At 32.7% G+C, this 130966-nt stretch overlaps 3 protein-coding genes across 3 annotated transcripts; 2 read left to right on the forward strand and 1 right to left on the reverse strand.

Annotated features, from left to right (window-relative positions):
- Positions 1–8906: 8906 nt before the first annotated feature.
- LOC126883383 (zinc finger protein Xfin-like) lies at positions 8907–114340 on the reverse strand. Its single transcript, XM_050648908.1, has 16 exons — positions 113786–114340; positions 112673–113122; positions 67539–67823; positions 57316–57433; positions 56869–57257; positions 53979–54115; positions 44950–45047; positions 35550–35712; positions 33704–33941; positions 27396–27647; positions 22671–23297; positions 19553–19748; positions 16424–16668; positions 13442–13751; positions 11991–12258; positions 8907–9510 (listed from the first exon to the last, which is right to left on the reverse strand). The coding sequence occupies exons 1-16, from the start codon at positions 113924–113926 to the stop codon at positions 9399–9401; spliced, it is 4029 nt and encodes a 1342-aa protein (XP_050504865.1). The 5' UTR covers positions 113927–114340; the 3' UTR covers positions 8907–9398.
- On the forward strand, positions 30604–31611 carry LOC126883386 (uncharacterized). Its single transcript, XM_050648912.1, has 2 exons — positions 30604–30858; positions 30923–31611. The coding sequence occupies exons 1-2, from the start codon at positions 30685–30687 to the stop codon at positions 31493–31495; spliced, it is 747 nt and encodes a 248-aa protein (XP_050504869.1). The 5' UTR covers positions 30604–30684; the 3' UTR covers positions 31496–31611.
- Positions 114341–115988: 1648 nt separating the features above from the next.
- LOC126883387 (NADH dehydrogenase [ubiquinone] 1 alpha subcomplex subunit 6) lies at positions 115989–118860 on the forward strand. Its single transcript, XM_050648913.1, has 3 exons — positions 115989–116354; positions 116435–116550; positions 118668–118860. The coding sequence occupies exons 1-3, from the start codon at positions 116099–116101 to the stop codon at positions 118794–118796; spliced, it is 501 nt and encodes a 166-aa protein (XP_050504870.1). The 5' UTR covers positions 115989–116098; the 3' UTR covers positions 118797–118860.
- Positions 118861–130966: the final 12106 nt, after the last annotated feature.

The following is a 130966-nucleotide window of genomic DNA, read 5'->3' on the forward strand; positions in this document are numbered from 1 at the left end:
ATGCGACAATTTAATCTCTTGGGTACATATTGTTCCACGACTCATTGATGTAGTTCCCAAGTAGTTGTATTGTGAGACACGTTCAATTCTCATTTGGTTCACATGCAGATTTGCTCCAGTTATCTTTCCTGTTATAGGAAAATGTCTACAAATGAAAAATGGATGGACATGCATTATTGCCTTCACAATGCATAAAATGCATCCAAAAGTGAATAAACATGTTAAAGTCAGTTTATTAAGGGCCAGATTTTGTGTCTTTAGGGTCGCTGAAAATGAATAAGCCATCAGAACCGACCCCCGTGGCACCTGTTGATGAGGGTTACATCTAAGGCATGTCATCACCTGGAGTTTCGTGGGTTTTCGACACTAAATTGATACAAACAGATTACTCGGAGATTTTTGGGGTCGCTGAACACGAATACGTCATCAGATCTAACCGCCGGAGTACTTGATGCTCAGTTTTTGCACTTTTGGATGCATTTTATGTACTGTAATTGCAATTACGTATTTTCACTCACTTTTCTACTGTAGATTTCTTTCTTGGCGTCATCCAGAACTCAATGTAAAAAGTTGCAAGTCAATAAGTGCTGTATTTAAAAATCGATTTATTACGATGATTTTTGTTCTGAGTGCCCTGGTCTAGTGCTGTCTTAAGGTTTATCTAAGACCATTTTGTTCGTGGTTAATATATGAAGAATTGAACATTGCAAAGATTCTTCCAGACTGTTTATCAATGTAGGACCACTTAAGTTAAATTTCTGTTGCTGGTTCTCCAATTTAGTCTTCTCATCATCTAACCTTAAATACGGATGGAGAATGGGGAGCTTGAAGAAAAATCGCACATTAAAGCGCTAAAGAAACGCTAAGTAGACAGAAAAAGAAGTAAAATAAGGACAGGTTCGAATAAAATTGATACTATTATTTACTATACAGGATGTTTTATTAGGTACATTCCATGTCAAACCACTCAGGCAAAAACTTTTGGATTTCAGATTTTTATGAAACTTGGTGTATAGCTTCTGCGGGACTAAAAATAAAATATTTAAGGTAAAAAAATCTTCTTTTTTCTCAAAATTTTATATGCGATTTTACAGTGATTTGGTGTTTATTTAAACAAATTTGCATTTTCTATCGTAAAGTATCAATGGAAAAAATCATATTTTAATAGAAGGGACTCAAAAATGTCATTATAACAAGTTTTTGATCAAATTTTATAGTGTAGAAAACTTTAAAATACCGTTTTTTACATTCTCCCCCATTCCCAAAATACGTCATAATCGATTTTGCTGAAAATTTGCCCAGAGATAGCCAAAACATAGGACTTTAAGTGGTTAGAAGGATTTGAATTATATTACAATATCTACCTAAGAAGTTACATGCAATAATATCAGACTCAAAAGTATATTAGTCCAGTCGGGATAGCATTTGACCTTGCATGCCGAGCTGCCGAAAATTGTATATTTCTAATCTTTAGGGGGTTCAAAAGTAGCCTAAATTTAAAATCGGTAATGAATTCCTCCGTTACGTTAGCAGCTATCTTGATTTTAACAATTTTTGTCGTGAGGTCGATATTTTCCGAGTTAATTGTACTTACAGTAGACGCCTATATTTTCGACTATGTTGCATGTAACTTTTTTGGTATTGGAATATAATTAAAATCATTCTAACCACTTAAAGTCCTATGTTTTGGCTATCGGTGGGCAAATTTTCAGCCAAATCGATTATCATGTATTTTGGGAATGGAGGAAAATGTAAAAACTGTATTTTAACGTTTTCCACACTATAAAATTTGAAAAAACTTGTTTTGAATTAAAATAACTTGTTACAATGCCATGTAAAGACATTTTTGAGTCCCTTCTATTAAAATATTATGTTTTCCATTGAGATTTTACGATAGAAAATGCAAATTTGTTTAAATAAATACCAAAATCACTGTAAAATCGCTTAAAATAACATTTTGAGAAAAAAAAAAGAAGAAAAAAAGACAATTCGACCATAAATGTTTTATTTCTACATCCCGCAGATGCTATATACCAATTTTCAGACAAATAGAAGATCCAAAAGTGAGCGATTTGAATTGGAATCACCCATTAATATGTATAAATATTCTATAATTTTTAAGTTAAAATGGGGTTGTCCTGTTCAAAATGGGGTTGTAGAGTATTGTGGTCTGTCTCTCTGAAATACGTCTGTGTGGAATATTTAATATAAGGGTTGTAGGTGGATTTGAATAGATATAAGGTTTGTTCTGGCATCAGCTTCGAACGGTTTGAAACCATCAGCGAATAGTCGACCAGCGCGAGTAGAGGGGATAGCACTGGTGACTGTATTATGTTCTCTCACTGAACAACTGTTTGCTGACTAATTTGACTGTTTTGCTAGAACAAACCTATTGTGTATGCCTGGATAATGGCAAGAGCCAATTGTATCAAATGGTATTTGATAGTGGAATGATATATAAAATGTTGTAGATGTGGTAGGAGTCAGATTGAGAAGGATAGTGTCGTTGTGTACCATTGGAACTCGGTACCTCATGCGAGACACAATGGGCGGGGTATTTCTTAGATAAGAAAATAAGTGGAAGAATCACCTGCTACCTAGGAAAAAATAATATATTTTGTTGTATATATCACCTACTTACAGTCCATTGCTTAGTTTCTTTCTCCACATACCATCCAATCCTCACAGATAAATAAAACAGAAACAGGTTCATACAAATTTTATTTACATCTACGTTAACAAGAACACTTATAGTAATAATACTTAAAATACAATATACAAAAAAAATTACAATACAATTACAAAAAATTAAACAATAATAATAATTATCAGAACAAAAATCTGAAAAGGCTATTTTCTTGGCTTATTTGAAAATTATTTACTATCTATAAGATTCAACCATCAGATATCAAATTTTATGAATGTTATACGAGGTATGTCAAAAAGTTTGAATTTCACTCAAGAGTAAAGTAGCTTTATTTTTCACAATATTGAAAATTGCTATTATGAAAAGTTGTTTGGAACTAAAAACTATATTCTGATATGCAATTACATCCTTTTAATTGAAAAAAAAATTTTTTTTGAAAAATTATGGATAACCAACATTATTTTATTCTTAATAAAAAGTTGTGGATGGTCTAAAACCTAAAATACAACCATCTTATATAAAATTTTATCAATTTTATACGAGGTATGTCAAAAAATATAAATTTAAATCAAAAGTAAAGTACATTTATAGTTCAGAATATTTCAATTAGAAGGATGTAATTACATACCTACTGAAACATAGTTTTTAATTCTAAATACCTTTTCATAACAACAATTTTCGACATTGTGAAAAATAAACGTATTTTACTCTTGAGCGAAATTCATATTTTTTGACATACCTCGTATAAAATTGATAAAATTTGACATAAGATGGCTGTATTTTAGGTTTTAGACCATGCAGAACTTTTTATGAAGAATAACTTTTTTTAGTAAAATTAATAATAAAAAGTTTTCCATATGAATACAACTTACACTGTATAATCCAGAAAAGCTTTATGTAGCTTACATGTATTTAAAACAGTATATGTCGTAGAACGTAGAAGCACGATTTGCCAATCTTCGTAATTAAATCGTATAGATTCTAACAAAGATAGCTTAAGGCCTTTATTTTGAATATGAAGAATTTGAAATAGGTCGTTAAAAGAATGATTATGATTCAGCAGGTGAAGTGCGTATGTAGAATCTATTTTTGTAGTATTGAAAGCCCTTTTGTGTTCTGCTATACGTTTGTTAAAAGTCCTACCAGTTTGACCGATGTAAGTTTCACTACATAAGTTTGTACAGACCACTGTGTAAGCTCTTCTTCTTTTAGCTGTTAATATATTTTCATAGACTATTATTTGTTCTGAATGCTGGTGTTATTTCTTTCCATTTTAAGTGTTTGTCTACTTTTGTATATTATCATAATCAACGTTAGCTCTACAACCCATGTTGAGTCTTGGCCTGTTCCAGAATCGGTTTATAGTTCGTCTTAGTTTTCGAATTTGGTACTTTAAACCCTCGTAAGTCGTCTTCCACCAGGTCCTTAAATCGTGCTCTGGTCCTGCCTCTTCTCCTTACTCCATCTGGTTTTTGGTTATAGATGTATATCGACTTTTCCATCACGTTCATTCGCTCTAAATGGCCTATCCAACGCAGTCTATTTTGATGGACCTACCAATACTCATCATTATCATCAGTGGCGTTACAGCTCTTTATGAGCCAAAGCCTTCTTCAGAACAATCCTCCATTCGCCCCTGCCTCTGGCAACTCTTCTCCATGCTCTAATTCCAATAGATTTTAAATCCTTCTCTAAGTTATATTGGTACCTAGGTCTCGGTCTTCCTCTTGTTCGTTGTCCTATCGGCCCTCTTCGGTCAAAAACTTTTCTGACTATGGCATCTTCCTCTCGTCTGATTACATGACCTATCCATCTAAGGCATCCTACCTTAATGAATTGTACAACGTCAGGTTCTCCAAAATTTCTATACAACTCAAAGTTGTAACGCCTGCGCCACAAACCTTGTTCTATTATGATTTCATATATTCGTCTTAGAATTTTTAGCTCAAAACGTTTGAGCAGTTCTTGGTCATTCTGAGTAAGTGACCAAGTTTCTGAGCCATATGTTAGCACTGTAGACTAAGAGCCGCTATAGGTGAAATTTCTTAATCATTTTAGGCACGATGGGACCCTATAACTTAAATAGTAGAACCTAAAAGAAAACGTTTGAACACTGTGCCGTCACTTTTCAGTGGCACATGCGTCGACAGTGGCGCATCAAACTTTCCACTTATGGACGGGATAAATAAATTAAAAGTTAACAGAACTTACTAACAGAATTAAATTTTTTTTTTATTTTTTAAGTTCTATGTGATTAACACATAGGATTCATCGTGATTTTAACCCACCACCCCCTTCCCCCTGTCCCCACCATCAAAAACTTCATTTTTCGTTTTTATTTTTTTTTGATGGGATGCAATCAATTTTAAAATTTCAAAAAATTCACACGCATAGTTGAGGCTTTTATAAAACATGCTTATTTTTTATAGACCCATAGGTAGAGTGTACATAACCTCAAAAAATTAAAAGAAATTATTTTTTTCAAAAAAGAGTATAACTTTTTTTGAGGAATAGCTGCAGGTTAAATTTTTGCTTGTTGTGTTAAAAAAAAAACGCTCTTGTGTGTTTTATCAAACACTATATTTTTAATTTTTTTCAGATTTTTCCGTAAGTCTCCCAACCTTCAAAAATCCGAAAAACTGTTTTTTGAGGGGTTTTGGGGGATTTTCCCTATTTTATAGACTTCATAATATATCAAATCAATTTTGTTTTTATAGGTTATATGTAACTTGAAGTAACTGAGTTCTTTAGAATATTTAAAAATCAGAAAAACACGTTCAAACCCCCCAAAACCCCCTTAAAAAACAGTTTTTTGGATTTTTGAAGATGACCAACGTTACAGAAAAATCTGAAAAAAATCAGAAATATAGTGTTTGATAAAATACACAAGACTAAAAAAAACTAGATCTGCAGCTATCCCCAAAAAAAAGTTATATACTTTTTTTCAAAAAAAAAATTTTTTTGAGGTTATGTACACTCAACCTACAGGTCTATAAAAAATAGACGTGTTTTATAAAAGCCTTAACTATGCGTGTAAATTTTTTGAAATTTTAAAATTGATTGCATCCCACCAAAAAAAATAAAATCGAAAAATAAAGTTTTTGATGGTGGGGGCAGGGAGAAGGGGGTGGTGGGTTAAAATTACGATGAATCTTATGTCTTAATCACATAAAACTTAAAAAAATGAAAAAAATTAAATTCTGGTAATTAGGGAGGGTATTTTTTAATTTATGTATCCCGTCCATAAGTGGAAAGTTTGATGCGCCACTGTAGACGCATGTGCCATTGAAAAGTGACGGCACAGTGCTCAAACGTTTTCTTTTAGGTTCTACTATTTAAGTTATGGGGTCCCGTCGTGCCTAAAATGATTAAGAATTTTCACCTATAGCGGCTACTGCTAGTCTACTGGTCTTATTAGTGTTTTGTAGACACTCAATTTAATTTTTCTAGGTATTTTTGAGGCCATCTGTTTTCTTAAGCCCTTAGTAACACTTATTGGCGAGCACTATTCTTCTTTTAATTTCTTCACTGACATTGTTATATTTAGTTAGCAGCGAGCCTAAGTATATGAAGGTGTCGACACCTTCCAGTTCTAGGTCGTCAATTATTATTCTTGTAGGTGTCGGGTTGCATGACCTAGTGCAACACATATATTTGGTCTTTTGAACATTTATATGTAGCCCCATTCTCTGTGCAGATGTTCTCAACGACCGAAATGCTTCAGTCAGAGATTCTTTAGATCTACCTATGATGTCTATGTCATCTGCGTATCCGACAATTTGTACTGATTTGTTAAAGATAGTACCATTCGTATTAATTTGGGACTCTCGAATTATTTTTTCTAATGCCAGGTTAAAGTCTTTTAGTCCATTTTTGCAATGGAAGGGTCTTGAGAAATCGTTCTGGATCTTTACCACGCTCTCTGCTCCTATGAGCGTAAGTTCAGTTAATTGGACAAGATGAAGCAGTATCTTAAATTCTGCCATAGCAAGTAGAAGTTTACCTCTATTAACTGAGTCGTATGCGCCTTTGAAGTCCACGAATATGTGGTGGATGTCGACGCCGAACTCTAGGGTTTTTTCAAGGATCTGCCTCGCTGTAAATATCTGGTCCGTTGTTGATTTATTAGGACGGAAACCGCACTGATATCATCCTACTATTTCTTTAGCGTAGGGGAGAAGTCTTTTGTACAATACGTTGGACAACACTTTATATGCCATATTGAGTAGAGTGATGCTTCTATAATTATCAGATTATCACACACCATCATGTCTCCCTTTTTGTGTAGAGGACACAGTGCACCCAACTTCCAGTCTGCGGGTGTTTCTTTCTGTTGCCAAATTGCAGTTATCAGTTTATGCATGTGTTTCAAGAGGGTGTCGCCGCCGTTTTTGAAGAGTTAAGCAGGGAGATTATCCGAACCGGGGGCTTTGTTATTTTTAAGTGTTAAGATGGGCTTCGGTGGGGAGTGGCTGCCGATCATCTTAATTAATTTGAAGCATGGGATCCTCCATCTCGCCATCTTCATAATTGCCACTAAGCAGTTCTTCAAAATGTTGCGCCCCTCTGTTTAGTATCTGTTCCTTGTTACTAATTATAGAGCCGTCCCTATCTGTACAGGCTATTATTCTGGGTTTAAAGTCTTTTCTGCAGCTATTTATCTGTTGGTAGAATTTTCGTATGTCTTTTCCATTGTGGTAGTTAACCAACAAAAAAATGAAGCATATAAGAGACTCCAGCAGCGCAGAACGAGATCAACTCGCGAAGATTATGAAAATCTTAGAAGGGAAGAAAAGAGAATGTTCAGAAGAAAAAAAAAAAGAACAATACAAACACGCTCTAAACGAAATTGTTAACTACCACCTACCAATACTACGTTCACTATAAAGGTGGTAAAACTCAAAATTATAGCGTCTACGCCATTATACGTTTTCCTGCACGTCTTTATAAATATGTCTCGAGGATTTTACGCTCAAAATAGCCTAAACGTTCTTCATCGCTTTTAGCCATCATCCACGTTTCTGCCGCGTAAGTCATGACAGTTGACAATTGGCAGTTGACACTCACTAACTCCTGGATTATACCGTATAGCAAACAAATTCTTGATAAATAAAAATATCCAACTGAAACCAAGAAAACACCATGGACTTCTTTAGTTAGTAAGTATGCTAAATACACAATTAACTTATAAAACTAAATAAACACTGTATTTTCCTGGCAAAAACATAACTAATTTACTAAATCAATGCAAATGTTTTTCTAATCTAAGTTATACTCTTCAGTAACTTCATTAAAAGCTAAAATTTTTAATAGGAACACAGCCAGATCATTTAATATCTAAAAGGTATCCCAAAATTCACGAAAGATTTTAATTTACTGCCATTTTGTGCAGTCAAGTGTTAAAAACAACAAAACAAGAACAGTTTGACAGCTGACAGCTTAGAGTTAGTAAAAATGGAGCGTTACAAGAGAGAACAACTAGTTTTCATTGTTGAACATGAAACATGAACATATTATAGTTGTCATTGTCACTTTATTACCTACATTGAATCCAGGAATATGTCAGGATGTTCCAGATAGTTAAAATGTGTAAAAAAAAAACAAATAATATGGACATTTGAATACACAAAATTGAACGAACACACTTTTTGAACTTACTTCTTTAGGCGCGTTGGGAGTAAATTTATATGTGCGCGAATTCATCAAAAGTCTTGGTCCTGAGCGCAGCTCAAACGTTATACAGGCTCTGATTGGGTAATTACAATGACCTGTCAATAATTGTTCAATATGTCGGTTATGGGTAAACAAATGTTGTGTATATTAGTTTTTATTGTTGTGACGACAGAGAAAAAAGCAAGTTTATAATTGTAGTGACTTTTTAAATAGTTTTTAAAAGCAACAGGTACGTAATTGTAAATGTTTCAATATTGTAATAAAAAATTACATAGGTACTTACCTATTTGGAAAATGTATATACCTATCTAGTAGGCAATGCTTTGATTTACATAAATTGATTACCAACATTTCTACCAATCTTCATCTAATATATTGTTTTCTTACTTTATGTTTTGTTGTATTTTAATATTTTAATTTCACAAAAATCAAACTAACTTGATTAAATTCAGAACTGTCAAACAGTAAAACGTTCAGTTGGCCTATCTCCGCACATGACAGGTACGTGTAAGTGGCTAAATGAGTAGAGGATTCGATTTCAAATCCTAAGCACCCGAATAAACGCGGGTTCGAATCCCAATGCAAGTTTTTATTTTTTTTTATACATTTTATGATTGTAAGTATATTTGTTATATAATTTTTTTTCAGAAAATGCGTATTTAGTTAAAATTTTTGCCAACAATTATTGTTCAGAAATAATTTCTTTGTGGCATTTTTCATTGTGTTTGTGTGTGTTTAATTCTTTTATTTTTTTAATTTTTGGTATTGTTTTAATAAAAATTTTTGGAAAGTAGTAGGTATTAAAATTTGTTTAATATGTAAATAAAATATAAATAAACTGTTTAAAGTACATATTAATTTCGAAGTATAACTTCTTACGTGCGTACAAAGTACACACACGCATATTCTTTTTTTTTTTAATTTAAATTTTACTTGGATTATTTATATATATTTTTATACGTGTTTCATTATTTAGAAAAATTACAATCTAAAGAAAAAAAAAGCAGTCTTCTATTAAATTAAAATCTTTCATAAATTTTAGAACAACCATTATCATAACTTATGAGTTAAACACGTTTTAGTTAAAATACGTCACTCCGTATTTATTTAACAAGGGATCGTCCATCGAGGCTAGCTTCAAGTTGAACAAAGAAAGAGTTTCTTCACTTGACTTGGCGACTGAGTGTACCCTGAAAAATAAAGTAAGTATGTAGTTAGATATTTCTTAGACCACAGCAAACATTTTAAAATACAATACATTACCATTTAAACCAGCTCCTTAAATTTTTCAGTCATGACACTCTCCTTCTTCCTATACTCCTGTATTATCAAATTTCATATCCATGTCCCCTCATTATATATCCCAGATATTGGAACTGTCTCATTTTTATTGTATTTATTATTTCGCATTATTTGCCCAATTGTCGCAATACTTCCATGTTCGTTTTTTTCTAGTCCATACTATTCTAATTTTCCTTCTGTAACACCACATTTCAAATGTCTGTAGCTTATTTACGTGTTCTTGATTCAGTGTATCTTGGGTCATATCAATGTTAATCCCCTTTACCAACGTGTCGTGCCTTATCGTCTCCCCCCAGGTCTTCTTTGGTCTTCCTTTCCTACTTCTTCCAGGAATCTGCACTTCAGTTATTCTTCGTATTGGTGATTGACGTCTCGACGTTGAACATGACCAAACCATCTCAACCTATGCTCTCTCATTTTGGCATCAATTGGTGCCACACTTTGACTTCCCCTAATATACTCATTTCTAATTTTATCCTTCTTTGTCACTCCACTCGTCCATCTAAGCATTCTCATTTCCGCCACATGCATTCGTTGTTCCTCTTTCTTTTTCACTGCCCAACATTCAGTTCCGTACATCATAGCCGGTCTTATGGCTGTTTTATAGAATTTTCCCTTCAGCTTCATTGGAATTTTTCTGTCACACAATACACCACACGCTTCTTTCCACTTCATCCATCCAGCCCTAATTCTACTGCAGGCATCTCCATTTATTTCTCCATTACCCTGTAATACCGATCCTAGGTACTTAAAACTATTATTGCTTTTCACAATCATTCCACCATCCAAAGATACCATTTTATTTGTAGTAACTCCATCTTTAAATGAACATTCCAAATACTCTGTTTTTGTCCTACTAAGTTTTAAACCTTTTTCCTCCAGAGCTTGTCCCCACTGCTCCAGTTTTTGTTCTAAGTCTCTTTCACTATTTCCTATTAACACTACATCATCAGCATACATTAGGCACCATGGAATGCTACCCTGTAGTTTCGCTGTTATCTGGTCCAAAACTAATGAGAATAAATAAGGACTAAGCACCGAGCCTTGGTGCAATCCTACTTTCACCTGAAATTTATCAGTCTCTCCCACACCTGTCCTAACACTAGTCGTTACTCCCTCATACATATCTCTCACAATCTTTAGATATTCGCCAGGGACTCCTTTCTTATTGAGTGTCCACCACAGAATCTCTCGAGGAACTCTATCATATGCTTTCTCAAGATCAATGAATACTATATGAGCGTTGGTCTCTTTATTCCTGTATTTTTCCATCAGTTGCCTTACAATGAAAATTCCATCTGTTGTTGATCTGCCCTGCATTACGCCAAATTGATTATCGGATATTTCGGTTTCTTCACGTATCCGTCTATCAATTACTCTCTCGCATATTTTCATGGTGTCGCTAAGTAGTTTTATAGCCCTGTAGTTTGTACATTGTTGTATGTCTCCCTTGTTTTTGTAGACAGGTACTAATATACTGCTTCTCCATTCGTCTGGCATTTGTCCAACTTCCAGAATTCTATTAAATAGACCTGCTAGCCAACTTATTCCTGTCTCTCCCAATGCTCTCCATACTTCTCCAGGAATATCATCTGGTCCGACTGCTTTTCCTTTCTTTATTTTTTGAAGCGCTTGAGCCACTTCCTCGTTTGTTTTTCTGGTAACCATTGCTGTTACTGTCTCCGTTAACTCCACAGGCTGTCTGTCAAATTATGCATTTACTAAACTGTCAAAATACTTTCTCCATCTCTTTTTGAAATCCTTTTCGTAAATTAGTATTTTATTATTTTCATCTCGGATACATCTAATCTGATTAAAATCTCTTGCTTTCTTTGCTCTCTGTTTGGCTATTTTATATATATTTGCTTCGCCTTCCCTGGTATCAAGTTGATCGTATAGGTTTGAATCCGCTTCTGCTTTAGCTTTTGCTACTGCTACTTTCGCTTCCTTTTTGGCGACCATAGAAACTTTTTTACCATATGACTTTTTCTATTTATGTCTTTATTAATAATCATTTTGTATCCGTTTAAGTGTTCTGCAGAATTTGTTCTTTAATATTCATTAATCGATTATTGATTTCATGTGCCAGGCGGTGTCTTATGAGTGGGTTCCTTAATTTACTTATATCGATTCGTGCATATGTTATTCTTCGTTTCATTATTTTCATTTTGAGTCTAATTTTGGTCCCTACTGAGTTGTTATCTGATTCTACGTCGGCACTTGAATGGCAGCTACTTCCCTATTCAAAAGAAGAGAGTTTGTACGGTCTACACAGCCACCCTATTCGCCTGATTTGCTACTCTCTGATTTCTCCCTTTTCAAACTTGAAGAATGGTAAAAGTAAAAAACACTAGAAGTAAAACCTTACCTGTACAAGTGTTCCTTCAGTGTCGCCTCAGTCTCGAACGCCAATGGGCAAATGGGACACGGTAAAGCTGCCAAATGTATTTTCTCGTGCACGGCAAGCTGCTCTTTGGTGTCGAATTTCTCGTCGCACTTAAAGCATGAGTGTTTCCTCTTGTGACCGTGCACGTTCTTCTTGTGTTTTCTCAAACCGTCTTTGGAAGCCAGTAGTCGTAAGCACAAATCGCACTGGACTGCCAGTTTTGATTTTTCTGACTTGCCCTTCTTCGGTGCTAAAGATTTAAGAGATACACTTGCATTAGTTAAGTGATATAGACTTAAAGTGGTGAAAATATGGACAAATTAAGCTAAATATAGTAGGATGTTCAATAAGTTTTGCGGTTCGATAAAAGAGGGCGTTGTTGCTAGCATAAATTTCTGTGGTTATGTTGATACACTCTTCATAATAAACATGAAGTTTCATTTCAATCTGTCAATCCATTCTTTGTTTACAGGCCATTTAGTATTGGGACCGAGCAAGTTCAGAAGAGCGACACCTGGTTTCATAGATCAGTAACTTTTTTAGCACTTTTAATAGGGAACTTGCATAAAATTTTAAATTCGAAAAAAATGTTATAAATCACAACAGAACATAATTTAAAACATGTATCAAGGATAAAAAGTTTAGTTTGTTTTTCGTTTGGCCCCTAAAGACGATTAAAAATTCAAATTATACCAGCCAGCCCAAAACGTGTCGTGACGTCATCGGGCTATATGTTTACATTCTGAACCAACAAAGTAAACAAAATTGTATATAATTTTAAACTAGACATTATAAACGTCAGTCGAAAATGCAGTTATGTGACGTTACAAGTGTTTTTGATCGTTACAACTATTCATCGAAAATTTGTACTTTTACAAAATGGTTTTATTTTCCATAGTAAACCTTCTTTCCTTTCCTTCAATAACTATATCAAACTCCAATCTCAACAAACTGGTATATATTATTACAATGAAATGCGATGAATGCCATTAGAATATAAATATTTTTCCTTTATTCCGCGACGACGAGCTGGGCAAATACCCAAGTAGGTGGAGGCCAGTAAACTCGAGAAGAATCAATGTTGAATATTACTGTAACCTTTTAGACCAGCGAAGGAAAAAAAAATATGAAAAAAGACCCGGTTTGCAAAACAAAATAATCCGTTTTTAACAGGACAGTGCACTGTGTAATGTGAGTATTTTGACCATGTGGCAAAATTCATGAATTTAAGTTCTAGTTGTTGAAGAGTCCATTGTATTCGCCAGATTTGGCCCCTAGCGACTTCCGGAAATAAAATTATTTGCTTATGGACCCGCAAAATGTATTGGACGACCTAATAAAAGGTAGCAAACTATTGCTATATAAAAAATAGGAAGCTATTGACGAAAAAATGGACAATGGTAAAGAACAAACATTAATCACACAATACTGACCTATCTCTTCCTCTTCCTTAATACTAATAGTGACTCCCCCTTCGTCGTTTTCAGGCATAGAAACTATCTGAATGTTATTGGTCGTAGGGTTCAGATTCAAAAAGCTGCTAACGTCATCGATTATTATCGAAGGTCCTGGTTCAGGTTCGGGATTCGTCGTCAACACCACGTCGGCCATCTGGAATTGCTGCAGTAAGTTGGGATCCACAGTAATGTCGCCTTCTTGTATGGTGGACAGGATTGCTCCTGGAGGAAGATTTAGGTCGGTTATTTGCGACGTGAGGTCCAGAGTTTCCGTTTGGGTTAATAGCTTAAATGAAATAATTATATGAAATATCGTTTAACAATAGATACACAGTCTTATCTTAAATGAAATAATTATAATATGAAATATCAAACAAAGATATACAAGGTGTCCAGAAACTTGTAACGATATGCCTTTAGCCTGGCCACAGCATAGAAAACGCAACAGCAGTGACACACTAGAAGGCGGGAAAAGTTCGCGCACTATTGCTGCGCAGATCGTCGGGCATTATTCGGGTAGTACCAGACAGTGTAGAAAATCTGCAGTGTTGCCGATTTGTACATAATTATTCAATTTACTAAACTTTTATGACATTCTGATAATAAATATTTTTTAACATAATTTTATACGTATGCCTGTGGGAATTATGCCAATAATTGGGACATAACACAAAATATTGACGATGAATGGCGATTGTATTGTTAATCTTTTGCAGAAATTCCAGAAAATATTTAAAAAGAATCTCTTATGGGTAATAAAGTTAGTGCAATAACTGATACTGCAGCAATGCAGAAATAAAAAAAATCACCTTTTCTTAGATATCGTTGTCTGTCGACGTTTAAATGCGATCTGTGAGCAAATATTAAATTAGTGTTAGCAAAAGTGAAGGAGTAAAAGAATGTTACTTCTTTTAAACAGACAAAAAATGTTAAATTATTTTAATCACATAAAGTCTTCATTTTCACAAGATGAGGATGAGGAAATTGGATTTGAAAGCGTTCCAGATGTAGTTTTATTATAGTATAATATATGATATTACATATAATTTTGTTACAAGAATTTTTGAATTAACAAGTTAAGTTGAATAAAATAACTTTTATCGCCAAACGTCACTAAAGTCATTCATTATTGTACTCATTTGCTGCAGTAAAGTAGCACTTTATTGTACTGAAAGAAGAATTTTACTTTACCTGCTGCGATATAATCGAGATTGAATGTAATTGGTCGATAGCAGTAATCGATTATTTATTTGAGTTAACTTACAATTTATTTACTTTAATTATTAAAAATATTGTACAAAATTTACGACATTGTTGATTAAATTTATGTCAAAAAGTGAAATTCTGTAGTATTTTGTAATTATATTCATATAAAATAAATCAAAACTTTAGCGATTTAGTAATTATTCAATATTGATAACTATCGATTAAAAATCGAAAGCGGATCTCATTCAAAAGTCATTTTTTTGTCATCACTGTCATGAAATTTGTATTACGTCATTACGTCTAGAATATAAAAAATTCTTAAATTGTAAATTGTAAGTAAGTATTAAAACCAATATCAAATTGTTGGCGATAAAATTTTGTATGCACCAAGTTAATAAAGACTCTTTATCGAACTCGTCTGTTATTCGCCTCGCTCGCTCTGCTCATAATATCAGACTCGTTCGATAAAAAGTAGCTTTACTGACTTGGTACATAAATAACTACTTTCTTAATGTATTTTTATTGCCCTTAGAAACTACCAAGATCAAAAATTTTAACATAATTTTTGGCAAAATCTGATATTTTTGGCAGTGGCTTAATATAATTTCATATAGTGACATCGGCAGCACTGATGAACGAACACATCACATCACCACTGAGATGTATTACTCGATCAATGTCGGCTCCGTACTTTTTAACTTTAAAGGCGGCATCGTAGTATCCCAAGAGGCAGCACTGAAAAATCTCTTTGAATTTACTAAAGCTAGATTTTTCACAGTTGATTACTGTGAGTGTGTAGAGAAACATACTGCGGTCGGTCAAGCGAAACGTAGAACAGGGGTTACTGAGAGGGTATCAAAGTTGCTTTCCTACGAAGGTAATTATTTCCATTTACTAAGGCTGAAATTAGTACACACATTCTAAATTAAATATAAATAAAAGTTATTATAGTCGGTCAGCTGTATGACGGGACAGAGCCGGTCGGTCGGTCCCAGTGAATGTACAGGATTATTCACTATATTTTGACCCACTTGTAAACTGCTTTATTTACAGAATTAGAAAAAAATGTAAAATACAAAAGTTATTCGTTTTTTAAATTATGATTTTTTGATATATATCGTACTAGTGACGTCATCCATTTGGGCGTGATGACGTAATCGATTATTTTTTTAAATGGGAATAAGGGTCAAGTGCTAGCTCATTTGAAAGGTTATTCATTCCCTATTCAGTAATATAAACATTAACATGATTAATTATACAGGGCGTCAAAAAAAATTTTTTATTTAAATTAATTGTTTAATTAATAATTCAAAAAAATTTTTTGACACCCTTTATAAATAATGATCTTAATGTTTATAGTACTGTATAGAGCATTGAATAACCTTTCAAATGAGCTAGCACACGACCCCTATTCTCATTTAAAAAAATAGTCGATTACGTCATCACGCCCAGTGACAATTATCAATACTGTCAAATACATAAAGTGGCAACCATAGAGCGTGGCAACCATAGAGCAATATCCACTTTTAATATTGTATATTCTAACAGTTTCTGTTTATTTTTTGGACAGAAACACGCTTCAACTTGAAATTTTATGGGTTTCTGGACACGTAAAAGAGACGAGAGACCAGTATTACAACATTCTGTTAAAAACTAAAAATTATTTTTAAACTTTTTTTCTGTTTCAAAAATTATACGAGACTTTTTGTTATTAGTGTACATATTTTCAGAAAAATTTATTAGAGTACGTACCTGCCCCTGATCTATTTCCACTGGGATGTTTTCGTATGTCACGTACTCGTGCGCTTCCCCCTGAATCTCTTCTACACTCTGTGACACCAACTTGTTACTGGCAGACCTCAAAATGTTGGCGATTTTATTCTTTCTTTTGGTCTTCGTATTATGTGACGATTTGTGGCCCATCTCCATGTGGGCTTTTTTGGCACTCGGCGTTCGGAACTCGGCCTTGCAGACGTGGCATTTGTAATGCAACACACCTAAAACACAATAACATAGCTGTAAAAAAAACTATAGTTATGAAAAAACGTCTAAAAAAAGTCAAAACGATCTGAAAATCATAAGAATATTCAAAATGTATACTAACAGTCAAGAATACGTCAAAATCTTTTACCAAAATGCTTCTATGAGCACCGAAATGTCGAAAAAGAAAAGAAATATTTTTAAAAATCGTTCAAGCGCCTAATTATGAATCAAACCCATAAAAAATGATTCAAAGAAATAAAAAATGTTTTAAACCGTAATGGAAAGAGTGTGTAAGCTGTATTAAACACGTCAAAAAGGTCAAAATTCGTCGAAAAAAAAGTCGACGATCTGAAAATGATACAAAAGAGTTCAAAATGTATTGTAACAGTCGAGAATGCGTCAAAATATTCGACGAAAATGCGTCTAAAAGCGTTAAAATGTCGAAAAAGCAAAGAAAAAATTGTCTAAAAGATTTTTAAAAAGCGTTCAAAATACATGTTTAATCAAGAAACATTAAATATGTCAAAACCATCGACAGTGCTTCAAAAGCATCGAAAATGCTTCAAAGGCATAGAAAATTATTCAAAGTTTAGTTTGATCATATAAATAAACTGTTAAATATAATAATAAACATTATAAAAATAAGTAAAAGTGTGTAAGTTGTATTACACACGTCAAAAATGTCAACAATAGTAAAAAAAATCAAAACGATATGAAAATCATAAAAGTGTTCAAATTATATTTTATAAGTATATAAATTTATATATAAAGTATATATAAATTTTATATTTTATTTATTCTAATAAAATGTTTCGAGAAGAAAAAGGAAAAGAAATTCCGAAATAGCAACGAAATAATGGTCCAAAAATAATTTAAAAAGTGTCCAAAATAATCGAAAAGGGTTGAAAAATATAAAACTATCGAGATTGCTTCAAAAGCATAGAAAATGTTTCAAAAGTATCGAAAATGCTTCAGAAGCGTAGAAAATGCTTATAAATCTGTTTTGAATCTTGTAAATAAACATTTGACTGAACATATAATTAGTTAAAAAGCGGCAATACCTTGTTTTAAAACATTTAATACATACAAAAGCTTAATTATTGGCGGACTACTGTTATAGGATAATATATGTATTCGCGGTGTGCAAGTACTTGGAAGGGATACGTGAAACGATCATGCGCGAATAGCGGAGAAATATTGCAACTTTCTTAAATAATTCATATTGTCAATTGAAATTGTCAAATTGATGTACATTTCATATCTACTGTCATTGAAGGAGAAAAATTATATGTTGCTCCACAATATTGATATGATATGCAATTATTATATAAAGGTAAATTTAATTAATTGTATTTTGCTTGCTGTACTGCATTTTAATAACTAATTTTATTTACTACATACAATTGTTTACGTTTTCATCACATAACCTGAATCTTATTTTTTCTTCTTATTATTTTTTTGGGCTATGGCCTTGACAGTTATCCAGTAACCAGGACTAACGTAATTGGTCAATACAATTAGAAGTGCGAATAAAAGTGCAGAGCGTAGAAATAGGTGTCGCTTTGCGCAACTTGCACGGTTCCAATATAGTTATTTTTACTACAAAAGCGATATTACGTAGGTCAAAATTTTTGACGTAAGAGAACTGTCAAAACATTAGAATGTGACTTTTAATTATTGCCATGTTTATAATATAAACACATTCTAATGTTTTGACAGTTCTCTTACATCAAAAATTTTGACCTACGTAATATCGGTTTTGTAGTAAAAATATTATACCTGGTGGTGAATTGGAAGACTCTTGGTAGGAAACTCAATGTAAAATTCTAAATTGTTGAATTCCTGCTTCCCTAATTATTTTACATCAAAAGTCATGAGAAACTATTTGTAGAGGATTAAAATCTGTATTAAAAACAAAAGTTAAAATTGTTCTACGATTTAAACAGAGTCCAAAATTTTGAAAAATAGAATACATTTGCCATACCTAAGTAAGTGCGTAAAAGTAAGGCCACACGTTACTATTTCTGACAGTACGCAAACTATTGACTGAATAAAACATCTTTATTATTACTACTTTCTCCTCAACTGAGTCTTTTCGACTTTATTATTTTTTAAACAATAGAAACGATAAAATAAAAATACTGACAGTTCAAAATATTGTTAATATAATAATTTCATTGTGACCGAAGGCAACCTTATACACATTCTTGCACTGTGTATGGCCTAAATTTGGCAAATACTTTGATAAAATATATTATATTTTACAAAATTTTGGAATGTGTTTTGGAATTCGTAGAACAATTTTAACAATTATTGTTTTCAATAAAGATTTCAATCCTCTACAAATAGTTTCTCATGTCTTTTGATGTAGAATAATTAGGGAAGCAAGAATTCAACAGTTTAGAATTTTACATTGAGTTTCCTATGGCCCGTTTTCAAACTCACCACCCTGTATATTCAATAAATCACGAAAAAAGATAGAAAACGAATAGAAGTAGTAGAAATGGATTATCTAAGGAGAGCGTGTGATATATGCAAAAAAGATGACATCAGGAATGAAAATATTATAAGCAGGGCAAATACTGTATATTCCAGTGTAGATAGAATTGAAACGAGACAACTAGTGTGGTATGGTCACGTAAAACGAATGAATGAAGATAGATGGCCAAAGAAAGCTTTAAATTGCATACCACAACAAAAAATAAGGTGAAGGCCTTCAGTTGCCTGGGAAAAAATTGACGGCACATATTGAGATATAGAGCCATCAAAGAAGACGAATGGATGAACAAAAAACGATGGCGGTCGAAATGCGAAAAACGACAGAGCCCTCTAGGAACCTCTCTTATAGATAGATAGATAGATACATTCAATAAATATCTTATTTAGTCAGTAAATTACCTGTGTGTAGGGTCATATGCATCTTCAAACTGGTCTTGGACGAATAAAGGACGTCACAGACGTCACACGGGTATTGTTTTTGTTGAGGATCATGCGTTCGAAGGTGGCTCTTGAGGGTTGCTCGAAGAGTGAACTTCTTGTGGCAGATCGTGCATTCGAAAGGCTTTTCTCCCGTATGGATACGATGGTGTCTTTCCTAAAACACAAAATAAACAAGGCGTAAAATAAAAATATTTTATTGTCGGAGCATCCACCGTATTCACCAGATTAGGCACCTAGCGACTATTTTTAATCTGTTGATCTGTTTTAATACCTAAAAAAATTCATGTATGGAAAGGTGATAACAGTTGTGGAAGCGTATTTTGCAGCGCACTAGTAAACCCACTAGCTTATTATCTGAAACACTTGGTTTCAACAGAGATTGAAGACAGTCTTATGAAGACTGCAGCGAGTGATTGTATGTCCTTTCAAAACGTTGGTTACCATCATAACTATCTTAATTTTATTCACTGACACCCTAAATAGCAACATTTTATCAACACAATACCAATCTCGCAAGTTCTTCAACCATGAGGTTCATCTTCGTTCTGGACTGCGTTTGCCTGCTACTTTTCCTTGCATAATATTTTGCAGCAACCTATATTTGGGACCTCTCATTACATGTCCGAAATAGGGGGTTGTGAATTGCATAGTGTAGAATTCCTTCCCTTTTGTCTTCACTGCAGCATCCATCTGGCTTGCAAATTGTAGAAGCCTTGGAGGTGTCACCACGGAAATGTACCAATAAGTTTTCAATTTAAAAATCTTTTAGTAATATTTTTAAAATTTTTCAATATTATTAATGTTGCTATTAGGATTGAAAAACTTTATCTTTCAATTGCCAGATGACGCTAGTCACCTAATCCATTCACCTCAGTTGCAGTGTGGGACTAATATATGTCGAAAAATTTACTGGATTAGAGAAAAGCAACCTATGCATTCTCTGAAGAGCCTCTAACAAGAGGTGAAATCGTCGATAAGAGTGCTGGTTGCGCTCTCTAATCTAAGTAAAAATTAAGACATTTTTGGCCTCGCATTGCAACTGAATAAAAATGGTATACATTTTTATTTTTTATTTTTTACTCCAGCTTTCTTTGCTTGATGCTATCAACATATTCATTATGCGTTAGTCCTATATGAACCTTAACCCATAAAAAGTTCACTCTTCTTTTATTTTTATGAATTTCAGAAAGGATTTTCTTAATTAGTAGGATATAAATATTTGAATTGCTATTGGGAAAATCAATAGTTTGAATAGCAAGAAGAACAGAGAGTGAATCGGAAATAATTGTTGCAGATATATCTTCAGATTCTTTAAAATATTGCAGGGCCTCATAAATTGCTATGGCTTCAGCACTGAAGATAGAAAAATCATGGCTTAACTTAAAATGTTTTTCTGTTTTAGTAGCAGGTATGTAAAAGTCACATCCAGTGCCAACTAACGTCTTAGATGCATCTGTATATATATTTACAGAGTCTGGCCAATTCTCTAAGAATGTTCTTAAGATGTTAGAGCTAATATAAACGTTGACTAAAGATTTTTTAATAATAAATGCTTAAAATTTGTCAATGAATAAATAGTAAAAATATACTTGAACTAATCCAAATTTCGTAAAAATACATTCAAAAAGTGCATAATTCTGCGATTAATGTTTGTTAATCTCAAAACGTACAGTCGGAAGATACAGAATCACATTGGTTTACGTGCCTGTAATTGCCTTTGCATTGTTTGCAGTCGTTTGAATACAAAAGTGTAAAATTACGCATATTAGATGATTCTGGCGATTGTACATAAATAATGGGTTCTGAATATTATACTTCAAAAAGAAAATTTATTGGTAATCAGCAATTTCAAAAGTCGCTCATGTATAATATAAAATTTAAAAATAATATGCGTTTAAAATAAAATTTTCAAATTTCTTTAGGCCAAATTGGATCCGCCATTTTGTTTAAAAAAAATAATGTTAGATTCGTAATCAGCGATGCCAAAAACCGTTAAGCACGAAAGTAATTTCGAAGTGTATAAAAATATACTCTTTTAAAGGTCCATGACCACCTTTTCGGGATTTGGAACCACAGTTTGTGGATGCGTTTTGGTTCAAATCAGTCTTCTTGCTAAGCCTCCTTGATAACGGGAAAAAAGCTAGAAACACGTGTCAGGAAATGGCAAGAGACTCGAATTCAATCAAAACGAAACCGTTTATTTTTTATTGAAGATATTCTTCTTTAGCGGCGAATCGATCGAGGGTAAAATTTGATTGATCCCCGCGCATGCGCACACCGACAGTATGGTATTAGTTGTTATACGGGCTCTGATTGGGTGTTGAAATTTTGAAATGATCTGTCAATAATTGTTCAATATGGAGGTTATCGGTAAACAAAAATATTATATAATATTAGTTTTAATTGATGTGTGGACAGAAACAAAATCAAATTTATAATTATATTGACTTTTTAAATAGTTTTGAAAAGCCGCAGGTACGTAATTCTAAATGTTTCAGTTGGAAATACCTAATAGTTTCAATGCCTATATATTTGGAAAATGTAAACAAAATAATGTAGTTACCTATTAGTAGGCAATGCTTTAATTTACATAATCTGATTGCGAACAAACTTTCTACAAATCTTCATCTCATATATCGTTTTCTTTCAATTTCGACAAAAATCAAACTAATAATTTTATTAAATTCATATAAATTTATGGTGTAAACGTTTAGTTTGTGTATATTCCCACATGACGTATACGAGAGTTTGGTGCAGTTTGAAATGGCGTCAACTTTCGTACGGCGCGGTAACCGTGAAGTGGGTTCAAGCGCCAAGCAAGTTATTATTTTTTTATTTTTTTTTTATAGATTTTATGATTGTAAGTATATTATTATATAATTTTTGAAGATATTCTTCTTTTTTGAAAGTGGTAGATAAGAAAGTTAGTTTGATTTTTAAATAAAATAAGTACAAATAACATTTTAAGTATATTTACTTCGTTTAAATTACCTATTATATAATAGAAGAATATCTATTACGTGTGTACGAAAGTACACACACATTCTTTTTTTTTTAATGAGATTAATTTACTTACCAAATCTGAAGGTTTCTTAAACAACTTCTTGCAGTACGAACAAGGGAACATCTTACTATTTTTATGAGACTGTACATGCTCTAGATAAGCGTTTTTTCCTATCAACACCTTTTTGCACTTGTAACACTCCCAACATGAGTGCATCTTGATGTGCTTCTTGAAAGCCAATCTGCTTTTGAACGCTTTGTTGCACGCGGGACACTGGAAGATTTGACAAGGTTCTATTTTATCTAAATCTTGAAGTTGATCTTTCGAAGATGTGTTGCCATCTTGTAGTATCCCTAGTGTTTGTTCGATCTCTTGTATCCTCGCTTCGATTTCGTCTTCTGTTAGTGCCACAGCAGTCTTATCAGTTAAGGTATCTCTACAAGCGTGCTGTTCAAAAAGAGTGTTCGAGAACACTTGATTGCATGCCATGCATAAGATGCTTGCGCCTTTGTACAGATTTTTATTGTCATTGATATTGTCTGTAAGTTGAAATATGGTATCAGTGTCGTCGTACACGTCTTCAGTTGTTTCAGGTACGTTTTCCAGGGGTTGAGGAGCGGCGTTGTACAGAAGCACTTCATTGGTTTCAGTCGGTTCGATCAGAGTGGAAGCAGGAGCAAGCTGGAAATTGTCTGGGACCTAAAATTGTGAAACTGTTGATATTTAGTTAGTCTAGACCTACACCACATTCACATAGCAAATTCCCAACATAAACAAACGCACGTGTTAACGATTCGTCCACTCATTCGTCAAGAAGCTATTAAATGTAACTTATTGCCCTAAACGAGGCAGTTTCTCATTTTACAGGTCCTAACTTGTCAGTCTGCATCTGCAAATTCAAATTGTATTTTTTTAGCGTGTTGGTTTTTAAGATAATATTATTTTGTGTTATGTTATGTACTTTACAGTAGTTAATGTTGAGTTATTAATTAAGACTGGTCGTGTTTTCTATTTTTTTATAGTTAGTTATAAGTTTTATAGTGTGTAGTCTGTGTAGTGAACTTTTAGTATCCATAAAAAAAGTATTGATTCATCAAAAGTAAAAATAGCTTGTGGTAATCACTTTTATAAAGGTAAGAGAAACTTATATTTTAATTTACTGATGTTTCAAAAAGTTTCATTTCCTCTTCTGGACATGAAAAAGTATACAAAATGCAGTTTTATAATAGTCCATTCACTCACGGTAAAATGTTACAAAACCTTCAAATGTTAAAGAACCGATTAGATTGACATGAAATTTGGCATACATATAGCTAATATGTCAAAGAAAAAAGTAATACTGTGCCGATGTGAGCTTTGGTCCTGGCAAAAAAATACACGTTCAAAATAAGCCCGGAAATGGATAAATTGATTAATTCTAAGCAACTTTTGTTCTATAGCGGTTTTTCACTTTTTTCACAAAGTCAATACTTTTCGAGTTATTTGTGAGTGAATTTGTTCATTTTTTAACAAAATAACCACGTTTTTAGACGGTTCTTTACAAATATTCGAAAAAGTAAATATCTTATCGAAAAAAAACATTCTTAGCAAAAACATAACTTATAAATAACATAACCTTATAATATGATGCTACTTTATTCAAAATGTTCACATTGTTATGTATATCTCAGTTAATGAATATTTTATTTTACTACATTTTTCTTAAGGACATAGGCGCAAAATTTCGCCTGTCAAAATGTTCAATGTGTTTTAAATGTATTCATTTTTTTCGAGTCCTGTGAAAACTAATAAATATTTTTGAAAAATTTAAAGGCAGAATAAAAGATTACATTATTATTGAAAGTCCCTGAAAACTTCTATAATGGTTATTTTAATAAGTTACAGGGGTGAAAATAAAAGAGAAAATTTAGGGTGGTTTTTAATTGCAAATATTTCACTAAAAAGAAACTTTTTATTTATTCTAAAGGACTCTTGACCCTCGGTAATAAGGTAATATTTTATTCTGCGTTTAAATTTTTCAAAAATACTTAGTTTTCTCAGGAATCGAAAAAAATGAATACAATTTAAAACACATTAAAAATTTTGACAGCCGATATTTTGCGCCTTTCCCCTTAAAAAGAACATAAAATTTTGTTTACAATTAAATTTCAAGCAATCATTACGGTATTAGTTTCAAAAGTAAATATTTAAAAAAAACATATGATACACACCTCAGTACGGCCCTCTTTAGCTTCCACGTGCGTTTGTTTACAGTTGGGAATTTGTAAAGTGAATGGACTTTAGACAGAGAAAATATTGCGTTGTCGTAGCAATGAATAATAACTTGTTATAAGTATCAGTACAAAGTATCATGTCAAAAAGTCGATCCAGAGGTGTGGAAAAAAATGACTGAAATTATTGTAAAAATTGAAAAATTGAAGTATTTCAAGGGGTTAAAAGATTAGATTTACTAAGATTTGCTTAATATTCTTAACGATCAATAAACTTCGTGTGAGAGCATGACATATTGGATTATAAGCTGCAAAAGTACGCCTGTGGATGACGATACGCTGCAAATAAATTGTTACCATGCAAACAATTCGTGCTTTAGAGTTTAAATTCCTGGAACGCCTCCCTTATTCACCAAATATAACCCCGTCTGACTAGAATGTCTTGATTTATCTGAAAAACAGTCTAAAATGATCGCAAATTGTCTTGCAACAAAGAGGTCATACAAGCTGCAAATGTCGGGTTTTCAGAACGGGATTTTTTTGAAATGTGTAAAAACGTTGTAGATTAATAATAATACACGTATCCAATTACGACAAGAGTATTTTGAATAATTGAAGCTGTTAATGGGAGTGCACTTGCTTCCGTACAGTCATGATGTGAACTTGTCAGATAGAGCTCATTGGTACCTCGGGCGAAAAACATTGGATATCTTAATCATCCATGTTATAATTCACATCTTTGTCATATGTTCCGATGACGGATCAATTGTAAAGGGTTTTTACCCTGTTATTTTTACTTTGGTGGCTTGCATGTAGATTCTAAGATTGCACTGATGATGATCGGTCAACCGATCGAAAACTAGTTCTGTCTTTGATGTAGCCCTGTATAGGGATTTTAACAAATATACCTTTTATAAAGGATTTTATGTCTTTAAAAAATTCTGTCCGAAAATTTTTTTTTTAATTTTTGGTGGGAAATTTTAATTTTAGAACGATTTTAAAATTTTAAATGAGTATAAAAAAATAACTAAGACATTCGTTTTCATGAAAAAAATATATAACGTGTATTTTTGGATAATGTTTCACCCTGAATTTTTCAAACTTTTAAAATTGGTGAAACGCACCTTTAAAAATAAAAAACCGCATTTTTTCGGGTTTTTTTTCGTTTTTTGATACATTTTTATACATATTTTTCAAAAAAGGTAACACCGTCACTAGAATAGGTAAAAAACTAAAAATTAATTGGGGTTTGCTAAATAAAAATTCTTTTTAACGCCATCCATTTTCAGGATACAGGGCGTTGAAGAAAACAAAATTTTACACATTTTTTACGATTTTGCCGAAACTACTGGCAACATTGTAATAAAATTTGGCGGGTTTTAAGAGGTAGTTATTGAGCATGTTCTGACATACAATTAAGGATTTGATATTCATCATTGGCACGCATAGGGGTAATGGTCTGCATTATTGTCTAAATTAACAATCATTTTTGAATTTCTCGTTCAATTTGCGATAAAAAAACTATCTTCTTATTTTTTCATACGACGCGCCGTTTTGCTGCAAAAAATAAAATATCTTAACGCTTCCAAAGTATTCGAATTAGTTTTTATAATAAATGTACGAGTTTAGGTAGATGTAGAAACTACTAGAAGTTCGAATACTTTGTAAGGGTTAAGATGTTTTATTTTTTGAATAAAAATGACGCGTCGTATGAAAAAATAGGAAGATAGATTTTTTTTTCACAAATTGAACGAGGAATTCAAAAACGATTGTTAATTTGAAATATATCAGTGGCGTACTATCTTTTTTCTTTAAAAAGTTCAGACTATTACTCCTATGCGCGCCAATGATAAATATAAAATTATTAATTGTATATCAAAAAATGCACAACAAGTATGATACCTCTTAAAATTCGCCAAATTTTATTACAATGTTGCCAGTAGTTTCGGCAAAATCGTAAAAAATGTGTAAAATTTTGTTTTCTTCAACGCCCTGTATCTTGAAAATGTATCAACATTACAAAAATTTTTTATTAAGCAAACCCCAATTGTTTTTCAGTTTTTTACCTATTCTAGTGACGGTGTTACCTTTTTTGAAAAACATGTATAAAATTGTATCAAAAAACGAAAAAAAAACGAAAACATGCGGTTTTTTATTTTTAAAGGTGCGTTTCACCAATTTTAAAAATTTGAAAAAATTCAGGGTGAAACATTATCCAAAAATACACGTTATATATTTTTTTCGTGAAAGCGAATGTCTTAGTTATTTTTTTATACTCGTTTAAAATTTTAAAATCGCTCTAAAATTTAAATTTCCCGCAAAAAATTTAAAAAAAAATTTCGGACAGAACTTTTTAAAGCTTACAACTTTTTTATTTAAAGTTTTTCGCTAGTTCTCGATGCGGCTGAGATAAAAAATAAAAACATAAAAACCCTAATTAGGCTCTAGGTGGGTCACATGACCACCTAGGGGGCTAAAAATTTCAGAAAGTGAGTTTCTCTATATATGTTAAACGGTGACCTATATGGAATTCGACTCGAGTTGGGGGCACTTTTCATCATCTTACCCGGCTAGGCCCTTTACTTACCGTAACATTTTGTACCAAAGTACTGAATACACCTTGGTTCAATAGTTGGATATCCTCCAAATTAACGCTAAAGGTCTGAAAATCCGGGTTTATTTGAGCATCTCCTATTGGTTCTGCATTATTTATATTAATAATTTCTGTAGCTACAGTATCTTCACACTCTACAACATCTTTCAATTGATCAGATTCAGCTATGGGTGTTGCAATTGATGTTATCGCAGGCTCTTGAATATCATTTACTGGTTCAGATTCCTGAAGAAGTGAAAAGAGTTAATATTTATCTTTGAGAAAAAAGCAAACCTTGGGTGACAGTAGAAATTCTTAAACTCATAGAAGAACGAAGAACACATAAAAAAAGACCTGAATAAATACAGAGAAATTCAAGGAAACATCAGAAAGATTATTCGAGAGGCACAAAAGAGGAGGCTCTCCGATAGATGCAAGGAAATAGAAAATCTGGATAAAGAGTAATTGAGAGAGTGAGGATACCTGCAAATACTTGGAAACATGGATAAGATCAAATGAAGAGTACAGGGGGAAAACAAGGAATGTCACATTTTATACATATCGAGATAAACACCAATAAAGGTTTAATTCTTATGATATCTAAAAACTTCTTAGGGCATTCTTAGCAGAATTCTAGCAATTATTGGTCTATAATCTTAATATAATATTAATCTATATTAAGTTATTAATTTCATAATGCACCAAAAAACTGCTAACATTCCTTATTTTTGTCCACTGGCGTGGGGACAATCCTGGTCCTTCGCCTGGATACAAATGCTTAAAAAAATTATATAGACTGATCTTTCTGGTTATTGTTCTGAATAGTGATGTAAAAAACGTGTTTTTTTTTAATTCTAAAAAAAACGGAAAAAAAAACAATAAGAAACGTGTTTTTTTTGTTTTTAATTGTTTTTTATTAGTTTCTCAACGTAATATTAACAATATCAATATTAGGAGTTGTTTGTAAGCCTAAAAATCACCCAATATTTCAATATTATATCCAAAACATCTAGAAACTCAGTGTTTAACGTTCCTTTTTAAAAAATATTGAAACATTAAACCCTTACTGCCTTTATCTATTATTTTTTTACGTCGTTGCTTTTGGGGAATCACCGAAATTTAGCAGGACGCTCGTATTCGTTGGCGCTGAGAAAACCGGGGAATTACCGATTAGCTTTTGCAGGTGTTCTGTTGTTATTTTGTGATTTACTTGCCTTGTGCCGGAACTATTTGTGTTTAGTGCTTATTTAAGTGTGTTTAAATAAATTAATTATTGTTAATTATATTTTCTGTGTTTTATGATAATAAATTATTTGTTACCTACTGTAGTGACATTAGTGACAAAAACTGAATGTTTATAATGTCTTCGAATTCGAGTTCTTGTTCTTCGCGGGAATCACGGGGAAGGAAAAGTTGCAAAGTAAGTTCCCTGTTTAAAATGCTAAAAACACAGAAAAAAAAACTCCTCAAGTAGAGTGTACTTTTTGTACACTTCAACTATCAAAAAATGGGACACGTTTGTTGGAACATATTAAAAAATGCCTAAAATGTCCAGAGGAAGTTAAAATAAAGTATGGAGTGACGGAGAGAAAACAACGAAACATTGGACTATTACAAACAATACATGAAAAAATGGAGGAAAAAGTTAAAGGTATGTACCAAAGCTCTAAAAATATTTCCAAATTTCCCTCTTCTTTATTTAGTAGAAATTCCTAAAGATAACCTTACTTTACAGACTTATTTTTAAATTTAATAAATTTGGGAATTTTATTTACAGAAAAACCGAAATCACAATCTAAAGAGGTGTCCGCATTCATGGATAAAATGACACCTGAACAAAAAGTAAAAGCCGATGAACTGCTTAGCCGGGCTATCTATTCAAGTCAAGCACCACTGGCTTTAGTAGAAAATATACAGTGGCAGAAGTTGTTTAAATTTCTCAGACCTGCTTATCAGATACCAACCCGGCACCTTGTATCAGGCCCACTATTAGACAGTGAGCACCTACGTGTAAAGGCTATGGTTTCGGAAAACATTGGTAAGATTTAAGTTTTACCATATTTATTAAAATTTATTGTTTCGGCCCTTTCTCTGTGAAATTCTGCGTAATAACAATAAATTAAATATTTTTTAGAAAATCCACAAATTACATTAGTTTTAATAATAATCTAATACGGTTCCAACCGGTTTCGATGCCATTCCATCATTACCAAGGAGTGTTGTACAAAATGATGTAATTTGGCATCGACTCCGGTTGGAACCGTATTAGTTCATTAAAACTAATGTAATTTGGGGAATTTTGGAATTTTAAAAAAAATATTTAATTTACTGTTATTATATTTATTAAAACATTGACAATATATAGGCGAGCCGCTGTAAAATTACCACTGAACAACGTACTACGGACGAAGTTTAACAGGAAAGACCTTGAACAGCAACCAGATGCGGTACAGTGTTGTACCACACCGTCCGTAATTTTGTAATTTTAGAACGGACCGACTTTAATATAAGTAAACCTACATTATGCTAGTAGGTTAAAAATAATTATCTCTTTACTTTAAGCTGGAGCACATTCTGTTGGACTAATGGTGGATGGATGGTCCAATATTAGGAACGAGGCTGTCCTAAACTTTGTTGTAACAACTCCAAAGCCATTTCTTTTTAAAATTATGCCCACAGGCACTGCACCTCATAATGCAGAATATATGGCAAAAACCCTTGGTGCAGTAATACGTGAAATCGGTCCCCGAAAGGTATTTGGTATAGTCACAGACAATGCAGCAAACATGAAAGCTGCTTGGGCCTTGATTGAGAATGATTTTGATAATAACATTTTTACCTATGGATGCTTTGCTCATTCTCTTAATTTAATATTTACCGATCTCAAAAATTTAACAAGTCTGAAATCGTTTACTGCCGAGGCTGTTGCCCTTACAAAGGCCATCCGACAAAGCCACATATTATGTGCGTGAGCAAAGGAAAAACAAAACGAATTAAAAATAAGTTGCAGTCTTAAACTCCCAGTGCCTACCAGATGGGGATCATTAGTTCTTTGTCTACAATCATTGCTTGCTAACAAACAAATAATAAAAAGGATGGCTATCAATGAAGAAGTTGAAAAGGCAGTAAGCAAACACCCATCTTTAAAAAAAAGTGCTCTAAGCGATATATTTTGGGACCGGGTACAAGGATACATTATGCTTCTGGAACCAATTGCTAAACAATTACCTCTGTAGAAGGTGACACACCAACGATTTCAAAATGTCTGCATTTATTTAAAAAAATGGTTAACACCTCATTAGAAAATGTCACTAAAAGTCCATTGTTATCCAAAGAGGAAGCAGATACAAGGGCAATTTTTGAAAATCGGAAGAAGTTTGCTATTTATAGTGTTCATTTTGTAGCTAACCTTTTGGATCCAAAATATCGTGGCTGCGAACTTAGCTCAGATGAGATGGTAAATTTTTTTAGGTTATAGTGGGTTTTATTTATATTTATATTAATTTTTTTATTTAATGTAGACTGATGCGACAGAAGTCATATACAAGGTAGCACAGAAGATGCCAGATGTCGATGAAGCAGCCGTCTTAGCTGACGTTGTCAATTTTATTGCAAAAGAAGGACTATTCAAAAAGGCTTTTCTATGGAATGAGGACACAATTGCAGCTATCAGCCCTATTGCCTGGTGGAGTGGTCTTTGCTCAAATACCGCACTCTCCAAGTTGGCGATTCGTTTTCTAGAGTTGCCAGCGACATCAGCAGCATGTGAAAGATCCTTTTCTTCATATTCGGGAATTCACACCAACAAGAGAAACAGGCTGACCAATACTCGAGCGTCAAAAATCGTGTATGTAGCTCATAATTTAAAATTAATGGCTGAACTACAGCCAAGTGAATCATCCAGTTCAGAATCAATTGCTGGCCCTAGCTTCACAGTCAATCCTGCATTAGAATCTGAACCGGAACCAATGATAATATCCAATTCAGATCAGTCGGAGTCTGTCTTTGAAAGTGATGAAGAGGAAGCTTCAGAGTCTGAAGAAAATGCAGATAGCGACGGGACGGATCAGTGTTCATTTAAGGGATTCGGTTAATTAATTGAACCTTTTCAATCATTAAGACGTTGTTTTTTTTATTTGATAAATTTTTATTACTTATTTTTGCTTTGATTTTGCAAGTTAACGAATAAACTCTTCTTATTTTGTTTATACCCATGGTCTTTTTATTTAAAGGATTTATACGAAATTAATTATGAAACGAAATAATACTTATTTTGTTATAAAATTATACAGAATATTATATTTATTATATGTTTTTGTCATTAAATAAACTGTACCCACTTAAAAAATCAAAATAAAAAAAAAACGAAAAAAAACAAAAAAAAAACGAAAAAAAACAAAAAAAAAACGAAGGCTTCGTTTTGTTGCAATAAAAAACGGTTTTTAAAAAAAAACGGTACCGTTTTTTATTGGTTACATCACTAGTTCTGAATCGATAGTCTAACTATTTATAATGGGAAATAAGCCACAATTATTAAAAAATGATTTTTATTAACGTTTCGACGCCCAAATCGGGTGCCGTTGTCAAAATACAAAATAATACTGTAAAATTGTAAAAATGCCACAAGAAAATAGCTTCAGAACAACATCGGTAGTTTAGTCGATAGTACTCAGTTTTTGCTACCACATGGCGAGAAAAGCCAAAATTCATGAAAAACTGACATTCCTTGTTTTTCCCCTGTACTCTTCAAATAATGCAGACCAAACGAAAGAAATTAAGACACATATTGAAAGAGAAATTTCCATAGAAATCAAATGTAGGATAGAGAAGGCAAGATCTGCATTTCAAAAAATGGCTAAGCTATTCAAATAACATGATTTATCAATACCGATAAAAGTCAGATTACTACGATGTTATATCTTTCCTATACTGTTGTACGGAGTTGAGTCATGGACTCTTACAGACGCCACCATCAAGAACATTGAGGCTTTCGAAACGTGGCTCGAATCCTGAAGATATCATACCGACCACGTTACTAATCAGAGTGTTTTATTAAGAATATGTTCCGTGGTGGGGTGTTGACGGAAACAATTATGAAATTAAAATAAGTGTAAAACAACGAACAATAATATATTTATTTATTTTGGGTAAACAAGCGTGCTTCGTTTATATCTCGTTAAGGGTTTGTTATTTTGCGAGGGTGTGACTGCACCGCGTGCCCGCTGTGTCGATACTGGCCGAGACCACAAACGCTATTATGTCATCACGTATCCGGTTCTACCATGTGGCCAGAAAAGGCGATAAATTACTAAATCTGGCGTTTTAAAAGCTGAGAACCTTTCTGGAGTTTTTAAGAAGTTGACATAAAGAGCGTGGCCAATCTGGCATCGTAATCTATTACGGAATTTGTGTTTCCCTGAAAAAACCATTAATTTTATACAATCTGGTTTTGTATTTTAGGAACGAAAACACATGTGAATTTAACATAAGACGTATTCTTTCATTTTGAGAAAAGTTAATATTTAAAATTAGCATTTAAAAAAATAATAAATGAAGCGTGTCGCTATAAATACAACAAGAAAAGGAGCTGTTAACCACAACAAAAACAGCCAAAAACTAGTACCTCGGTCACATCATGAGGAAGAGCGAGATATATGGACTGCTGCAACTAATTTTACAGGGAAGATTAGAAGGAAAACGAGCATCAGGAAGGTGAAGGATTTCCTGGCTGAAGAATATACGTGTTCAGAGCAGCAGTGTGCAAGATACAGATTGCCACGATAGTAGCCAACATTCGAAACGGATAGGCACTACAAGAAAAATAATTAAAGGAGGATGCACATCATTAATTAAACTTAAAAATTTCTTTGTCATTGTTAAGAATTCTTCGGTGTTACGTGTTCTCTACTCTTCTTTATGGTTTGGAAGCTCTAAAGGCCGCCTTTGGATTTGTGTTACAGAAGAATCCTACAAATGTCATGGATTCAAAGAATGTCAAACGTGAAGTATCTAGAACGATAGATACCAAATATGGGAAGACGAAGAATATTTTGGCTTAAGAACTTGAGGGAATGATTTGAAAGAAGTAGTGCAGAACTAGTTAGTGGGGAGTTCAACAGGGTTCGCATAACCATGATAATTTCCAACCTTCGATAAAAGATGAACCTTAAAGAAGAAGTGCACTTGCACCTGCACAAAAAATGGCAAATCCACTAACAATTAAAAAAGTTATTTTTCGTTTATTTCTTGAACCCAAATAATTTTTTCAGGCATAACAATTCTTTTACTTCTTAAAAGCTTACCTCCACTATCAGACCTTTTTTGTGGAAAATCTTAAGATGAATCTTAGTGATTTCTTCATTCGGGTAAGTCCTAGGACAATAAGGACATTTTAACATTTTTGCACTGGTATGATACGCCATATGCTTTCGAAACCTTGCAACTGTCGGAAACTTCCTGCTACAAATCTTGCAGTGGTACTTTTTGTTGTTAGTGTGCTGACTCATGTGTTCTTTCAGCTGGTGCATACTCAGAAATACTCTGAAATAATAAAATATAGTGTGAATTTTATGTATGAAACGCTTCAATTATGTCGGAATATACAGGGTGTCCAGAAACTCTACCGACAAACGAAGACAGGAGATTCTTCAGTCCGAAAATGCTTCCTAAGGGAGCTAGAGCTCTTTGAAGATGGCGTCTTGTAATTAGTTTTTCTTAAATACCTCCAGAACGCTTCTATTTAGAAAAACAAAAACTGGTACGCGTATTTATCTTCAAGATATAAATCTAATCCATCCATTGCAAATTTCTAGTACCGATCATAGGCGTCCGTTTTGGGTAGGGCAACGGTTATTTTATCGCATAACTTTTTTATCTTTAACTTTTATGCATTTCTGACACTAGATTATTAAATTGTGAAGTATTATAGTACTAAAAGGTACTCTTGTTTTAAATCGGTAGGACACACCGTTTTCTAGAAAAATCGATTTGAAAATTTTTCGCTTTTTGAATTAAAAAAAAAATCAAAAAAAAAACTGTTTAGAAAGACGAAAACTGGTACATTTATTTATATTCCAGAGATAAATCGATTTCATTAATTGCGAATTTCTAGTACTGGTCATAGGCGTCCGTTTTGGGTAGGTCAACAGTTATTTTATAGCATAACTTTTTTGTCTTGAATTTTTGAGCATTTTTGACACTAGATTATTAAATTATGAGGTATTCGAGTACTAAAAGTTACTCTTAATTTATGTTGGTAAAATACTTCGTTTTTTGTTGAAAAGTTCTTTCAATTTTTTTTCAAATTCCAAAAACGAAAAACTTTCAAATTGATTTTTTTAGAAAACGGTGTGTCCTACCGACTTAAAGCAAGAGTACCTTTTAGTACTAGAATACCTCACAATTTAATAATCCGGTGTCAAAAATGCATAAAAGTTAAGGAAAAAAAAGTTATGCGATAAAATACCCGTTGCTCTACCCAAAACGGACGCCTATGACTGGTACCAGAAATTTGCAATGGATGGAATCGATTCATGTCTGAAAAGTAAATATACATACCAATTTTCGTTTTTCTAAATAGAAGCGTTCTGGAAGTATTTAAGAAAAACTAATTTCATGACGCCATCTTCAAAGAGCTCTAGCTCCCTTAAGAAACATTTTCGGACTAGGTGAATTGGGTTAAATTGTCTTAAAATTATCTGAGGAATCTCCTGTCTTCGTTTGTCGGTAGAGTTTCTGGACACCCTGTATTATCTATATTATGGAGGTATTTACATTGCTGCCAGATCTTCCTTTTTTCTGAAAATCTAATAAACTTTCTTATTTCAAATGGGACACCCTGAATGTTTTTTGCGTTTTAAAGCCCGTAAGAAATACTGATTATTTTTCATTTAATATTTCCAATACCTAAATGCCCTAAGTTCAACTTATTGCTACATTTTCCTTTTCATTACTTCGAAATTACGGCATTTAGGTAGAGGGAATATTACGTGAAAAATCATCAGTATTTCTTAAGGACTTCAAAACGCAAAAAATATTAATAAGAAAGTTCATTAGATTTTCAGAAAAACGAATGACCTGACGACAATGTAAATACCACTGTGATATCGGCCGTAATGTTTTGAATGAAAACGATGGTAATTCACTTACTTTGAGCATGAAGGGCATTTGTAGTACCTCAATGCTTCGTGTGTCTGGACGTGCTTGTGTAGATTGGTCTTTTTGCTAAATCTTGCACTACACATCGTGCAATGGAAAGGTTTCGCAACGGTTGTATCTGAAGTGTTTGGAGTTGGAACTTCGGGGAGTACATCTAGAAGATCATAGTTTTATTCATCAAAAAATGTCAAATGAAATTGTATCGTCAATTTATAATGAATGCAAGACAGCAATAGTTCAAGTAAACAGTGTGAAGCTAATGTTGAATGACAGTGAAGGTAATGGTGAAAAAGCGACAAATGCACAATAGCGTTAAAAGCACTAAAAAGTGCCAAGAAGCCCCGAGAATGCTCGAAACTGATCGAAAATCGGTTAAAAATACCTCGAAAGCATCTATAATAGGTCAAAAATTTTACGAAAATGTGAAAAATAAATGAAAAAGCGTTAAGGTACTAGTACACTTCATAAGCCCAAAAATAAGCATTTTTTAAGATTTTTTTTTCTCAGAACATTTATTAAAAATTAACATAAAACTTTTTACATATTATTATCTATCTCTTGAAAACACAAAAAATATATCTTTTTTCATTTATGCACGTACACTAATATTGTAGAGAGCGCAAAAGTTGAGGTCTCGAAAAATGATGGCGGACAGTTAATCTCAGGATTTTTATATCTGAAACAAAAAAATCGTACGGCATTTGAAAAAGGAAGGTTTCTTACGTAACAATTTACCACCGTTAGTGAAAAATTCCGCAAAAAAAAGTTTTTATGGAGATTTGAAAAATGTTTGTGAAAAAATCGCCCGTTTTTCTTCAGTTTTTCATGGTTAAAAAATATTTATTTTTTATTTTTTGGTCAATTTGTGGTAAATTGTCACGTAAGAAACCTTCCTTTTTCAAATGCAGTACGATTTTTTTGTTTCAGATATCAAAATCCTGAGATTAAATGTCCGCCATCATTTTTCGAGACCTCAACTTTTGCGCCCTCTACAATATTAGTGTACGTGCATAAATGAAAAAGATATATTTTATGTACTCTCTGAGAATTAGATATTAATTTGTAACAAGTTTTATGTTCATTTTTTTATAAAGATTCTGCGAAAAAAATTCTTGAAAAAAATTATTATTTTTGGTCTTTTAAAGTGTAACATTGAAGTTGAAATTTGATTCATCAATCGCCAAAAAGGATAAAAGGCTTTAGAAACGCAACAAATAGACCTTATACAGGGTGGTTCATCTTATTCGCCTCGGTCTCTGTACGGAAAACCACTTGATATTTTAAAAAAATTTATTCACAGTAATATACAGGGCCTTTAATACTGCAATGTAAAAATAATGTGAATTATACAGGGTGCTCCAAAATAGAGTGGTATATCAAAGTTATAGTTTTTCTTATGGAATACCCTATATCTGATGACATTATTAAATTGACCTTTAAAAATAAGCTACACTTTCATAAGGGTTTCCTATACCTAAATACAGGGTGTTTCGATTTATTTCGATTTTTATAAAAATGTAAGGTTTTAGAAAAAAATAAATATCTACGAATCTAAGAATCAGTAACCAATTCTTTCTTGGATCTTAATAATAGACTATTTATTATACTTAAACACATGCTTATTGCAACAAAATTTCTTACAAGGTGGTCAAAATATGAGATTGTTCTATTAACAAATTTTAGCTGTAATAAGTTACTTATTTTAAATGGAACACCCTGTATCTTACTAGTCTATCACGTAGAAAATTTACTTAGCTTTTAATTTGTATTAGGGTTTCCTATACCTATCTTTTTACAGGGTGGTCAAAATATTAGATTTTTCTATTAAAAAATTCAAGCTGTAATAACTTACTTATTACAAATAGAACACCCTGTAACTTACTAGTCTATCACGTAAAAAATTTACTTAGCTTTTAATTCTTATTAGGGTTTTCTATACCTATCTCACTTAATTTTTTAAATATTTAAAGATTTCCTAATTTGTAAGCTTTAAAAATTAGAATTAAGTACCTATGTCGTGGTTATGTACAACACATCACCAACACCGGCAATATACTTAGACAAGATATTGTCATTAATAAAATTTTCATTGTTATTATGATGTAATCACACAGAGTTTTGTATTATTTTAGTTGATTTTCGCCTACATGTAACATTGAATAATATGTTTATATTAAACTGCATACCCTATATTAGATGCTGTCTTCTGGAAGATAATTAAATTATATTTTGTTCCGTATAAGTATTTTCCATATCTTAACCCAGCGGTTATTAAGTAAATTTAAGAACATCACTTTTTGTTTGAATCTTCGAATCGCAATTACAAACAATTAAATGCAATGGCTACTTTGACGAAAACGAGCCTATTGCACAAAAATATGTAAAAATGGGTATTTACAGAATAACATAGGAAATTTTATTTTATAATTTACAGAATAACATGTGTATTGCGAATGTTTACATGGAATTGAAGAGATTTTAAATATCTTCCATTATAAAGAATAGAATATCGAGTATGTCATTTAAAATAAGAACACTCTGTGTGATTAAATGATAAAAATGTGAATTTTATTAATGAAAGTATCTTGACTAAAATATCTAAGTATATAGCCGGTGTTGGTGATGTGTTGTACATAACCACGACATAGGTACTTAATTCTAATTTTTAAAGCTTACACATTAGGACATCTTTAAATATTTAAAAAATGAAGGGAGATAGGTATAGGAAACCCTAATAAGAATTGAAAGCTAAGTAAATTTTCTACGCGATAGACTAGTAAGATACAGGGTGTTTCTTTTAAAATAAGTAAGGTATTACAGCTTGAATTTGTTAATAGAACAATCTAATATTTTGACCACCCTGTAAAAAGATAGGTATAGAAAACCCTAATACAAATTGAAAGCCAAGTAAATTTTCTACGCGATACACTAGTAAGATACAGGGTGTTTCATTTAAAATAAGTAACTTATTACAGCTTGAATTTGTTAATAGAACAATCTTATATTTTGACCACCCTGTAAGAAATTTTTGTTGCAGTAAGCATCTGTTGAAGTATGCTAAATAGTCTATTATTAGGATCCAAGAAAGAATTTGTTACTGATTCTTAGATTCGTAGATATTTATTTTTTTCTAAAACCTGACATTTTTATAAAAATCGAAATAAATCAAAACACCCTGTATTTAGGTATGGGGAACCCTAATGAAAGTATAACTTATTTTTTAAGGTCCATTCAATAATGTCATCAGATATATGGCATTCCATAAGAAAAAATATAACTTTGATATACCACTCTTCTATGGAGCACCCTGTATAATTCACATTATTTTTATATTGTAGTATTAATGGCCCTGTTTATTTCTGTGAAGAAATTTTTTTAAAATATCAAGTGGTTTTCCGTACAGAGACCGAGGCGAATAAGATGAACCACCCTGTATAATAGATACGTAGTTGAAAGAACAACGAAAAAGCGTGTAAAACGCCTTAAAAGCATTAAAAATCCAAAAAAAAATTAAAAATTGTCGAAAAATGGTTAAAAATGCTTCGAAAACATCTACAAAAAGTTAATATATTTCAAAAAGTTTAAAATACCATGAAAAAACGTTAGAAACGTTATAAAAGGGTCAAAAACATCTAAGGAGTCAAAATTGCATCGAACAATCGCTGAAAGGGCCTTAAAAACGCAACTAGCAGGTTAAAAGTCGAAAAGAATAACGAAAAAGCGTGTAAAAAACGTCAAGAGCTTGAAAAGAAACAAAGTATTGAAAATTCGTGAAAAATTCATGATGGAAGTCATTGGAACACCGAAAAATTATCCACAAAACGCGTCAAATGCGAAAGAAGCCAAAAAAGATCAAAAAACTTTGAAAACGCCACTAGAAAGTGTCTAAATGTTAAATGTTAAGAGTTAAAAAATGTGATAAGCATCAGAACTGTTTCGAACTTCGAATATATTTGGAAAGAATCGAAAATACGAAGCAAAAAAGATTCATTAAAAATGATGGGTGGAAAATACTTCGAAGAAACATCAAGAACATTTAGTATGCGCTATTAGTATCGAAAAATTGTGACTATTCACAAAAACTGCCTCAAAAGCACCGACAATGTTTCAAAAATCGACACAAAGGTCGAAAACGTTTTAAAAGAGCAATAAGAAGGTATCTAAAAACTAACGATATCGAAAATACGTCAAAAATACGTCGAGAGCGTATTTAATATATATAAGAGAATAAAGCGTGAAAAGCATTAAAAACGCAAATAAACCGGTAGGTATTAACAGAACGCCAACCACGATTTTGCAATAGTCCTGTTCTTTGCAATACTGGAAGGTTAGAAAAGGTACTTACAATTTATGGAAAAATCCACGGGTTTCCTGTGACATTTTCCTGTGAAAATTAGATTTTCTATGAGGAAAAAAAATAGGGAGTTGCGATGAATTTCTGAGTCCTGTCATATCCATAGAATGACAGGATATATCAATTTTATGAAGAAATTTTTTTGGGCAGGAGGGTTGCAAAAGGACTAAGGGAGTATATAGATATACAAACATGTAATGAAAATAATGAAATTTTCATAATTTTCTGAGTCCTGCCAACTTAATAAATTAAACATAATTATTTGAAAATGATCGAAAAAATGTTGGCATGGCGTCTCCTAATGTTTAACTGCACTTGTCCCTTGGGAAAATGCTGTGGAAAATTTTCACCCTGGTTCCGTGATTTTCTGAGTCATAAAATAAATTATATTATAAAATAAATAATTTAAGCAGACATTATTCAAAATGGCAGGATGTTTAGTTACACCTTTTTTACTATACATAGTTAAAAAATGTGTAAGAAAATTCGTGGAAAGTTACACGATTTTCTGAGTCATGCCATTTTGCACATATCTCAAGAATGTTAATATAAAGCTATTTACAAAGAGGCAGGATGGTTGTGTAGTTATTTCGTATATAAAAATAAAATTTTAAGTCTGTAAAATTATTGCAGGTTGTTATACAAACATATTAATATCACCACAATTTTCTGAGTGATGCCATGTCAAGTATGCTTCAAAAACACTAATCTAAAACCGTTTACAACGTGGCAGGATAACCGCAAAGATATTTAATAGGTACATAAAAATTAATTTTTATATCGTTAAAACAATTAAATATTATTTTCGCGAGTAATGTCTCGGATTTTTACACACCTTTCAAATTTAATACCAAACTGTAATATCTTAATTTGAAGCGATTAGATCATATTTGTATCTAAGTAAACGTCATAAAAGTAATAGGGAGAAAATTAATAATTTTACAATTAATTGGTTATAGTAGGGATTGTACCTATTATACAGGGTGTCCAGAAACTCTTCTAACAAACGAAGCCCGGAGATTCCTCAGATAATTTTAAGAAAATTTAACTCAATTCACCTAGTTCGAAAATGCTTCCTAAGGAAGCTAGAGCTCTTTAAAGATGGCGTATTGTAATTAGTTTTTTTTTAAATAGCTCCAGAACAGTTCTATTTAGAAAAACGAAAACTGGTACACATATTAATCTTCCAGAGATAAATCGATTCCATCAATTGTCAATTTTTAGTACCGGTCATAGGCGTCCGTTTAGGGTAGGGAAACGGATATTTTATCGTATAACTGTTTAACTTTTAAGCATTTTTGACACTGGATTATTAAACTATGAGGTATTCTTATACTAAAAGGTACTCTTGCTTTAAGTCGGTAGGATACGCCGTGTTCTAGAAAAATCGATTTGAAATTTTTTTCAGTTTTTTAATTTGAAAAAAAAATTTAAAAAAAAACTATTTAGAAAAACGAAAACTAGTACGTTTATTTCTCTTCCAGAGATGAATCGATTTTATCAATTGTGAATTTCTAGTATCGTTCATAGGCGTCCGTCTTGGGTAGATCAACGAAATTTCATATCTTGCTTTAATTTTTAAGTATTTTTGACAGTAGAGTATTAAATTATGAGGTATTCTAGTACTAAAAGTTACTCTTGCTTTAAGTCGGTAAATACACCGTTTTTTTAATTTTTTTTTAAATTTTTCTTAAATTCAAAATACGAAAAATTTTAAAACTGATTTTTCTAGAAAACGATGCATCCTACCGACTTAAAGCAAGAGTACCTTTTAGTACTAGAATACCTCACAATTTAATAATATAGTGTCAAAAATGCTTAAAAGTTAAAAAGTTATGCGACGTTAAAGTTAAAAAGACAAAAAAGTTATGCGATAAAATAACCGTTGCCCTACCCAAAACGGACTCCTATGACCGGTACTAGAGATTCGCAATTGATGGAATCGATTTATCTCTGGAAGATAAAAAGGCAGACCCGTTTTTGTCTATCGAAATGGAAGCGCTCTGCAGATATATAAAAAACTAATTACAAGGCGCCATCTTCAAAGGGCTCTAGCTCCGTTAGGAAACATTTTTGGATTAGGTGAATTGTGTTAAATTGTCTTGAAATTATCTTAGGAATCTTAAAAATATATACAGGGTGTTCCATTTAAAAAAAACATAAGTTTGTGTCACCCTGTCAATACGGCTAGCCCTGTATATTAGAAAATATTTTTAAATTATGATCCTATCTTTGCCCCACGTTTTAACTAAATAACGTTTTTTCGTATCTCTTACGACAAACGAATAATTGGACTTTGTCACACTAATGCCCCACCTTGTATACGAAATAACTATAAAACCATCCTGCCTCTTTGTAAATAGACTTACATTAAGATTCTTGAAACATATGCAAAATGGCATGACTCAGAAAATCGTGGAATTTTTCACGAATTTTCTTACAAAGCTAAGACTCCTGCCGTCTTACAAGAACAGTTTAACATTCCTGCCGAGTACAGAAAAAGTATTGATTGCATTTGAGTATTATAACTTCTGAAAGGCAGGACTCAGAAAATCACGGAATCAGGGTGAAAATTTTCCGCAGAATTTTCCAAGGGACAAGTATACTTAAACAAGAGGAGACGTCATGCTAACATTTTTTTGATCATTTTGAAATAAATATGTTTAATTTATTTAGTTGGCAGGACCCAGAAAATCATGAAAATTTCATGATTTTCCTTACATGTTTGTATACATATTATACTCCATTAGCCCGTTTGCAATCATCCTGTCCAAAAAATTTTCTTCATAAAATCCATCGTATCCTGTCATTCTACGGATATGGCAGGACTCAGAAATTCATCGCAAAACCTTATTTTTATTTTTTGGGAAAATCTAATTTTTACAGGAAAATGTCACAGGAAATTTGTGGATATTTCCACAAATTGTAAGTACCTCGTCTACCCTTCCACTATTGCAAAAGGCAGGACTCAGAAAATCGTGGCTGAACTTCTGTATAATATCTCCCAGTCTAAAGCGGCAAAAACGCCAAAACCTATGTTCGTCATATTTAGCCCCGCATTACTAGCTCCTGTTCCCAAATTAACAAAAAATTGCTGGGATAATGCTGTTGTGCAATAAACGAAGCAGTCATAGCTAGACTCCTTAATTTTTTAAAAAGAGATTGAGGCATGATTATTTTTGCACGGCATGAGAGGCTTTCTTAATTTGAACAAAGCCATAGTTGGGATCAAAATGACACTCATAGATTGTGGAGAAGATTATTGTGTGCGTTTCCTAATCTCTTGAAGCCCGATTCACTTGGTTCGATCTTCCTTCCACCGCAAATTTAAATATTTAGTGGTTTAACAAAGGACTATCATACGAGAGATTGATGTGGTAACTACTTTTGAAAAAAAAAACATTCAAAATCATTCTGTTATTAGTCCAGAAAGCCACTGCGCATCCGCTAGGAAAAATATTCTAATTCGGATTTTTTGCACAATCTTACTCAAAAAGGACCTTTTAACAAATTTGCATGTTGCCAGGACCAAACGTTGGTCAAAAATTTTTTAAACGTTTTTTTTTTGTTTTTTTCCTAAAATAATTTTTTTTGGCATTGAACAAATTTTTTTTTAGGTTTTTTGGATCATTCCAAACAGAAAAGGTCTTTAGTGACTTTTCTCTAAAGTTGATAGTTTTTGACATATAAGCGATTAAAAATTGAAAAATTGCGAAATCGGCCATTTTTAACCCTCAAGAACTATGTGAAAATCTGAAAATTTGAATGTTGCCAAGGTCAGTAGATATTCTTTAAACATCGATTGATGAAATCTCGAAGAGTTTTTTGCAATACAATATCAAAAACCTTTGTTTTTTAATTGCCAATCAAGCGTGCGCGACACTATTTTCCACCGTTGCATGTGTATACAGTATGGTGCAAATGAAAGGAATAAATTCGTTATTTCGTAAACCGGCGACTTTAAGGAAAAATCCCGAAACAGGTCGATTTTTATTTTTAAGTTGTGATATTGTGGCATATATGGTATACTAGTGACGTCATCCATCTGGGCGTGATGACGTAATCAATGATTTTTTTAAATGAGAATATGGGTCGTGTGTTGGCTCATTTGAAAGGTTCTTCAATTCTCTATTCAGTAATATAAACATGTACATAATTATTTATACAGGGTGTCCAAAATTGTTTTAATAAATTAAATCATTTGGCAAATTGACAAAAAAATTAAATTATTGGACACCCTGTATAAATAATTATGGAAACGTTTATATTACTGAATAGATAATTGAAGAACCTTTCAAATGAGCTAGCACACGACCCCTATTCTTATTTAAAAAAATCATCGATTACGTCATCACGCCCCGATGGATGACGTCACTAGTATACCATATATGTCACAATATCGTAACTTAAAAATAAAAATCGACCTGTTTCGGGATTTTCCTTAAAGTCGCCAGTTTACGAAATAACGAATTTATTCTTTTCATTTGCACCATACTGCATACACATGCAACGCGTTGCAACGGTGGAAAATAGTGTCGCGCACGCTTGATTGGCAATTAAAAAACAAAGGGGTTTTTGATATTGTATTGCAAAAAAGTCTTTGGGATTTCATCAATCGATGTTTAAAGAATATCTACCTACCTTGGCAACATTCAAATTTGCAGTTTTTCACATAGTTCTTGAGGGTTACAAATGGCCAATTTCGCAATTTTTCAATTTTTAATCGCTTATATGTCAAAAACGATCAACTTTAGAGAAAAGTCACTAAAGACCTTTCCTGTTTGGAATAATCCAAAAAACATAAAAGAATTTTGTTCCATGCAAAAAAAATAATTTTAGGAAAAAAACAAAAAAAAAAACGTTTAAAAAATTTTTGACCAACTTTTGGTCCTGGCAACATGCAAATTTGTTAAAAGGGGTCCTTTTTGAGTAAGATTGTGCAAAAAATCCGAATTAGAATATTTTTCCTAGCGGATGCGCAGTGGCTTTCTGGACTATATAGCAGCAAAAACAAAAATAAGTATATAAATATATTACCAGAATCGGCTGTACCCGTTTGTTTGGGTACTTTACTAATGACAGAATCTACTTGGTCCGGTAAATTTGGTAAGAGTAGTTTTCCACATTCTCCTTTGCTGAAAATAAAAAAAATATATGAAAATGTTTAACATTAATAAATATTCATTCTACAGGGTGATTAATTAGTAGAGTAAAGCTCAATAGATCCGCTATAGTAATAGATAGCAATAAAAGTTAATAACAAAAATTTTAGCCACCGTTGAGCTTCACATTACAAAATTAGTTAAAATGTTACAGGGTGTTCGATAACACAGTGGCAGACCAAACTTATGTTTTTTTTAATGGAACACCCTATATTTTATTTTAAATTCGAAATCCTGTTAACTTCTCCATCACAAAAATATAAAGGTTTGTTATGTTATACAGGGTATTTACAAAGTTATAAACAATTTTATATGAAAATCGTAACAAGTTCAACTCCCTGTATAAATAAAAATAAGCACAACAGCAATGGTTCATTAATGCCATACTTTTTTATTTATTGTCAAAATTTTTAAGAATTATTGATATTGCTAATTTTCTTTATATCAAATACAGGGTGAGTCAAAACGCAAGTACATTATTTTCTCAGTAATGTTAAATGGAACACCCTGTATTTTATATCATTATTGAAAAGTAACATTAACGTACTTTAATTTTTATATAATATTCCCTATGCCCAAATTTATTAGTTTTCGAGATATTTTCATTTTTCAGAGCAAATTATTTTAGGTGTTTAAATTTATCTAAATTTTAAGTAAGCCATGACTGAATTGACAATTGAAGATTACCGATTATCAATCCGGTAATCAATGTAACACTGTAGCAAATAAAGAAATAAAAATAATTTATTAGTAATACATTTTAGAAACAAAAACACAACCACTACATGCAACATTTTTGAAACAATTAAAAACTATCTTTTTATGTAAATGCAACAAATAAACAAAGAAAATTAGTAATAAGTTTTACAAAAAAAACACACAAACACAAAATACAATATTTTGTGAAGACAATTAAACACTACTTTTGGATGTAAATGTAACAATGTAATCAGTAATACATTTTGCAAAAAATAGTATATTACATACCTAGCGGGAAAGTACTCTACTTCAGCCGAGCGGCAAGGTAGTTTACCGAGGTGCGAAGCACCGAGGTAAACTACAGACGCGAGGCTAGAATGAGTTCCCGCGAGGTTTGTATACTATTTTACTCACAATCGGTTAGTAGTTTATGGATTTCTAACACTCACAATCTACCAATAATAATTTCGTTTCAAATATATGTATCCATTTTCATTATGTGATAAGATGAATTATTTTAAGTAACCTGTGAGATCGTTGCTAGGTAACAAAACAAGTTTGTTGAATCTGACATTTAGGCGATACATGACGCCATTAATTGTACATATAATCAAATTGTGTTTATTTTACAAAAATGTCTGATAGTGAATTTGAATGTACGCCACCAGAACTGCGGGTAGCTGCAGAGAGAGCTACTGAAGGAATAATTCCTGAAAAAAGCAGGGAGAGGTATGAAAACACCTATGAACTATACAGTAAATGGTGCGTGGCTAAAGGTGTGCAGCATACCTCTGAGACGGTACTTCTTGCTTATTTTTGTGAAATAAGCAAACAAAGTAAAGCCTCCACATTATGGTCAAGATATTCGATGTTGCGAGCAGTATTAAACTTTAGGCATAATGTTGATATTAGTAAATACGCAAAATAGAAAAGTGACAGATGCTAGCCGGGAAAGTACTTTCCCGGCTAGCTGGGAAAGTAAAGTAAGTAATAAGTCGCTTCCTGATTACTTCAAAGGTTAGAAATCCATAAATTACTAACCGATTGTGAGTAAACATGTTTGAAAAAATTAGAAGCTACTTTTAATAAAATATTTTTAATATTTAATTACATAAGGTGTTCAAAATTATCTCCTAACACATTTATGTACGCCTAAAAACGATCATTGAATGAGCTACTTACTCTACGGAGCATTTGTAAATTAACACATCGAAATACACTTTGTATTCTATTTTTCATCTCATCTCTTGTTGTTAGAAGTATTTTATAAACTTCATTATTAACGTAACCTCAAAAAAATCAGTCCAGTTTATTAAATTCTGGTGATTTGGGTGGCCACGCTACTGGTCCATTGAAAAATAAAAATATCTCGAAAACTAATAAATTTAGACATAGAGAATGTTATCTAAAAATTAAAGTACGGTAATGGTACTTTTCAATAGTGATATAAAATACAGGGTGTTTCATTTAAAATTACTGAGAAAATAATGTACTTGCGTTTTGACTCACCCTGTATTCGATATAAAGAAAATTAGCAATATCGACCATTCTTGAAAATTTTGACAATACGTTAAAAAATATGGCATTAATAAACCATTGTTGTTTTGCTTATTTTTATTTATACAGGAAGTTGAACTTGTTACGATTTTCATATAAAATTGTTTTTAACTTTGTAAATACCCTGTATAACATAACAAACCTTTATATTTTTGTGATGGAGAAGTTAACAGGATTTCGAATTTAAAACAAAATATAGGGTGTTCCATTTAAAAAAACATAAGTTTGGTCTGCCACTGTGTTATCGAACACCCTATAACATTCTAACTAATTTTGTAATGTGAAGCTCAAAGGTGGCTAAAATTTTTGTTATTAACTGTTATTGCTATCTATTACTATAGCGGAGCTATTGAGCTCTACCCTACTAATCAATCACCCTGTATAGGCATTAATTCGTATAGTATGTCTGCTGGTTCCTTGTATATTCACAAGTTAATTTTTATATACGTCTCTTTGTTAAACCATGAAATTAGGCCAATTGTCTGTTGACACTAGAAAACATCAAACACAAATAGAAATATGACAAGGGACAAAGGTCTTGGCGGTGTTGTAACAGAGTTAACATTAAAAAACGCGAAAAAGTCTAAAGCGATGAAAAATCAAAGTCAAAAAGCAAGTCAATAAAATCAAGAAGCGTAGAAAAAATGTCAAAATCGTTGCCAATGTGTTGAAACCGTTGAAAATGCTTAAAAACAATCGAAAATGCTTCAAAAGCACCAAAAATACGTTGATCCTCCTCCTCCTAAGTGCCTCTATTGAGATTGGCGATCAATATGGCAAATTTCTCTCTGTTCTGGGCTTGATGGATTAAGTCATTCCCTGTCGTGTGGGTCTAATCTCTGATGTTTCGGAGCCAGGATTTTTTCTTTCTTCCTATACCCCTTTTACCTTCGATTTTGCCTTCTAATATTACCTGGAGCTGCTCAAATTCCATATGGCGCATTATGTGTCCTAGGTATGACGTCTTTCTAATTTTGATTGTATTGACCAGATGAGGACGTGTGTTCATTATTTCCAGTACTTCTTCATTTGTAGTTTTGCTGGTCCAGCTTATTCTTAGCATTCGGCGGTACATCCACATTTCGAATGAATTCAGTTTGTTGACGTCATACTATTTTAATGTCCATGTCTCACAGCCATATAGTAATAGAGACCACACATAACACTTTAGTGTTCTCAATCTTACTGTGACTGATAGCTTGGGTTCACAGAGTATTTTACGCATGATCATGAAGCCACATCTTGCTATTTCAATGCGTCTTCTAATTTCTTTTGAGTGGTCTAGCTGACTGTTTAGCTCTCTGCCCAGGTATATGAAGCTTTGGGAACTCTGAAGGGTGATACCATTGATTTGTATGTTGGGTGTAATTTGTTCATGGGGGTTCTTGTGGAATACCATGATTTTGGTTTTGGAAAGATTAATATCCAAGCCCAGTCTGTCACTTTCTTCTGATAGTATGTTCATCAATATTTTTAGTTGGTCTTCTGTTTCCGCTAATACTACGGTGTCATCGGCATATCTTACATTGTTAATGATAATTCCATTGACTCTGGCACCTTCAGGGCGATCTTCAAGAGAAGCTCTGATGATATGTTCGGCATAGACGTTAAATAGTAGAGGGGACAGAATGCACCCTTGACGCACTCCTCGTTCTATGTTTATAATACGTCGATAAGTTGCCAAAAAAGTCAAAGAGCAACTAAAAAGCGTTAAAAGCATCAAAAAGAATCTAGTGAGATCTTCTTCTTCTTCTTAAAGTTCCGCTCCTATCGGGATTGGAAATCATTCTGGCAATTATAATTTTGTTTGGTTACGCGCCGGAATAGTTCAATTGAGCTGCATCCAAATCATTCACGGAGATTGCGTAGCCACGAGATTTTACGTCTTCCTACGCTTCTTCTGCCTTTGATTTTGCCCTGCATTATATTCCTTAATAGTTCGTATTTTTCACCTCTCATGATGTGCCCCAAGTATTCCAACTTCCTGATTTTTATGGAATTTAAAACTTCGCATTGTTTTCCTGGTTGTTCGAGCACTTGTGCGTTTGTTTTACGATCTGTCCATGATATTTTCAGAATACGTCTACAACACCACATTTCGAATGCTTCCAGGTTTTTAATGTTGGATTGTTTTAGTGTCCATGCCTCAATCCCATACAAAAGGGTGGAGAAAATATAACAACGAAGCATTCTTATCCGGAGCGTTATATTGATATTGCGATTACAGAAAAGTTTCCTCATTCTGTTAAAAATGGATCGTGCAATTTCAATGCGGCATCTTATTTCTTTTGTCTGATCAGTATCTTCTGTGATCCATGCTCCAAGGTATTTGTACGAAGATATTTGCTCAATTTCTGTATTATCCAGTACTAGTCTAACTCTGCTGTTTTGTGCTTTTGTAAATACCATGAACTTGATTTTCTTCAAATTTATTTTTAGCCCATAATCGTTGTAATGTATATTTAGTTGTTGAGCAAGGTGTTGCAATTCTTCCAGTGTTCCCGCTAGAAGTACGGTATCGTCAGTATATCTTATATTATTAAGTGGCTCACCGTTTATTATTAGAGCATCATTGACTTCGGCCAACGCTAATTCTGAGATGGCTTCAATCATCATCATTCTCTTCATCATTCTCTTTGCCTTATCCCTATGCGGGGTCGGCTTCCTTAATTGCATTTCTCCACACAATTCTATCTTGGGTCATATCAATGTTAATCCCCTTTACCAACATATCCTGCCTTATCGCCTCCCCCCAGGTCTTCTTTGGTCTTCCTCTCCTACTCCTTCCAGGAATCTGCACTTCAGCTATTCTTCGTATTGGGTGATTAACGTCTCGACGTTGAACATGACCAAACCATCTTAACCTATGCTCTCTCATTTTGGTATCAATTAGTGCCACACCTAGACTTCCCCTAATATACTCATTTCTAATTTTATCCTTCTTTGTCACTCCACTCATCCATCTAAGCATTTTCATTTCCGCCACATGCATTCGTTGTTCCTCTTTCTTTTTCACTGCCCAACATTCAGTTCCGTACATCATAACCGGTCTTATGGCTGTTTTATAGAATTTTCCCTTCAGCTTCATTGGAATTTTTCTGTCACACAACACACCACTCGCTTCTTTCCACTTCATCCATCCAGCCCTAATTCTACTGCATGCATCTCCATCTATTTCTCCATTACTCTGTAATACCGATCCTAGGTACTTAAAACTATTGCTTTTCACAATCATTTCACCATCCAAAGATACCATTTTATTTGTAGTAGCTCCATCTTTAAATGAACATTCCAAATACTCTGTTTTTGTCCTACTAAGTTTTAAACCTTTTTCCTCCAGAGCTTGTCTCCACTGTTCCAGTTTTTGTTCTAAGTCTCTTTTACTATTTCCTACTAACACGACATCATCAGCATACATTAAGCCCATGGAATGTTACCCTGTAGTTTTGCTGTTATCTGGTCCAAAACTAATGAGAATAAATACGGACTAAGCACATAGCCTTGGTGTAATCCTACTTTCACTCAATCAGAAATTTATCAGTCTCTCCCACACCTGTCCTAACACTAGTCGTTACTCCCTCATACATATCCCTCACAATCTTTACATATTCACCAGGGACTCCTTTCTTATTGAGTGCCCACCACAGAATCTCTCGAGGAACTCTATCATATGCTTTCTCAAGATCAATGAATACCATATGAGCGTTTGTTTCTTTACTCCTGTATTTTTCCATCAACTGTCTTATAATGAAAATTGCATCTGTTGTTGATCTACCCTGCATAAAGCCAAATTGATTCTCGGATATTTCGATTTCTTCACGTATCCGTCTGTCAATTACTCTTTCTCATATTTTCATGGTGTGGCTAAGCAGTTTTATAGCCCTGTAGTTTGTACATTGTTGTATATCTCCCTTGTTTTTGTAAACAGGTACCAGTATACTGCTTCTCAATTCGTCTGGCATTTGTTCGACTTCCATAATTCTATTAAATAGATCTGCTAGCCACCTTGTTCCTGTCTCTCCCAATGCTCTCCATATTTCCTCAGGAATATCATCTGGTCCTACCGCTTTTCCTTTCTTTATTTTTTGAAGCGCTTGAGCCACTTCCTCGTTGGTTATTTTGGTGACCATTGCTGTTACTGTCTCCGTTGACTCTACAGGCTGTCTGTCAAATTCTTCATTTAATAAGCTGTCAAAGTACTTTCTCCATCTCTTTTTGACATCCCTTTCGTGAACTAGTATTTTATTATTTTCATCTCGGATACATCTAATCTGATTAAAATATTTTGCTTTCTTTGCTCTCTGTTTGGCTATTTTATATATCTTCGTTTCGCCTTCCCTGGTATCAAGTTGATCGTATTGGGACCGTGCAAGTTCGGCAAAGCGACCCCTATTTCTACGCTCTATACTAAAATTCGCACTTTTAATTATATTGGCCAATTATATTAGTCCTGGTTACTGGATAATTGTCAAGGCCATAGTCCAAAAAAATAATAAGAAGAAAAAATAAGATTCAGGTTATGTTATGAAAACGTCAACAATTGTATGTAGTAAATAAAATTAGTTATTAAAATGCAGTACTGCAAGCAAAATAAAATTAATTAAATTTACCTTTATATAATAATTGCATATCATATCAATATTGTGGAGCAATATATAATTTTTCTGCTTCATTGACAGAAGGTATGAAATATACGTCAATTTGACAATATCAATTGACAATATGAATTATTTAAGATAGTTGCAATATTTCTCCGCGACTCGCGCAGGGTCGTTTCTCGTTTCCCCTTCCAAGTACTTGCACTCCGCGAATAGGTTTGAATACGCTTCTGCTTTGGCTTTTGCTACTGCTACTTTCGCTTCCTTTTTCGCCACCATATAGTTTTGAAGATCTGTGTCGGATATAAATTAAATAACAATGGTGATAAAATACACCCTTGGCGCACCCCACGACGAATCTGGATATCCTCAGTCAGTTCATTTTCAACTTTCACTTTTGCTGTCTGATTCCAATAGAGGTTACATATAATTCTAGTGTCTCTACTCTCTATGTTTTTATTTAACAAAATTTCTTTGAGACGATTATGCTGCACTTTGTCAAATATATATATACACCGTTCTTAGGCGTCAACGCCCTTCGGTAGGGATCTATGGGGGAGTATCACCGAGCCGCAAGCCCTTATCCCTTGCCGTACTGCTCCCTCATAGGTCGATCAGATGCCCGCATATTCCAGTCTAAGCGCCAGATTCATATTTAGAATTTTATACTGACGCGTTAGCCTTTTTTTTGTTTTTCCGATGGCCTGGCTTGGGCTTGAACTCTCGTACCTCACGGCGAAGTGAAGTGCGGGTCAGCCGCTAGTCGCACTGAGCTATCCGATCGACACTTTGTCAAATGCCTTCTCAAAATCAATGAAACAGGCATATACTTCCTGATTCATATCTAGGCATCTCTGCGAAAGAACACTTACTGCAAACAGTGCGTCCCGTGTTCCCAGACCTTTCCTAAATCCCATTTGTGTATCACTTATGCCTTCGTCTAATTTCTTATGTATTCTATTGTGAATCACTTTTAAAAACAATTTCAAGACATGACTCATTAAGGCTATGGTGCGATGTTCATTGCACTCCTTTGCATTGACTTTTTTGGGTAGCAGTATAAATGTCGATTGGAGTCATTCTTTAGGTATTATACCTGTTATATATATGGTGTTAAATAAATCCAAAAGAAGGTTAATAGATTCAGTTTCCACAATTTTGAGTAATTCAATAGGAACTTCATCAGGCCCGGGAGCTTTACCACTTTTAGCTTGTTTCATTGCATATTCGACTTCTTCTCGTATAATGTCAGGTCCAGTATCATCTTTAAACTCTTTTGGTGCTTCTGTTCTTTCTTTGTCTTCAAAAAGCTGTGCTATATATTGTGTCCATCTCTGCATTTTCTGGTTTATATCTGTCATAAGTGCACCACTTTCATCTCTTAGTTGCCTAGTTTGAAGTGTTTTTTTCATTCCTGTTAGTTTTCTAATTCTTTTATGCATGTTAAAAACGTCATATTTTTTCTCAAATTCGTCCAGTTCTTGGCACTGCTCATGTAACATTCTCTCTTTAGCTTCTTGTATTTTCTTTTTAATTAATCTATCGGTTACATTATATTTAACTGGATTTTTTGTTTTGAATGATTTTCTTTCATTCATTAATATTATCTCTTCAGTCATTAAGTCTTTGTTTTCTTTTCCTTGGTTTTAAGTTTTCACTCGCTGTTTTAATTACTGCTTGTTTTATATTTTCCCATTTCTGATCAATGTTATAGCTACTTTTATTCAGTTCTTTGGCAATATGTAAATTTTTAGTAAGAGTTTTTACAGTTTGCTCCTTTGTTTGTGGTTCCCTTAATCTCTTAACATCAATTCTACTTTCCGTGGGTTTTTTAAGTGAGATCTAAAAAGCGTTAAAAGCATCAAAAATAATCAAGTGAGATGGAAAAATCGTTCATATCATTAAAGATGTCGAAATTGCGTGAAAAAAAAGGACCAAAAAGCAACAAAAAAAAGTGTGTAAAAGTGTTAAGAGCCGTTAAGAATTTCAAAAAACTTAAAATTTTCGACGAAAAAGCTACAAAAACATCGAATTTGAAATTCATACTTACTGCAGATGATCGATGTATTCCATATTTGAATCTAAAACGCTGTCGCAAACATCGCATTTGAATATCTTGCTGAAATGTAGTTTTTTGTGATTATGTACGGCAGCTTTGGAAGTAAATGTTGCAGGACACAATTTACACTAAAACAAAAAGAGCTTTATAATCATATTTGAAAATAATTTGTAAAGGTTGAGAAATTAATATTATACAATATTTTTAAAATTTAATTTGTTCATCATTCAGTTGACATTCTCGCACAGTTGCCTTATTGTTGAGACAATAGAGAATATAGGGAATTATGAAGTGAATTAAGGGGAACGGAGCAAAATGCAAAATTTTGGAGCATATCAAAATTTTCAATGTGTTTTAAATGTATTCATTTTTTTCGAATCCTGAGAAAACTAATAAATATTTTTGAAAAATTTAAACGCAGAATGAAGGAATACATTATTACCGAGGGCCGAAAGTCCCTGAAAACTTCTATAATGTTTATTTTAATAAGTTAGAGGGGTGAAAATAAAAGAGAAAATTTAGTGTGATTTTTAATTGCAAATATATCATTTAAAGGAACCTTTTTATTTATACTAAGGGACTTTTGGCCCTCGGTAATAAAGTATTCTTTCAGTCTGCGTTTAAATTTTTCAAAAATACTTATTAGTTTTCTCAGGATTCGAAAAAAATGAATACATTTAAAACACATTGAAAATTTTGACATGCGTCAAAATTTTTCATTTTGCTCCGTTTCACTTAATTGTACCATTATTATTATTGTAAATTCATCTGTTTTGGGTTGTTTTGTTTAAATTAATTTAAATTATGGTAGGGGAGCCCAAGCGGGGATTTTTGCAGTTACTCGAGCGCGTCAGATTATCATATGGGGAGAAACCTGGTACCCTGCATATGTACCTCTACCATATATTGGCTCTTAACACAGGGGAGTTCGTTAAGGGGGGCCCGAAAAAAAAATCTATTCTTAAAAAAACTCGAAATTGTCAGATTAAGATAAGGTAAGTTAAGTACATGAAAAAGAGTGTATATTTCAAAAATCTGAGGATTTGAGCCGGGCATATGGAAATGGGCGAGCCCCAAAGTTTCACAAGAAAAAAGCGAATATTTCGCGAAATGAATGACAGATTGAAAAACTAAAAAATATGTGCTAAATATTTTTTAAAAATCTATCGAAAGATATCAAACAGGACTTCCCACGGACAGGGGTGGGGGGTAAATTTAATATTTTAAATACGAATTCCGCGATATTTCGCGAAATGAACATTAGATCGAAAAACTGTAAAATACACTTCTTTAATATTTTTAAAAAAATCTATCGAATGGTACCAAACACGACCCCCAAGGAGGTGGGGTGGGGTGTTACTTTAAAATCTTAAATAGGAGCCCCATTTTTTATGGCAGATTTGGATTCCTTACGAAAAAATAAGTAACTTTTATTCGAAACATTTTTTCGAATTATGCATAGATGGCGTTATAATCGGAAAAAACGATTGTCGGAAATGGAAAATTAAATTAAAAAATGGCAAGCGCCCGCTAAAATGGAAAACTTTACTTAGCTTTTTTTGATTTTAAGACCTACTCTTCACATCCAGGTCCCCAAAGCGCTCGAGTGACTGCACATTTAGCATACTTTGCTCCCCTACCATTAGATCTACCGGCAACTCAGAGATATGTGGAAACACATCTAAAATAAATTTTTCGTCAGACAAAAATCTCAACAGATTTTTGTCTCCAAAAAGTCCAAAAAAATTCAGCGATTTTCGGCAAATCCGTTCGACGAAAATTTTTACTAGAAGGTGTACAATACATAATAAAAACAAGCTGAGAATGCGAGCATTATCATAACGAAAACTTTGTTTGTTTACGTAGATATTTAAATTCATAATATGGAAAATTGCAATTACGAAAAGTTGTTTAGTAGAATTAAAAATTATGTTTTAATGTGCAATTATTTCATTTTAATTTAAATGTTGTGAACTATAAAGATACTTTACTCGAAGTTCATATTTTTTATATACCTCGTATAAAATTAATAAAATTTGATATATGATTGTTGCATCAAAAATCTTAGACCATGAAGAGCTTTTTAAGAAGAATAACTTTTTTTTTCAAATTAAAAATACGAGTTATAAATGAAAATGATGGTGATATCCATAATTTGAGAAAAATCTTCAAATATTTTTTTCCATTAGAAGGATGTAATTTCATATATCAGAACATAATTTTTTATTCCAAACAACATTTCATAATAACAATTTTCAAATATTGTGAAATACATAAAGATTTTACTGATGAAGTGTAGTGTAGTGTTTTGAATAATGATTGTCAGCAATAGATGGAAATGGAACAGTCTATTTATCATTAAACAGGAGGCCGTATACTCGACCTTATAACCTTTTTAAAGTTATTAATACATTATTGCTTTCAAAATATACTCAAATTGTATTTTTAAACATTTTCTTTTTTTATATAATAATTAAATTCACTATAAAATGTTATTTATATTTTATTAATAGCTAATTTAAAATTTAGTTTGACATTCACGAAGTGTCAAAATATCGCTTAACAAATTCTGATTAAAACTAGCCTACTTACTATTTAGCAACGATTTCAGATGAGGTTTAGTGTGTCGGCAGAAAATAAAAGGATTGTGACGTCACATTTTAGACTTTGAGGTCGGTTATCTCAAAGATGGTTAGAGATATCGAAATGCCGTTTTCAGATTTGGATTCAGAAGACAAAACTACATAAGAATCCATCGGTAAATCGGCTCTAAGTGTTGCAGGAGCGGCAACGCACGAACAAACAGACTTTGCGAATTTATAAACGAAAAGTTTTCGTTGATAAGGTATAATGTAAATAAAAAAATATTGTTATGTCTTACCTCATAAGGTCTTTCCTTTGTATGTATCCTGATGTGCCTTATAATATCGCTAGGCTTCTTACACAACTTAAAACAATACGTACACTTGTACCATTTCGTATCTCCGATTTTTTTCAACTTCACCGAATACTTTTTTTCGCTGCCAGACTCGGTTAAAGTAACAGAAGTCTCGAAATTCGTGTTTTTTAAGTCTTTTAGGTCTTTCAGGTTGTTCAAAACATCGTTAACCACACCGTCTTCTGTAGACTCTACCGTGAGATGGGCTTTGGTCACATGTCCGTTGAGGGATGCTATTCGCTTGAACATGCACGAGCATTGTGAGCATTTGAATACTTTTTGGCCGTTTTGGGGTGCAGTGTGAGTTTTGTTGATGTGGACTCTTAGATTTCCTGGAAATTACAGCATTAGTTGCTTATTGGCTACGATAAATAAAAACACACAAGTTACCTTTTTGATTGAATCTAGCCGGGCACAAAAAGCAAGCAAATGGCTTACGTCCCGTGTGTTTCAGTAAATGATTTTCTAAAGTTACTTTCTGGCTAAATGTTTGCTGACATAAATTACACTAAAAAAGATAATCAGTAAAATAACTACATTCAGATTTAAGGAAAAATATATTCGTTTTACGTCAGATTAAAGTTAAAATTAAAATTGCATAACTTTGGTCCTCGACCACATAAGGCCTTGCTTAAATTCTTAAAATTTAGGTTTTGTTATCGATTTTAATAATTCGTTGAATTTAAATGCTGCAAAATAATCAAACAGATGAGAGAAGTCATTAACATATGTTGACTTACTTAACACATTCGCGGACACGCCTCAGATGTGACACGTTTTCTTATGGAGTAATCAGTAAATTACTTCATATGCAGTCGTGTCAATGAATGTGTTAAGCAGAAAGCTCAATTTTAGGGGGTAAAAAAATTGTTAACGGCTCAGGCAAAGAAATTCAATAAATAGAGATTATTGTATATGTAAAACAAAAGAAAATAATCGTTTTCGTTTTGATTCAATTCGAGTCTCTTGCCATCCTCTGACACAGTGTTTCTGGATCTCTATCCTTTATCAAAGAGGCTATTGCAAGTAGACTGAATTGAATCAACTCGAGACGAAGAAGAACTGCATCTATTAAAATATCTGCAGATATCTATATACTGCAGATATTTTAATAGATGCAGTTCTTCTTCGTCTCGAAGAACTGCATCTATTAAAATATCTGCAGATATCTATATACTGCAGATATTTTAATAGATGCAGTTCTTCTTCGTCTCGAGTTGATTCAATTCAGTCTACTTGCAATAGCCTCTTTGATAAAGGATAGAGATCCAGAAACACTGTGTCAGAGGATGGCAAGAGACTCGAATTGAATCAAAACGAAAACGATTATTTTCTTTTTCTTTTTCATGCTTTACTCGGTTTAGAGTACAAAATGACCAAGTGTTCTTAAAGTATTCTGAGACGCATTGTTGGAGAAGCTCCTCCTAGCGGCGCCGCTTGATACTATAGTATCTCGGTTAACAGAATCCTGACTCTTGGTCGAAATTTATTTTATTTATTTATTGTATATGTTACAGTTCAAGTTGATTCTCAGTTAGAGTTGACTATTCCTAGTTCGAGTCAACTCCAACTAAAGCGAGCAGTAAGAGTTCATTTTGAAAAACTTAATTCAACTTTTACTAGTTGAAGTAGACTCTTCCTAACCCTTGTTAGTAAAAGTAGATCGCGGGAAAAATAGAATCAACTCTTACTAGTTTGAGTTGACTATTCCTGGATCGATTCAGTAAATGTTGATTATAGGAGTATAATCTCACGTGCTTTTTTGATGAGTGTCCGTCTCTTTGTTTTGACCGATTCAACTACTTATTACGATTTGCTAAAAAAACAACTAAGTTTTCAATCTAATATCACATAAAATAACATCCAAAATTGTTATTCTACATCCTACCAGACTGAAAACAATGGGAACCTTCTCTGGAAACACCTCTTAGGCTCCTACAATTTGCAAGCCATAACGGATGCTGGGACTAAGGAAGATGAGGGAATTTTACAATTTATTATTCATGTCCCAACTGTGCTAGGTCTAGTTTGCATGGAGGAAGAGCTCTGAATTGGGTAGGGGTTTTTCAGTACTTTGTGAAAGACAGACCTGGATGGGGAAGTCCTTAACCCCAATGGCTGATAGGGAACGTTCCTGTAGATATACAGGACAGGTACGAATAAGGCTTCGCCAAATAAGTACCGGCGGATCAACTGAGGACATGACACAGGACAGCAGCTGTGTCATTAGTGGCTCGCGGCTAAGGAATACAATTCCTAACAAGTGCGGTGCCATAAAGTCGCAGGCGACAATCAAATAATGATTTAACCGGCTGCGATACTGCGAACCTAAACCTAAATAAAAACCGAATGTGCGCCGGTATTAGCAATCAACCGTTACCAGGAGGTACGGAAGTGCACTCTATTGTCCTGGGGTTGAGAAATCGGCCCCGAAGGCGGATGAGCTGAAAATTCAGTCAACGGCAGTGGAATCAGGAAAGCAACGGGAAACTACCTGATTATAACTTCCCTAGTAACTCATGATGACAGATGTTAATATTGTAAATATATTTACTAATCATGGGACTCGGAATCCAAGATTCGGCGTGGGAAACAGCAGGGATTCCCCAGTCGTCAGCAAGCGAATTCCCTGTAATTCATCAAATTTGGTAATAGATAAGGAATGTTTAATAGCGACTTGGAATATTACAAGTATGTTTGAATCTGGAAAGATTCACAATACGATCAAGGAAATGCGAAGGTTAAATATAAATATCTTAGGTATAAGCGAGATGAGATGGCCGGGTTCTGGCTATATGACGATAGATAATTATGAAATTTATTACTCTGGTGAAGAAGGTCCGCAACATAGAAATGGTGTGGCATTTATTTTAGAACAAAATGTCGCAAAATCAGTAAAAAATATCGTGCTATACTCAGATAGATTAATAATGTTACAAATAAAAACAAATCGTACAGACTTAAACATCATTCAGGTATATATGCACATACACAACAATATGACGATGAAGTTGTCGAAAGCTTTTATTCAGATCTAGACTATTTATTATCGCTCACAGGAAGCCAAGATATAAACATTGTATTGGGGGATTTCAATGCCAAGGTTGGAAGAGGTAGTGAAGAAGATGTCGTTGGCAAGTTTGGTTTAGGCACGAGAAACGACCGTGGAGATAGAATGATTAGATTTTGTGTAGAAAAACAATTAGTAATATCCAACACTTTTTTTGACTTGCCTAAGCGACGACTTTACACCTGGAAATCTCCTATGGACACTTGTGGAAGAATAGTAAGAAATCAAATTGATTATATCTGTATATCAAAAAGATATAGAAATGCTATATTGTCCTCCAAAACATATCCAGGAGCGGATGTACCCTCCAACCACAACTTACTAGCAGCTAAAGTATTACTTAAATTTAAAAAGATTAAAAATCCCAAAATATCTCCTAAGATCGGCAAAGATAAACTTTCAAATGCGGAAGTGAAAGAAATAGTAACCAATAAATTAGAAGATCAGTTTCAGAAATTGGGAAATAAAAATTCAGAAGAACAATTATGGGAGTCATGCAAAGAAACATTGGAAAAAGTCCAAGAAGACCATCTAATGGAAAATCAGCGTAGGAATAAGCAACAGTGGATGACAGAAGAGATATTGAATTTAATGGATGCAAGAAGAAAATATAAGAATGCTAATCTGACAGAATACAAAAAGCTAAACAGTATGATTCGAAGAAAAATAAGATCAGCTAAATCAGAGTGGCATAAACAACAATGTAAAGAAATTGAGAACTACGAGCGTATCTATGACGCATTCAATATGCACAAAAAACTGAAAGAAGTTGCAGGACTGAATAAAAAATGTAATCCTCCACTAATCGAAGATAAAAACGGAAAAATTATAATCGATATCTAAGGTCAACTAATACGATGGACATGGATATAAAGGAATTATTCGATGATGAAAGAAGCGAACTAGAAACGCTAAATGACATAAGCGGTCCTCCAATAACTAAGGAAGAAGTGCAATACGCTATAAAGAACGCAAAAAACGGCAAGGCGATCGGACCAGATGGGATTTACGTAGAAACACTAAAGCTTTAAGGTGCCGAGGGCATTAAGATACTTACGAAATTGTTCAACTTAATCTACGAAAGCGGAAAAATTCCTAAAGATTGGCTTAAATCCTCATTTGTTGTACTACCAAAAAAACACAGAACCACAAAATGCAGCGACTATCGCACCATCAGCCTAATGAGTCATGTATTGAAAACGTTTCTCAGAATAATTCATCAAAGAACATATAGAAAAATTGAGGAAAGAATCTCAAGTACTCAATTCGGTTTTCGCTGTGGCCTTGGAACGCGTGATGCACTATTCGCAACCCAAGTTTTAATTCAAAGATGCAGAGATGTAAATCATGACGTTTTCATGTGCGCGATTGATTTTGAAAAGGCCTTTGATAAAGTTCGCCATGAAAAAATGCTACATATTCTCAAAACTACCGGTCTGGACGGTAGGGACATTAGAATAATCGCAAATTTGTATTGGGGCCAGGCTGCATGTATTAGGGTTGCGAATCAGTGCTCTGAAGAAGTCAAAATCAAGCGCGGAGTTCGACAAGGCTGTATATTGTCACCAATGTTGTTTAATCTTTACGCTGAAACAATCTTAAATGAAGTGTTGGAAAACGCAAAAGAGGGAATACTCATTAATGGTATGCTTATGAACAATATCAGATACGCAGATGACACCTTGTTGCTGACTGGATCAATTGAACATCTTCAAGCCTTATTGAACCGAATGGTGGCATTCTGCGCGATATATGGACTCAAACTCAACGCAAGAAAAACAAAGTTCATGGTTATTAGTAAACAGGCAGGCGTAAATAATAATAACTATTATAACGTAACAATCGGTAATGACTCAATTGAACGAGTAAGTAATCTTGTATATCTGGGTACTCATATTAATGAAAGCTGGAACCCTAGTACAGAAATAAAAAGTAGAATTGCCAAAGCAAGAACAAGTTTTATGAAATTTAAGAAAATCCTGTGCAGTCATGATCTAAATTTGGAACTTCGCATAAGAATGGTCCGATGTTATATATTCCCAGTACTACTTTACGGGGTTGAAGCATGGACACTGACAGAATCGCTTTTAAAAAACCTAGAAGCATTTGAAATGTGGGTCTACCGCCGTATTCTGAAGATCAGTTGGGTAGAAAGAGTCACAAACGAAAGGGTTTTGCAACGTTTGAATAAAAGTTGCGAAGTAGTGAACACGGTTAAAAGGCGCAAATTGGAATACTTTGGTCATATAATGCGTCACCCAGAAAAATATGACATACTTCACCTTGTCATGCAAGGTAAAATAATGGGAAAAAGAAGTGTGGGCCGCCGTACAACTTCTTGGCTTAAAAACCTACGCCAATGGTTTGGGAAAACTAGCTCTGAACTATTTCGTGCGGCTGTAAATAAGACAATGATTGTTAATATGCTGGGCAACATGAGAGCCAACGATCGACAAGCGGTCTCGGCACCTTAAGAAGAAGAAGATTCATGTCCCATCTGCTCAACGCGGTAAAGTTCCAACGAGGATGGTTCCCTTCGTACTTTCCAATCGTAAAATTCCCTCATCTTCCTTAGTCTCAGCATCCGTTATGGCTCGCAAATTGTAGAAGCCTCGGAGATGTTACCAGAGAAGGTTCTCATTGTTTTCAGTCTGGTAGGATGTAGAATAACATTTTTGGATGTTGCTTTATGTCCTATTAGATTGAAAACTTAGTTTTTTGCTAGCAGTTGCCGCTAGGGCATCCCTGCCATTTCGTTCGTTGCAATCCGTGACTGCACGCCGGGGTTTGTCCTAGTTTGGTCAGACAGAGCAGCATATGTGCCTCCTGATGAGAGACTAATAAGTTTAGAAACCGGTAGAGGTGCTTGCTGCACTCTCTGATTGAACTGGAATAATGATGCGGCTGTAGTTTCGTGTTGCAACGAAATTGAAAATGGTTATTCATTTTTGATATCCAGTAACATTTAATCTCTAGAATCGGTTGTTTGTGTACATCAACTCTTACTAAATGGCATTGGGAAGAGTATACTTTTTCTAGTTGGAGTCTACTTTTACTAGTAAATGTTGAATAATTATCTGCATTTTATATTTACAATCAACTTTTAGTAAAACCAGTCGTTTGAGTTCACTCGAACTAGGAATAGTTGTATAATCAACTTGAACTGTAACATACTATTGTGTTTTCAATTTATCAATCAAAGGCAAAAAAAAATTAAATTAATTTTTTTTTAAAATAACGCAGGCACATAAATTTGATACACCCTGTATATTGATCTGTAAATATTTATTAGAATTTAGTTTGGATGTAAGTGGATTTCTCTTTTGATGAGCTTTTCGATGAACCATTAAAGACTTTTGTGAATAATTAAAGTGAAAAGGACGATGTATTTAGTTTTAAAATGTTAAAAGATTGTTTATTACGGGAAATATAGAATCTACAGGTAGAGGTAATTATCATTTTCTAGAAAAATGGTTTAAAAGAAAGTTTGGAATTTTAATATCGAGTAAATGTTGTAGGGTTCCCCGAAAGTAATTAGGATGGTCGGAATAATTTTGAAAATGACTGTTTGTTTGTCGAATGGAAAAGAGAAATGTTTCTAATTCTTGGCAATTTGGAAGGGGAAAAGTGGTTTGAAAGTTGAGTGAATTTGAAAAAGAAGGCAGTATGTTATTGGCATCGCTGAGGAGCAGTTCGACGTTTTCGTGGATAGGTAGTTAGCAAGTACCAGTGTTTGTTTGATAGTGGAAAATAGTGCTGAAAAGTGGAACGAGAGACAGATCAAATTGAGACGAAATACCTCTTTGATTCTGTATTATTGTGAGAAGGAGAGCAGAGAATTTTTGGAGTTCTGTCTGAATCGAGTACTGGTCAAAAGAGGCCTGGCTTGTTGGAGAATTGGTGCTGGTATGCTGATAGTTTTGAAGCTGGAGAACGGAGAGGGCTTTGATGAGTAGCCTTTAACATAGTCAACGAGGGAGAGCTGTTTTGGGTCACGAGAAGACATCAGAGTGAGTGAAGCAAAAGGTCAGTCAATTTATGTGAAAGATATTTTTATGTTCGGAAACTAAAATTTTGAGTAAAAAGCATATGAATTAAAATTCCAATATTTCAAAAAGTAAATAGGAAGTATAGGTTATCTTGCGAATACATAAATTGTTTTGTTTAGTTTGTTTTACCAAAGTCATCGGGAACAAACCGATAAATTGTTTTTTTTTAACTAAAATAAATTTAAGTGGTAGAAATTTCATTCGGACATCTGTGTCCACAGGTTTTAGATTTGATAGATTTTTAGAGTATTGATTTTGATAAATAAAAGACAATTCTGTATGTTTATTTTATATTTTGCTTTATTTCTTTTTCCTATTTTATCCCGATTAGGATCAACTGAGAGATACTGAAACCACGAGAGAAGATAAGTATAACGTAAGATAATTTACACATTTTTTAATATTATAAAAAGGCACCCTGAGATTTTTTTATTCATTTTTTATGTATGATTTGCGACAATTAAATAATTAATCAAATAAATAATAATTAATACAAAATTAATAAGAAGCAGATCATAACAATACATATACATATACATAGAACTACCTTCACCTCAATTTTTATGCGATTATATATAAAATGCATTTTTTGAAAAACTGGCTTTTTTAACACATTGCGTGCGCATGTCTGATCCTAAACTAACAAAACACATATTAAAAATTTGTATAATCAATGGTATACATGCGCCGTCCGCACATTGGTGAAGGCATCATGTGGCTCATATGTATGCCATCGACACGAACATATTAAATAGCTATATCTTCGAATATACTACATGGACTTTAGGTTTAAGCTAATTTACAGATTCTCACTTGAAAGGTATTTAACCCGGGAGTAGTCGCGCTCACTTCTGTAACGTCGATAGTCGCGTGTGAGATTCTATCTCAAAATACGAATTTAAAACAAATTTTTATTTTGTACTTACTATTTTTATCTACTTTTTATATTGAAAATATATATTTTTAACAATTTTATTAAAAAAACCTGTGTTAACGGCCACCTGCCAACATCGGCCACCTGTCCTAACGGCCAGTTTAAAAATTTCCCAAACCAATTATATGTAGACTACAAAAACTGGCAATACCGTCCACCTTTCTATATCGGCCAATAGTTCTTTCATTTTTAGTGGCCGTTACAGACAGGTTTTACTGTATTACAAAAAAGGATGAAATGTGAGATTCTATCTAACGGCGCGACTTCTCGCGGGTTAAAGCTAATTGGCTCTCCCCAAAGCCATAAATTCCACAAAAAGAAGAAGAAGAAAAAAATCCTCTAGGCATTACTATACCCTTCCTCGAGGCACTTACGAAATTTTTTCAAAATTGCAAAATTTTTCATCAAGTTATCGCGAAAAAGGATAAAAATTGAGATTCTATCTCACCGCGCGACTACTCGCGGGTTAAAAACCCTTTCATTTGTTGGTTTCTATATTTTTTCCTCGTTTAGTTAAATTGGGACAATTAGTTGAAAAAAAAATAATGTGTGTGTACTTTGTACGCATGTAAGAAGTTATACTTCTATTATATGATTTCAACGAAATAAATATACTTTCAACAGGTTATTTGTATTTTATTTCAAGATTAAATTAATTTTTACTTACTACTTTCCAAAAATTTTTATTAAAACAATACCAAAAATAGAAAAAATAGAAAACACACGGATTCGAACCGGGACCTCTCGATCTCCGGTCATACGCTCGATCACTGAGCTATATTCCCTTTGCTTTGACAGGTTATAAGATTTCTCATAAATACTGACAAATTTAATAGACCAAGTGAAGTATACAAAAATTGGGAGAGACAGGAACAAGGTGGCTAGCAGGTCTATTTAATAGAATTACGGAAGTCGGACAAATGACAGACGAATGGAGAAGCAGTATACTGGTACCTGTTTACAAAAACAAGGGAGATATACAACAATGTACAATCTACAGGGCTATAAAACTGCTTAGCCACACCATGAAAATATGGGAAAGAGTAATTGACAGACGGATACGTGAAGAGACCGAAATATCCGAGAATCAATTTGGCTTTATGCAGGGTAGATCAACAACAGATGCAATTTTCATTATAAGACAGTTAATGGAAAAATACAGGAGTAAAGAAACAAACGCTCATATGGTATTCATTGATCTTGAGAAAGCATATGATAGAGTTCCTCGAGAGATTCTGTGGTGGGCACTCAATAAGAAAGGAGTCCCTGGTGAATATGTAAAGATTGTGAGGGATATGTATGAGGGAGTAACGACTAGTGTTAGGACAGGTGTGGGAGAGACTGATAAATTTCATGTGAAAGTAGGATTGCACCAAGGCTCTGTGCTTAGCCCGTATTTATTCTCATTAGTTTTGGACCAGGTAACAGCGACACTACAGGGTAACATTCCATGGTGCTTAATGTATGCTGATGATGTCGTGTTAGTAGGAAATAGTGAAAGAGACTTAGAACAAAAATTGGAACAGTGGAGACAAGCTCTGGAGGAAAAAGGTCTAAAACTTAGTAGGACAAAAACAGAGTATTTGGAATGTTCATTTAAAGATGGAGCTACTACAAATAAAATGATATCTTTGGATGGTGAAATGATTGTGAAAAGCAATAATTTTAAGTACCTAGGATCGGTATTACAGAGTAATGGAGAAATAGATGGAGATGCATGCAGTAGAATTAGGGCTGGATGGATGAAGTGGAAAGAAGCGAGTGGTGTGTTGTGTGACAGAAAAATTCCAATGAAGCTGAAGGGAAAATTCTATAAAACAGCCATAAGACCGGCTATGATGTACGGAACTGAATATTGGGCAGTGAAAGAGAAAGAGGAACAACGAATGCATGTGGCGGAAATGAGAATGCTTAGATGGATGAGTGGAGTGACAAAGAAGGATAAAATTAGAAATGAGTATATTAGGGGAAGTCTAGGTGTGGCACCAATTGATGCCAAAATGAGAGAGCATAGGTTAAGATGGTTTGGTCATGTTCAACGTCGAGACGTTAATCACCCAATATGAAGAATAGCTGAAGTGCAGATTCCTGGAAGGAGTAGGAGAGGAAGACCAAAGAAGACCTGGGGGAGGCGATAAGGCAGGATATGTTGGTAAAGGGGATTAACATTGATATGACCCAAGATAGAATTGTGTGGAGAAATGCAATTAGGGAAACCGACCCCGCATAGGGATAAGGCAAAGAGAATGATGATGATGATGAAGTATACAAAAATACTTTAAATATACTTACTATTATTACAAAATATCTTATTCCCGAGGAAGACAAATCCACACACATAAAAATTATAATAAATATATTTACTAAAAACACTAATATATTCTTTTCACGCACACCTTATATAAAGATGTAGCAACTAACAACATACTGTCGGGTGTGCGCATGTGCCAGGGAATGTAAAAATTCACCCTCGTGCCTAAAGAAGTATAACTTCAAAAAGTATGAAAATTCAATAGTAACAAAACATTCAAAATATAAATGATGTAAACTGAATACTTACTTCAAACGGCTTTTCTCCACTATGTATCCTCTCATGTCTTTCTAAGAGTGATTTCTTGATAAAACCTTTATTACAAATATCACAGGTGTACTTTACATTCCTAGCAGGACCTTTTTGTTTGGTTCTTTTTCGTTTGAAGTACTTCCATGCTTTTGTATGGTTGGCTTTATGCAGTTTCAGCTCTTCTTTTGTTTCGAATTGAAGAATGCACTGAGGACATGATAAAGGGGGTTCCTGTTCTGGTTTTTTGGAATTGTGGGAGATGACGTGTTGGGAATATTCGTTCTAAAAGTAATCATTATAATAACAGGACAGTCAATGAGGGTATTTGGCTCTGAATTCCATCCTATTACATCGATTTACTTGATATTTTCACAGTAACTAGGGAATAGCTCAAGAAACAAAGTCTACCCTATGCCCATGTGCGCTTTTATCTTGGTGGTGGTTCCCACCCCTTCTCGGGGGTAAAAAATGTTTTGGTTAAAATAGCCACGGAAGAGGCTAGAGAACCTAATTTTAAGCAAAAAGTGTTCTATAATTATTTTTTGTAAACTCAATACTTTTTGAGTTATTCGTGGTTGAAAATTGGCCATTTTCATTAAAAAAATGACACCTTTTCGGACGGATTTTTGCGAATAACTTAGAAACTATGCATCTAGCAAAAAAACTACATATATAAAATATTTCTGTAAGTTATAAAAAAACAAAGAGATTCGTTCCTTCATAAATCTTCTAGTTAAAATACAAAGAGGGATATGGTAGGTAAGAAGAGTTTGTTTTTTTGCTGCATGCTCAAATCCGTGCATTAAACTTGAAATAACAGAGAAACGGTCAATTTTAGGTGTATAATGATACTAATAACTTTTGTATTGCTTGAAAAGTCCTTAAAATGAGCAATACTAAATGTCGATAACATTCAAACTAAGCGAGATATTCTGCAAAAAAGTTGATGATTAATGTATTTTAAGAAGAAAAGAGAAGTATATTTAACTCCTCATCCATCAGAATTTAAATACATCGTTTTCCTTCTACAATACTTTTTATTATAGCAGTATTTTTATGTTCAAAAAGTTGGACTGGTTTTAAATGAATGGTTTTTGAAAAACATAAGATGAAATTTCCTTTTTCTCCATGTAATTCGAAAATGATAAGATATACGAAAAAAGATACCACACAAAAAGGTAGGGTTTTTTCAGATAAAAATTTCCTTTTTATCTTTCATTACTGTATCTCTTATCATTTTCAAGTTAAAAGGAGAAAAAGGAAGATTTTTACGAAAATTTAAAAATGCGCTCTATAATTTGATCTTTTTAAAACCTTTTTATATACTTGGCTTGGTTGTTGTCACGGACTCCGCAAATTTTGTAATCCATTTTAAAAATAGTTCTAGGCTACGTAGGTAACTGAAATTTTCAGAATGGGTTTCAACTAGCTAACAATGTAATATTTAACTGCTATTATACAGGGTGATTGATGAGTGGAGCAAAGCTCCGTAGATCCGTTATTATAGTAACGGATAGCGATAAAAGTTGATAACAAAAATTGTAGCTAACTTTGAACTTAACATTAGAAAATTAGTTAGAATGATACAGGGTGTTCGATAACATAGTGGCAGATCAAAGTTATGTTCTTTTTAAATGGAACAGCCTGTATTTTATTCTATATTCGAAATCATCTTAACTTCTCCATTACATAAATATAAAGGTTTAGTATGTTATACAAGGTATTTACAAAGTTATAACCAATTTTATATGAAAATCGTAACAAGTTCAACTTCCCAATCGTTTATTGATGCCAGATTTTCTTGTTTATTGTCATAATTTACATAAATGATCGATATTGCTAATTTTATTTATATTAAATACAGGGTGAGTAAAAACGCAAGTACATTATTTTTTCAGTAATTTTAAATGAAACACCCTGTATTTTATCACCTACCTACTACACCCTGTGTCACTATCGAAAAGTACTATTACCGTACTTTAATTTTTATATAACATTCCCTATGTCTAAATTTATTAGTTGTCGAGATATTTTCATTTTTCAGAGCAAATTATTAATTACGTGTATAAATCTATCCAAATTTTAGGTAAGCCATGACTAAATCGTCTAAAACTGACAATTTACGATTACTGATTATCAATCTGTAATCATTTTTGGCTACAATTTTTGTTATTAACTTTTATTGCTATTTATTATATTATATTATCTATTACTATAACAAATCTACGGAGATTTACCCCACTAATCAATCACCCTGTATGGATAAATCGATTTGTTTTTTATTTCAAACTATTTTAAAAAAGTGACTAATGCAATGATATTTTAAAGTACGGTAATAAATCGATATCTACAAATTGATGGTGGGTCAGTGGCATTAGACTGCAGATCGAGAGTTCCTTAGTTCGAACACGGATGTTGCGTATCTTTTTTTAATTTTTTTAATAAATAATTAAAAGTTGATATACTTAAAATTCATATTTTATAAGTTAATTATTATATATAAATATTATATAATATACCATTTTAAACAACCTTCTTATTATAAAAAGTACTTTTTTATACTAGTGTAATTTTTGGAATTATAACTTTAACAGTTAATCCACCTACTAAAAATTCACATTTTATTCTTTCAAAACATGTTGTGTCCTGTATATAACAAAACCGTGTTATTATAAAAAGTACTTTTTTATTATAATGTAATTTTTGGAAGTTTAAGCATTTTATAACGTCAAATTATTTTATATTCTCCCCTATAAATAATAAAAAGGTTTTATTATAAAAAACTTCTTTTTATAAAAGTGTAATTTTTTTGTTCAAAAACCATTCATTTTAAACCCGTCCACCTTTTTGAACATAGAAATAACACTATAATAAAAGGTATTGTAGAAAAAAAACGATGCATTTACATTTTGGTGGATGGGGGTTAAAATTACTTCTCATTTTTTTCTTAAAATACATTAGTTAAGTATCAATTTTGTTTGCACCATATCTCGCTTAGTTTTTTTAATGTACTGGACCTTTAACCCTTCCCACCCCTTAGAAAGGGTGGGAACCACCCCTCAAGATAAAAGCACACATCGGCTTAGGGTAGACTTTGAATTAGGAGATAAGTAGAGGCTAGGCCCAAAATTTCATTAAAATCCATGCAGTAGGATATAATTTGGAGGTAATATCCTATTCTTGCTCCCATTGACTGGCGTATAACCTAAGATAGTGTTATATATATATATATATATATATATATATATATATATATATATATATATATATATATATATATATATTAGAGCGGAGTAATTTATATGACAAAAAAAAAGTCATCGGGTCACAATCAGTTTCTGATTCTACAATGAATTCTGTGAAAAAAAAACATTACACCATAGGTATCTGATGAATTTCGAGGCGCCACATTTTTCATTTTAGTTTTGAGGTACATCAGAACTCGTCATTTTACGACTTCTGATGTACATTGAGGTTGATTGTGGACAAAATTTCAACTTTTTTTATTACGGAAACGTTTATTTTAGTAGCTTTTGAGACGAGGAATCCATTTTGATATCTATTTTTACCAAAATTACTCACCAGGGGGCGCTACAATGCAATTTTTTGAACGTCAGGAGTTGTCATTTTATGACTACTGATGTTCATTGCGGTTAATTGTGGACAAGTTTTAAACTTTGTTTACGGAAAAGTGAATTTTTGTATTTCTTGAGACGAGAAATTTAAATTTAATATGTTTTTCTACCAAAAACACTCACTAGGGGGCGCTACAATACAATTATATGAATATTAGAAATTGTCATTTTATGACTTCTGATCTACATTGCAGTTGATGGTGGACATATTTTAAACTTTTTTTTACGGAAAAGTGTATTTTAGTAGCTTTTAAGACGAGGAATCCATTTTTGATATCTATTTGTACCAAAGACACCCACCAGGGGGCGCTACATTGCAATTTTATGATTATCAGAAGTTGTCATTTTATGACTTCTGATGTACATAGCGTTTGATTGTAGACTTTTAAACATTTTTTACGCAAAAGTGTATTTTAGTAGTTTTTGAGACGAGCAATCCATTTTTGATATGTATTTCTACCAAAAACACTCACCAGGGGGCGCTACAATGCAATTTTATGAACATCAGAAGTTGTCATTTTATGACTATTGATGTAGATTGCGGGTGATTGTGTACAAATTTTAAACATTTTTTACGAAAAATTGCATTTTAGTAGTTTTTGAGACGAGTAATCCATTTTTGATATGTATTTCTACCAAAAACACTCACCACGGGGCGCTACAATGCAATTTTATGAACATCAGAAGTTGTCATTTTCTGACTACTGATGTAGATTGCGGGTGATTGTGTACAAATTTTAAACATTTTTTTGCGAAAAAGTGTATTTTAGTAGATTTTGAGACGAGGAATTCATTTTTTTATCTATTTGTACCAAACATACTCACCAGGGGGAGCTACAGTGCAATTTGCGTCATTTTGTGAGTAAAAAAATGTTAATATTATTATTTTTTCTTTTATTTTTATTTAGTAGATATTAATTCTGTGTTATTAAAAATATTTAACATTAACTTGATAATTATAAAATTTTAAAAAATTAATAATTCTACTTTTTAAAGATTACTTTTATATTAGGTATAGTCCAGGAACCGAAGCTTTTCACCTCGCAATTTTTACAGAATGGATCGATTTGCTTGAAAATTTGAGAATAATTAGTGGTTAGTCCAAGGATCAAAATCTATATGATGCCGAAAGGCGCTTTTACCATGGGGGTGGTTGCCACCCCATTTCGTGGGTGGAAATTTTTTATTATATTTTGATCACAAAAGTTAGTAAAAACATTCATTCTAAGCAAAAAACGTTCTATACATTTTTTTGATAAAATTAATAGTTTTCGATTTATTCGCTATCGAAAGTGTTAGTTTTATATCGAAAAAATCAATGTTTTTATTTGTTTTTCTGCTAATAACTCCAAAAGTTTTCGTTTTATCAAAACAACTTTACTTAATAAAAATGTACCTTTTGAAAAAATAAATAAAACCGTTTTTCTTAATTTTCTTTAAGACCAATAGTACCTAATAGAGCTATAGTTTATTATGTTAGCTCTTCTTCGTCAAATGTAAATATTGTAGTTTCAAAGTCAAAAGACGGGAAAACTATGCATTTTTTGAAACAACTTGTTTAAACTAATTTAAAGTATTTAAAAATCTCTATCTCTAGACATAAAACAAAGGTCTCTAGCTTAAAAATTAAGTGACTTATAATAAAAAGAATGTCAGTCCCTATTTTTTTCAGCGAAAAAGTGATAGGAAGCAACTCCCTAATCACCACGCTAATTATAATTCGTCATTGACCTTATTTGGTCTTCTTTATTTATGTATTATTAATAGGCTCTAGAAGTTTGACCGGTTTACAATGATTAGTTTTTAAAAAAATGGAGATAAAAGCGAATAACGATTTTTTGTAGTTTGGAAAAAATGTTTTTTTTTTTCAGAATAGAAAGATTAGAATCAGAGATACAAAAAATGTTTAAATACGAAATTGTAGCTTATTTAATTCCCAAGAAAATGATTTGCAAAAATTTTTTCCACGGCAAAAATTAAGTGAGCTATTGACAATTAAAACTTGTAACAACATGCAAAAACCACCTTTACCAACCCTCTCAAAGTCACCTCTTTTTGCGACTGAGTATTTTAAAAAGATTTAATATCAATAGGCTTAAAGATCATACAAAAACCTACAAAATTATTTTTTACAAAACTTGCTAAGATAAAAAATAAAAAGTTACGGTTAAAAAATCAATATATTTTTTTGAAAAAAAAAAGGAGAAATCCAGTTGGAAGCACAATAATGTCAGTTAGCGGTGTTTTTGGTCATTGGCCTTATTTACTCTTCTTTGTTTATGTATTATTAATAGATTCTAGAAGTTTGACTGGCTTAGAATGATTAGTTTTTATAAACCTGGAGTTAAAAGCGAATAACGAATATTTGTAGTTTGGTAAAAAATCACATTTTCTTCAGAATAGAAAGATTAGCAACAGAGATACGAAAAAATGTTTAAATATGAAATTGTAGGTTATTTAATTTCCAAGAAGCTGGTTTGAAACATTTTTTCTACCGCAAAAATTGAGTGAATCGTAAATGAGCCTATATCAACAAACATTGATTTTTTCGATATAAAACTAACACTTTCGATAGCGAATAAATCGAAAACTATTAATTTTATCAAAAAAATGTATAGAATATTTTTTGCTTAGAATGAATATTTTTATCAACTTTTGCAGTCAAAATATAATATAAAATTTCCACCCCCGAGATGGGGTGTCAAACACCGCCATGGTAAAAGCGCCTTTCGGCATCATATAGATTTTGATCCTTGGACTATTCACTACTTATTCTCAAATTTTCAAGCAAATCGATCCATTCTGTAAAAATTGCGAGGTTTTGTCCTATATTAAGCTTCATTACTTGGAATAGTAGGGGAGCCCAAGCGGGGATTTCTGCAGTTTCTCGAGCACGTCAGAATATCACATGGGGAGAAACATTGTACCCTGTAAATGTACCCCTACCATATATGGACTCTGACTACAGGGGATTTCGTTAAGGAGGGTCCGAAAGAATTTATTATTAGAAAATCTCGAAATCATCAGATCAGTGGCGTACTGAGCATGGTTCCGCGGGACCAGGGCCCGGGCCCCGTGGGGGCCCGCTTTAATGCGCTTTTTGCTTCTTTTGTTTCTAATTTGATAGGGACATTTTGAACTACACAAGTACATAGATAAGAAATGTAACTGCTTAACAGGTTTTCATTTTTGTGTAGGTACTTGTGTAGGTAAAAACAAGAATAATTAATTATTCCTCAAAAATTTTGAAAACAAAGTTTTTTATTGAAATACAGGGAATGCTGTTGTAAGGTTCCCTACACATTTTATTTACCTGCTTTCCAAACATGTTTCAACTGATAAAGACTAACCGCCAGGGCCTGCCTACACGTGATAACTCAAACACTTATATTAGCACGATTCATGAATAAAGCGTCGTTTAAACACAACGATAAGTCACAGCAACTAGTTGTGATGACAAGTTGAAACGCTGTTTAGACGCTGCGATTCAATGCGATACCACCTTCAACCCAACTCCAACTTTGATAAGTTGTGCGATGCACCGTTTACACACAATGATAAGTTGCAACAACTCGATTGACCTTGATAAGTTGTTTGATTTATCGCTGTGTTTAAACGACCCTTAAGATGTCGGTATACTACAAAGTTGTAAATATGCATTGCAAGTTTTATTGCAATAATCCCAATACAATAGGGTCGATACTGGTGCTTATAGAACCGTTATCATTTATCATTCAGCCTGTACTTTTATATAGGTAGGTGATTCTTAAAAATTTAAATTAAATTCTAAATATAGACAATAGTGGTAAGGATAACTAGACACTAATTTCTTTTTAAGAAATTCTCGTCGTTTGATAAAATATATCAGCCCTACCGTTATCCAAGGTTTTTTTATTTAACCGTTTTATCTCCCTAGAGGTTTGTATGAAATTATTTAACTTATTTATAAATGTATCATATTATGCAATTTGAGAATCTATTTTGTTCATATAAATTCTATTCCAATGTTCATTTTTAAATGCTGTGTTAGTTTTCCGGTATTAATGTTTTTAATTATGACTAATTTTGGATGTAGAAAGTTTTTGAGTTTCATTATTTATAAAAACGGCTGGCGTAAAGTGATGAATCATGTGAGTATGAAGAACGATAGGATTAATATTAATTTACTGTTTTAATAGCCTATTGTTGTTTTTTTAAGTTTCTAACATCAAAAGTAAGTAAATTTCGATCAAAATAATGTTAGTATCTTTTTTTTGGTTGGTAAAGAAAGTCGTCAAAATCACCTTATAATTAGCATCCGAAATGATATTAATCGTTACCGCTTCACAAATTACTTTACTTTATTGTTTATAAGATATTTTTTTTTATTTATTTATTTCTACGGTAGAACCATTTACAAAATACAAAAACAAAAAAAAAATAGAATAAGTAAGATCATGTATAAAAAACAATGAATGTAAGACAATTAACCAATAAAATTTGTAAAATAACACAGTACATATATCAAATCACAGTTAAAAAATGAAAAATATCACATATTTAACTCATTAAATTCTCTAGTTGCCTCTTGAAGTCATTAATGCCTAGACAGAATGGATCAAGTTTCATGTCATTGCAAAAACTGAGCATTCTCGACAAGGGAAAATGACGAGAATACTCAGTTCTATGAAAAGGAATATGAAAGAGTGCAGTGTGTCGAGTTCTATGAATTGTATTGAAGTACACATTATCCAACAACGAGGGACAATTAATATCATTGTTTAGAAGTTTAAATAAAAACAACATATCAGCTCTCAACCTGCGGTTCTTCAGTGTAGCAATGTTAAATTGAGACATTATTCCAGAATAATCTATGACAAAATTTTCAGTATTTCTTATATTAGTATGTGCTTTATAAGCCAAAGATCTTAGAAACTTCCGCTGAACGCTCTCCAATCCATCAATGTAGACTTGATGAAATGGAGACCAAACAACAGAGCAGTATTCAAGTCCTGAGCGCACTAGAGAGCAGTACAGTAATTTGAATACAGTAGGTGAGAGATCATGACTGTTGCGATAAATAAACCCAAGATTGCGAAATCCTGTTTCCTTAATTTTAAGATAATGGCTTCTAAATGTCAATGCACAATCCAATAATACACCCAAATCTTTAATCTCAGTAACTGAATTCAAGAGTACATTATTAAGAACATATCTATTAGCTGTTAGATTATTTATACGACCAAATGAAATACAAGAACATTTAGTCGGGTTTAGGCTTAAACCATTTTGTTTCGACCATAAACATATATTATTAACATCATCTTGCAGGAGATCTTTATCTGATATATCCTGTATGTAACGAAATAACTTAAGATCATCAGCAAATAGTAGAAAGTGTGAGTTTTTGATAGCCTTACCAATATCGTTAACGAACAAGTTAAAGAGCAAGGGACCACAATGAGACCCTTGTGGGACACCAGAACAACAATGGAATTCTTTAGAAACATAATTGTTGATACGCACTTGTTGTGTACGACCCATCAAAAAGTTTTTAATCCAATTAACAATGGGTTCACCAAAGCCAGATGCACGAAGTTTATGAACCAACAGGTTATGATTAACCCTGTCAAATGCCTTTGAGAAATCAGTATAAATGCTGTCGACCTGAATCTTATTCTCAAATGCACCCAACAAGTATTGTTGGTAGTTAACAAGGTTTGTTACAGTTGACTTTCCGTTAGAAAAACCATGTTGCTCATCAACAATTATGTTTCGGCAAGCCCAGGTAAGACCCATCGATACCAATTTATCTAGAAGTTTTGGGATTGCTGATTGAATAGTTATACCTCTATAATTATTTACACACTCGCGATTGCCAGATTTATGGATAGGTGTAAGAAAACTATTTTTCCAATAATGTGGAAATATAGATGATGATAATGATAAATTAAAAATTTGTTGTAAAGGGTTACAAAGGGAAAACACACAGTTCTTAATAAGTGCTGCAGGTATACCATCAGGCCCTGAAGAATATGTAGTTTTTAAACTCATAATTCCCTCAAAAACATCAGTCAGACTAAATTCCAGAGTTTGGATATCAACACTGTAGTCTAATTCAAAGTTAGGTAAATTATACTCACTATCATTATATGTACCCGAAAAATAATTGGCAAATAGATTGACTATCTCCTCACCACACTGAGCTATTACATCCCCACCTTCATTAGACATCACATTAGGATAAGTGTTAGACCCACGTGTAGCATTAACATGTCTCCAAAAAGAGCGGGGATTGCTTGAAAGATTTGCTTGAATATTCTCTAAATAGTTTTTATAACATACTGCTTGTAATGATTTACATCTTTCCCTTAGCACTGAAAATTCCTCATATGAGTTGCCTGATGCTTTAAAATTCCGGTGAGCTATTTTTTTCTGTATGACAAGTTCAATCAATTCTCGTGAGAACCAAACAGGAAAGTTCAATGATTTAAACCGACTGACAGGAACAAACATACTGATGGCGTCATATAAAACATGGTAAAAATTATCTATGCAGCAATTAATATCTGATACATCTAATACCTCATGCCAAGGAATTGATGCTAAATGTTCATTTAAAACCTGATAATTACATTTTTTAAAATCATGATAAAAGACATCATATTTAAGAAACAAATTTAAATTAGCTGCTGGTAACAATATAGTATAAGCTGAATGATGCTGAGAAGTATTCAATAGAATATCAGTAGAAATCAACACAACTGCATCCCTCTGCGTACAGAAAACTAGATCTAAAAATGTATCATTAAGGTTAGGCAAAGTATTTACTTGTGACATATTAAGAAAATTGTAGCAGTTAGATATGTAAGATTCGTTGGTTCAAAGTGCTTATTTTTGAAAAGGCTGTAGTCAAAATGGCTTAAACGAGTCACTAATCACAAGTATATGCAAAATTTGAACAGACATATCTTATAACCAATTTTTGTCGTCAGGAAAACAAAAAGTCCAAAATATTCACAATAGCAAAACCTATATTTTTTTATACTAGGTAGTTGAGATTTTTGAAGTTGAGTTATTTTGAAAAAAATTTTTTTTTAAGTATTAATTTTTTGTTAATTTGACATGTTAGCTTTCTGTATGCCAAATTGCATCTCAATCCGAGCAGTTCTTTAAAATTGACAGCAAAAACCGTGAGTAAATGGACTATAAATTAGTTTGAGTTTTTATGAAATATTTTATTTATATTGAATGTTTTGGGCAGGGGCCCGCATCCCAACTGGAACCAGGGCCCGCTGATCTATCAGTACGCCACTGCATCAGATTAAGATAAGATAAGTAGTACATGCAGTATATTTAAAAAATATTGCGATTTGAGCGGATCCGTAAGGAAATGGATGAGTCACAAAGTTTCACAACTTTCATCGTCGGAAATGAACGTCAGATCGAAAAACTGAAAACTACGTGTTCAATATTTTTTAAAAATCTATCAAATGACATCAAACACGACCACCCACGGTGGTGAGGCGGGGGGTTACTTTAAAACATTAAAATAGGATTCTCCATTTTTTTTATTGCAGATTTGGATTTCTTAGGTAAATATAAGTAACTTTTCTTCGAGACATTTTTTCGAATTATGGATAGATGGCACTGTAATCGGAAAAAATGATTTCTGGAATTTAAAATAAAAAAATGGAAAGTCTCCAGTAAAATGGAAAACTTGACTTAAGTTTTTTTGGTTTTCGGACTTAATTTTCACAATCCAATAGGTCACCATAACGCTCGAGTAACTGCAAATTTAACACACCTGCCTCCCCTACTAATACGAACGTATTACATCTGGTAGAGTCATATAACTCCAAGACAAAAAGGTATAAAAATCTTACAATTAAGATAGGCCTGGATCCCGCGTAAAAAAAAGTTGATTAATAGCAAGCTGAAAATTTGTTAATAGCTTAAGGGTGTCTAGTCGGACAAACTTTGATATATGGGAACACTGGAAGAGGGGAAGTTTTAATTGGGGAACAGGTTAAAAATTTGGAACGTCAGACTACGAAAACGTCCCATATATTTTTTCAGGCAGAACTTCCAATTGATTTGTTACCCTTTCATTAAACACACACACATTTGCGAAAATCAGACTGCTATTTATCACCAACTGGACATTTTAATAAGTCATAAGTCCGACACGTAGAACATGTCAAATGACAGGAATTATGCTTGGCAAAATATTGCCAAGATGATCAGCAAAATCGAAATATACAATATTTTGGGAATGGAGGAAAATGTAAGAAACGGCATTCTAACGTTTTCTACACCAAAATTTGACCAAAACCTCGTTTTGAATCATATTAATTTGTTATAATGCCTTATAATGACATTTTTGAGTCCCTCGTATTAATACCCTATTTTTCCATTGATATTTTATGATAAAATATACAAATTAAGAAAAAAGAAGAAGACTGTTCGGGCTTAAATGTTTCAGCTCGAGCTTATTTTTACGTTCCTCAGAAGCTATACATCAAGTTTTAGAAAAATCGAAGATCCAAAATTTTTTTGATCCAAAATTGAGTGGTTTGGTTACTCAAAAACATCTAATTTATTATATTTCAAATAAATTTAATTTAGCAAAATATTGTTTAGTAAAGTTTATAATAAACTAATTAATATTACCTATTTTTTGTAACATAAAATCAGGGCCTATTAAATAAAAACCTTGAAAAAATAATATTTACACTGTTTTATCCAAAAAAGTAGTCGTAAAATGACAAAAATGGCACTGTAGCGCCCCCTGGTGAGTACTTTTGGGACCAATAGATATCAAAAATAAATTCCTTGTCTCAAAAGCTCCTAAAATACACTTTTCCGTAAAAAAATGTTTAAATATGTTCCCAGTGAACCGCAATGTACATCAGAAGTCATAAAATGACAAATTCTGATGTTCATAAAATTGCATTGTAGCGCCCCCTGGTGAGTGTTTTTGGTAAAAATAGATATCAAAAATGGATTCCTCGTCTCAAAAGCTACAAAAATACACTTTTCCGTAATAAAAAAAGTTGAAATTTTGTCCACAATCAACCTCAATGTACATCAGAAGTCGTAAAATAACGAGTTCTGATGTACCTCAAAACTAAAATGAAAAATGTGGCGCCTCGAAATTCATCAGATACCTATTGTGTAATGTTTTTTTTTCCCAGAATTCATTGTAGAATCAGAAATTGATTGTGACCCGATGACAAAAAAAATTACTCCGCTCTAATATATATATATATATATATATATATACATCCTACTATCAATTTGGCATCGATACATTATGCATTTACCATCGATTTGGCATCGTCTTGCAAAGTGGCATCTGTATATCGATGCCACTTTACACTACCTTAATAACTTTTTTTCTGCACTTGTTACCAGAAGTCTAATCAACTCGGTAGTTAGAGAATTGACTTCTTGATGTTACTTTAATATATCAGCTTTCTTTGTTTATCCCTTACTAAGTTATATAAGTTTATTCCATAAAATGTTTGAGTCCAAAATGATGGTACAGTGAAAATATTATATACATTTAGTTCAGTGTTTTACCGTTTTGTCGCTGCCGCTATATACATGAAAACGTATATCCCACTTTCATTATCAATCATTTTGGCATCAGAAATTTGGCATCACTGTTGAATATAATATTATCCACACCGAAAAATAGGCAACTTGAGAATGTATATATTATTTTCATCAACAAATCATTCTGGCATCATGTTGTTTTCACCCAATTTTGAAAAAATGTGAAAACTTTGTATTATCCACTTATAATCCAAGAATGGTACTAAAGGTGAGATATTTGACCTAGGCTGTTTTTCCGTCGGTCCGTACGACCGCGAATATAACTCCTCCGTCATTATACCAGGTAGAATGACAAATGAGGTGTCAAATGAAAGCTTATAATCCAAGGATGGTACTAAAGGTGAGATATTTGACCTTGGCTGTCTGTCCGTCGGTCTGTCCGACCGCGAATATAACTCCTCGATCATTATACCAGGTAGAATGACAAATGAGGTGTCAAATGAAAGCTTATAATCCAAGGATGGTACTAAAGGTGAGATATTTGACCTAGGCTGTCTTTCCGTCGGTTCGTACGACCGCGAATATAACTCCTCCATCATTATACCAGCTTGAATGATAAATGAGGTGTCAGATGAAAGCTTATGATCCAAGGATGGTACTAAAGGTGAGATATTTGACCTAGGCTGTCTTTCCTTCGGTCCGTACGACCGCGAATATAACTTCTTTGTCATTATACCAGGTAGAATGACAAATGAGGTGTTAAATGAAAGCTGATAATCCAAGGATGGTACTAAAGGTGAGATATTTGACCTTGGCGGTCTGTCCGTCGGTCTGTCCGACCGCGAATATAACTCCTCCATCATTATACCAGCTTGAATGATAAATGAGGTGTCAGATGAAAGCTTATGATCCAAGGATGGTACTTAAGGTGAGATATTTGACCTAGACGGTCTGTCCGTCGGTCCGTACGACCGGGAATATAACTCCTCCGTCATTATACCAGGTAGAATGACAAATGAGGTGTCAAATGAAAGCTTATAATTCAAGGATGGTACTAAAGGTGACATATTTTACTTAGGCGGTCTGTGCGTCGGCCCCTCCGACCGCGAATATAACTCCTCCATTATTATACCAGCTTGAATGATAAATGAGGTGTCAAATAAAAGACTATAATCCAAGGATGGTACTAAAGGTGAGATATTTGACCTAGGCTGTCTTTCCGTCGGTCTGTCCGACCGCGAATATAACTCCTCGATCATTATACCAGGTAGAATGACAAATGAGGTGTCAAATGAAAGCTGATAATCCAAGGATGGTACTAAAGGTGACATATTTGACCTTGGCGGTCTGTCCGTCGGTCTGTCTGACCGCGAATATAACTCCTCGATCATTATACCAGGTAGAATTACAAATAAGGTGTCAAATGAAAGCTTATAATCCAAGGATGGTACTAAAGGTGAGATATTTGACCTAGGCTGTCTTTCCGTCGGTTCGTACGACCGCGAATATAACTCCTCCATCATTATACCAGCTAGAGTGATAAATGAGGTGTCAAATGAAAGCTTATAATCCAAGGATGGTACTAAAGGTGAGATATTTGACCTAGGCAATCTTTCTGTCGGTTCGTACGACCGCCAATATAACTCCTTCGCCATTATACCGGGTAGAATTACAAATGAGGTGACAAATGTCAAAGTTTAGTAAAAATGACTCAAAATTAGTAAATTCGTATATCAATCCACGCAAAGTTACACGTAAAATTCAAATATCGTCTTCCAGTTCTACTTTCGATTACTTTGGGTGAAAACCTAGGACTTACGAAGTCCAATTACTTGTTTTGTTTAAAAATAAGGCATATCATAGACATGCCTTAGGCATCATAGAAGACAATGACACAGAAAAATCAAAACACAGCAGCATGTCAAAAAGGCCTTAGTTATGTATCTTCGGTCCTGTTAGTCCAATCGTGATGTATAGCACCTCAAATGATAGGATTTGACAAACAGAATACAATGACATAGAAAAATCAAATACAACAGCATGTCAAAAGGGCCTTAGTAGCGTATCTTCGGTCCTATTAGTCCAATCGTGACGTACAGCATCTTAAATAATAGGACTTCATAAATAGAATCAAATTTGACACAAACAAATCAAATACAGCAACAAGTCAAAAGGGCCTTTGTTATGTATCTTCGGTCCTATTGGTCCAATCGTGACATACAGCAACTCAAATGATAGGGTTAAACGAACAGAATACAATGGCACAGAATAATCAATTACAGCAACATGCTAAAAGGGCCTTATTTACGTATCTTCGCTCCTATTGGTCCAATCGTGGAGTACAGCACCTCAAATAACTGGATTTGTCAAATAGAATACAATGACATAGAAAAATCAAATACAGCAGCATGTCAAAAGGGCCTTAGTCTTGTATCTACGGTCCTATTGGTCCAATCGTGATGTACAGCACCTCAAATAATAGTATTTGACAAATAATATAAAATGGCACAGAAAAATCAAATACAGCAACATGTTAAAAGGGCCTTAGTCATGCAGCTTCGCTACAATTGATCCAATCGTGACGTACAGCGCCTCAAACGATGGGATTTAACGGGCAGAATGCGACTGTAGACAAATCAAAATGGCGGCATGTAATAGCACCTTAAAATTGTAGAAATAAAATGGATTAACGCACAGAGGTGCATGACATATTATGTGACAGTATTTAACAAATTGGATACGATTACATATGTCCAGTTTTTGACAAGTGACTTCTCTACATGATAAACGCGAAAAGGCTCCGTTCGGTCACTGTTCGACATAGGCCTCCCGTTCACTGCATATATCCACTGCTTCCTGAAGCCGTGACATAAGAGGATAGAATTTAACGAATTAAACGACAAAGAAGACTAAACAAGGCAGCGTGCGGGAAAAACAAGACCATCCTTTGTATACTCCACAGGAAAGCATTATATATTCAACGTTAGAATTATGTTATAGTATAAGGGTATATATTTTTAAATGATAAAAATATATTTTTTTATTTAGTACATTCCGTACGTTTTTTAAACATGATCAGGAGAATTTGTTGCCTGAAGTCTATAAAAGAATTTCGGAACAATCCTTGTGTTATGGATAATTTTTGAGAATGTGTTTAAAAGGTAGCTTACATGCTTATTGTTCAATGGTCTTATCACTTTTAAGCGCTTGTCTTTTTGTAGGGCTATTAATTGTGATTTCAACCATTCTTGCGGGACAATGCCTTTTCAGTAAATGAAGTGAATATTGTTATACATTTAATTTTTTTCCTCAATTAATTGGATGCCCCCTACTGGTGTTTGGTCTAAGCTTACAGCTTTTCCCCATTGAAGCTATTTTATAACTAATTATAATTAGGGGTACGGAATTTTCGCAAACAAAAACATGAATTTCCCATTTACTTTTTTTATAATTACAAAATTTCGCATTTATTTTTAACTACGAGTAAAACAACAGAAAACATTAATTAAAAGCTAACATCGTTGTAATTTCGACATTCGACTCTTTAAGAGCTGTTCTTCGATCTGTCACTACAATATTATATGTGCTGAAGAATCGTTCTGCGTCTACGCTGTTCGTTGGACTCCAAATGCTCTGTAATGCTGCTTTAGCAAATGACGGAAAACTGCACTGTGTAGCAATTGTGTCTTGTGTCACACAGATATAGGTCATCTGTTGCAAATTCTTTGACTCGATCACTCAAAATTGTTTTAGGGCGTCCCATTTTAGGGGATACTTTAAGTAACTTTATGTTACTATGAAAACTTTTTTGATAGACCATGTTCTTAATAAAAATTGACGGAATGAGCACTGATTGTCATGTTTGACTAATTTATATGTTTAGAAAATAAGAATTAGCCGACTTTTATTCCTACTTAGATTTTTACCAATACAAAAGACTGAAATGCAGATAACAACAGTCGGATTATTTATATTTCTCAAAGAATCAACATTGAAAAATATCAATTCCTTATCTTATCTTTATCTATTTAATGATGAACAATGAAAGTTCCTTCTGTTTCAACACGTGTTAGGAAAATAAACAACCTTTCAAAAATTATGTACAATAGAAAACTTTCCGTAAAATCTTTCCATGCCTTATTTACTACGTAACTACCTACTTATTTACGGGCGAGTTGGGCACCTGCAGGTATTTCGCGGAAATAAACAAAAACTCCATATTTCACATTTATCGCATTTGTGTTCAAAATTTCGCCGAAATTCGCATCTATTTCGTAAAAACGAAAATTCCGTACCCCTAATTATAATAAAACAGTTGGTCCAGAATCATTATCTCGTTGACTGTTTCTTGTTTATCGTTGATAATTCTGCCGTTTGAACCTTCTGATAATCCATATATTTTCTCTATCTGCTCTTAAAGTGTGTTTATTATATTATTTTCTTTCTCATTTAATTTACACCGATCCAGACTAGTATAGCTCCATATAACAGTTCTAGTTCTGCAGTAACGAATCAATACTTTTATTTAGCACATTAATTTTTGTTTTGTCTTCGGGTCTATTAAATCATTTTCTTGCACTGTTTCTCGCAATTTTTAATTATCCATTTATTACTCTACTTGTCTTATTTTTTGAATATACGACTTGAATAAAGACTTTAATGTTTTTCCAGTCGTTATTGTTTAGTAGACCGGAATATTGAGATATTAATTCTTTACATTACATATTTGTCTTTCGGTGATTTTCTATTATTAATATGAAGCTGGAAGTGTTAGGTTACACTGGTTTTTGATATTTGGTCCAGAGTTCCCTCTCAATTCTTTTGTCGGATTTCTCTTTAATATTATCGCAGCTGCATGCACTGGTACTAGGTTCTGAGTGCTCAGGTGACCTTTGAAGGACTCCCAATTACTCTATTTCGTCCACTTCTTCTGAGGTGGGTTCAGAAGTGGATATCAACTTCTATTCCATTATTCCATATCTATTTATATGCCATCTAATGATTTTACTTTAAATTTAGCTGCTTGATCTTCTTCATGAGTAATAAATTTTTTGTTATTTTTTCTACTTAGCATAAAGCATTAGAAAGTCTGTAAGCTTTTTTTATGAACTGCTGAAGTGCGTCCTATAAAAGTAGACATATTTTCAAGAAAAACATGTTTTCATGAAAATTCTTTAATTTTATTCAATATGTTCAATACAGCGATTTTAACGGTTTTACAAATTTTTTATGTCGATGCCGTGCGCATAATACGATTCTGAAAGCTCTGAAAAATAGTTATTTTTTTCTTCAATTATCTCAGCTGATTTTTTTATTTACGAGTCATTTCTTCAGATTTGGGAACACTTAATAATCGGAGGGGGCCAAGTCAGGAGACTAAGCCGCATGAGAAAGTAATTCGAACCCCAACTCGAATTTTTGCTACTGTGACAACGCTCTTGTGAGTCGATGTATTGTCTTAGGTCTTGAGAACACTTTAAAGAACACTTTTTTCTTCTGCTTATGGAGTCGTTTTTCATTCATCACATACCGGAACTCACCACATAAATTTTGAAGCCCCTGACATCAAAACTGTATTAAATTATATGTGATCTAAGTAAGTTATAGAAAAAGTCAGAATAGATAGAGTAGAACACTTATAAAAAAATTGTAACAAGCAATTGGACATCGTAAGTTCTAATTTTTCACCCAAAGTGACCGGAAGTTGAACCGGCAGTCGATATTTGAACTCTTCGTGTAACTTTTTGTCAGTTGATATGACGGATGAATTTTGTTCACCGACAGATATGGACGAACAGACAGGCATGAAACCGGAAGTATGTATTTGTTCTGGTCTTTCTTAGTCGCGTTGAATAATAGTATGTACTATTTCGACGAATTTAAAACAGTACTTTCGGTTGCAACTCTGGAACCGCCAGTCCGAGGTCAAACTTCTCACATGTAATATCATATTTTGGTTATAGGCTTTCATTTGACACCTTATTTGTCATTCTTTCTGTCCTACTAACAGAGGAGTTGTGTTTATTGACGGACAGACATGGATAATTCTAGGTTTTCACATTTAATAATAAAAACAATAATTATATAATTCAGTTAACCTGACTATGTCATTGTGATAATGACTTCTTATCTAAAAGTGGCAACGGCAATCATTCCATTCACTCACGGTAAAATATCGCAAAACCTCCAGATTTTAAAGAACCGCTTGGATTGACATGAAATTTGGCACACACGTAGCTAAAATGCCAAAGAAAAAAATGAGATTATGCCGATATGTTCTCTTGTCCTGGATGTGACTTTCACCCCTTCTTGGGGGTGAAAAAACATACGTTCAAAATAAGTCCGGGAGTGTCTTCCAGAAAATCAAAAAATCCCAAATATTTAAAAAAGCAAAACCTACATTTTTTACTCTTTAAGATATTTGGTATCACTAATAATTTTAAAGTTATTTTGAAAAAAGTCTTTTTTTTCAAAATTAAAGATTTAAAATTTACTTTAAAACCAAATTTTTTCACAAATAAGCACTTTGAACTGATGAAACTTACAAACACAAACAATACATAAAGTTACTTGTGAAGTGGTAACGATTAATTCCATTTGGGCTGTTAATTAGAGGGAGATTTTTACGATATTTTTAACCAAAAAATAAGGAACAACTGTATTTTGAGCGTAACTTGCTTACTCTTGCTGCTAGAAACTTTTTAAAAAAATAAAAATAAACGTTTTCTTAAACACTTTAAAAAAGTTGTAATAAGTTTTCCCAGAAAAGTGTTTCATTTTTTTTATTTCACGTTAAAATATTCGATTTGGAATTTGACATATAAGAGCTTATTTTTCACTATAGTCTGTTTTTAAACCAAGAGGAGTAATTCAAATTTCCCGCGCCGTAAACCTTGTTTGTAATTGGTACAACCTCAGGCAATTTTACTCATATCAAATTTTGACAATAATGACATTTATAAAATTTTAACACTATTGGCATTTCATAGGTTAGTTTATTTATTTTATCAGCGATTTTTGCATTTTCTGGGTTATTCCTTTTATTTTTAGATTTTTAGTCAATATTACCGTCAAAGGCCGATATGATCAACCAAAAAAGAAGATGTATCTGAAGATATTTCTAGTGACTTTCTTGGGTGTGAATCTGTCTTTTTACCCTAATAGCACAAGGACGTCCAATGGACGTCCATAGGACGTCCTTTACGGACTTTAAGGACGTCCGTTTACGTCCGAGGAACGTCCTTTATACGTCCTATTTTGGTCAAAATGTCGCGCTACCGAACGTCCATTGGACGTCCATCTAAGGTCCGAGGGGACGTAAATTGGATTTTATCGGACGTAAATTGGACCTTAATCGGACGTCCTAGGGGACGTAAATTGGACCTTAACAGGACGTCCTAGTTTGGTCCAAAGCCACATTGCCAAATGTCCAATGGACGTCCACCTAACGTCCGAGGGGACCTAAATTGGACCTTAATCGGACGTAAATTGGACGTTAATCGAACGTAAATTGGACCTTAATCGGACGTAAATTGGACCTTAATCGGACGTCCTAGGGGACGTAAATTGGACCTTAACAGGACGTCCTAGTTTGGTCCAAATGCCTCGTTGCCAAACGTCCAAGGGACGTCCATCTAACGTCCAATGGACGTCCACCTAAAGTCCGAGGGGACGTTCGGTTGACGTCAATTGGACCTTCATAGGACGTCCCAGTTTGGTCCAATGTCGTGCTGCCGAACGTCCATCTAACGTCCTGAGAGGACGTTCGGTGGACGTCTAGCGACGATATTTAGACCTGTGGAGAATGTATTGTGGGAAATAAAAAATACATTTTTTAAGGAACTTAGATTACATCTTATATTAAATTACAATTATTGGATATTACATTATTTACATTAAATTACAATTACACTTCTCCAAGAAATTAACGCACCACCTTAAAATGATGCATTTTTGATGTCTCGAATTTCCTAAACCTGTTGTCCAATCTCAGTGATTTTTTTTTATAATATTATAGCCTAGGCTACAGGTTACCTCCTTAAGCTTGTCATGAACGGGGAGCTATACTGTAATATATTATGTATATTATATCATATAACTCCCTATAGAAATGAGTGAGCCTGGAGACACGGAACTAATGGTTCCGTGTGTGCAGGCTCACTCATTACTATAGAGAGCGATGTGATATAATATATATTACAGTATATAGCTCCCCGTGCATGACAAGCTTAAGGAAGTAACCTATAGCCTAGGCTATAATATTATAAAAAAAATCACTTAGATGGGACAACTGGTTTAGGAAATTCGAGACATCAAAAATGCTCAATTTTTAAGGTGGTGCGTAATGGGCTCTATATTATACATATACATATTATTTCAAATCGACACCTTGCTCATTTGGAGATAATGGATAATTTCTTAAAAAGAAGATATTCTATCTATGTATACTTATTATACAGAGAGCACGTAAAGGTTGGAATAAATTCATTTTTTTTTTGAGAATGGAGGATTTTGGAGAAAAATCCCGAAACAGGTCAATTTTTGTTTTTAAATTACGACTTTTTGGCATATATATCATACTAGTGACGTCACCCATCTGGGCGTTATGACGTCATCGATGATTTTTTTAAATGAGAATAGGAGTCGTGTGATAGCTTATTTGAAAGGTAATTCAATTCTCTATTCAGTAATATAAACATTAACATAATTATTTATACAGGGTGTCCAAAAATTTTTTTTTTGATTAAATTAATTGACATGGAAAGAAGAATGTATGTAATTTATTTAATTCAAAATACATTTTACTGCTCACAGAAAACAAAAAAATGTTTATTTGAAAAATATTCATGGCTTTTCGCTTAAATTAAATATTCAAACTGTCACGAGGCTGGTGGGTGGCTGCTTTAATATTGAATTTAAGCAAAAAACAATATTTATTTGCCAAATAAACATTTTTTGTTGTCTTCTGATAGCAGTAAAATGTATTTTGAATTAAATAAATTACGCACATTCTTCTTTTTATGTCAATTAAATTAATTCAAAAAATTTTTTTTTGGACACCCTGTATAGATAATTATGTTAATGTTTATATTACTGAATAGAGAATTGAATTACCTTTCAAATGAGCTATTATACGATCCCTATTTTCATTTAAAAAATTCATCGATGACGTCATCACGCCCAGATGGGTGACGTCACTAGTATAATATATATGCCAAAAAGTCGTAATTTAAAAATAAAAATTGATATGTTTCAGGATTTTTTTCCAAAATCGTCCATTCTTGAGAAAATGAATTTATTCCAACCTTTACGTGCTCACTGTATAGTGTAATATTATATTATAATATTATAATAATCATTCAACTTTTGTCTAATTTTTTTTCATCCGCCTTCGCTTTCTGTCTTTAGATAATTCAATATTATAAATAGATTATAAAATACTGAGATAAATACTTTTTGCTTACTAGGTACAATAACCAACCCAATCTGTTTGACAAAAGAACTTTATGGGTAGAGGTAATAAGTTAAGACGAACAAAAGGCGACCGCGGTAGCGAAACTTTCCTTTAACAATTGTAATTCAAAATTCAAGGAAGTCTATACTTTATAGAAAATCAAAAAGATTGGCTAGAATACAAATATGTACTTATACAGAGTGTTTGGTAAAGAATAGGCCATAGATTAACCTTAGATTTCGGAGGGTAAAATAGGTCGATTTAAGTTAACTTACGTTAGTACTAAAGTTGATAATAACCGAAATACAAGGTGTCAAATTTAAACTTTTATTTTATTTATTCTTGAATATTTCCTAACAAACATGGGATAATATCACGAAATTTGGTAAGCGGGGTTTTTTTGGGACAAGAAATCTAAATTCAACACCAAAATTGATGTATTGCCCAGGAAATAATCAAGAATAAAATAAAAGTTTAAATTTGACACCCTGTATTTCGGTTATTATCATCTTTCGTACTAAAGTAAGTTAGCTTAAATCGACCTATTTTAAGCTCAGTAATCCAAGGTTAAGCTATGGCCTATTTTTTACCAAACACCCATAAGATTGAAAAATGTATGAAAAATATACCAGAAAGAATAAGAAATATATATCAAAGAGCATGAAAAAATATGCAAATGTAATAAAAAACGTAAATAATACCAATGTTTGGATACCAGTTGTCCTGGCTGGTGGTTTTTTCCATCATTCTCGGTGAGTTTGTCCTCTAGGCCATCAGGGATCGATAGGCTATGTCCAGACGGTGGTAGCAGCAGAGTCTGAATGCTTCCTCTTTGGCGTTCACTTACCAAGAAGTGACTGGCTGCAACGTGGAGCTCCAGTAGCTGTCTGGGGTTGATGGCTCCGAAAACTCCTCATCTGATCGAGAAATCAGGAACATAGACTGTTTCGGCACTTCAGAAAAACTCCAGGAGCAGGAATCCTCAGGGTGGTAGATTAAAATGTTGTGCGCCTATGTCAAAGGGGCACATAATAATCCATTGGATGGGCTTATGCATTGATGCTCTAAATGACCCGATGAGGCGGTCGGACTCTGTGTTATGTTGTGAAACAGCGTCTTCATAGTTTTACGTAATATATAGTATATGTATAAGTATATTATACTTTAATTCATATATAATATAATTTCTTACATTATGAAAATCAGTGGTTAATGAATAAAACTCTACGCGGGAGCCCTAACGACGACAACGACTGAGAGATCAACTCTCCAACTTCGAACTGATATCGGTGGGTGAATCGAAAATCTATCGCCTATCGTTATAGTTTTGTGAACAGAGGAACCAAGTAGTGGGGGTGATTTTCAGACGTCCACAAAAAGTCCGTATTTCGTCCAGTACGGACGTCCAAAGGACGATCGTATTTATTCCACCATCGGACGTCCACCATCGGAAGTCCGAATGACGTATATTTTTAGTCCACCGTATTCATATTTATTCCACCCGAAGTACGTCCAACGTCAGACGTCCAAAGGACATCCATTTATAGTCCATAGACATTAGGACTAAGACTGGACCTATTTTGGGCACGGCCACGTATATTCAACTTCAAAAAGATGCTCTTAAGATTCATTTTTAGTACAGATACATTGATAAAAATTATATTTTTGCTTACTAGAATTAATTAGCAAACTTATGTCATCTTGGTAACTAGAATAATAAAACATTGTAACAAATAATTTACAAATAAGATTTTCACACTTTACAAAAAAAAACAAAAACATGTTTAGAATATTAAACTGTGCAATTTTGAATTAAATCTTTTCGATGTAAACTATTTTATTAACATAATTAAGTTAATATTTTATTGAATTATTTTGCTATTTTATCCCGTAATTCGTATAATATGTCGAATATGGACGATCAGCAAACGTCCGTATTTCGTCCAGTACGGACGTCCAAAGGACGTTCATATTTATTCCACCCGAAGAACGTCCAACATCGGACGTCCGAAGGACGTACATATTTAGTCCACCGAAGGACGTCCAACGTCGGACGTCCGAAGGACGTACATATTTAGTCCACCGAAGGACGTCCAACGCCGGACGTCCAAAGAACGTCCATTTATAGTCCATGGACGTTAGGACCAAAAATGGACCTATTTTGGACGTCCAGAGGACGTCGTGTGCTATTAGGGTTAGTTTACCTACTCCTCTTGGTTTTAAAACAAAGCTTAGCAATAACTCTGCTTCTACTGGGTCTACAGACCTGACACATATACCATTTTTTCACTTTTCTATAAGCTATATTTGCTATTTGCTATTTTTTTTTTTTTCAATAAAGTAGGTACCTACTTTTTGAGTTATTTGCGAAAAACCGTCTAAAAACGTGTTTTTTTTTGTTGAAAAATGAACATATTCACTCGCAAATATCTCTACAAGTATTGACTTAGTGAAAAACTCTATAAAATAGAAATTGCTTAGAATTAGTCAGTTTATCCAATTCCGGACTTATTTGAACGTATTTGTTTTCATCCCCGATAACGGACGAAACTCACCTCCAGATCAAAAGCACATATCGGCACAATATCACTTTTTTTCTTTAACATGTTAGCTATGCGTGTCCCAAATTTTATGTCAAACCAAGCGTTTCTTCAAAATTCTGAACAAAAACCGTAAGTAAATTAAATGAAAATGTAAAAGGTACATTCCATGTCAAATCACTCAGGCAAAAAAATTTGGATCTCCGATTTGTCTGAAAATTGGTATATAGCTTCTGCGGAACGTAAAAAGAAGATATTTAAGGTCAAAAAATCTTTTTCTTCTTTTTTTCTCAAAATGTTATTTTATGCGATTTTACAGTGATTTGGTGTTTATTTAAACAAATTTGCATTTTCTGTCGTAAAGTATCAATGAAAAACATAATATTTTAATAGAAATGACTCAAAAATGTCATTATATGGCATTATAACAAGTTATTTTGAATCAAAACAAGATTTTGATCAAATTTTATAGTGTAAAAAACGCTAAAATACCGTTTTTAACATTTTCCTCCATTCCCAAAATACATCATCATCGATTTGGCTAAAAATTTGCCCGCAGATAGCTAAAAGGTAGGACTTTAAGTGGTTAGAAGGATTTGAATTATATTACAATACCAAAAAAGTTACATGCAGTAATATCATACTCAAAAGTATATATTAGTCCAGTCGGGATAGTATTTGACCTTGAATGCCAAGCTGCACAAAAATTTATTTTTCTGATCTTTAGGGGAGTCAATAGTAGCCTAAATTTAAAATCGCGAATGAATTCCTCCGTTACGTTAGCGGCCATCTTGATTTTAAAGGAGAACCTGTTTTGCTCAATATCTCCGCCATTTTTAACTTTTCGACAAAAATGGAAGGAACTGAAATTGTTCCAAATAAATCCTATTTACAATTATTACAATTTCTTTTTAAAAATTTTTGTCGTGAGGTCGATATTTTCGAGTTAATTTTACTTACAGTAGACGCCTATATTTTTGACTATAATATTGCATGTAACTTTTTGGGTATTGTAATATAATTCAAATCCTTATGACCACTTAAAGTCCTATGTTTTGTCTATCTGTGGGCAAATTTTCAGCCAAATCGATTATGATGCATTTTGGGAATGGAGAAAAATGTAAAAAAACGGTATTTTAACGTTTTCTACACTATAAAATTTGATCAAAAGCTTGTTTTGAATCAAAGTAACTTGTTATAATGCCATATAATGACATTTTTGAGTCCCTTCTATTAAAATATTATGTTTTCCATTGATACTTTATGAGAGAAAATGTAAATTTGTATAAATAAACACCAAATCACTGTAAAATCGAATAAAATAACATTTTGAGAAAAAAAGAAGAAGAAGATTTTTTGACCTTAAATATCTTATTTTTACGTCCCGCAGAAGCTATATACTAATTTTCAGACAAATCGGAGGTCCAAATTTTTTTTTGCTCCAAAATTGAGTGATTTGAAATGGAATGACACAAAATTAATTTTTCAAACAAATATTTTAAGTCGTTATGAGAAAATTATAATTTAACAGATGAAATAAAATAAACACAATTCAACTCGTAAAATATTTGGACCCTTACCAGCCGAACAGGTAAAGAACCCACCTTTTATATAGTTCATAATATACCTTTTCTACCTGGCCTCAAACGCTCGATATTTTTAACTCGTGGCAACATCGATTGACGGCAAATACACCGCAAATACACATTTTTATGTGGTGGAAGTCAAAATGGCTGTGAAGTGTAAAAATTTTTGTATATAATTTAAATTTTTAAAATCAAAATTTTAGAAAACTGAGAACGATACAGGGCATTAAAAAATGCGCTCAACAAACATACACGAATTAAAATTCGAAAATGATAGTATTTCTTAGTGATGCCAAATGACTGCAACATGAAAAGATGACATAATGATAGCGGGATGTATATATATATATATATATATATATATATATATATATATATATATATATATATATATATATATATTGCATTTGCGTCCCTCGTGGCTTCTGTATAGTTTTGACTCTTCGTGACTTCCGATCAATATACAGCGTGTATATTAACAAGAATAATTTCATACAGTTAGCGCTCGCTTTGGCATCCGTTATACTGGCAACAATGTACTTATAATATCAAGTAAAATATTTAACCTTGGTCGTCTTTATGTGCAAATTTAGTTGTAGAACCCAGACAAATTCTATTTATAACTTTTGCCAATTAGGTGGTTTTGCTCGGATATACGATAAGGATTTGCAGTAAATTGTTTGTTTTCGTTTTTTTATACTCTTAAATCAGGTTAGAAAAACGTATTTCTTGGGTGTAGGTATGAAAGATGTATTTTCTAAACTTTTAAATTTTCTATTTTATTTCGATGGAAGAAGATTATGGATTTCGGAAGATTTCGATGGAATAAGTTATAATGTAATATACTTAGCAATACCACTATATACCCTTGACAACTGTTTATTTTTTAAAGTTAATAATTGTTTGATGAGCCTTTCGATAGGTTAGGTTCTATCTCTCTCTCTCTCTCTCTCTCTCTCTCTCTCTCTCTCTCTCTCTCTCTCTCTCTCTCTCTCTCTCTGTGTAATCCCTTCCCAGCGCCTCCTTTTCTGTTTTATTCTTTCGAAATTTGCTATACAAGTATTTTCTTCTTTCGTCTGGTTGGTATTCGAGTGCTTGTTTGGTTATATTATTTCGATCCTTCCTCAGAGTCCGTATAATCCATTTCCATTTCCTATTTTTAATCGTGACTGTTATTTTCTCTTGTTTTGTTCTTCTCCGTAGATCTATGTTTTTTATTTTATCTGGCCAGTATATTTTTAGGATTTTCCTCAACGAATTTTTATAAAGGTTTGTAATTTTTTGCTAGTTGTCTCTTCCTGTAAATATTTTGATTTTGGTTAATTCTGATATATCGCGTGTGTTCCAGTTTTTCCTTAATGCATTATGATTATATAATGAGTGCATATTGTGCCTTTTTTCTACATCTGATCTACTAAATAGCTTTATCTCACTAACTGTTCACTGTAATGAAAATCTATGCACAAGGGAATTTTACTTATTAAATAATAAGCTACAATTTAGTAGTCCATATTTTTTTTCGTATCTCCAGTATTTTCGGAGATATTTTGAAGTAAAAGTTGACAAATAGGAAATTGCAAAAAGTCAATTTTTCTTTTAACTCCACTTTTTCTAAAATTGGGCCTTTTAAATAGGTCAAATTTCTTGGGTGTATTGATAATACGAATATAAAAGGAACTACTTACAGAAAGGTGAAGATCAATTTTTAATTAGAAGGGTAGTTGGGGGGCTGTTTTCACTGATTTTTTCATAGAGAATTGCAGGTACCGACCTTTTTTTGATCATAAGTCTCTTAACTTTCATGCCAGCAGCTTCATATTATTATTTTTTAAAAGGTCTAACAGTATACTCGAAAAGAGATTATTTAAGTTTAATTTAATTTTTGTTACTAAAAGATTAATTTTTGATATCTACAGTTTTTTTTTATTAAATGCATATTTTTCGAGGTATTCTCAAAAAACCCTCTATAGTGGAGTCACTGAAGGTGGATATGAGCTATTACCTCCGATTTCATTGAACCTCCATCGATTTGTATGAAAATTGGTGAGTGGTTAGAGGCTATCTCAAGGAACAAAGGTGACATGGTGCCAACTTGCGCTTTTACCCTGGGGGTGGATGCCACCCCTTCTCGTGGGTGAAAATTATTTTATTAAAAATAACCCCATAATTCGATAGAGAAGCAAATTCTAAGCAAAATTTATTATATAAAGTTATTAAAATAAATCAAAACTTTTTGAGTTATTAAAGATCAAAAATTTTAATACCTATTTCTTGAGAAAAATGCATGTTTAAACCGATTCTTCATCAGTAACTCAAAAACTATAAGTTTTTACAAAAAAAGTTATTATTACTAAAATTGAAGCTATAAAAAATGAAATAAACTCCTTACTAGAAAAACCTTTTAGTGTTAACTAAAAGTGAGTTATAGGTAATTGAATGTATATTTTTTTCGGCGAGTAAAAAAATCTACTTATTTAAACTGAAATCACGGGAAAATGATGCATTTATAACATAAACTTATTAAACATTTGTCAAAGTACTTAAAAATATCTATCAAATGAGACCCCGAACATGTTGATAGCATTAAAATTTATGCTCCAAAATGTTTTCAAAATTTATCTTTTAAAAATGTCTCCAAAAAATGTTACTGTTTTTTTTTAATAACTCCGTTTATTTTTACGACGTCAGGTTCATCTGAAAACCGTTTAAAAGCTAATTTCAAGAGCTATTTCACCAAGTTAAACTTAATCTCTTAAACCCCTTACTTTTTTAAAAATAAAACGTTAAATGGCCCCGGTTGCATGGTTCTCACAGCAAAATTTAAGATTTAAACGTTTCTATCTCGGTTATTTTTTACCCTGTAGAAATAATAAAACAGGTAAAGTATTTGTCACAAAAAAATCTAAAATTTGGTTATATATTATTTTTACGTGTATTGAGTATTTTTGGAGTTATTATCAAAAGAATATAAAAATTACAATAATTTTAAAAATTATAATTTTTTTAAATTATATCTTTTTTTCAAAAATATGCATTTTAAACCGGTCAAAATTATTGAAATCATTACTTATGCTAATATGAAGAAGTGCTTATAAGGATTATTATAAATTTTATTTTTTGTGGAAATCGCGTATGATTGATTTTTCACTTTTTCTTAAAAAATTCCAAAGGGTTCTCTTATTTTCATCATAACTTGCTTAATTTTAACGCTTTTAACTTGCTTCGAATAGGCATTTTAACTTGCTTGATAGGTATTCTGAAGTACTTTGACAAATGTTTAGCAGGTATATTTTATAGATTGCATCGTTTTCCCGTTATTTAAGCTTGAATACTTAGATTTGAGTACTCGTCGAAAAAAATACACATTAAATTGCCAATAACTCACTTTGATATAACATTAGTTTAGTTCTTTAAGTGAGGAATGTATTAAATTTTTTTATACAGCGGCATGATAGAGAAAATGATCCTTGGACTATTCCCTACCTTCTATGAAAATTTCAAGTAAATCCATGCTGGACGAAAAAATTGCGAGTCAAAATGCTTCATTTCCTCGACTATAGAAGGAGGAGAAACAATCAGTAAATGTAACGAATATAAATACCTGGGTATGAATATGAAAATCACGAATGATGGAACACTGGACGGAGCCGTTAAAGAACGAAATACTCAGGGCAGGAAAGCAATTAGGCTCCTAAACTCAGTACTCTGGGACAAGCAGATAAACAACCAAAACAAGAAAAAGATCTATAACGCAGTAGTGAAAAGCATTATAACATACAGCTGCGAAGTATGCCATATGAAGGAAAAATCAAAATGAATGTTAGAGGTCACCGAAATGGATTTCTGGAGAAGGGCTGCAGGAAGATCAAGAAGAGAACATGTCACCAATTAACGGATACGAGAAATAATGAACGTCACACATACAATAAATGACGAAATTAACGAAATACAACTACGATGGTTTGGTCACGTACAAAGAATGCATGAAGACAATACAAAGAATAATACTATACACTTGGCGCTCGTTTTGGCATCCGTTATACTGGCAACAATGAACTTATGGTATCCGGTAAAATATTTAACCTTGGTCGTGTTTACGTGAGAATTTATTTAAAGAACCCAGACAAATTCTATTTATATCTTTTGCTATTTTGGCGTTTTGTCATAGAAAATCGGTTTTATATATAAAAATCTTTTAGAATCCTAAATTTATTCTTTAAACACTTGCTCTGTATGTGAATGAACAGGAAAAATTATAATTTTATAATTAGGTAGTTGTATTTTGCTTGACCGGTTTCACAAAGTTTGTATTTGCATCATCAAACGGTTTAATAGAATTAGATTTTTAATGGTAATGGCCAACGTTACACTAAAAACAAATAATATGGAGAATAGTAAATGTAAAGTACATTCCATGTCAAATCACTCGGGCAAAAAATTTTGGATCTCCGATTTGTCTGAAAATTGGTATATAGCTTCTGCGTGACGTAAAAATAAGATATTTAAGGTCAAAAAATCTTCTTTTTTTCTCAAAATGTTATTTTATGCATTTTACAGTGATTTGGTGTTTATTTAAACAAATTTGCAAATACAAATTTCTGTGACAAAGTATCAATGAAAAACATAATATTTTAATAGAAGGGACTCAAAAATGTCATCTTATGGCATTATAACAAGTTATTTTGATTCAAAACAAGGTTTTGATAAAATTTTATAGTGTAGAAAACGTTAAAATACCGTTTTTTACATTTTTCTCCATTCCCAAAATACATCATCGATTTGGCTGAAGATTTGCCCACAGATAGCCAAAATATAGGACTTTAAGTAGTTGGAAGGATTTGAATTATATTGCAATACCAAAAAAGTTACATGCAGTAATATCAGACTCAAAAGTATATTAGTCCAGTCGGAATAGCATTTGACCTTGCATGCCGAGCTGCCAAAAAATTTATTTTTCTAACCTTTAGGGGAGTCAATAGTAGCCTAAATTTAAAATCACGAATGAATTCCTTCTTTACGTTAGCCGCCATCTTGATTTTAAACGAGAACCTGTTTTGCTCAATATCTCAATTTTTAACTTTTCGACAAAAATGGTAGAAACTGAAACTGTTCCTATTAATTTTACTATTTACTATTGACTATTTACAATTACTATTGAAACTATTTACAATTACATATTACAATTTCTTTTTAACAATGTTTTCCATTGATACTTTACGATAGAAAATGCAAATTTGGTTAAATAAACACCAAATCACTGTAAAATCGCATAAAATAACATTTTGAGAAAAAGAAGAAGAATATGTTTTGACCTTAAATACAGTCGGAAAAATGAAAGAATACCCATGAGCGATCAACTCAATCACTTATTTTGTATTTGCTGTCTTTTTCTATAAATAACAAACGTTAGTAATAGAAAAAGATAGCAAATACAAAATAAGTGATTGATGTGATCGTTCATGGGTATTGTTTCATTTTTCCGACTGTATTTAAGGTCAAAAAATCTTCTTCTATCCTAAGGTCTTCTTATAATAGCTTCTGCAACCTTGTTTATCCAAGTATTTTCTACTCTGCGTACGTGGCCGTACGATACGTGGCCGTACTTGTACGTGGCCGTACTATTTTAGTCTTCTCTCTTCTATATATTGCAGGGCATCTTTTTCCACTTGCATTCTTCTCCTTATCTCCTCATTTTTTATTCTGTCTCTTCTGGTGAGACCACAGCATCTTCTCCAGTATTTCATTTCGGTTGCCAGAATGCTCTTTTGGGCTTTTTTGTTTATGACTCAAATTTCTGCGGCATATGTTATGATGCTTCTTACTATTGTTTGGTATATCATTTTTTTTATTTCCCTTAATGTTCTTATTTCAGATTACATTATGGAGTTGTCTGATGCAAGATCTTGTTTGTCCCAATCTATTTTTTATTTCTGCTTCTGTTGTTCCGTTTTTCGACATTATAAAGCCCAAATATTTAAAATTCTTCATTCCTTTTATTTCTACTTGTTCTTCTATTTCTAAGTTTTTGACGTCTTCTTCCGATATTGCTAAATATTCCGTTTTCTTCACATAAATTTCCAGGCCCACCTTTTGTATTCCTCTTTTAGTTTTCTGCAACTGATATCCTCTGCAACATGCAACTGATATCCTCTTCATCTTGAGACATAACCAACTGATCGTCTGCGAAATACAATGTGTAGAGGTAATCGTCTCTTATCGGTATTCCCATTCCCATACCCCTACATTTTGTTTTCCAAGTTGTTAGTGCGTGTTCTAAAAATATTTTAAATACAGTTAGTGACGTTGGGAATTGGGCAGCCCTGTAGTAATCCTATTGTTGTTTTGAAGATAGCAACTACCTTGTTTTCTATTTTTATATTTACTTCATTTCCACTGTACATGTTCTTGATGCTTGTGTTAGGTTAGGTGGTATCCCTATTTTAGTCATTGCTTTGTACAGTTCTTTCCTTGGCACAGGTCGTATGCTTTCCTAAGGTCTATAAACACCATGTGTAAATCTTTGTTCTTAGCTCTTCTTTTTTTTTCTCTATTGTCTGTTGTATTATATGTATGGATATGATCTAGACATGATTTCCCTGCTGTGAAACCTGCTTGTTCTTCTCGGATTTTACGTTCTATATTTTTATCTATTTTGTTCCTGAGGATCCTGCCATACAGTCTTCCCATTGTAGTGATGACGCTTATCCTCCTGTAATTTTCGCAATCTTTTCTGTTCCCTTTTTGTATATTGATGTTATGTAGGATTCTTATCATTGTTTAGGGATATCCTCTCCATTTATTGCTCTTTCCATGATTTGGCATATCATTCTTCTTAATTTCTCTGTTCCATATTTGATTGGTTCCACCATAGGCGTAATCGGGATGATGCTAAGGGGGGTTAAAACTACTGTAAAGGGGGGGGGGGGTTACAACTACTGGAAGGTCTCTGAGGGGTATGGTGTTTAGCGTATAGAGCTCAAAGTCCATCCAAATGGGGGGTTATAGCCCCCAAAACTACCCTGGTTACGCCTATGAGTTCCGCTACAATTCCTCCTGGTCCTTCCGCTTTATTGTTTTTCATGGAATTTATTGCTGGTTTCATCTCTTTGTCTGTTATGACTATTTTTTCTTCCTCTGTGGTCATTATTTTTTGTTCGTTTCCATCAATGCTGAATTCTGGTCTTTGCTCTATCAGTATCAGATTTTTATAGTGGTTATTATGTTGTTGCTTACATTGTTATTGCTTATATTGTTATTACACCTTATTAATTATTTTCTATTTATGGTAAACTTTTAAGGTTATTAAAATTTTAGTTGGTAGGTAACTACTAGGTAATGCCAAGTAGCTATTTCTTGCGTGTCTCTAAATTTTAAACAGCTTTAGTTATATAATATACAGTGCCGGATTAACTATTAGTCGGACTAGGTGGGCGCGCCTAGCTATGAGGCCCGCACGCCGTGCAAAAATATTAATATATTATATATAGCGAGGGCCCTACAGCTCTGGCTGCTTCCTGCACTTCAATCTCCAGTTTTGGCTCTCCTGCCAATCCTCTTCTTCTATTTCTCTTTTTCGCATGACATCCATTATTCCTTGTTTCCAAGATTTACGAGGTCTGCCTCGTCTTCGTCTAGTTGTTGGAGTAGTCTAAGCTTGGATCTTTCTAGGCCATCGTTTATTGTTCGTTCGTTTAACGTATCAATACCAAATCAGTTGCCGGAATTCAATTCTGTTGTCAATGCTACTCTTAACCTTTGCTCGTTCCCTAACTACTTCGTTTCTTATGTGGTCCAATCGAGAGATTCTGCACGATCTTCGTAGAAAGTCCATTTCTAGTGCTTTCAGTTTGTCTCTGTTTCTTTGTGATATCTGCCAACATTCTGCGCCATATGTTGTGATTGGTTCTACTATACTGTGATAGAGATTTATCTTTGTTGTCATCCTGATATTTTTTGAGCATAATACAGAATTTAATTTTTGGATAGCCGTTCGTCCTTGAATTATTCTTTTATAGATATCCTTTTCTGTGCTACCATCTTCGTCAATAACGGTTCCTAAATATTTATATTCTTTACAGCTGTTTATAATACCGTCTTCAACTGGAATATTTTCTGGTTTTCCTCCAACTATATGATGTTCCGTTTTATTTATGTTTAATTTTAATCCCTATTTAACGTATTCTTCGATTAGCTTTCTTGTCATGAATGTTATGACTTCTGCATCATTTGACACTAGTACTTGGTCATCTGCAAATAGCAAAGTATACAGGCAGTCCTCTCCAATTTCTATTCCCATTCTTGAGCACTTTTTAATCCGTAGTTGTGGCGCTTTTTGGATGTAAATTTTGAACAGCGTAGGAGAGAGGCAACATCCCTGTCGTAGACCTTTAGATGTTTTAAAGGGTTTTGATAAATTGTCTCGTATTTTTATCCTACTAATCGAATTTTTGTATATGTTATAAAGAGCATTTACATACGTGTTATCTAAACCAGATTCTTGGAGCACTTTAAACATCCTGTTTATTGGCACACTGTCGTAAGCATTTTCCAAATCTACAAACATTAGATGAGTTGTCAAATTTCTTTTCATTATCTTTTCTACCAATTGCTGTAATACAAAGGTATTGCCTAAATAGAATCATCCTGCGCGAAATCGACTTTTCTCTTCGATGTCTGGGAAAAACATCTCGATTCTTATTTTTAAAACTCTACCATACAGCTTTCCCCCAGAACTGGTTACACTAATACCCCTATAATTGCTACATGTTCTTTTACATCCCTTCTTATGTACTGAGAGCTTATAAAAGCCCTTTCCCAATCTTTCGGGATATTATATCCCTTTATAAGACAGTTATTGAAAATATCTGTAATTTTCTCTATTAGCAAATCTGAGCAATATTTCACCAGTTCTATAAATAGGTATGCCTCCAGGTCCCGTTGTTTTCCCATTTTTCATAGTTTCATAGCTTTCCTAACTTCTTCTTTAGTGATCATTTCTATATTTGTTGTTATTTCTTCTTGATCAGACTCAGTGTTTTCTATAAATTCCGGTCTATCCTCTGTTAGTAACATTTTATAATGCTCTTTCCATTGATCCATTTTAATTAAATGTACGTTAGTATTATGCTTTCGTCTGTTCTTAAATTTCTAAGGGTTTGCCAAACTTCAGATACTTTCGTTCCTCCCATATATATCTATTCAATTCAGCGCATTTCATTTACCACATTTCGTTTTTTCTTTCTGCAACTTTCCTTTTCACTTCTCTGTTTAACCGGGCATAATATATCTTTCTATCTTCACCGTCTTGTGAAACTAACCATGTCTGGTAAACGTTCTTTTTGTTTTCTATCAAGGATTCTAGATCTTGTGACCACTATTCTGGGTATTCTCTTTTTATGTTTTCCTTTTTTCCTAGCCCTTCTTCTGCTGCTCCATGAATGGCTTTCTTTACCTCCTCGTATATCGCTTCTGCGTTTCTATCTACTATGTTGTTTAGTTTTGCAACTAGTCTCCATTTATACATAAAATATTATATAAAAATAATAATTAATGTTTAATTATTTAAGTAGTAAATATACGAATAAATATAAAATGTTTTCATTATCATAAACAATTTCAATTCAAATACTGATTTGAAGACGTGTCTGTAGATTGTAGATAAATAATTTGACCAGGGCGTCGACGTCGCACCGCTGAGTAATCGAGAACACATTATATCTTTAACACATGCCGACACAGAGTAGGTGACATAATTAAGAATTTAGTTGTTTAGTCTACGATGATTTATGGTTAACGGTGCGAATATGATTTTGAGAAAAAAATATTTGAATATTGAAGATGATATTAGGTTCATAAAGTCAAAATCTATTCACTTGTCATCATTTTTTTTGTTAAGAAAAGGTAACAACCTCGTACAATCACATTATCAGCCTTCACTTTATTTTATTATTTGGTATTATCTAATAAAGTTATAAACTTCTCATTCTAAATTTAGAAAACTTTACAAGAATAGAACCAAATTTAAATAAAGAACCAAAACAAGGACCCACTTTAAATAACTTTTTCAAATACTTTTCAATTACGATTAAGTGAAGGACGTTATAACAGTAGAATAGGGTGACCAAACATCCCGTAAAAACGGGAATGTCCCGTTTTTTAACGATTTGTCCCGGGGTCCCGAAAAAGTCTCTCGGGATGCCTAAATGTCCCAAATGTTTGCTTTTGGTTGATTTTTTGTAACTGACCATATTTTCTCTCTTTAATTTTTCTTCAATTGCGGCATTTGTTTTCATTCGTATTTCTCTCTCTGTTGCTACTTTGTGGCCCAGTATTATTCTCATTCTGTGTTATTAGATATTTCTGAGTTATTGTGTCATTCTTCCCTACCGTCATGTATTTTGTTTTTGCTTGTTTATCTCTAGTCCTATTCTCTTCGCTTCCTTATGTAATTTTCCAAGTGCTTTTAAAAATGTCATCTTTGCCTTCTCTATTATGACTACATCATCTGCATTATGCTACTAGTTAAAGTTGATCTGTAATGTTTTTTTTGCACAGTTTGTCCTTCTCATGATTACTTTCAATATAAGATTAAATCATGTCGTAGCGAGATAGAGTCATCTTGTTTCACACCTTTGTTTTCATTAATCTTCTTAGAAGTTGTTCCGTTGAAACTGATCCTTGCTCTGGTGCTCTTTAGGCTCACTGTTAGCATGTCTTAATTTTTCTGGGATTCCAACATTCTCTAGCTCCCCCATCATTTTCTTCCGATTGATTGTATCAAAGCACTTTTGAAATCCATGAATATTAGGTGTATTTCTCTGTTTTATTCTCTCGATTTTTGAATTACCTATTTGCTCCACTGTATGTATGGAACTAATCATCGACCTTCCCGGTCTGAACCCGTTCTGGTATTCTTCTAATATTCGTTTAGCGCATGATTCAAGTCTTATGTTTAGTATGTTTGCTAGAATGTTATATGTGGTGTTAAATAAAGTGCTTGCTCTGTAATTCTCGCACTCCTTCCGATCTCCTTTTTTATATACAGTAGAACCCCGCAAATCAGAACCCCGCTAATTCTAACGTTCGGCAAATGCGGACCAACGGCAAGTGAAAAAAATTCAAGACAAAAACTTAGAAACATGTTTATTATACAGAGTAAAACCAGAAAATTGCACAATCTACGTTTAACAGGTCTTTGACTCCGTAACTTTCTTCTGACGCATGGAAGTGTAGCGAATTGACGCAGTGATGATAAACTATTTACACATAAACATTACATCTACTGGTAACGCAGCAGAGTTATGCTCCACGTAACGTAGAGCCACACCCAGAGCTTTAGTGGCATCTGCGTGTGACACCCAATATGACAGGGAAACTTCTTCCTCGCTTTCTTCATCTTCATTAGTCATTAGGGTTGCCTTGTGGTTGAACCAAGTCTACAATGTATTCATCCGTAAATTCTTCGCTCCCTTTGTCGTCAGCTTCAATCCATTCTGTAATTACACTTTCTTCTTAGTTTTCTCATTCATCTTGTATAGGGGAACGGGGAAAAATGGAGCTTATTCAAATTAGAAATCAAGCCATGGAGTTAACGACTAAGCACAAATGATGACACTGGCTCTGCATCAGTAACATAAATCTGAGATGGGTGGAAGAGGGAGAGAGACAGGCACAGCGACTCAAAATCAACGACAAAGTAAACTTTCAATTATTAGTTAGGCTAACTTTTGGATAATCCCAACTTTTCGGAATCCGAACAGGCTGTCCCCCCAATTAGGATTTGCGGGGTTTTACTGTATATAGGTACCTACTATAATATCTGCGTTCCAATCGGCTGGTAGTCTGTTTTGTTCATATGTTTTGTTGTATTAGCTGGTTTATTTCCTTATGCAATTCTCTTCCTCTGTATTTTATTCCACTGTTATTTCATTTTCTTCTGCTGCTTTTCCGTTTTCTATGTTTTTAATATTTGTTTTTGTACGTTTTCTTCTGTGAAAATTTCTACTTCGTTGTTGTCTTGTTCTTCTTCATCTGTTTCCTTCATACCGAATAATATTTTTTCGTAATATTCTTCTCATATTCTGCTGATCTGTTTGTCTTCAAACAGGGTTTCTTTTTTTTTTGTTTTTTAGTACTCTTGTTTTAATGCTGGACGTATTTTTTTATCTGACTTTTTTGTAAAATTGATATATTTGATTGTTTTCTCTGTCTTTTTTAATGTCCTCCAGCGAAACCCGTCATTTTTCTTCTTTTTATTTGTTGAGTTTGCTGTGTTTCTCGCTATTTTTTATTCTTCCCTGTTTTGTTTTGACGGATTGGTTGTTTATCCACGTCATTCTAGCGTAGTTTTTTAGTTTTCTGCGTGTTTCGCAGTCTTGATCGTACGTAAATTACACATTTAAAATTGAAAAGGATTTATAGGTTCCAAATTAGCTAAAAGACGGTGTTTCAATCCCTGTTTGGGTATCGCTCCAAACCCTTCTTGGCAGTAGCGCACCCCCGGGGGGTTTGGGAGTTAAACCCCCTTTCTCCCAGGGCATATGAAAAATATATAAATAATAGCAGGAAAATGTAACTTGTCTTTCACAAAATATAGAAAAAAATTTCGACGCCCAAGCCAACCCCCTTCCCCCCAGAGAAAAATTATAGGTGCGCTACTGCTGTTATGTGTCCCGTTTTTTTTCAAATTTATGATATGGTCACCCTACAGTAGAAACGCTTCTTAATTCACGAGAGTATTCTACACACTTGTTCTTAATCCAGGATACAGTTTTTTGTGTCAAATTAGAATTTCATAATGGTAGATAAGTTTATTTTAATTTTCTAATTTATTTCAACAGTAGGGCCCCCGCATACTGCAGACTTTTTACCTGCCGATAGTTTAGTCGGGTTGGGCAAAATTAAATATTTTTCTTTTTAAAATATGTAAGAATGTAGTTCGTTTGGTATGGCATGAGTGCTTTAATTTTTTTTTAAGTATTCTATTTGTTTTTAATTTTGTAGACTAGCAGACTTAACTACTTTATGTAATATAAAATTTAAGACTTACTACTATATTTTAAATATTTTTCAAAATATTATTTTCTATATCCTTACATAAAAAAATACATTGAGTGTATGAAATAAGTAAGCAATGTTTTAAACATTTTTATTATTTTCCAGACACCTTTGCACCTATTAGTTGAACAAATTATATTATTAAAAATTTTGTACTTACTTTACTTAAGCCGTCCTCTTGTACCCTACGCTGTCGAGGTAAAAATTTTGTAATAAAAAATTAAGAATTCAATTTTAACACTTCTATAATATGTTACAATTGAGCAATTAGACCAGCAGATTCGGCAACTGGTTATGATAAATTCATCAATTTTAATGAACATACTTTTTAATTTTTTATTTTTGCAGTGAAAAAAATACATTGTTAATTATACAAAAAAATATCACTAATATATCACAACAATATTTTTTTCAACATACTACAATAATCAATTATAAAAATATCCGAAGTCTAAATTCCAACATTTAAGGTGGCAACAGCGCAGTGGAAGCCATGAGGACATAAACTCAAATATACGGAGACCACCACAACCGCAAACTGAATAAATATATATTTGGATGCCATCAAAACCGTTAAAGTGATTTTAGATATACAGCAAGCGAACATGGCGCGCCTGACGGCAATTGCTCCAAGTAATGTGTATATTATTATACAGATAACGTGACTGAGGACGTCCGGCCAATATTTTGTGTAAGCATTGTAGGAAGTGGTACCTTTCATTTGCGATAAATTTTAGGGAAAGTCCTCGTGGCAACCGTATATCGGAGTTCACGAAGACCTGGAAGCCACGAGAGACTACGGTTTAACATGGGGGGACGTCATGAGATGCTAAAAATAAATATATATATATATATATATATATATATATATATATATATATATATATATATGTATTACAAATTGTTTAAGGCAGGAATATCAACCTATGATTCAAACTCCCAAGCATACATTATACACATAGTCATTACGAGGAAATAAAAAAGATCAAATAGATTATATCATTATTAACCACTGACAGGGTTGGCAAAAACCAAGGTTTTTTCGAAAAAAAAAACAAATAAACCAGGTTTTTTTGGTTTAAACCAGGTTTATTTAATACAAAGAATAATAAGTCTAAATTATGTCATATTCTCATGTCCTATGTCATATTATTTAGTTTGTGAAATCTGCCATTGTTATAGATAGCAGTGCGTGAAGGGTTTAAAGTGTTCGTGAAGTAACAATGTATTTTAAATGGGATTTACTTTTTCGCACTGTTTTTGAAACACTTTAATATAATCAAATATCCTTAACTTTCGCGTTGCCATGGTGATGACATAATGAGCAATAAATTACAACAAAAATTTTGACAATATTGTGGTTTAAAAGAAATTAGAATTTTTAAATGTCAAAGTTCTAAAAATTGTAGAATAGAAATGAATTCCAGTGACGAAGAGTTACAATATTTTTATTTGTTTATCGTAGATAAAATATTGTATGAAACTGTGCGTCAAGTACTTTTTGCGAACTTACGCGGTGTATAGCACTCGCTCCGTTGTCGCTCGTGCTCTAAACATCGCGTGCGTTCGCAAAAAGCATACTTCACGAACTGTTTCATAAATAACTATTATAAAATAATAGTAATAAATAATGGAAAAAATTATTAATACAACTTTTATTTTTACACACACAAAAACTTAATATAACAAAAAAATCTTCAAATGTAATAATATTCTCAAAATAACTAAGTTCTTCATTTCTGGCAGCTGTAATAAAAACTTTAAATATAACACCAGTTTTGAGGCTCAATAAAAAAACAGGTTTCAACCTGGTAACCTTTTTAAACTTTTAAGCTTTTTAAACTGATTTTTAAGAAAAAAAGCATAGTTGGTTTAAACCAAGGATTTAAGCATGTTGGTTTAAACCTGCCAAGCCTGACCACTGATACAGAAATGTAATAAAATCGCAAAAAACCTAACTAGGTGCAGATGTATGATCAGACCAGAATCCACTGGTCGCCACTATTGGGACCGTGCAAGTTCGGAAAAGCACACCTGGTTTGATAGCTCGGAAACTTTTTTCGCCCTTTTAACTATATTGGCCATTCATATTGGTCCTGGTTGCTGGATAATTGTCAAGGCCATAGCACAAAAAAATATATATGAAGAAAAAGTAAGACTGAGGTTATGTTATTAAAAGGTAAACAATAGGGAACTTGCACATTTTTTTTGTTACATAATAATGTTCAGTTTTGTTTAAAAATGAGATTTCCAAAATTTCACGCTTCAAAAACTCGTAATAACTTAGAAATACATATTTAAAGTCTTCTGCGGTATAAAATAGTTCATACGACCCGTGACGTCACATAGTTTTACATTAGTTATTATTATGGTTATATTTCGCTGTGTCTAGGTACACTCTAACATGTACGCAAATAAAAAAGTTAGGTACACGCGAATTAAACTTGATCAAGCCAGTGACTTCATTATTTAACGTGCGCAGTGACTGTATATTTTGGTACATGCTATTTTGATATGTTTAGTGTTTGTTTGATAGAAAAATACTTGTTAAGGGAAGGGAAGCAGAACTATTTAGATGTTTCAAACTTAATTGTAATAAATCAATGTATATATAAAAGTATATATTTAGGTTAGCAAAATAAATATATGTATTTAGTTGATATGACACGTACAAACTATTTGTTAAAAAAATTTTTATACGTAAGTTAATTATTATAATCAACTATTCTAAATGGGAAATAAGCCACAATGTAACTAAAAAAATGATTTTATTAACGTTTCGACGTCCAAATCGGATGTCATTGTCAAAATACAAAAATTAGTCAGATTAGATAAACTATTAGAAAAATTTTTTACTAAGCAACACCATTTTTGTTTAATTTAATAATATTTTGTATTTTGACAACGACGTCCGATTTAGATGTCGAAACGTTAATAAAATCATTTTTTGGTTAAATTGTGGCTTAGTTCCCATTTAGAATAGTTGATTACAAAAATGCCACAAGGATAATAGCTTCAGAACAAGTTAATTATTATTGTGAAAGCTTTAGGTCTTCTTTTTATTTTAATCTTTTACGGTAATACATACTATTTCATTTATAACTAAAAAAAATATATATTAATTTATAGTCTCTTATCTTTTTCGTACTGTTTTAAAATGTTCTTAAACTCACTAAAAGAACTAAATAATTGTCCACACTCCGTAGCTAATTTAAAAACAAACACTAAACAAATAAAAAATAAGAAATCACTGACACTCATAACTTTTTTATTTGCGTACACGGTAACGTATACCTAGACACAACCTTATATTTAGGTATATTCTTCTTCTCCTTCTTTAGTTTATTTACCTCCACCTACTTGGGTATTTGGCAAGCTCATCGTCGTGGAATAAGTCAAAAATATTTATATTCTAATGACATTTATCGTATGTCATTGTAATAATATATACCAGTTTGTTAAAATTGTAGTTTTATACTGTTTTTGAAGGAAAGGAACGAAGGTTTACTATTGAAAATAAAACCATTTTGTAAAAGTACAAATTTTTCTATGAATAGTTCAAACGATCAAAAACACTTGTAACGTCACATAAATGTATTTTCTACTGACATTTATAACGTCTAATTTAAAATTCTGTTTACTTTATTGGAAAAATGTAAATGTAAAACCAAGTGACGTCACGAAGCGTTTTGGACCACCTGTTTTAATTTGAATTTTTAATCGTCTTTAGGGGCCAAACGAAAGACAAACAAAACTTTTTCATCTTTGATACATGTTTTAAATTATGTTGTGTTGTGATTTATAACATTTTTTTCCAATTTAAAAATTTATACAAGTTCCCTATTGTATGTAGCAAATAAAATTAATTATTAAAATGCAGTACTGCAAGCAAAATACAATTAATAAATTTACTTTTATATAATAACTGCATATCATATCAATATTGTGGAGTAACATATAATTTTTCTTCTTCAATGAGAGTAGGTATGAAATATACCTCAATTTGACAATTTCAATTGACAATATGAATTATTTAAGAAAGTTGCAACATTTTTCCGCTATTCACTCACGATGGTTTCTCGTATCCCCTCCAAGTATATACTTGCACACCGCGAATAAAGGTAAGATTAAATAAAATGACCAGAAAACTACAAAACAATAAATTCTATACTTACAGCAAAGGCTAGAATATAAAATGAGAAGTCAAACAAGAACATGAAACAAACATAAAAGGCATTGACATCACTAACATTTTGAATAACCATTCTTCAGGTGCTATGAAACTTGTACTAAGAAACTTGTGCTAAGAAATTGTAAATCTTATGTATGAAAGAAGAAAATATAAAAAGAAAAACAATGATTGTTATAAAAAAAGATCCAAATATTGATGAAAGAGGCAATCAAAGATGCAAAAGATTATATGCTTTGGAAATGTATAGAAATCAAGGAATTTTTAAGGAAGGAATGATTCTTTCAATATTCACAAAAATATTGAAGAATTTACCAGCATCAGTAGAAGAAGACAAGGAAAACTTATAATAGGTAAGGATGGGAAACTTATATTGGACTTATCAGACAAGAATTAATGATGGAAGGAATATGGAAGAGTAATTTGAAAATGAGAGATTTTTTAATTAGCATGAACCAAATTGTCATCCAGGACCAGATATATCCATCTCCAAATATTCTCTCATTTGTTTATCGGATTTATCAGTTACTGAACAAAGTTTAAATATAATATCTAATTGATTCAAAGTAAATAGAATTTTACTGACTATTGAAAAATGATCATTATTCTCATATTGCTGGCTTATGGCCAAAACTAACAAACTCCATTTTTTAAACTGTTGAGAAATCAATGTATTAAACTTTACAAATGAAAAATCGTCTGAATTTAAAAATTTGTCTGGTTTTGTCAGTACATTTTTTGAGATTGGTCGCATATTAAAGGTAAAATTAGCTTATAATCGTAAAAAATTTGAGTTTTTTTGCAGGATAGGTTGTTTTGGCAGTAACTTGACGATATGTAGTAAAAATTTCATAAAAATGTCTTACTGTACCTACACATTTACAAAATGTACCAAACTTGGTTCATAAAGAAGCATAATATAAATGTTTTTAAATTTGCATTTATAAAAAATATAAAATTACAATTTTTAAGTTATATTTGTCATCAAAAATCACCAACATTAAATGTTTGATGTTAAAAAAAACTGAGTAATGGTATACCTAAATTGACAATTATTCACCTACTACTACAGAAAATAAATAACTGTTACAGTAATATAATTTTTGTTCGTATATGGGTATATATATTTACCTCTTTTTCAAACTCGGCTTCACATTGCTCACACGTATACACCTCCTCAACTTGATGGATCATCATGTGTGACTTCAAACTAGCTGCCCTTTTGAACCGTAAAGCAACACCACATATCGGGCAGTTTCTTAAGGTATTTTCAGTACGATGCACCAACTCGAAGTGTATCTTCAAGTTGGTTTCAATGTTGTAGGTGGCTGGACAATTCGTACATTTAAACTTTTTGTGGCATTTTAAGTGATCTGAGTGTTCTTTGGGAGTTGAGAAAGTAGCCTGACAAGCTGAACATGAATATGGTGCATCTATTGCACCGTTTTGTGCTACAGGGACTGGTAGTTCTTCCAGTTCATTAATTTGTGGTTGAATTTTGACAAGTTTTGGTGTTTCTGGTTGATTTGCAATATTAGACTCGAAGCTACTGAGGATAGCCTCATTTGTTTGATCTTCACTCTAAAATACATAACATAGGCATTATACCAAACACTAAAGGGGGGTCAAAAATCTTCAAAATTCGCATTACGTAATACTTGAACAATCCCTAAATCAAATTTTCGACAACCTTTCTCTAGATTAGGTGTATCCCAACATGCACCTGAATATATTGGAATAAAATGTTACAATAAAATAGTCAATATATTAACTCTCAGTAATTCTTCACATAAAGGTTTTCACCAAACTGTGTATTCATTTTTAATAGACAACACATTCTACAGTATTGATGGATTTTTAAATTTTTAACATTTTTGCAACAATAGTTCTAAAATTTTTATTTGTAACTTTTATTTATTTTATTGTAATCACTGTTTTATTTTAATCATGTGTACTTTTACTATATATTGTGCTCTTTGTACTAAAATTTTGACTAGTCTGATAGAATTTATACATTTATTTTGTAAGAATTGTGTAAACTTTGTGGATGAATAAATTCTATCTATATATCTAAACAATTGTTTTTTTTTGATTTCACATTATTATTTTCAATTCTGGATTGCATTTGAGTGTGAGAAATTATAATAACATAAAGTACAACTCCGCTCGAATTATCATGAGTGTGCACAGTTTGGTCAGTTTAGCGAACTCGAGTATGCACGTTAAGGAGTTAATCTAACTTACCTGTGGGTTTTCATTGGTAATAAGGTATATGCTTCCATCAGGCAGTACTTTCACTTGACCACAGGCATCAAATGGAATAATAAAGAAGGTAGGCCAATCAGTTTCTTCAGAAACACTGTTGACATTAGCACCAGTTAACATTTTCAACTACTTTTACAAAATTTATATGTCCTGATTTATTTAAGCTGCTGTATTCTTGTCAGCAAGTTCTGCTGTTCTGATTTAACAATTTATTGATTCCCTTCTATTTTAATTGTTTATTTTTGTTGGGATAAAGATTATAATAATAAAGTCATAAATAAAGCAGTACTTAAGTGTTGTGCAATATTTTTGAAGGTGCTTTTCATCAAACAGAAAGCATGGTTCAAAGAAATATATAAATTAAATCACCATAATCTAAAATAAAACAAAAATCTTATGTTTCCACTTTTTACAGTTTTTAAAATATCTCATATTGACAGATGTTATTATGAATAGTGACAGGGACAGGTGACTGTGACAGTGACAAAAGGACTTGGATTACAGATACTTATTTTTTTCAATTATTATGATAAGAAAACTAAAAATAAGTCTTGCGGGGTCCGAGAAGTTAGCTACAGATACAAGGAAATGAAGGCCTAACAGTGTTGCCATGTGTTCTTAGAATAAATCGGGAAAGAGCATGTGATATGTTTTTATTAATTTATTTATTGACAATAAATGTAAAACATTAACTATGTAGATAAAATAACGACAAAATTTTTAAAATTTTTAATGTTCTCTAATTATCTCGAAATACCAAGATTTTAGTATCAATAATAAAGTTAAAAAGTGTAAAATAAGTAAAATTCTGCTGCTTCAAGATTTTACTATATATTTTTTGTTTATTATAATCTATATGAAAATGAAATTTGTAAAATAAAGTGCAAAGTAAGTAAAATTCTGCTGCTTTAAGATTTTACTATATACTTTATTTATTATCTATATAAAAATAAGATTTGTGTAAAGAATAAATTCGCCAATACAATAATTACAGATTATCTAGTAATATTATTACATAGCATCTTTTCAGTTGAACTTATAGCAATCGAAAAAACTCTAACATTCATTAAAGACAAAAATATTAAAAAGCTGTGATAATAAGAGACTCCAGAATATATGCAACTGAAAATACAGATATACAAGTCCACAGAAATAATAAAGCTGTGATACAGGCTCCAGACTATATGCAACTAAAAATACAGATATACAACATACAAGTCCACAGTACTATTATAGGAAAAATATATAATTTGTCTAAAATGGAAGTGGTAACTATTTATATGGGTAAAGGGTAGGTATATATTTTTTTTGTATAAATATATAATAGGTATGTATTATAATTCCATAACAAAACGTCAACCTGGTAACAAATGTAAATTAGTGTTGTGTATTATAATGTAATGTTTATTATTATTAATTAAAGTACTTATTTGAAATGACAAATATCGCGATAATAATGTGTTTTATTTATCAAACCGACAAACGCAGAAATTAAAAAAATTGCTATTTGTAATAAGTATAAATAATTTACATAAAACTGTCAGAACATTAATAATTAATTAAAAGAAATATATGTGAATCTAAAGTGAATCGCTCTTCCCGCATTTGCGATATGTTCCAAAGTCTTTCACGTGCTACAATAGTTGTAGGCATTTTAATATTTTAAAAAATACAAAATGAACACAAAAATAACGTACTGACGAAGTAAACACTTTTCAGTAACTAAAAGCATTTCAGGTACATTCATTTCAAATAATAAAAAGAAATATAATATAATAAAAAGAAAGTCATAAAATGGATATCTGCGGAACATCTGTGCAATCTGGCAAACGCAAATTTAAACGTTCTCACTCTATTGCCAAATCTACTCAGTAACCTATCAGGACAATTGCCACAAAACAATTTCTAATAATTAACTGCAATTAATATCAAAACAAACAACAAATATTTATTCGTTCGTATTTTACATACATTAAAAAATAGCAAAATCCACAAGATAATGTAAAAAAGATAGTTTTCAAAGCTTTCTCTGTATATTTGAAGCGTGCAACATATTATACATTATATACATTATAATCACATGGCAACACTGTCAAACTTCAATTCAACGTTCTATGAAAATCTAATGTGGCTAACTTCTCGGACCATCCAATTTAATGAAGTCCCTTAAATGAATTTTAAAATACATTATTAATATACTGTGCCATAAATTAAAAGATACTTTTTATCAACCTTTTTTTATTTTGGAAATTTTCCAGGTATCTTCTCTTTGATTGGGTTGGTTATGTGGTTATGGGTTGGTTATGCTGGATACTGTCATTGTCATTTAAATGTCTTGATTTTCATTTTTCAATAACGTCAAAAGTGAGGTTAAGTTACATCACTAATTTCAGATTTTTAAAAAGAAAATACAAATTTGAGATGGCTTCACAAGCTATCAGACGAAGTGTTAAAGAAGTTAAACCTATTCTTTCTTTAGACCGTGAAGAAGCACGGAAAAGAGTCTTAAACTTATATAAAGCCTGGTACAGACAGCTCCCTTACATTGGTTTGTATTTTTTTAATAAATAGGGCTCTTCTTAGCTATGTTTTAAGATAAGGAGATCTTACAGTATTATTTTCTTTTAGTTCAGAATTATGATATTCCAAAAAATGTTGAGCAATGTCGAGAAAAGCTAAGGCAGGAATTTACCAAGTTTGATGACATTAAAGACATTAGGCTGATTGATATGTTAGTTATCAAGGTAGATATAACTTATTTGTACACATAGTTTAAAAAGCTATGCATCACCTGTCATATTGACGATTTTTACACTTTTATAAATCAGTATCTATATCAGGATATCCATATAAAATTGTTATAACTCAGGAATGGTTGTTGGTGAAATGGTATTTTTCTAATTACAAAAGAAGAACGAAATTAAATCATTGGAATTCGGCATCCCATATAAATTTCAGGAAATACTTGTCAAGAATCCGTCACAACTGGCTCACTATGTATTGCTGAGATTTTTTAGTTCGTTAACAAGCAATATCTCATATTTACCAAAAGTTAAATTATATGCAGTTATACCACTTTTCCTCTGAGCGGCTCATATTATTTAATAGGCCTTTTTCATACAGAATACACCTTTTTGGTTTTTTATTTTATTTAAATACCCATTTAATTGATCTGGTTTCGCTAAGGTATAAGCATTTGAAAAATTTATTTTGGTAAAATTTGTGATGAATTTATATACTTACAAGACCTTACAAGAATTATGGCTTTATTTGAAGAAGGCCATTCACAGTGGTTCTTTGCAGAGATTAGTGATGTTGATTATAGTTACTTTCGAGTATTCGTTACAAATCGTTACTTTTGTATAAAGTAATCATTTAAAGTATATGTTACTTTGATTACTTTGTTTACTTTTGTTACTTTTGTATTTGAGTACCGGTAATCATATCGAGAATCGCATTTTTTCTATTTCGTATAAGTATAAGATCCGAAATAACGACCTTCACTGGTCTATTTTATGGATAGAAATTAAATGATATGTAATTGTTCTGTCATTGCTGTTCCACAATATCAGTGATCTCGAGTAATCTGTTTGCATCAATTAAGTGCTAAAAACAAACCCTCGAAACTCTAGATGACATACTTACCTTAGCAGTAACCCTGGGCACCCAGGTGCTTCGGAGGTCGGTTCTGATTGCAAATTCGTGTTCAGTGAAGCCAAATATCCCGAAATAAGAAGATCTGGCCCATAATATACTGATTTTAACATGTTTATGCATTTTTCGATGCGTTTTATACCACTTTAAAATGTAATAATGCATTTCCACCTATTTTTGTATTAATGTAAAGACTGAAATAGTTTTGTACACACTTATGACAACAGGTAAAAGGGGGAGAAGTGTACTTTTGAAGTGTGTAAAATAAATAATTCGTAGCTGAGCGCTTTCGGCTTATAAAGCCATCTTCGGAGCTATGGTCAAAAAGGTCAAAATACCACTATGAAGAGAGATGGGTTCCATGTATGATATAAAATACTTCTGTTTCTTATGTAGTTTTTTATTGGTTGGAAAAACCTTGTCTGTCTGTTTAAAAAATTGCTCAATTTTCTGTTGGTTATTTTTGTATCCAGAAAAGTTAAACATCAAGAATGAATACAAAGGACTTTCACTCGAAAAATTACATTACATATAAAACGAATATTTGATCATGGTAAGGTCAAATAAACCCTACCATTTGAATAGTGCAGTGTCAGATAGCAGAATTATGCGGCAATATATAAATCGTGGAATATTTATAATCAATGTTTATACGTGTTTCACTTAAATGACTATATTTGTTTCTTTCAAGTAGTTTATGAGTAAAAGTTTTTAGTTTGTAATTTTTTATTTATCAAAAAAAATAACATGTATTACCAGACAACGGCAGTTCTCGCCAGTGGTGCACACCCACACCCCCCTACACGTTATACTATATATACACAAAATTTTCGATTTTCTAAATCTGACGGAATTGAAAACTGTGCCAACCCCCATCTTAAAGTTCAGGGAAAAGATTCACCCATTCATATGTCAACCATCAATTTTGGTCCAAGGATGTGGATTTTACGGCCCTTCCTATTTAGGGCCTGTTTTTCGTTACCAAAACTCCCAAAAACTTCGAAAAATTTTACGGCGTTTAGCGGTTTTTTTTTCTTGTTTATCTTTTGCAACAAAAAATATCTGTCAACGCTACCTATATTTTTTATGAATGATCTATAACAGTAGTTTCTAAAATAGGTAATAATAGCGAAAATTTTGGATGATGCATAACTTTTGACACAATATGTAGTTAGCCAGCTGTTTATTTAATTTTGTTTTATTTAAGGGCCAAATGGAGCTTAAAGAAGTTGTGAATATTTGGAAGCAAAAGGGTCACATTATGTCTTACTTCAAGGATACCATAGAACCAAAACCCAAAGATTTCTTGGGAAAATTCTTGAACGGCAAAGATTAGAGTTAATATGATTGTTTTTAAGTGTAGTTTGTGTAAATAATATAAATAAATGATTAAAAATGTAGTAATAGTTCAATTAACTGCCTAATTTTCAATCACAAATTAAACCACTTAATTTATCATCTCACATTAATCTTAACTTCCTAATTTTACCTACTGAACCTACTTACTGACCTGAATAGCTATTACCCAATTCCATACAAAATCTATGGTCCTATTTGAAGTGTGGAAGAAAGAAAATGAACAAGAGAAGACCAGGAAGCACTGAAATTAGATAAGTAGAAGCCTTACAGGAGTCTTTGAGTCTACTGTTGCAACTAATGGCAAAGTTGAAGGAGCATCCAGTGACACACAAAATAACCTCTGGATAACACTGTAAGTTTTTGAATATTTAAGTATTCTCATTAGAACAGTAGTTGTGGTGAAGGATTCATAAATGATGCTGGTATTAAATATATGTATATTAAAACTGCATCTCAGTTCATGATATTGGCTTTATTTAAGCTAATATTCATGGGTGGTTTAACTCACTACACAGTGCATTTTTTGATAAATTAAAAAATTGTTAAAAAACTTTAGCCTAATTTACATTTAAGAGGAAACAGTAGCGATCAACAGGTAGCGAAAACGAGTTCCAAGATAGCGGTTGTAATACAATATTAAAAAAACGAGCCTGTACCGCCATCAAGAAGAACAAAAAAATACACTTTCTTCAAATAAACTTTTTTATCCGATGCCTAGTATTTGTGACATTTTGGAACTACTAATGAAATAAAAACTTTTAGTAGTTCCAAAATGACACAAAATCTAGGCATCGGATAAAAAAGTGTATTTTTTTGTTCTTCTTAATGCCGGTACAGGCTCGTTTTTTAATATTGTATTTAATTACAGAGTAATTTCCACATATTAATATATTTTTCAAATTGGGCTCTGTTTCGCCATTCTTTATTATATTACGAACACGTGTGCCAAATATCTCGAAAAAATATTGAAAATTACAGCCGCAATCTTGGAACGCGTTTTGGCTACCTGTTGATCGCTACTGTATCACCTTAAGGGGAAAGGCTCAAAATGTCTGTCAAAATTTTCAATGTGTTTTAAATCTATTCATTTTTTTTTTTCGAATCCTGAGATAACTAATAAGTATCTTTGAAAATTTTAAACACAGAATGAAAGATTACGTTATTACCGAGGGCCGAAAGTCCCTTAGAATAAATAAAAAGTTTCTGTTGAATGAAATATTTGCAATTAAAAATCACACTAAATTTTCTCTTCTATTTTCACCACTGTAACTTATTAAAATATACATTATAGAAGTTTTCAAGGACTTTCGGCCCTCAGTAATTATGTAATCTTTCATTCTGCGTTTAATTTGTTTTAAATATTTATTAGTTTTCTCAGGATTCGAAAAAAAAATGTGTGTGTTTTGTGTTTTATTGGCACTGGTTTTCACAACCAACTGGCCAGCAATTTCATAATGATTTTTTAGACTAACTCAGGGGAGTAATGTGTAGTGTGTGTGTTGAGTAAGTGTCTTGTTACTTTGCAAAGTCGACGTCATAGTCTTTGCAAAGAGATGCTAATTGTATCCGAACGTCTGCGGTCCCTCCGGTGAGTACCGATCCCACAAGGACAGAAACTAGTTTCATTTATTAATTTATAATAAACGAAAAATTATTGACCCCGGTGAGATTCGAACTCACGACCATTCGGACCTTTCGATCCAAAGGTAGGCACTCTAACCACTGAGCCACAGAGGGGTTAAAAAAATGAATACATTTAAACACATTAGAAATTTGGACAGGCGACATTTTGCTCTTTTCCCCTTAATACTAGCTTGAGATATTTATATTTAATATTTACTTATATAAAAATCTATTACTTTAATATTTGATATTTGAGTCTTCTAATTTGAAATTTAGAAATATTTGATTCTTCTATAATTTATTCGCATATACTATGCACTAGATGTAAACAATCGTAGTTGACAGCGGTGTCGTCATCAGCAACATAGAGATGGCTATTTCGTTCAGTTTTTAAATATTTTTGGATAACAGTTACTTGGATAGTCACGTAAATTATTCATTAATTTAATTAATAGAGTTATTTTTTCAATAGGTATTCAGGGATTACAATAATTTATGTACTATACAATAAAAAGAAGAAATAAATCGAGAAAAGACAAAAAGTGATAATGTGATTTTAAATTTTAATAATATACTGTTACTATGGAACGAGTAGATAAATTTTGAACACCCTTAACAACTAAAGTTGTTTACATGCACCGTATGTCTTTTTGAAATTTATTATAATTATATTTGATATATTTACCTAATAAATAAAAGTATTTATTTATAAACATATTTCAATTCCTTTCTTCTTCTTCTTCTTCTTTTTGTATAGACATGACTCTGTCTGTTTTTTCAATGTGCCTCTAGTAAGTTGTCGTTCCATCGTTTTCGTGCTCTTCCCACTGATCGTCTTCCTATTGGGGAACCGTCTCTCGCTGTCCTGACTACCTTTATTTGTTGTCATTCGGCTTATGTGGTCATTCCATTCTATTCTTCTGTTTCTTACCCAGTTATTAATGTTATCCACCTTGCATCTTTGTCGTATATTTGTACTTCTAGCTCGGTCCCATAGAGTCTTACCATCGATTTTTCGAAGGGTTTTCATCTCCGCTGTTTCGAGCAATCTTTTTGTCCTCTGTGTCGGGTCGTCTTTCTGCCGCGTATACTCCGGTCAACTTACGCATTCGAGGCTACAAAAATTACCATCAAGCTGAAAATTGGCAGGATTGTTAAAAATACCATCATAAATGAAATCTAAAAAGTCATAAACCCGACCCCTGCTAAAAATTTTACGCGGGGTTAAAGGTCACCAAATATGGTTTTTAGCGATTTTCAGCGAAACGCTAAGTTTTATGGTAAAGTTAGTGCTAACAAAAAATGTAGATTACATAATTATCTATAAAAAATGCCTTATTACTGTTTTTCCTGGGAGCCACCGTTTTTGAGATATAACGATTCAAAAAGTGGTAATCGTCATAATATGCGCACACGTTTCCACACCATCTTTGAGGTAGTGTACTTAGCGCGTTTTTTTAACGTGGTTTTCCCAGTGGGCCTATTCCACGGATCTGTTATGATTCTGTTTAGTTTAAAGCTATTTAATAATTGATATTGGCAAGGGTTAAAAATGATTAAACTTTATATAAAGCGGTATAAATTAAAAAAAAAAGGGAAATTTATCAAACTGGTTCATAATTTTCTAATACTTCTGCTTCCCTTGTTCTTCTTCTCATTGTTCTTCTTCCTCTTCTTCATCTTCTAGTTCTTCTTCTTCTTCTTGTTCTTCTTCTTCTTGTTCATCCTGGGTGCAAGTAAATTGTCCCAATAATGACACATCGCATGGCTCCTCGATAGAATCAAATGAATCCTCAATTGTTGGTGATTCAACATTGGAGCACGACCGGTTTTGACAATTAGTGCATGCTACCGAACAAAACAGTAAAACTTTTTTGCAACCACATTTAGCGCTACATCCCTTTTTACAGTTGCAAAGAGATGGCCATTTTTTTCACGCTCTTCATTACATTCCTGGCCGCAAAATAAGCATTGTTTTTTAAAACAAAAAGCTGGTTCACTTACACGTGCTCTAGTAAGAGAAGGACTTTTGGTCGATGTACTGGCTTCTTGTTCTGCTGTTTAAGAAATTCTAAAAATCCATCAGCTCTTTCAGTACTTGCATTGATTAATGTTTTTATACCACGTTCAACGGTAACAATTTCACCTTCAGTTAAAATTTTAGCGCAAATAAAAAAATATTCTGACATTTTTGTTATAACAATGAAAATAAGACGAAATACACGATAAAAAAATATAGGTTTAACACGTATTTTCACTCCGGAGTAGTACTCAAGACTAATTAATACCTCGAGGGTGTCATCTACCTGAAGGATTTCGCCACCCAGGAAAATTACGGTGTAATTTGCATAAGTATTTATTAGTATTTAGCAATAAACATTTTGCCTAGAAAGTTTCTTTCATTATTATGTTCAAACCCTTCTGAGAAGAGAATAGGTAGGGTGATTAGATTAGCTGACGAACGTGTTTATTCCGACAAAACCCATCTTTTCAAATTGAACTAAGGCGCATAAATAAAAAGAATTATTATAAGTTAATACTTTGTCATTTGTTGTATTTTGTTGTATATTTTTGTTGGGATTAAGCCGTAAAATTCAAATAATTCTTATTATTTTCGCGTTAAATTCACTTTGTAAAGATTTTTTTGTTGGTACTGTAATATAATACAGCTTATGGATTGCATCCCTCGGTAGACCGTAAACTGTATAGTAAAAACATTATCATATTTATAATCTTATATTATTATGTGTAATATAAGTTAAGTTGACCGTAGAATATTATGTTTACTTGTATTACTGCTTCAGTGAGGTATATACCTGGTGTACTAATACAATATATTATGACGATTAGAAGTCTTTCAACTCTTTGAATCGTTGTATCTCAAAAACAGTGCCTCTTAGGAAAAAAACTATTAAGATATTTTTTATAGATAATTATCTAATCTACATTTTTTGTTAGAGATAATGTTACGATAAAACTTACCGTTTCGCTGAAAATCGCTAAAAACCATATTTGGTGACCTTTGACCCCGCGTAAATTTTTTAGCAGGGGTCGGATTTATGAGGACTTTTTAGATTTCATTTATGATGGTATTTTAAGCTTGATGGTAATTATTGTAGCCTCACTCCTATTTTTGAGTCTAACTAGACCGGTCTAGTATGTCATTATTGGTCTGATGATTGTTTTGTAAATTCTGCCTTTCATTTCTTTTCCGATATTTTTATTTCTCCATATTGTGTCATTCAGGCAACCTGCTGCTCTGTTTGCTCTATTCACTTGATCTTCCACTTCTGTTTCGAGTCTTCCGTAGCTAGATAGTGTGATGCCTAGGTATTTAAACTCCATCACTTGTTCTATTATCTAACCTTCCAGCTCCAATTTACATCTTATTGGATCTGCTGTTATAACCATGCATTTTGTCTTTTTTGAGGAAATTAACATGTTAAATTTTCTGGCGATTATGTTGAATTGGTGCAGCATACGTTGTAAATCATCTTCACTCTGAGAGATTAGTATTGCATCGTCCGCATAGTAGATTATTTTAAGGTGTTTTGCTCCCATTTGGTATCCTTTTTTAGTTCTTACTTTTTTTATTATTTCGTCCATGATCAGGTTCAACAATAAAGGACTCAAGGAATCCCCCTGTCTTATCTCATTGCCGGCTTCAATTGGGTCAGTTAGTTCGTCTTCCACTTTTACTTTTATTGTGTTGTTCTGGTAGATGTTTTCTATCGTTTTAATTATTCCGAGGTATCTCTCTCGAGTATAACAAGTGGATAACGTCCTTTAATGTGAACCTGTCAAATGCTTTCTTAAGGTCCACGAAACATAAATATGCCGGTTTGTTGTATTCCAACGATTTCTCTTGAACTTGCCTCATTATAAATATAGCGTCAGTGCATGACCTTCCCGACCTAAAACCTTGTTGTTCTTCTGCTAATGTTATAATTTCATTCAATTTGTTTGTTATCACTTTTGTTGTTAATTTTAATGGTGTGTTTAATAAGTTAATCCCTCTGTAATTCTCCGGGTCTGATTTATCTCCTTTTTTGAAGAGAGGTATTAGGATGCTTGATCTCCATTCTTGTGGTTTTCTGTTTTGTTCTATTATTTTTTGTATTAGTTTTAATAGTTGTTTAGTTAGATCTTGTCTTCCATACTTTAGGAGTTCGTTCGATATTCTGTCCTCTCCTGGAGATTTTCTATTTTTTAATTTTCTTAATGCTTCCTTTACCTCTCCCTCCTCGATGTTTATTTCTTCGTTTGTCGTAACTTCCTGTCGTAAATTCCTTTCTTACTCGTATCTAATTTTTTTGTTTTTTTAATGATTTTGATTTATTCTACAATCTCTTATTTTTAATGAAAATAAGAGATTGCAGGCGAATGGATGGAAGAAAGAAAAAAGATATAAAACAAATCTTCATTTTGGGTTATCAATATATTGCATCATCTGATTAACAGTGAATTTTAATTTCATTGTTTCCTATTCTGTATCCTCTCCCTTTATTGACGCTTGTTATGACTTCATCCATGATTAGATATCATAGGTAGGGTGGCCCAAAAATTTCAAAATTGTAGAACATCCCTAGGCACCCTCTCATTTTTTTACTTTGCCTAATAGAAGTAAATCCCTAAAGTTTCAATGTCATAGGTGGAGTGGAAAGCAGTGCTCAAAGTCTTCAAAGTTTTGAAAATTTCGCAATTTCGTCGAATTTTCAAAAATTAATATCTTACATTATTTTTTTGTTTCAGATGCTGAAATTGTGAAAATTGTGCATTTAAAGACTTAAGTAATTGATATATATATATATATATATATATATATATATATATATATATATATATATATATATATATATATATATATATATATATATATATACAAACAACTAGTTTATTAGGGTTGCAGTCAGAAGGTTGGCCAGGATGTTAAAGAAACACTCTTTTGACTTTTTGTCTAGCTTTCGGAATGGTTTTATTCCTTTTTCAAGACTCTGTAATATAGATAAAAAGAAATATGTAAATTTTTATAAAATATCACAATTCGTCAGTTCAACTTACTAGTCGTTGAGATTATTTAAAAGCTTTATGACCCTCAACAATACTAACAATACTATTGTTGAGGGTCATAAAGCTTTTAAATAATCTCAACGACTAGTAAGTTGAACTGACGAATTGTGATATTTTATAAAAATTTACATATTTCTTTTTATCTATATTACAGAGTCTTGAAAAAGGAATAAAACCATTCCGAAAGCTAGACAAAAAGTCAAAAGAGTGTTTCTTTAACATCCTGGCCAACCTTCTGACTGCAACCCTAATAAACTAGTTGTTTGTTTATATCGACAGTCACTAATATCCAGTATTTCTTATATATATATATATATATATATATATATATATATATATATATATATATATATATATATATATATATATATATATATATATATATATATATATATAAAAACTGATAATATTTGTCTTAAAAAACTATTTTGTTACTAGTAGAAAATACGAGTCAAGTGCAAAAAGTGAACAAAAGTAAGAACTGTGATTTGTGCATGTGCGTAGTCATGGCTTCGCCCTCCACTTCAACGCGTAAAGCAGACAATATTTTTTTAATTGGAATAAGAGAATTAGAACCCATATCTCAGTTGAACCAACTACCTTCTGTAAGGCAAGTTCTTCTCAGATTTCATTTTTTCCTAAACGAGAAAAAATCCATAAGGAATGCTAGCCACTTAACCTTGGAAGAAGTGATGTCAGTATGGCAAAAGGCTGCGATTCCTACCAGATTAAAAAAACATTGTATTGAAAAAGTTGAGAAAATATACAATGAATGGCTTATGCTAAAGAAAAATAAAGGAAGAAACTCCGATGCCCAGAACAAAAGACAAAATCTGTTTGTAGAGCAGCTCGATCAGCTTTTTGATATTGCTCACAGTGAAGCCCTGGTTATGTGTAAAGTAGATGAGGACAGACAGTTTCTAATAGATCAAAGAACTGACAGAAAAATGATCATAACATCAGAAGACAAGGAATATAAAAAAAAACAGGAGAGAATCCTTGAAAGAAAGTTAAAAGAACAAAAAAGACTTCAAAAAGCTCAAGAGGGAACCGCTTCGCCTCTGGTGACTCCGACTGCTTCCTGCCAAAGTTCAGAGGATGATTCATTACCCAGCAAACAGACCGACGTGTTAATTACGTGAATTTTAGGTACATTTGTCACCAATATACGTAAATTGTTTACGTGAATTTCACGTGAAAATTTGGTTGGAATGTCACATTGAAAATACGTCTTTAAATTACGTGAATAACTCGTCTTCAATAGACGTGTTATTTACCGTAAATAGCAATAAAATATTTCGGGAAATTCACGTTGCAAATACGTGTTGATTAACGTATCTTTTAGAGAATGTATATATTAGTATTCACGTAAAAGATACGTCCTCGGTTCACGTAAATAATTCGACCTTAATTAACTTATGAATCACATAATTTTATCCTCATATTATGATATAAATAAAACAAGCATAGGTAACCATGTATTTATTTAGTAGAATTACAAGATAATGAACCAAAAATGGTACTGACCTAAAGACACATTAAAAAATTTGCCAACACAAAACACCACACAGGTCACTTTTTATTTCGAGGAAGACACTTCGACATTTTATTGTTTTTTCTGATTGCTTCATCAGCTCTTCAACTCTCGAGCAGTGAGGTAAACGTTAATACGAAAGACATTATTATAAATAAACCCGCCTAAAATAAAACGAGAGAAATAAAGCTCTTCACGTTTCACTTTTTGTTGTGAGTGTGAGAAATATGTGAGAAGCTGATATTAATTAGAGGTTATGATCATCGATTATAAAAATCGATTATTTTTAAATTACAGTTAAACTATTCTACTTACTTTAAATTAGTATTACGTATTTTCTTTTTGTTTTTAAATTTCTTCTACTATTAACTAATTGGTCTTACTAAAAATCTATTTCAATACCAGAATAGTATAAAAAAATAATCCTATCGAAACGTATCTATTATTCGATAAATCGCTTAATTTAGTTTTCGCATCAACTATGTTAATCATGTACCGTGGTCACGGGATAGTATTAAAAGGAGGAGAAAGGCTTGGTAGTACGTCATCACCGCGCGCGATTTGAAAATTAGACTCAAGATCATTTTAGTTCCTGTGATATTTTTAAAGAAAAAAATAGCTTCAAATCAAGGTTGGATTGAAATAGTTACTCTAAATGATTTTAAAAGCGAAATCATAAACTTTTTGTTTAAATATTGGTATTATTTACATTACTTTAACGTTTACGTGAAATAAATCTAATTTTTCGACGGCCATAAAATACAGTGAGTAAAATTCAAGCGATACGTATTTAACCAACACCGTTGTAAAATTTTGTTTTCCAAAATATTTCTCAAAATTTAACCAAAGGAAGTTATTTCTGTTTCGTGATTATTACGTGAAATACACGTACCTTTGCGATGTAACCAACATTCACACCTATTATAAAAAACATGTACTATATTCGTCATTATGATTTTATATTATTCTAATGTCAAACATGTATAAAGGAAGCACTAATATATAAGTGAATTATTTGGCACTGAAATACGTTTTTTTCCCGTCATAAATCACCGAGTTACGTATTCGTTGAAATTTGCCGTAAATTTAACGTAATCATCACGTAACTGGGCTCAAACCTGTTTGCTGGGTAGATGAGTGTACTCCAGTAAAACACAGCTCATCAGAAGAAGAGCTGTATAAACCATCATCATTATCTTCGGCATCCCAAAGAAACAAAAGAGATTCACACACAGACTTGTCATCTCCACCAATCGCAAAGAGAAGTTTGTTTTCCACACATGTTGTTAGTGCATTGGATCGCAACAAAGTTTCTGATAGGGAAGCTTTAAGATTAATGGCTCCTATCGCAGCAGCTCTCGGTCATGATCCCAGTGAATTGCCGCTCTCAAGAAGCACTATTCAACGGGAAAGGAAGGAAGCACGAAAAACTATATTTCAAACTATTAAAGAATCTACCTCTTTTGATAATCCCGTCATTGTACACTGGGATGGAAAAATTCTTCCTGATATTTTGGGAAGTGACAAGGTAGACCGTTTGCCTGTCATAGTATCTTGTCCTGCTGACAATACAGATAAATTGCTTGGTGTACCAAAATTAGTTGGTGGTACTGGTGAAAATTCAGCTAATGCTGTTTACAAAAAGCTTACTGAATGGGGTTTGGGTAAAAAGGTAGTGGGTATGTGTTTTGACACAACATCTGTAAACACAGGGTTGAAAAATGGAGCTTGTGTTCTGATTGAACACCTAGTTGAAGGAGAATTGTTATGGCTAGCATGCAGACACCATGTTTTAGAGATTGTACTCAGTAAAGTATTTACTTTCTGTTTTGGTCCCTCCAGTTCACCTGATATACCTATATTCAAAAGATTCAAAGCAGCATGGCAATATATCAGACAAGATAGTTATCAGTCTTTGGGAAACATTCCTGGCAGTGAAGATTTCAAACAATCTGCAGTTGATGTTCTCCAAGTTGCCTTAAAAGGCAAAAATCAGCCTCGGGATGACTATATGGAGTTGATTGAGCTGGCTTTAATTGCTTTAGGCCACACTCCAGCCAAAATTCATTGGAGAGCTCCTGGTGCGGTACACCACGCCCGTTGGATGGCTAAGTTGTTATATGGCATCAAAATCTATTTGTTTCGTGATGACAGTGGTTTCGTGACAACGCAAAGGGAGAAAGCTCAGCTTGAACGCTTTGTGAAATTTGGAGTTCTTGTCTACGTCAAGTACTGGGTAGAAGCTCTTTTAGCTTCAAATGCTCCATGGTCAGATCTCTCACTGTGGAATGATATGACAAAGTACCATGATATTGATCCTGAAGTAACTGAAATTGTCAAAAAGGCTTTCAAATCTCATCTTTGGTATCTTTCGGATGAGTTGGTTGGTTTGAGTCTGTTCTCAAAAAAAGTATCTGTTGATGATAAGGTGGAAATCGTTGAAAAAATGAAATGTGAGCCTGCTGAACGGAAAGTGAGAGGCAATTCAGCACTCCTAACTGAGAAAGCGCGTTTGGCTGATTTTGCTTCAAAAAGATCACAGCAGTTACTTGAGAAATTGGAAATCAATACCAATTTTTTCACCAAAAACCCAGATGAATGGACCGATGACCAAGAGTATATCAAAGGTCAAAACATCATCAGAAATCTGAAAGTTGTTAATGACTTGGCTGAAAGAGGAGTAAAGCTGTTTGAAGAGTTTAACAAGCTGTTAACAAATGATGAAGATGAAAAGCAGGTGCTTCTCCAGGTCATAGAAGCTAACAGAAAGATGGTGCCTACAAAGACTACAAAACAAGCGATCGTCGATAGTTTGAAAATATCAACAAAGGATTGATCGCCCACAGCAAATTCTTTTCATGAATATCATTGCATTGTTTTATTGTACCTTTATACTGTAAATAAAATACATTTAGTTTACTTACTTTGAGCTGTTTTTTCTTGATTTTTAATTCCCTCAAATATTCCGATTTTCTAAAATTATGCCCAACATAAAATGTCTTTGAGCACTCCTTTCCAAATGGAATATCATCTTGAAATTTTGCATAAATACTATTAATATTATAAGTAAAAAAGTTAGAGGGTGCCCAGGTGTCTAATATAACTTTGAAAAATTAACATTATAATGTGGGCCACCCTAATCATAGGGCTTAGGGAATACCTATTTCTGTCTTATTCCATTTCTTGTACCTATATTATACAAGAGATGTTTTACACATCTTTAAAGTCTTATTCAATCCAACATTATCTGTAATCTTATGATGAATATTGATATCTGTACCCGACCCTCCTATACGGAAACAATGATGCTTATCTGCTAAGTTTATGAGCTGATTTACTTATTAGTTCTTGCAAAATTTTAGTTGTAAGTTTCAGGATATTATTTAGTAAATTAATACCTTTGTAAATTTATTGTTTCTTATGGCCCTTTTTAAATAATAGGATGACCTCGCTTGTCTTTCATTCTTCTGGTATTTGATTGTCTTACAATCTTGTTAATTAATGTTGTCAGTTGATCCGTCATTTCCACTTCACCATATTTCAACAATTCATTTGGTATCCCATCTTTACTTGCAGCTTTTGCCTGCTTCATTTGTTGTTCCTCTGTATATAACTTCTTTAGATAATCAATCCATGCATTCTTATCGATGTGTTTTTAGTCTATTAATTCCTCCACCTCCACCTTCGCTGTTTGACCTCTTATAAAGCGCCATATTTCTTTTTGTAAAATATAAAAATCATTAAAAAAACTCGAAACTCATATACTGACGTAATACATTATGCATCTCATTATGCATTAGACTTTTATCTATCGTTATATATATTTTTATAAATTTATATTCCTTTTGTGTTCAAATATATTTAAGTATTTTTATATAACTCTCGAGTAGATATGTCATTGATAATCTTCTTCTTTACGT

The sequence above is a fragment of the Diabrotica virgifera genome, chromosome 4, assembly GCF_917563875.1.
Source record: "Diabrotica virgifera virgifera chromosome 4, PGI_DIABVI_V3a".
Taxonomy (NCBI): Eukaryota; Metazoa; Arthropoda; class Insecta; order Coleoptera; family Chrysomelidae; genus Diabrotica; species Diabrotica virgifera.

Bases quoted from the DNA above. Each gene is read 5' to 3' on its own strand.
- LOC126883386 (XM_050648912.1), top strand. From the start codon at position 30,685: ATGGTTAACACCTCATTAGAAAATGTCACTAAAAGTCCATTGTTATCC. The intron at 30,859-30,922 runs GTAAATTTTTTT...TATTTAATGTAG, and splicing joins AACTTAGCTCAGATGAGATG to ACTGATGCGACAGAAGTCAT.
- LOC126883383 (XM_050648908.1), bottom strand. From the start codon at position 113,926: ATGTTAACTGGTGCTAATGTCAACAGTGTTTCTGAAGAAACTGATTGG. The intron at 113,123-113,785 runs GTAAGTTAGATT...TATGTATTTTAG, and splicing joins TTACCAATGAAAACCCACAG to AGTGAAGATCAAACAAATGA. The intron at 13,752-16,423 runs GTACGTACTCTA...ATTTCATTTAAG, and splicing joins TGGAAATAGATCAGGGGCAG to CTATTAACCCAAACGGAAAC.
- LOC126883387 (XM_050648913.1), top strand. From the start codon at position 116,099: ATGGGTTGGTTATGCTGGATACTGTCATTGTCATTTAAATGTCTTGAT. The intron at 116,355-116,434 runs GTTTGTATTTTT...ATTTTCTTTTAG, and splicing joins CAGACAGCTCCCTTACATTG to TTCAGAATTATGATATTCCA. The intron at 116,551-118,667 runs GTAGATATAACT...GTTTTATTTAAG, and splicing joins TTGATATGTTAGTTATCAAG to GGCCAAATGGAGCTTAAAGA.